Raw genomic sequence first — 105976 nt, 5'->3', positions numbered from 1 at the left:
AGAACCACTGGACTAGAAAAGCAGAAAGTTCATAATCAACAAAGTAAAAAGCCAGTTTTAAAAAATGGTCACACTCACACCTGCTTTGTACATGGAACAATGAGCTTGGGCTCAGTTGGCCACACCCTGCATTCAGGCATGCAGTCATCCCTAACAAATGACCTGGAGAGCCCAGGCTGGGCTAATGGACACAGTGGGAGAGCCCTGATCTGGGTTGCCTTTGGGCTGTTACCCCTATTTAAACAGACAATCACTTTTTCCAGCACACACCCTGGCTGCTAATTACATACCTTACAAAAGTGATGGCTTCTGCAGGTGTAAGTAATTAGTATTTCTTTACTTCATTTGAGGATGCCTGCCATTCCCTGCTTCCTACCAAGCAAATTGCTTGTGATTACCTATTTGACTGGGAAACCATTTTACAAATTATTCCTTGTTCAGTGTTTAAAACAAAAGACATATAAAAAAGAAGCCACAGTTAAAAATGCTATCCCCTAGCTCCACAAAATGCTTAAAATGGGGGTGAGGGGTGAGGTGGGGGAATCTTCACCTTTCTCTACATACTTGCAGAGATGCACTTGCAGAAGATCCCTAGAACTCAGAAGAAAACAATTCTTAGATCTCTGAATGAATATTGTTAGATTCTAGGAAAGCAAGTTAGCATCTTTAAAATGAAACTTGATTTTTTGGTATTCAGACTTCATCACAAAAATTTGGAAAGAAAAGTCATTAGCCAATCTTCCTCAAGCCCTGGTGCAGGTGAACAAATTTGAAACTTACAGGGAAACCTGAAGTTAGGCACGACCAGCTACTTGAGTGGGAACCATGGAGGGAGCTGGTCTAGAAATCTGGAAAGGACATTGCTTCAGTGTTGCTATAACCTCTGTGGGTTTACAGCCAAACATTGGTAGTGAGCTTGGGGTTGCTGTTAGTAGAGCTGGCAGTCAGGAAAAAGCTAGATCTGCCGCAGGAAAGAGGGAGGACAAACTAACCTGGCATCTCTCCATCTGTCTCTCACTACTTTGAACTGCAGCGCTCTTCAGAGTCATGGCTGCTGCCTCCTTTCTGCCTTCCAAACCTTGCACAAATTTCTCCTTTTTAGTCAACTGTAACTGAGAACCACATAGAGAAAAGAATTCTAGGAAAAAAGTTCCAGCTTGGCCACGTTAATAGAGTATAGAATTACTATACTTAACTGAATCTGAAAAACCACTCAAATCCACTTGAATATTTTGATTAGAAGTCCCAATAACTAATCTTTGTACAATCCAGGAGACCTTGTCACAATACCTGCTTCCTGAGATAGGACAAATGCCAGGAAACTAAGGTAGCTACCAATGTAGATTGCAGAGGCACAGGTGGACCCAGTTTGCAAGGAAGGCAGCCACCTCAGTCCTGGACTGGCAAGTGAGGGGTATTTGATTTGGTATATGAAGTGGCTCCCAAATAGGGTCACATGCCCAGTAAGGGGTGGGAGGTACAATGAGTGCACAGAGCTACCAGCATTGCTTCAGTCCAGGAGGATCAGCACTTGGGGTTGAGGCAGTTCCCATCTGAGACCTGGCCATGGTAGCAGCACCCCGTCACTAGGCAAACATTTGGGGCCAAACTTTACACTTCAAGGGGAACTAAAGTGTTTGGATAGGGTCAAAGCTTGTACCTTTGGACAAAAATCAATGCCAAGGTTGAGGACAAAGAAAAAGGGAAAACAAACCCTTAATGGGCATCACCTGTGTGCCAGGCTTTTTGCATGAGGACAGTACAGACCACCGGGGTCACTTCGGAGGTATTGGGTCCCAGTGTACAATCCCAAATGGCAGTGAGGACTCGGAGCATTACTATAGCTAGCAAGTATCTCTGAACTACCAACTGATGATGAAAGAGTAAAGCAGACTGGATGGGGGATGTGGGACCACGAGAAGAGATTAAATGAGATAATGTATGTAAAGCACAGTTTTCGCACACAGTAAGGGCCCCATAAACAATAGTTTAATCTTACACATTCTTGCTCTATAAGAAATGACTTAAGACGATGTTCTGGGGAACTTGCCTGAATTTACAGGTTAGGACAACAGTGGACTCAGCCATAATGTGTCCAGGTTTGATCCAGAGAAGCAGAAGCAGCATAAGTGATAAAGAATGAAGGATTCGTTATAAGGATTAGACTTTATATGCTGTGGGAGCTAGTGGAGGCATCAAGGAAAGGCTGTCAACTCTGAATCTGATGTTGGACCTAAAGTAGCTATCAGTCAGCCAAACTGGTAGTTGGAAAAGAAAGCTTGGGGTGAACAAGAGAAAATACAAACCAGAACAGAACCTCTATCTGTCTCACCACCTCTGACCTTGATGCTGGGGGTGACTTCCAGGGGAAGCTAGCATCTCTCCCCATGGAGTTGTTATAAATTCTGGCCCAGATCAAGGCAGGCCAGCATATTACAACATGCATGAGCACCCACTGTTCCTGGTGTCCTGCTCCAACCTTTAGAGCATAAAAAAATATGTCTGCAGCTTTACTTCTGGCTGCCAGAGCTTGCACAAAATTTCTCTTGTGGTCAGTGCTAACCCAGGACCACCAGGGAGGGGAATTCTGGGAAATGTAGTCCCCAGTTTAGCTAAATTATCACCACATACAATGTTGAGGAAGCCAAAGCAGGGATGGGTCACTATTGGTCTTAAATAGGTAAAGTGATAATAGCATCACATCATTTAAATCACACTATGAAGCTGATATCATAATCCCCAGGTTAATGGAAACCAAGTATCGGCCAATGTATCAATCAGGAATTGTTGCGTTACACACCACTCTGGAAGATAAAACAAAAGTCATTTATCCTCCCTTAAGTGTCTGTTGGTCAGCTGGGGATTGGCTGGTCCTGGTTGGGTTTGGCTGGGTGGCTCTAAACTGCAGGTTAGGTCTTAGTCTGGTCCCATGTTTCTCTTCCTGCTTGGACAAGTGGACCAGCTGGGACGCAGGTGGGAGAGCTAAGTCCCACTGCACATGCACATTTCAGGTCATGGCTGGCATCATATCTGCCAATATTCCATTGGCGAAAACAAGTCACATGGCCAAGCCAAAGTCAAGGGCAGGGAAATACAGTTTTCCCTTTGAGGTGGTGGAGGGAAGGAGTGAATATTTTTGAAAAGTAACTTAATCTATCCCAGTCATTAAATGGCAAGTTTGGTATTTCAATACAATACTTTTGACTCCAATTGCCATTTTCTTTCTTTTTGGGTAGTATTTTAATAATTGAAAACCTTTCCAAGGGATAAACTGGAAGCAGTTGAAACATTAAAATAAGTTAGTCACTCTCATGATGCTGGCCAGATAGCAGACTACAGTCCCAATGGGAATAATTTTTGCTACATTTGCATTTTGAAATGAGTGAGGCTTTGGCTATGTTTTCCATATTGAAATTCAGGCTTTACCTCCAGCAATATAACTCTGGATAATAGCAGGTTAATATTCCAAACTCTACCATAAATATTGACTTGAAGATATTTATTAGCTGTAATTATAGAGAGAAATTGGGTCATATACTCACAGGGTATCATTAAAAGTGAGATAGAATACCCATGGGAACCTAAACTACTCACCTTACTATGTCTGTTTCCTGGTTGCTGGAACTTTGGGATGATTGATTTTGAGTGTTTTCATTGCAACTAGCTCCCTGATACATTTCAGTGGCACCCACCAGTTCGATGTGCAGACTTTCAAATCAGGAAAGCAGCTTTCACTTCAAGTCTGATGTGATCCACATGGTCATAGCTAAAACCTTGACTTTGGACCTTGAACAAAGTCTAGCGGATATAGCTTGCATATTCCTAGCAGAATGTGGCCTACTAATGACTTGTCCATCTGGCTTGGCTAAGCTCTCTCCATTCCACGCTGAGTCAGAGGGGAAAAAGTCAGTGAAGTTAGACATGAAGGAGGACTTTTTGCTTCGAAAACTGTTAAGATTGTTAGTACTATTTACAGTGTCATGCAATCAATAAATATGCTTTAAGAATTTTTTTTTTATTTATGAAAGCTGGACCTAATCCCTGTGCAAGGGAAGTTTTAAAAAATAGAATTATATTACAGAGAATCTGTATGAAGAGGGACAGAAATGTTTTTCAGCAATAAATGACCCAAATGTATGCATTGGCAGTTAAATGATTGGAAACGTTGTTCTCTTTACCAAATACAAACCTTACTCATCATCAATTTTAAAAAATTACCATGTGGACATAAGGAGGCAGAAGGAGTGCCTGACCTCAACCAGATGGTTCCTGTTTTTCTTGCCTGCACACGTGTTCCTGCCCCATCTGTGGACTCAGTGGGTCAGTGCCCTGGGCAAAGAGGCCAAAGACAATACCAGTCACCTCTCTAGGTTTTGGTTTTTCAACCGTAAAATGGGGTGGGGACAGGTGTTCAAGTAATGACCTCTAAGGTCCCTCACAACTCTGTTCTGAGGTGACTTTGAGCAGGCAAATGACTGTTTCTACTCCTGGATGAAGTTATCCTGGCTTGTCCTGAAGGGGCAACCTTGAGAGGACTGCTGTGCTTTTGGGCTGGAAGGAAGAGAAGGAGTGGAGTGGACAGGAACACTCTCCAGAATGACTGTGAATGGACAGCGCCGGGGCCTGTGAGCGGAGCCCAAGCCCATGGAACCTAGCGCTGGCAGGCCCAAGCCCAGGCCAGCTTGCAGTAGGGCACGTGCAGCCAAAAACTCTCTGGGCGTATGTGTCCTCTTTCCCAAGGCGCAGCCTATTTAATGGGAATGTCTGGGGCAGCTGACATTTGCGAGACCTTCACCCCAAGGTCTGAGGCAAACACAGCCTGCTGGTTACCAGCCTCAATGACATCTCAAGATGCACCTCGCAGGGCTTTTGCATTCCCATGGTAGCCACTAGCTACATGTGACTTTCTAAATTTAAATTTTAATTAATTAAAATGAAATAAAATTAGGAAGTCAGTTCTTCAGTAGTCACACTACCACATTTCGAGTACATATGTACACAGGTGGCTGTGGCTTGTGGACGGTTCAAGTAGAGACCATTTCCATCATCACAGAAAGTTCTATTAGCTCTTTTCTGGAATGTGGCATGGTGCTCGTATACTGAAGAAATATTAAGTGACTCTCCTCATTTCCTCTTTTTCTTATATTACCTTTCTTTCTTGGCTTGATTAGAATGTCCACATACATTCTTAGGGGGTAGAGAGGATGAGACACCTGATGTCAAAGATCTGGGTTCGAGCCTCAGCTCCCCCACATGGAGTTTAGGAGTGTTACTTAGCACCTGTGTCTGCCTCAGTAAAGGAGGGTAATAAGCTCACGACCCAAGGTTGTGGAAATCAACACGAAGTTTTGGTAAGCCCTATTCATGGTACAGATTCCCACCAAACGACACACAGAGAGAAATAGGAGGGGAGAATGCTATTAAATTTCTGTTAAAAAGGAGGTGGTTTTGGGGAATAATATTGCTGGTTTTTCAGAAGAGAGAGTAAGGATAAAATGATGCTGCTTCCTTTGAGGCGGGAGGCACTCTTTAGGGAGTCTTCTTGACTTTTTGATTTTTAGCATGCAAAGTCTAGGGCCTTCTGCTCCTTGGAACTATAAACACATACCTTGAAATTAACTCAAGAGTCTCTGGAGGTACACAGGAAACAATCACAAGGCCCATCTATTTTCGTTCAAGGAGATAAAAAGAGAAGTTTTCATCGTTTTTTCTTCTACTTTGCTGTATAAATTTATATGAAATTCTGTCCAGACGTCACCATCACTTTTATGTTACCCTATGTGCAAGTCTGTTAATGCTTACCCAATAACAAATCGTGCCCTCTCACTTCTGTGTTGGTACAAAGGGGTCTTTTTGTTGGCAAGACTGTGTATTTCCTCAATAGAACCAAAGGATGCTTGAATTTCCCATGTGGCGTGGAAGTGCCAAGGGGAAAGCACCTCTCAGGAGGAGAGACAAGGGCTGGATTTCCAACTGACCTTCGCTCCCCAGAGGCCCGCATTTGAGACACAGGCCAGAAGAGAGCAGCTGCTCTAGTTTCCAGGGGCCCATCAATGCCATCCCCTGACGCACTTCCAGGAAGTGAGCACCCTGCCCTTGCCCATGCAAGCGTACCCTAGATGACTTGGAGAGAGATGGTGGGGCCTTTGCACCCCTCCGCATCCTACCCCTGTACCTGCAAACAATCCCAGGTTGCTGGTTGTCAGAGACCAGTCAGTCACCAACAATGCTGGACACTGCCAGGCTGCTTTCTGACAGCCTAACAACTCACGTGAGTGGGCAGTTTTTGGGGGGACTAAGCCCCTATCCTTATATCTGGCAACAGATTGTTCTTGGTTTAAATCCTGAGTCTGCCACTTATCAGCTGTGTGTCTGTAGGAAATGGTTTAACTTCTCTGAGCGTCAGTTTCTCCTCCTGTAAAATGGGGATAATGATATTCTTTCACAGGGTTGCTATGAGGATCAAATGAAATAATGAATGTAAACACTTAGCACAGCCCCTGTTTCATAGCCACACGCATCCTTGCTGTCTCTTTCCAGCTTGATTTTGGGCACTCTAGCCTCTGTCTGCCTAGTTCTCCCATCCATAAAATGGGAAGAATAACAGCACCTGCCTCATCAGGTGTTAAAAGGATAAAATGAGTTAATATAAGCAAAGCCTTTAGAACAGTGCCTGGCATGTGGAAAATGCTAAGTAAGTGTTCACTACTAGTCATTTAATAAATATTTGTTGAGCACCTACTATATGCCAAGCACAATGATTGGAGCTGGGGAAATGGTGCCTGTCATCAACCAGTCTACCTTCCTTGCACTCCCAGGTGGCGAGGAAGTTCTGCCGTGCCCAGCCACGGCCCGTCAACACACACACTGAAGAGGAGCCATCCCCAGCCAAGTTTCTGTTTGGGGCCTATCTGGGGCTCCCTTGCCTCCACCACCTCATTTCCAAATGGGGAAACTGATTCCAAGGATGGTACCTGTACACATTGGAGAAATTGTGCTTGAATAATGACATCTCAGAGGAGATAAATCCAGCTGTTAAAGAGTACTCCAGGATGCCTCCCACAGGTATGCAGAGGTCACTGACATTGAGGTGCTTTAGAATTCATCGCCCACTGGAGGTGAGCAAATGCATTTAAAAATGTAGCCCTCTTTCAAGTAGAAACAGAGCGAGGACTCATTTTCATTTCTGTTACTCTCGCAGTGATTTGGTGTTCTCTGTCTTGTTTTCTCTAAGGAGCTGAAGACCCTTTTGGCCTGGGATTCTCAGCGTTCTACGCTGTGCCCAAGCTAGATGCAGTTCAGAGAAGGGCCCATCACGTGGGCCCAGGAGGCCTCTCCCCAGACAACTCCAACCCTTCTGCACTGCTCATTCTCTGCACACCTTTCTACTCACCTTGAGTTGTATTCCAATATCCTTTGATGTGATCTTATACATGTTCTTATATCACAGTGTGTATGTGTGTTTCTGTGTATAAACAAGAGAGATGCAGATACAGAGACGGAGGGAAGGAGGGGAAGGAGAGAGAATGAGACCCTAAATGCAGGGGATAGACTATGAGGATGTTTACCTGCCTGCTGGCTAAGGCACTTATAATATTTTCTGGGGCAGGATAAGTTTTCACAGGTTTGGAAGGGGAGCAGGAGGCAGTGAACAGCAACGTGAACAATAACTTTTCAGTAAATATTGTCGGTAGACTGCATGAGACAGAACGCTGCCCCTCCTCAAAACTATTATAGTAAAAACAGAGCAGCAGGGACTGCAGCCAGGAGGGGAATGGATTGGTGGGTGGGTAGGTTGTTAATGACAGGGCTGGAGAGTTATTTATTTTTTATTTTTTGAGACAGGATCTCTCTCTGTTGCCTGGGCTGGAGTGCAGTGACATCATCATAGCTCACTGCAGCCTCCAACTACTGGGCTCAAGAGATCCTCCTGCTTCAGCCTCCTGAGTAGCTGGGACTACAGGCATGCGCTACCACGCCTGGTTAATTTTTTCTATTTTTAGTAGAGAAGGGGTCTCGCTCTTGCTCAGGCTAGGGCTGGAGAGTTATGATGACCAGGATAACCCAGCTGATCACACGTGAGCTGGAGGCCTCCAGCGCTGTGTGTGCACACCACTTCATTCTTGGGAAAGCCCTTGCGTGTGCTGTGTGAAGTATCAGCAAGCCAGGCCTCGTGAGCACAAGGTTAGTCCCTCAGTGTTAAAACAGTGCTGGGTCAGGGTGGGAAGCAGAAGACCGAGTTCAAGGGAAGCCCTGAAAATGTTCAGGGGACGGGGGGATGGTGAAGGGAAAAACACACTGTGTTCCCCGTGTAAGGGAAAAAATTCTATTTCAGTAGGAAACTATGCTTCATCTAGAGTACACCCTTCCAGGTTATGTGATTCTAGCCTTGTGTTGTCTTTTTTCGGTCGTGGGGTTGGGGTGAGGGTGGGACACAGACATGCTGGTTTGTCTCTCCAGATGTCACAAACCCCTCTGGGGCCGCGGCTTGCTGCTTTCGTGTTTCTTGCACGCCGACCTCGTGCCTGCCTGAGTTCTGCCACTAGATGGCGCAGGTTGACTTTTCAAGGCTACCGCAGCCCAATGCAGAAGGCGAGGGCGTTAAGATCCGACGTTCCTGGATCTGAATCCTTTGTTAGGTTTATGACCTTGGGCAAGCAAGGTTTCTCCTCCTGTAAATTAGGAATGATGAAAATCACCTTGCAGGGTGCTGGTGAGGACGAAGTGAGATGACATGTGCTAAGCACCTTGCTTAATAATGGATACTCAATGATTGCTGCCCCTCTCTTTCCTCATTCGTTCATTCAATACATATTTATTGATCCATAGGTCTGTACCATGGCTGATAAGGACTTTGTCCTCAAGCATCCTACAATATAATATAGCAAAGTGTCTTACACACACACACAGAGAGAGAGACACTACTCTATTTGCTGGAATATAGACATGTCTTCCATACTCTAGTTCAAATCATCCAAAATTTACTCTTGTTCAAATTCATTTGCATATGAAAGGCCACATTCTGAAGAGGCAAATAATGGTGGAGCCTGTGGCAACAACAAAAATAACAACAAAACACTGTGAAGGTACTCATTTCACACTCTCTAGATTTTTTAGAGAAATTATTATACAAACCATGGGCTACACAACTGATCAGATACAATTTCAATTTTCTCTCCTAATTTTTATTTAAAATATTTTACTCCTATAGCCTTTCATTTCTATTATTCGTTGATGGAGATACTTTTCTTTTTAGCTGTATAATGTTATGCTTTTGCCTCCAGAGTTAGAAGAGCATTACAGTATAATGCAGCCTCTTTTATTCCCCACTAGTTCCACTATAGAGTGTTGCATGGACAAGATAATATGTTTCCATAAATCCAATTGAAAATCTCTTTCAAAACACATGATGTTTGTCCCAGAGGAGGGCACAGTGATACCATTTCAGGACAGCCCTGGGCTTGTGGGTCAGTGTGCCCAGAGTGGAGGGTGTATGGAGTGGTGACTAGAGCCGGCTCATGGAGGGATTGCATGTAACACTAAGGAGGTCGGTCAGTTTTCGTCCACAGGAAATGGGGAGCCACAGCAACCTTCTTAGCCAAGGAATGATGGGACAATATCACCAGCCATTATCCCTGGAAAGAGCAGGAGCCATATAAAGCTAGAGGCTACATAACTTCATCCTCAATGCCATCCCAAACCTTCTTCCCCATCCCACCTCCTCTCTTTCCCTTCTTCTCCCTCCACTACTAATTCATTTGTTCAAAAAATATCTATTAACTTTATACCATATTGCAGATAATACTTTAGGCACCTGGGTTAATCCCTAAAAAAAATATTGACAAAGCTTCTTCCTTCCTGGAGCTTACAGAGACACTGTCTCATTATAAAGTTTGCATATGTATTTGTCTTCTTTCATGTGGGCCTCTTGAGCTGTTTGGGGCCACATTTCTTTCCCTGGGGAAGAAGCCAGTGGCATGGTTTGTATCCTGAAGCCCAGCTGCTTCTCTGCCTTTCCCATGGTTTGGTTGTCCAGCCCTTCCATCAATTCCATGAGATGCTTCAGTATTTTGCAAATCTCCCCCGCCTCTTCAGGACCAGACTGGTTCAATTTGAGTTTCTGTCACATACCACCAGAAGGTTCCTGCTGGAAAGGCTGACACATCCATGAAAACTGGAAAGAACTTTTTGAATACATTAGGTGCAGGACCTGTGGGGGGCCAGGTGCCCTGGGGCAGGATTCCCAGTGGCATCTGGATGGCTGGGCCCTATTTCAGTTCTGTGGCTCTAAATTGGAGAATGAATGTGGCATCAGCCATGTTAGCCTGAAAAGCCTGCGTAATAAAAGAAGACTATGCTCATGTGTGGTTTAGTTTGGGTTCCCCTGAAAGCAGAGCGTGAGACAGGACTGAGTGCAGGTGGTTTGTGTGGGGATTGAACCTGGGAAGCAGGAGTGTGGGAGTGGGAAATGAGACGGGGCAGAAGGAAACACCAACATTAGGACACGTTATTGAGGTTGCTGCTTGATTCTGCTGACCCTTCTGGAAATGTACAGAATGCTTCCGAGAATTATCTACCTAAAAGACAGAGGCTGGGACATCTACTGGTTTTTGTCCCCTCGGTGACTGAGCGTTGCCCTGGGAGTGTTAACTGTCCTAGCAAGCCAGGGTGCTTGCTCCCTGGCTGTGTGAACAACTCTGCCTTCAGAGAAGACCCCGGGGCAGAATGCAGAAGACCCTTCTTAGCACGAGGCTAAGGGAATCTCAGCCGGCATGGAACTGTTCAGCAGCCACGGCTGAAAGCAGTGGAGGCCCAAGAACATGTGATGCAGGAACCGCAGGTGTCTCCGCAGTACCTTACTGAAATTTGTAGGTATATTGTAAATTATATGGCCCAGGTTAGGTGATGTGCTCCTGGCCTAGACAAGGTGGTCTCTGACTCATATCTAGAATATTAGCCTCCACTCAGGGGTCCAGTCTTAAGCATGGGCCTAGTGAGAAAAAGTTGAGCTTCCAAAAGTTCTGATGAAATCCTTATTCAAGCTTGCACAGTGTAAGGGCCAATGATAAGGCTAATTTGGGGCTCAGGGAGTCTGCACCTCCTTTAGAACATGTAGCTTTCTCTACTGTGTACCATGACTGTGCTGATTCCCTTAAACCTTTGATTTGGCCAGTGGTGTTAGTATGCTGGGCCTGGCCTGAGTCAGACTATCGGCGTTGGTAGATGGAGGGTCATGCACAAATCCTGCTATGGGAACTGCTCTGCAGGCTCGAGTCCCATTTAAGGTTCTTTGTGGCTACAGCCAGAGGCAGAGTCTACAGCACATGGAATACCTGTCACTCTGCTTCCTGGCAGCCAGGCTCCATTTAGTTTAACGATTTTGTGGCCAGGAATGTTATCTGAGCTGTCACCATTATGCTTTGTCACCCTCAAATGAATGACAGGAAATGGATCAGTGAGCCCTGTCAGTTTCCTTGTTGCTGGCATCACTCCCAGTTTTACCATGAGCATGTTGCTGTGAGTCACTGAAGAGGGAGAGAGAAGCCACTCAAACGTCTCAGCCAGACTGTGAAAGAGCTCCTCAGGAGACAGAAGAGCAGTATCAGTCTGTGCCTACTCTTCTGCCCCGTGTTCTCCTTGAGTTGATTGTTTCCTAGAGCCATGCAGCTGGGCTCACTCGGGTGCCTGCCACTCACAAGAGGGCACAGAGCCTGTGTTGTCTGAGAAAGCAAAAGGCACCAAGCACTAGGCCTGGCACTTACACTGAGGCTGTGGAGTCCTCTCCCTACTTAACACTCACAATTCCACAGAACGCCAACGTCGGACAAGGTGGCTCTGTGACTGCGATGGAGAGGGATGACAAGGCCACACTGACTGTCATTATGTCTGAGTAGAGACAAAAACAAGAACACTGGGCAAACTGCAAAATGACCAAATGGCCCCCTCTCCTGGCAAACAAGAGTGGTGTTTATCATAGCTCCAGCCCTGCTCTGTTCTTCCCACAACTTTCTAGATAAAAATTATTAAGACGCCCAATCACAAAACTGTTCCACTTTCTGACTGCATTCAATCCAGAGCTAGACCATGTTTCCTAACCTTTCCCCAAATCACATAACCTGAGCACTGAGCTCCTGAGAAACCCCTCTTAACACCCTCTTACTGAGACATCCATGGTTCCCCATGGTGGGTGGTCTCCTGTGTTGCAAAAAGTGTCAACAAACACAACTTTGATCACCCACAGGTGTGTTCTTGGTGGTGCTGGCTGGTGGCATAGGCCTGGCCAGTGCCGATCCACTGCACAGGAAGGAGGTGCTCCCTGGGAGCCCGTCACATCAGCTACAGGTGATTTGGGCTCTGACTCTGAGGGAACCTTTGTTGGCGTCTCCTATTGCAGATGTTTTTGGTGCCCAATGCGGCATCCTTGGGCTTCCTTGGATTTCAGCCTCAACTCTGGTAAACACTTCCGTGGAGGCTCAGATTCATCTTGCCCAGTGTCCAGATGAAGCCCAAGCTCTCCACACTTCTGCTGTGGGGCTTTCTGTAAAGCCTTGGAGCCTGCTCAGCTCTTGTAAGTACAGCCTGCAAAGTGTATCTCGAGGAGTTAATGGCTCCAGGCATAACTTTTAACCAATATGGGATGAGAGCTGGCGGAAAAAATGTCCCAGCATGTTGTCTTTTGGGTGGACAGTTCTGGAACATGTTCTGTGGGTATCTCAGAGTAGAAAGAATCAAACCCCATTGCTCAAAACACCCTTATCTTGGCTTTTCTTCCCTCCCTATCTCTCTCCCCTCTCCCTCACTCCTGCTTCCTGGGATCACCTCCCAAATAAGTCACCTGCATCCAGGGCCTTATTCAGGCTCTGCACTTAGGTTACCCTAAACAAAGACACCTCCCAGCAACCCCCATCACCACCTCCTTCCTACAGAATTTCTTAACCATAATGTTAGCTGGGATTGTTTCCACTCTGGCTCCAAGCAATATTTCCCAAGCTCCTAGTCACAGATTGGTTCAGAGGCAGGCATATTTCCCAAGTCAGTTCAGTGAGAGTGAACCTCAGAGCCTTTGCTGGGGTTTCTGGAACACAGACTTAGTCTTAGCCACAGTGGCATAAAGGTAGCTACACATTTTTGCTGTTCCTCCCTTTGATAGGTGGGGTCTGTTTCCCCTGCCCCTTGAATCTGGCCTGGCCTGTGATTGCTTCGAGCAATGGCGTATGGTGGAAGAGACACTATATCATTTCCATGTCTGGCCTTTAAGAGGACTGGAGGCTTCCACGTTGGTTTCTGGGTACACTGAGCCTGCCACCATATAAGAAAGCTGGCTACCCTGCTGCAGAGACCATAGAGGGGAAGTCCTGAGATTATGTGGGGAAGGGGAGCCCAGCTGAGCCCAGCCTGCCAGGCACCCCTTCCATGTGAGAAGTTCTTTTGGAATCTCTTGACTAGCCCAGACATGGGCTGACACCACCAAGTGACAACAGTTGGAGCCACGTGAAGCAAAGGAATTGTGTAGTTGAGCCATGCCCAAACTCCTGACCTGGAAAATTGTGAGGTATAACAAAATAGTTGCTATTTCAAGCCACTAAGGTTAGGGGTAGTTTGTTATGCAGCAATAGATAACTGTAACAGTGTAGTGGAGGATGTGAGGTATGGAATTGTTGCAGCCACATGGGTGGAGACTAAAGCCATCTAGAAAGTGATCAGGACAAAGTCCTCTTCAATTTGACCTCAAATAAGAGCTCTTAGGTAAAAATTTAGGTCTAAATTTAAGTTCTGTAATTTTTCTTTTCTACTTTCCTTCTACTTGACTTTAGGCACAAAAGACAGATGTCGTTATCACTTCAGTTGGAGTTTAACAATCATATATCATGTGTCTATTGAGAGTCTGATACTGTGCTAGGACTCAGGACAAAAAGATAAGCAAAATTTGTTTAAAGTCCAGTGGAGGAAACATCTGTGTGTTAATTTTAACACAAAGTGGCTCATATTAGCACAGAGCTTCATATACAGTGCTTCAGAAAAGGGACAATTAACTCAGCCTGGAAGTTTGGGGAAGACCCTCTGGAGAGATAATGGGTAAACTGAGTCTTGTGTAATAGATAAGAACAAGCTGGTAAAAGGCAGGAAGGGCACTCTGGGCAGAGGGAACAGCACGGCAAAAGCAGAGACAAGAAAAAGCATGTTGTATTGGGAACCATTAAATGCAGAGAGCTTGGTGTCCCGAGATGGCACAATAAGTGGCAGGAGGAGAGTCCTGAAGGATGAGGCGATATTAGGAAGGAATTTGTGGGAAAATTGGGGAGCCAGGGCATCACTCTGAAGGTGATGGGGGGTTGTGGAAGGATGTCAGCAGGGAAGTGCTTTAGAGAGATCACTTGGGCTGTACTGTACATTGAAGGTGCTCGAATGGGTGAATCTGAGGTTCAAGGGAGGAATCAAAGCTGGAGAAACACCTGGGAATTATCAAAAGATGGGTGGATTATTACTTCACAGTAAGTATTTTAAGGATCACTATATGCTGGGCACGTCCCCATGGCAAAGTTGGAAAAAGATTGTTATTTACAAATCTAGGTCTATTTTGTGTCCCACTTGGCAAATGCATCAAAAGACTCATTCATTTGCCTTCCTGGAATTGTTTTTGAAATATCTCTGGCTTCCCAGAAACCAGAGAGTACATGTTCAACTCTGTCTGAGTCCTGTCCTGACATAAAATGCAGTGAAGATGATATTTTGCAATTTTCTGATTCATGGGTGATTCATCACATTGTCCAAACCAATGGTTCAGAAAACACATGAGACAAGGACCTAAAATTGTCCTCGGTACATGATAGATATTCAAGAAATATTTATTGTTTTTAAATCTGGAAAGAGATCCTAAGAGCTGGAATCCACTCCGGAGAGTATTACAATCTGAGTTGCTAATAGTAAACATATCATCCAGAAACTTGACTTTGTGCCTTGCAGGCCACCCAAAGCATAGCCCTTGAAACCTGTTGCAGCACAGAAGGGTTTTCACTTTGCCTACTCAGCCCTCATGGGTATTGGCCAGATGCACTTTTTGTGATTACTGAATGGACTAACAAGAGGAAGATTAGAACTAAAGGGTTGGAGGATTTTGTCTTAAGCACCTGCCTCTTGGGAAAGCCTTGAGAAAATCCAGAGGCCCCTTGACACTATCATGTAACAGCCTTTCCCACTAATGGGAAGCAGATGGGGTTAATAGGCTGTCACCGTTGTTTTAAGCAAGATTCTCACACAACTTCTTGTGTCATATGCTTCCATATGATATACAATGAACAAAGAAAATCACCATAAATCCCATGGAAAGCCCATCCCTCCCCCACTTCACTTTTATAAGTCATACTCACTTGCTTTTTATGTTTCTTCTGGAGAAGGAAATAACCTTCCCAATGAATACTAAGAATAGGGGTTTCTCATTCTTCCTTTACATTAAGCATCTGACCAACCTGGGGAAAAAACAAGATCTGTCTGAGATAAAAGTTAACAGGCTCAACTATGACTTCACCTGAAAACTCAGATCTCTGAAGCTGCCTGTCCATTGTGCATGGTGCAGGCTCACTGGACAGTAGCTACTGGGGTCAGCAGCGTGGAGAGTAGAGTAATAGAACACAAAGCGGAAATGGTTCTTGATTGTGAGAAGGGGAGGTGCCTCCGGCCATTTGTTTTATCCAGAGACAGCCTTGGATATGCCGACACTGACACTTGAAGGGACATGGTGGGCTGCAGGGTAATAGGCAGGAGGTACCCTGGGCTTGGCTGTGAAACGTGTTTTGTGAGCCTGTGTTGGCTTTGGAGCACAAGGAGTGAGGTTTTTTGGGCTGGTATAGCCCTGGCCTCAAGCCCTGCTGTTGTTGGAAGTCCCTTTCCTTGACTTGACTCCTACTGTTTGTGTTTGAAGTCTGGCTAAATTGGATGCTAAGGATCAGAGTTTATATAAATACACAGAGGTTATTGCTCTGGCCCCACATAAGAGCTTGTATCCCATTGTCGTTACATCTGATTTTGGTGGGGTGGAGAGTGTGTGCATTGCCCTTTGTGAGTGTCTTCACCACAGTAAGATAAAAACTAGAGTGTCAAATTTTATCTATTAGTGCAATTTAATTCCTTTGGCTTGGCTAAGGTGTTGAGAGTTACTCTTTGCTTCTGAGCAGCCCTCCCTCCCATGCTGATGTTCTCACTGCAGCTTGTGATTGTGTTAAGAAAGCTTGTTCTGCTCGACCTCTGTTAACAGTGAAGGCCTCGGGCATCTGTGCGTCCCCCAAAGAAAGAAAGCCATAAGTTACAGTGTCAACATTTCATTGTTTTGATTTTAAAACATGATTTATTTGTGTGCTCATTCCTACTTCTTTCTAAAAAGGACTGGATTCTGCCTAGAATGAGAACATATACTGTATGCTGTTTCCCTCTTTTTTCTTTGCTTTTTTGTTATTTATAACAGAGAAACACTTTATTTTTGTATTTTCCAAGCTCATTCATTACTTTTTGGTACTATTTCTCTATTTATTTTTAAAGAATCTGTAATTTATCTCCTTCTACAGCTGAGTCAGATACTATAATCCAGGAGGTGGCAAACTATGGCTGTCTGGCCAACTACCTGTTTTTGTAAATAAAGTTTTACAGGAACACAGCCATGCTCATTTGTTGATTATCAGCCATGGCTCCTTTTGTGCTATAATGTCAACATTGAGTAGTTGTGACACAGACCATAGGGTCCTCAAAGCCAAAAATATTTACTTTATAGAAAAAGTTTGTGGACCCCACTCTAGTTCATATCTAACATAATTTTGAAATGTTACCTTACCTAAGTGAATTTATCCTGATTGGCACCATTTGGTGGTATGTGACAAGAATCTGTATTAATTCTCCATTCCATTGTCACGCTGGCCTTTGAGTTCCTGCTTCCACTACATGTCCAGTCGTAGTGGTGTCTGTCCAGCCAGCAAAGGCTGTTCTGTTCCTCTCTGTCGCATGTAAAGAGCTCAGCCCTGTTCCGTGATTCCCATCTGACAACGTACTACACAAGTCAGTATGGAAATCTTAACTAAAAGTTTTGGGCAATGGAAATAAGGCCAAAAATACTTTACACTGAGGACTAGACACCTAACTCTGAAAATTCCTCTGGCAACCCCCTCCTGCCCTCACTAGAGATATCTTCCTGATCATCTCACTCTTTATGTCTTCGCCACATTGTTTAACCTCATCTCTTCCTCAATACCCACCCCATATCTGAATCTCCCTCTCTATCATGGATGACGGCAATCACGCACTTCACTTCTAACTTCTCTTGTATGTTTGTGCATCCTCTAACACTGGTATGTGCCAGTTATTGGAACATAACAGAAATATGAGAGGGAAATTTTTTTGTGATACAGGCTTCAGGTTTCTTCAAGAAGGGACATCAATTAGTGGAACACTTATGGCCTCTCTCCACCCCTCATTCACTTTTCCCCAGGGAAGAAGGATGTTTCATGTTATTGAAAAGCTTGGGATAACGATTGAGCATGTTGCCCCTTCCTTAGTCTCTTTTTTTTTTTTTTTTTTTGGACACAGCTGCCTGGTATCCCATATACTGGTCTTACAGTTTACTAGGATAAGTTCAACTCATGGTAGTAAAGGTATCTTGTGCCTGGAGTGGAAATACTGATAAATAAACAAAGACTGAAATTTGATGAGCAAAATAATTCTTGTAGATGGAAGCTTTTGGTGGGCCAGGCCATGTGTATTTTGGTGGATTTCCCCATTAGGAGACACTGAGACAACGATTTGAGTGCAAGTGGTTTACCAGGAAGTTGAGCCCAGGAAACACCAGCAGGGGAGTAGGGAAGGAAATGTAGCCAATTAAAGATGCATTGTCAAGCCAGTTACCACTGTGGGTGACTAGAGCTAACTCCACAGTTAACTCTGGAAAATGGTGCAGAACATGCACCATTAATTAAATTAATACGTATTGATTTATGCATCAACTCTTGTAAGTTGAGGACTGCTCCTGGGGGATATGACTTCCAAGGCATTTCTGGCCTGCCCCATATCATAAAGCAGCTTCCTTTGGCTTTGGGAAAAACTCTCAGGCAAAGAAATGCAGATACTGACAGTTAGAAGTTCTTCAGGAGGAAGCTGAAGCTGTAGGACCAGGGGATGTGAGTAGGGCCAAAACATTCTATGTCACTGCTATAGCCCCTGCTGTTAGAGGGTGAATTCGGTGTCTCTTTCTTAGTTACATTGGCTTTAAGTTTACTGCAGGATTTAAGGATTGAGAGAATCAAATTTGGGGCTTTGGTAGGATTTGTTTTCCAGTCATCTAATTTCACATTTGGCTATTAGATGTGGCTATTCTCAGAGGCCACAGGTCCTGGCCCATCTCCGGTGGGAGGAGCCCTAGAGCTGCCTCTATGCAAATCCACTATCTGGGGCAATCTGCCTACCAGAGCCTCAGCGACCCCCCAAGATGCAGGCCATATTACCACCAGCAGCAGCAGCACCTCCAGTGGCCCTATTATCCCAAGTCCATATTGAATGGCATTTCCATGCCTTCCTGCTATAGATTCCCTCAGGAAAGGAGCTGTAGCTGAGAAGAGAAAAAATTTGAACTATTAATTTATTTGTTCAGTGCTCCAAAAATCCCCCCAACACCCTTTGGAACATTGTTCAGTCCCTCAAGATTGGTCAGTGAGATTGGTCAGTTGATATTGGTGCCAGAAGGACAGAGAGGCCCAGATAGAGGAAAAGTGAGAGTGAAATAAAAGTCACCATGAGAATGTAGTGCTGGAAAAGCAGCTTCGAACAAAGATGAGAAATGGAGGGAAGTTGAGGGCAACATGAGGAAAGTGAGGGAGACGCAGCATAACCACAGGCAAAGAGCAAAAAAACAAAGCAGGTAAAGAACCCTCCCCTGGTCAAAAGAGCAGAACTAGTAGACAGAACAAGAAAGAGGAAGAGTCCTGAGAGAAGAGAAGAAAATGAATTAACAACAATTGCATTAAACATTGCATTGTCCTACAAAATATAGGATCAAATCATCCTACTAAGTGGATTCAAAAAGATATCTGTGAATAGCAAAAGAAGATAGTCCAAGAACTTGTCCAGGGAGGACTCTCTGAGCTCCAAGAAACAATACAAACACTACTGGAATAGTTTAAACATTTGCTGCTCAGACGGTGGTGTGCAGACCAGCAGCACCAGCATTACCTAGGAACTTAGAGGAATGTAGAATCTCGGGCCCAACACAGACCTACCAAATCAGAATATGCATTTTAACACAGTCCCAGGTGATTTGGGAGCACAGTAAAATTTGAGGAGCACTGGATTAACAAAAACAGCATGGGGTGACTCATGGACTCTGAGGACAGGGATCTAGCAAGGCCTGGGGGACAAACTGGAACCAGCAGCTTGAATACTATGAAGATGCTTTGTCTCTTGCCTCTCTGCCCCTGTTTGTATATTTCCTTCCTACCCCTACCCTCCACCTCCATTGTCTCTCCAGACTGGATTTGTCTGCCTCATAGAGCCATATACAGAAAACAAGGCTGTTGAGAGCTCATAAATTTTCACATTATCTAAGTCACTTGTAGAGAAACTAATTTCTTAGTTTCTGTACCAAAATTACTGGGGAATGTGCTGATTGGCCCAACTTGGGTCAGGTGTTCTCTCTGGAACCAACCAGCTGGCAGAAGGGGGCAGAATCCTGCTGTGGGAACAAGGCAGCTCCCACTGTACCGTGTGGCTAGAGTTTGAGAGTTGTGCTGACTGGTATTCCAATTAGCTGCCCCCCTCCCACACCCTCTAAGCAGGGTCAGCATCGGTGCATCTGGGTTAGATTATGACTTTAAAGATGGTGGCTCAGGCTCTATTGGATCTTATTTAAATAAGACATTAGGCAATACCACCTTAACCCATGCCTAAAAGAGAGTGGTCAGCAGTGTCTTCCTGAGGTCCTCTGAATGAAGAAAAGTGTGTCCTACCTTCTGGTCACACTTTACTGAAAAGTTAAAAGCCTTTTTTAAGCTTCAGCTGCAGCAGCAGAGTTGGCCCTGTCCTCTGAGAGAGACAGAAAGAGAGAGAGAGAAAGGGGGACATTTTTCATAGGTTCTGGAATGTCAGTTGACTATGAGTTGGCTGAACACTGGGAATTGTTGGGGAACTTTAATTTTCAAACATGAATCCAGTCTGTTTGGGCTGAGCTTGCAAACTATCACATTAGTGTTGAAGTGACCATGATGAGTCTGATGATTCTGTTTTTAAGCCAAATAGGCAAAGTGTTTGTATGCTGTGATAACTTAGTGTATTGGCTCTATGTAGAGCTTTGGTGGTGAGAAAATATAAAGACCCACACCTGTGGGAAGGACTACTATTCTAGCAAAGAGCCTCATAATATTAACATTAAAATAATGCTTAGGACACACCTCCAAATCCAAAGAACACATTTCATGAAAGAAGGAGCTGAAACTAGAAAGAAGATTGGAGATCGGAAGGACTATTATTAATACAGAAATAGCAGAAGGCTCTAGAATCCTGGAAATATCACCTTTTTGGTTATTGTGTTTGACATAGCATTTGAAATATGCCCAAGTTGAGGTGTTTGAATAATCAGGGCAGGATTTGTAGGTGCTTTGGGCTTTGGCCAAAAGTGATCACAAACAAGTTGCACTTTTAAAAGAGCTTTTCAAGAACAAGCATAAATAGTGTCCATAGTAGTGTGCATAGTAAGTAGCATTGTGCCCGGCAAGGTAGTCCATGTCAATGTTTTGCACAGTTTGCACAACTCTACATATCATGTACATTATTTATCCTTGTTTTTTAAAAGCTTTTTAAAAAATGCAACTTGTTTGCATTTTGTTTGTCCAGATTTGGTGACTGCAGATCACTTGGTATCCAACTGACCTTCTCATGGCCTTTCAGTAGAAGATAGAATCCTGTCAAGATAAGCACAATAACATGACCTCTAAAATCTCAAGTTCTAGTGCAATGACATCATCAGCATCATGACCTGGAGGACCTTTCAATGCCTATGAGGGCTGGAATTCTAAGCTGGCCAGTGGGATCTATGGCGCTGAGACCATAGGGGAAGCAGATCAGGGCCCCTCCAGGGAGGACATCTGCTTTTACTGTTGTGAAACAGCATCAAGAGCGTGGGGCTTTAGACCACTGGCTGAACACTTCTCTCCATTCTCCCCAGTGGGATACTTAAAAATGATGGTGAACTTGGTGAGGTTGATGACAAAATTCAATCTCAAAAAACAAACAATAAAGTCCAATGATAAAATTCAGGTGGACAAGTGAAATTGAACTCTTGGGAATCAGATCTCTCAATTGCCAAGATTCTATTCTTTTAAATTGATCCTTATGGATAAAATAAATGCTGAATCCATAGAAAAGAAAGGAATTGAACACTTGGTTACACTATAAGAAAAAGGTTCTTTTAGAACTAAACGGAGGCATCTGTTTTGTTTAAATTAAGGGTCTGTAAGTATCAGCCAGGGACTGAGTTGACAGCCATTTCTGTAATAAAGTAATAAATCATGGGGATGGTTAAGGAAGCAAGAAACACTACATTCTTGCTTTGTTCAACCAATTAAGCAATAAGCCATCTGGGTCCTTTTGTTAATTACCACCAAATACAACTTACACAATTACAGCCTTTTATTTAATTATATTAATTTATCCCAGCAACTTCGAACACCCACAATGCCAATAATAAAAGTTCATTAAAAAAATAGAGGTCTTGTTTAATTTTTTTCTTCAATCATTAATACCCTTCACAAGGTTGTCATCTGAGAATTTTTAGCTCCATCTTAGCCTTGGGATGTTAGGGAAATTTGTTTTAAATATAGATAGGTATGAAGCAAGAAGATGGTGGCTAAAATCTCTTCTCTAGATGGGATGATGACTATCTAGATCAGTCCAATAGAATTGTTGTGATGATGGAATGCTCTATATTTGTGCTCTCCAATGCAGCAGAGCCCAGCCACATGTGGCTATTGAGCACTTGAGATGTGGCCAGTACAATTGAGGAACTGAGTTTTAAATTTTCTTTAATTTTAATTAATTTACATTAAAATGGCCACATTCAGTTAATGGCTACCATATTAGCAGAGGTCTAGAGTATATTCGGAGGAAGCAGAAATGCAGTGAGCCCTTGACTTAGCAGGTAAACAATAAATACATAATTATGATAGGTATTGTTTGGGAAAATCACATTCCCATCTAGTTTTTCTTATTCGAAACATGCTATGTTCTGAGACATCCCAAAAGAGATCGGCATCTTTTTTTTTTTTTTTTTGAGACAGAGTCTCGCTCAGTCACCCAGGCTAGACTGCAGTGGCATCATTATAGCTCACTGCAACCCCCAACTCCTGGGCTCAGGGGATCCTCCTTCCCCAGCCTCTCAAGTAGCTAGGACTATAGGTACACACGACTACACCCAGATAATTTTTCTATTTTTTATAGAGATGGAGTCTCTCTCTTGCTCAGGCTGGTCTGGACCTCCTGGTCTCAAGCAATCCTCCAGCCTCAGCCTCCCAGAGTCCTAGGATTGTGAGCCACCTCTCCCGGCCAAGACCAGCATCTTTAAAGGGAAGTTTCTAAGCTGACCATGTGAAGAGCTAACTCCATCTGGGAGAGAAATGGGTATAAGTGGTTTTTTTGTTTGTTTGTTTGTTTTTTTAATAGCAGAACCAACACCACTCAGCAACTCTTATGGCCCATCTAGGTAGGTCAGGTCACAACAAGGAGAGCCACTGGGCTCTTGTTAGCGTTGGCTACGCTCTATTTGAGGTGTGTTCTTCCCACACTTGTGAACGTTCAACCCGTGGGCATATTTGGGGGTTCCAGATAGTTACTATGGGCTCAGAGATGGCTCTGTCAGCCCTCATGGAAATTAACACCCAACTCTGTTTCCTCTGGTAAGAATTTTGGCTCATACTCTGGCATTCTCCTCTCAGGGAGGTTTGCCCCTTTGCAAAGGTTGCTATTTCTGATCCAGTCAGTGCAAACCCTGTAACAGGGCATCAGGAGAGTTTCTCAACTGTGAACACCTTTGTTAATGGGAATGCTCAGTCTGTGCTGATCCTTCCAACACCAACAACTAAAGAGAAATCTATTCCAAGAGAATCTGGTTATGGTTAACCAAGTTAGAGAAGGGCTAGGGCAGGGTGAATGGAGGTAGATTCTCATTATGGAAGAAATTCTCCACAATGGGGGAAATTCTCATTAACATAGAAATGTCTTATCCCAGGTCTACTGAATCTTTTCAGCTGTTAGGCTGAGTTGGAGAATTGGACCAGAGATCTCTTCCATCTTCTCTCCAACCTTCTCCTTCTCTTCTCTGTAGTTTCCTTTCCTTCTTCTGAGCTATGGCTCAATTAATGAACGTGAAATTTGTGCTAGCAAACTTAATCCAAAGCTTTTGGAATGTCAGACCATTATACCCTCTTCACTCTTTAATGTTCATGGTTGGGCGCACAGACGATCCAAGTGAAGCTTGTTTAAAGACAAAGAAATTGATGCATTGGATTTATGTATCCTGCAGGTGATGCCAGTGAAGGTCCACACCTCTTACCTTAGTCAGAGAGAAAAGCAATTGTTAAGTGCTCAGTGGAAAAAAATGAAGACTCTTCTGTATTATGTAATAATCATCTCCTACTGATGAAGGCAATGATACAATGAATCATTTTTTTCTTTTTCTTTTTAAAAAAACAGCCATCAGTCAATGAAATAAGGTGTGAAAAGGAAAAACTTTCTATATTTTCTCGTGGCGCTTTCCTCTCTCCTATCACCAGGAGCACAAACACAGAAGAGTCTGCTTCATGAAATATGCATGCTCTTTTAGTTCCCTTGGGGCTGAACTGTGATGGTCAAAATTCTCTTTTCCTTCTGACACTGGCGTTCATCGTTCATCCACAGCGTTGACCTGGTCAAATTGCCACAGCTGGCTGGCTTTTCCATCACACTGATGCAAGTACAAATCTTTATTGTTTTCCTGCACCACAGCTTCCATGCATTTCCCAGAAAGAACGTGGACAATCATTCCATTCTGAAAAGAGAAGTGAAGGAAAAAAATAAAACCAGTTTCCCACAATCAGCCAGCGAAGAAGGATATTTTTAAGATTTGTGCTAATCATTAAGGGAATAATAGAGGTGGTGTGAACTGGCCTGGAAAGAAACCATAGTATTCTGGTTAATATGAATATAATTTAAGTAGCCCTAAAATTTGGATGTTACTCAAAGCCTTGGGGGCTATTAATCCAATAATCTTTATTGTGTTTATGTGTGTCATTTCTTAGAAAGTTCTGGTTAGTACAATTCCAGGGAATAGAGCATGTTCAGTCTTTATGCTGTACTTGTGACATTCACTGTTATCACTGTACTTGTAAATTTCTGCTTTCGAAAGGATTTCATCCCTTCTATCGTCTGTTAATCCCGCAATTTAGCACTGCTGCCACCAGGTGGCAGGAAAGAGCAAGACCTAGTCCTAGAGGGTATACTGAAGGCATAAGCCAGCCATGTTCAGAATACTGGCTGCTCCCTGCTCAAAATTGAATCTAACCATCTCCTTTTAAAGAAAATCTTGATTTATTTATGAAAAATTAAACAACTTTAACCACACTGATAAAAATGCCTACTTATTTATTTAGAGATATACCATAATATCTTTTAAAGCATACAAATTGGTGATTTTAAGTATATTCACAAAGTTGTGCAATCTTCACTACTATCTAATTTTAGAATATTTTCATCACTGCAAAAAGAAACACACTACCCATTAGCAGTCACTCCCCATTCCTCCCTCTCCCAGCTGGAAATCATTAATCTACTTTTAGTGTTTATGGATTTGCCTAGTCTGGAAATTTCATATAAATGGAATTATATAATATGTAGTCTTTTATAACTGGCTTCTTTCACTTTGCATAATATTTTCAAGGTTCATCTATGTTATAACACAAATTAGTACCTCATTCCTTTCTTTTTCTTTCATTTTCTTATTGTGGCAAAAACACATAACAAAACTTATAATCTTAACTATTTTTAAGTGTAAAGTTTAGTAGTGTTAAATATATTCACATTGTTTTGAAACAGATCTCAATAATTTTGCATCTTGTAAAATTGAAACTCTTTACCATTAAGTAACAACTTCCCTTTTCCTCCTCCCCTCAGCCCTTGGTGATCACCATTCTACTTTCTATTTCTATTCATTTGACTACTTTAGACATTTCATACAAGTGGAACCACACAGTTTTTGTCTTTTTGTGATGAGCTTATTTCACCTACCATAATGCCTTCAAGGTTTACCCATGCTGTTGTAGCATGTGACAGGATTTCCTTCCGTTTTAACACTGAATAATATTCCGCTGTATGTTTATACCACATTTTATTATCTATTCCATCCTTGGATGGACATCTAGGTTGTTTCCACCTCTTGGATATCATAGACTGTGTAACTGTGAACAGTATCTCCTTCCCTTTCCTGACTGAATGATAATACCTTTTTAAACTCTTATTTCTTTTTTCTTTTTATTCTTATTTCAGCATATTGTGGGGGTACAAAAGTTCAGGTTACGTATATTGCCCTTGCCCCCTGCCCTGAGTCAGAGCTTCAAATGTGTCCATCCCCTAGACAGTGCGCATCGCACTCATTATGTATACACCCATCCCCTCCCCCACCCACATCTGCTTGACACCCAATCAATGTTATTCCTAAATGTGCTCTTAGATGATGAACAGTGAAAGCAATTTGATGGTGAGTATATGTGGTGCTTATTTTTCCATTCTTGGGATACTTCACTTAGTAGAATGGGTTCCAACTCTTTCCAGGAAAATACAAGAGGTGCTATATCACCATTGGTTCTTATAGCTGAGTAGTACTCCATGGTATACATATACCACATTTTATTAATCCACTCATGTATTGATGGGCACTTGGGTTGTTTCCACAACTTTGCAATTGTGAATTGTGCTGCTATAAACATTCGGGTGCAGATGTCTTTGTCATAAACTCTTATTTCTTAATGCCTGAGATATGCTAGATGTGATAATCTTTTACTTACTAGTTTTAAATGCTGTTTCTAAAATGTATCTTATTCACAGGACTTGCTTAGAATGATACTTTATGATTATTCATAAGAGACCTTACTTCTTTGACTGTGTGTGGGCCCCTGGGTCCTGGGTTCACTTGTCACCAAAGCCCCAAGAGCTTTGTTTTCAACTGCTTATTTTGAGTTCAGCTAGGTGTTCCAGTATGATTTTTGTCTTTCCAAGTCTTCTTTCTTTCTTTCCTTTTTTTTTGACAGGGTCTTGCTCTGTTGCCCAGGCTAGAGTGCAGTGGCGTCATCATAGCTCACTGCAATCTCCAACTCCTGGGCTCAAGAGATACTCTTGCCTCAGCCTCCCAAGTCACTGGGACTACAATAGGTGCATGCCTATTGCTATATTTCTATTTTTTGTAAAGATGGGGTCTCACTATGTTGCTCAGGCTAGTCTTAAACTCCTGGCCTCAAGTGATCCTCCTGCCTCCCAAAATGCCTCCCAAGTGTGAGCTACTGCGTCTGGCCTCAGAGCCTGCTTTAAGAGCACCAATACACAGGGTTCTGCTTATTTTACCCTCTCTATTCCCAAGCAGAAGCTGAAGAAAATAAATTTTTAAAAAGTGTGTATTTATTTCTTTAGAGTGTGTATTTATATATTTGTTATTTGTTCCTTTACCTTCCAATCCCAATCCTATGTCTGGGACCTGCTCACTCCCCCTGAGTACTTACATTCCTCTTATTTCCTCTCTAACCTCTGGAAAGGAGCTAAGCTAGGGCTTCTCTCCCCTTTGGGTAATAGGAATCAAAATTTTACTAAAATGATGAGATTCTCACAGAATTTGCATTAAAAGGAAGGAAGTTATATCTATATCTATATATCTACGCCTACATCTATCTCTGTTTTTTTGGTGGTGGAGGGACTTTGCATTGGTCCTAAAACCACACCACTGAACCACCGTAACATGCCTCACCGTCGTACTCGTGACCTGAGCTAATAAGCTTCAAAAAGGGGCTGATCCCTCTTTTGCCATAATCAAGGTCAGAGCTACACAGAGATGTGGCAAATTAGTATATTTCAAGGTGCTGGAGGCCCTACTTTGTTGCTGGGTTGCTTTCACCCCCCTCAAGGCCTTAGTGCCACAGTGTCACACTCAACAGCAGAAGCACAGTCCGTTTCGTATGGTAACACCTGACTTCTCGGAATAGCCCAGGATGCAGTGCTAACCAGAAGCTCCTTCTAATCATCAGCACTGCCAAGCTCCTCCTGAACGGATTACCTACCTCTTGGAAGTCCCAGTGCTGCTGGTGGATGGTGGAACCTTCCTCGGTGCAGTTCTGAAGAATCACCTGCTCGCGCCTGACATCAAAACACAGATGCTGTGGGCCACCAAAGTGGATCTCCTTCCTGCTGGTGTGCTCCAGGTGCTGGGACAGAAGGGATGGTTAGCACAGCTAGAAAGAGATCCTCTCCCAAACTGGGGATGAGGTAAGAACAACCCACAGTAGAGCTGAGGTCTAGGGGCAATCTTCAGGTTCTATTGGGGTCAGCAAGATGGTATCTGGTGGTCAAGTCCACAAACATGCTGCTAGGCTAGCCCTGGCCTCTCAAGTCCCCACATTCTGGCTACTCTCACATTCATATTTATACGTTCTGGTGTGTTCCTCTCTTATTCTACATGCTGTACCATAGGTTAGGCCATAGAGAATGCTGCGTGTTCTGTGAGTGCACTGCTGAACATACACCCTGAGGCCCAACTTGATCTCTTCCCGGAGAGATCTGACCTGCCCCTGCAACTAATTTGCCTGCTGTTTGTTGTGTCTGCTGACTCTTGCTCATGGTTATTATTTCCTCCAGTGTGTTGCAGTCCTGCGTTGTGCATACCTTTTAACCATGAGAAGCCTATGCAGACTAATTGGAAGGCAAGTCCTGACAAAACTATTTTCTGCTTGTTCGTGTCAGATGCAGCCTGAACTAATTTTTGTGTTAATTTTGTGGCGTAGAGACAGGATCATCTTCATGGGCATGCAATCTGTGCAGTCACACAAGGCCTCATGCTTAGAAGGGCTGAATGCTCTTGGTTTAATATACTCGATTTAATGGTCTGCTATCACTGTCCTGAAATTCTTAATAATTACTGAATTAGAGACCCCACATTTTTGTTTTGTACTGGGCCCTGCAAATCAGGTAGCCTGTCCTGTTTGAGGATTCCCAAACCACACAATTAGTATAAATTTGAACCCTACACCCATATTAGATGCAAGCTTGTGGTTAAGAATTCTCAGGGGAAAGTAATTTTTTCCTACTCAAAGCTCCTATAGTGACAGACCAGCTTTCTTGATATTTCCCCGTGGCAGTGGGTGAATATTCCTCGTCAGATTTTTCAAGGACAAGTTACCCTTTGAAGGTCAAAGCTGGCTTTATATGGGAGTCTCATTTCCAGCTTCCCATCTCTCATGGGCTGAAGGTGGGCTCTTGTCGGATATCCCTGCATGAAGCCAACACTCACAGCTTTCTGAGGTTGGCGGTAACCATCCCCTCACACCTGGCAGGCAGCTCGGCCCATACCCTGTGCCCCTATTTTCAGTTGCTTCTTGATTTTTTGCCTGTGGAGATTTCCCTTTGTTTTCAATAGACTTGGTTACTTATGAAGGAAAAAGAGTGTTTCATATTTTTTTATCTGGTATATCACATCTAGGTGTTTATAAAGAAGAGTTTTCATCTTATCTAGTTTGCAATATTGCTGGATCCTTGCTAATTTATATAAAAAAAGAAGAAAAACAAAAAAGATCTAATATTCTGTTTGCATGAGGGAGGCTGCATTATCCTCAATTGTAGATGAGGGAAACAAGACTCAGAGAGGTTAAGAAGCCTGCTGAGATCACACAGCTAAAAAGTGGGGGAACTCAGATCCAAACCCAGCTATGTCTGACTGCAAAGCTTGGACAGTTTTCACCTTCTCACGTGGCTTCCTCATTTAGAACTTTATATTTATGTTGTCATCCCTTGTGCCAAGTGTGAATGCCCATCAGTGTGTTCTGGAAGACTGGTAAAGGGCAGAGCTGGAAGAGGCCACATGAATCCTGAGCATCTCCTTCCCCAGTGTCCTCCAGGCCCAGAGCCTGCCCCCAGGGCCCCACGGCCTGCGCTGCAAAGCCCGGCCTTGGCCAACCTTCCTTGCAGGGCTGCCCCAGGCCTCCCAGAGATGTCTGTCTTTTGCCCCCACGATCTCTGGTCCTCACCCTACTCATCTGATGAGTATCTCTAGGAAATTTTACTTTGTTGTTTGTTTTTATTAGGGGTCTTTGGAATATGATAACATAAAGACCCCTATCACAGCCTGACAGGAGAAAGATTTGGGGACAAGATAAACTTTCTAGATTATCATCTAAGTTGTGAAAAGACGTGGACCCACCAGCCCTCAGCTATCCTCAATGGAGGCTTTCTACCACCGTGGGCAGTTGTTCCCATGGTGAAAATTTTGAAACAAAGAAATACCCTAAGATATAAGGAGACCTTCGTAATGACCAAGGAGACTGCACGGATGTTGTGTCTAGATCTTCAGCCTGACCTGATTGCCTTCTTCTTCTCTTCAGACACTTGAAGAGAAGTTTGCAACCTCAGTTTCCTCATCTGTCAAATGAAAGAGTTGGCTAAACAGCCTCTCCATTCCCTCTAGCTAAGATGCTCTTGTTGTCTGCAATGGTCCACGTCTGTGCTTATGGCTGGAGTGGGGCGGGCAGAGCTGTGATGGGGCGTTACGGGCAGTAAAGGGGCATGGGACCATAGAAAGGAGATACCTCAAAGGGAAGTATGGAGCATCCCAGAAAAATGTTACCTACTTGCAAGTCTTCTTTGGGCTGTTACCTGTCCTGAGAAGTCGGACCACCCACCTGTTGCTTCCGGCTGTCACTGCAAGGAGCCAGTATCAGAGGACAGCCCAGGATATCCCCGTCTGCCTGGCAGTCTGCACAGAAGCCTAGTCCAGTGTTGTGGAGCTGAAAGTGGACATCCACACAGAAGTGAATTCCAACCTCTGTTGTAAAGACGCCTTCTTCAGGCACCATTCCTCTGCTTTACTCTCTGGGGTGCATGCCACAACAACCAGTGGGGTCAAAGAAACCACCGATCCTAAGGGGCAGGCCTCCTGAAGGAAGCAGACCACACCTGTCCTGGTAAGGGGCTCTGGGATGGGTTATGGGGCAACCCAGATACCTTCTTCCAGCTGACATGGAGGCAAGGGATGGACTCATGGCCTTTGAGGCCTTGCTGAAGTTGTGACTGGCCAGGGTCATGGAGCATCTGAATATCCACTTCTTGTCTTGGGAAGCTTTCCTCTCCCCTAATTCCTCCCCACCTTCCCTGGGTCAGGCCTTGCCTTTCCAGAGAACCTGGGCCTGCGTTCAGATGGGTACAGCTCAGGGTAGATGTTGGCCAGGAACCAGTGGAACGTCCGACAGCCCAGTCTCCTTTGCAGCTGCAAGCGTTCCACGCAGTCTGGCTTCTCAGCCTGGGGGAGGAGAAAGACGCCGGCAGTAAGGTGGTGAAAGCTTGTTAAGACAGAATTCACCTGGTGGGGAAGACAAGGGTGGCTGGGACAAAGCTAGCTGAAGGATAATACAATGGAAGGAGGAGTCAAGACCACAGTTCCCCAGGGCTGCAGATGGGGCTGGGGAGTGTCATGTGTTGGTAGAAGAAGGTTTGGAAGGGACACAGTAGGCTGGGTCTTCCCTAGAGAGAGCTGCGGAACCAGCAAGATTGTAAGTGATATCACCCCCTTCCCACAACCCCTCCAGTCTTCAGTCTACAAACTATGCTGTCTGTGCTTTGATGACTTTTCCGTGGAAGCTGGCAAAGTGGTGGGGCTTTGCCCCTGGGTTTGTGGTGTGGAACCATGATGGGCCCGTGGAGGCAGGAACTGACCCGGAGGCCACTGAGATGAAGTCAGCTGGGAAATTGTGGGCTGGGGGTTGGGGCAAGGCAAGTTTATCTTTCTTCCCCTCAAGGTGCCACTAATGAATCATTCTTTTGGGCTACATTGTCCCTTTTCCTTGAGATCCTCCTTTATAATACAATTGTCCTAGGACGGAAATCAAGATAAATCCTCAACACTAGTATAAATTAATAGTTTTGGCTGAATTGATGTTACAAAGAACCCTCCCAGAATTTTAGTACTAAATCTTGGATAGTTTTAGGAAGAGAGAGGTTCTAAGGTGGGGTTGGAATGACCAAAGACAGAAAAAAAAAAAAAGAAAAAAGAGATAACGCTTTCCTGGTGTGGGGAGAGGAAGAGAGATGGCCCCTGACCTGGCAACAGGACACGGTCCAACAGGCTGTATGAAGCCAGTTTGGTTTGATTCTGCTTTTTCTCTCTTAGTCCTCACATAGAGATGCTGGGAAGAATAAGATCTAAGTCTGCCGTACTGAAATCCTCCCTGCACACTTCTCGAAGTGCGATTCCCGGAGCACCTGTCTCAGGAGTGCCCAAAGAGCTTGTTCAAAGTGTACATTCTCAGGCCCTGACCCAGAGACTGTGATTTAGTTGGTTGAGTTGGAGACCCTGGAATCTGCATTTTAACCATTTCTGAGTCTTATATAAGTCTTCTTTATGGTCTTTTGGCATCCTTAGTGTTTATTCTAGACCTCTCAGCTCCTCCCTAGGGTTGGACTTTGCTACCAAAACAGAAATATTCCTTCATTCGAGTTCCATCACCTTCACTTTTCTTGGTGTTGAGATAAATTGGCCCCTACCCAATGCTTGTTTGAGCTCAAATGAGGGGGCATGCTGGCAACGAGTTTTCCCCTCTGTACAGCTCTGCCTAAGAGAGGAGAAAACAAGGGAATGCCAACTCCCCCAGCAGTGAAACTCTGGCCTTGTCTTTTGGGTGCTCAGGATTTCTGTATCTCAAAATCCATGTGAAGATTTGGGGGTGAGGGGAAGGGGGATGGAGGGACAGAAATCTTTAAAACAAAATTAAGTTTTAGCTACTTAAATTTTAAAGTAAATGTGTGCTACCAAACACCTTCAAGGAGGCAGAAATGTCATTGAAATCTTGAAATCAAAGCAAGTGAAAGGACATTTCCAAAACATGAATTAATGGAAATGTTCAAAAGAGAGAATAAGAAAGGAAATCCTCTGCTAAAGCTCTTCTCAATGGCCAGTAGTGGTGCCATTCTCCTCACAAAAGTTACCAAATGAACAAAGAAGGACGTCTGTGGATCGGAGAATGGACACCCAAATGTATAAAAGAAGAAAAAGGTCTCACCCATAGATTTTGTGAAAGTAAGCCTTGTATTTATGTGGTAGTTTATATTCTCCAAAGCACCTTTTCACATTTCATTTTATTGTATCCTCATGACAGTCCTTGAGTTCCCAGGAGTTATTTCGCAGGGTCAATAGCTTCTACAATGTCAAAGCCAAAGCTTGGCCTCAGGTTTAATAATGTTTTTACCCACCATCCATTCCATCAGTGAATATTGATAGAGCACCTACTACGTGCAAAGGGTTTAACTAGGCATTGGAAAATTCAAAGGAAAGCAGAATAAATACTTTCCTGCCTTTGTTGAGGATGTACGTCTGTGAAACACTTATTGAGCACCTTCTGTATACCAAACACATCCCTGCCTTCCCCCAAATTCAGACAGAACCATAGAGGAGAGCTTCTTTATGGAACTGCAGCTATTTCTGGAAAAGCTGCAGAGGATTGAGGAGTAGTGTTTCCAGATGTTAGGGAGCTAGGAGGTGGAAATTAAACTATAAATTTGGACTACTGGGTCTCTCCCTACTTTTCTTCGCTTCTCTCATGGAGCCTCAGTTTTCTATTTTATAGAATGAAGGGCTTGGGTGAACACAACAAGCCCTAGAAAATCCCCCAAACGCCAACTGGAAAAGAAAACTGGATTTTCTCAAAAGCAGACCAGTCAGGCTCTAAAATAAAACATCAGCATCATGCCAGTTCCCAATTCCTGTAATTGCCTGGAGCCAAGTGTGTATTCACAGGCGCTTCTAATTACACCAACAATTGTGGGAAGAAGGTTAAGTTCTGTAAATAATTTACATGCTTTGGCATTAGGCTGGCTACAGCAAACATACCATATTCTAGTGAGCCTGTCTGGGAGAAGGTTAGTCTGGTGCATCAGCAATTATGCTGTAGTTAACACTTCTTTAAGAGTTCTTTATACATGCGGTCTGTGTCAACCTTAAGCAAGTGTCCTTTGAAAGAGCAAATAAATACTGAACTGACATTCCAAGAGAGAAAAAGATATGCTTTGCCCAAAAGAAAGCCAAGAGATTAAAAACCAAAGAAGCTCTGTGGACCCCTGTAGAACTCTGTAGAATACTACTTACTCCCCATTTCCAATGGGATAAAATCTAAACTCTTTGGCCTGACCCTCAGGGGCTCCAGAATCTTCCCCCAACCCCTCCTCTGGATGTCTGAGTTGAACCCATTCAGCCACTGTTCAAATGGCACCTCCCCTGAGAATGTGTCCCTCATGAACTCGTCTAGAATACATCACTCTCATCTTTGCAAACATTATTCTTTCTAGAGGAGCCCCTGACCCCACCTGGAACCTGACAGTGTTGGGCATGGTTCTGTGTCCCCTACAGGACCCACACAGGACCTGGCACAGAGCGGGTGCTTGGTTGACTTTTATTAACTATTAGTAGCCATGACAATGATGGATGATAGTAAACACTCATGCAGGGCTTACTCAGTGTCAGGCACTCTTCTAAATAATAAATCTTCTGGATTTATTAATATAAACTTATTTGATCATCTTAACAACATAAGGAAGGCTTAACAAATGAGAAAGCAGAAACACTGAGTGGTTACGTAACTTTCAGAATCATACAACCAAAAAAACTAATATTCAAACCCAGACAGTCTTTCTTGTTCTTGGAGTCCATGGGCTTAACCATCAGACTATACAGCTTCTAGAATTGTGTCTAGAGTTGGACACATTCTTCCACTTTCCATGGACAGAGAAGGAGAAGGAGACTACAGAAGAATAAAGATGCTAGCTAAGAATTGGGGGAGTCTTTGTGAGAATTTTCCTTTCATTTCAGATCCCTTCTTGGAGTAACTGCATTACCCCTGAATGGGGAAACAAGCCAATGCCACTCTGTGTAATAATGTGCCTAGCACACGGGGACAGAGAGAAGACTCTAGCCAGTCTAGACCTCGGAAATTGCTGTTGAGCGCCAGGACTTTGTGTATCACTAACACTTTCCCCAGTTAAAGGAACAAACAAACTTGAAGTTCAAGGGACCCCACCAGCCCCCAGGCCCTGGAGGCCATTCCGACTCAGGGAAGTCTAGAGTGGGTCTAAGATGGGCAGGAGGCAAAGCCCTGAGGACCAGGAGGAAGGGGAGGCACTGGGGCTCCTCCACGAGGCTACCCCGTCACTCTGGCCTGCACTCAGGGAAAGGCCTGTTCCGTGGGCACAGCCACGTCTCTCCATTGAAGGGGCCCAGGCTTGGTCTGTGGCGTGCCGTCCTCACATTCAACTCACACCCCAGCAGTGTGGGCTGGTGAGAGGCTTGTGGGAGCTGTTCCGGGACCACTGTGGGTCCTGGGAATCTTACCTTTGGAGCCCCCACTCCCAACACAGCAAGCATTACTGTGAACCCACATCCCACATTAAATGGCACCTATGTGTCACTCTGTAAGAGTTGAGCTGAGCAGCAGTTGACCAATTGATAATGCACTATTCATAGACATTTATTTAAATGTTTAAAATTTTTATTTTTCTGTGGCTTTTTGAGGACTTTTATTTTTATACTTAATATTTGTTTCATGTCTTAGATAATTTCAGAGCCTTGAGCACTTTGCTCAGGATGAAAGGGCCCTTGGAGACCTCTCTCATTGCTTATCAGTGCCAATCCCGCCTCTGGCCCATGGTAAAGGATCACATCACATGCATGTCATCCCATAGACATCAGGGAGTTTCAGGCCGGGGCCAGCTCCCATGGAGTTGCTGGGAGAGACAAAGGACAGTCCCACCAGGAAGAGGAGCCACTTGAGGGGGGCAACTCTAGGGAAGCTCAAGCCAAAATCTTCCATTTTCCCCTCCAGTCGGCGGAGGGGGCCTCCCTGGCACAACCTCCTGCTGGTGCCCCCGTGCTGGGCACAGCATCCCCCACCCAGCCCTCCCCTTACCTTGCTCAAAGAGAGGGCCTCTGGGCTGTGCCTGTAGAAAGTGTCTTTGAACGAGCCCAGCCAGGTCTCAGCAATGCGAACTTTGTTCCTCAGGGTGGCCTCCTGGTCAGGGGGGCTGTGGGCCTCCTGACTGTGGTAGACGTGCCCCACCCGAGAGCAGGGAAGGATTTCAACAGAGCCACCACAGAGCCAGGCCTGCCGAGAAGGGAGAAGATAAACATTTCCGGATTCCACCTCCAAGAACAGTGGGAAATAAGGGACCCTGTCTGTGAAGGGCTGGCAAAACGCACAGGAAATCATCATTGCAAAATGGACAAGATGATAGTCCTCAGGGTGGAGTAGAGTTTCCAGATCTGGGAGTTCTGGGCACGAGAGTGACAAGATGGGAAGGGTGGGGGCAGTTGTCCCAGGACGAACCTGCTGGGTGAGGGGCAAACCCACGTGACCACCTGGATGTGCCGCCCTTCAACCACATGCACAGATCCGGCACTTAGGGACGCAGCCGTGTGAACGAGCACCTACTCCCCAAAGGGTACGTCCTCAGGGAAGATGCCCCGAGTGGCCAGGGAACTTCTGAAAGCTCGTGAGGTCTCCTGCAAAGGCCCCAGAAGCTGTTTGTAGTGGCGATAAAAGCAAACTTCCCGGAAACACAGTGTTTCCGAGGTCAAGAAGGTTCCCTCTGCTCTCTGCTGATACTCCCTCCTGCTCCCAAATGCCTGAAGTTCATCTGACAGGAAGCCTTTCATGCCACACCTGGGGCTAAAGAGTAAAGTGAAAACCGTCCTAGGGTAAGCAGCATGTAAACTGCAACACACTAGGGCTGGGGTTCCCACACTGTGTGCCAAGGTGCCCCAGGGTGCCGCAGCAAACATTTAGGGCCAGGTAAGGTATGTTAAGTGTTTGAGAGAAACATAGAGATATCGATTGGACTTTATACAAACTACAAGCTCGAGGTAATTCATGCTTCCAACTTTAGATGGTTGCACTTTTGATGATGGATGTCATTACCAGGTTGGGTTTTTGGAGGTTGTTTTGATGAGAAAGCAAGTATCATGCTAAAACCAACGTGAAACAGGCAATGAGAGTGGTGGTGTCCAATTTGATTCCAAGGTTTGAGAAGTTGTGCAGAGCCCAACAGGTGCTGAGCTGTTAGGACAAATACTTACTAAGCTGTCTGGACCAAGCCACTCAATACACAAAACTGTTTGGTATTTGTTTTGGCTTGTGGGTGCTGTGAAAAAATTAACGAGACACTGAGGGTGCTACAAAAAGAGAATATTCAGGAACCTCTGCACCGAGGTGTAAATGACTGACGCATGCCCTTTCCTGACAGCAGGTTTTGAGACTTGAGTTTATGGGGCCACTGAGAACAAAATCAAGCATGGGCACAAGAGATGGTGGGGGGAGGAAATAAGAGGTTTGGCACGTGACATGGCAATGACTCGATGACTTGCCTGCAACCTCATCACTTTCCAGTGACATTTTCTTTTTCTTTTTGTTAATTTCAGAATATTACGGGGGGGACAAACGTTTTGGTTACATAAATTGCTTTTGTGCCATTTGAGTCAAAGTTGTAAGTGTGCCCATCCCCCAGATAGTGTGCATTGTACCCGTCAGGTATGAATTTACCCACCGCCTCCTTCCCTCTCCCACCTGCTTGATTTCCGATGAATATGATTTCCGTATGTGCACATGTGTTGATCAATTAGTTCCAATTTAATGGTGAGCACATGTGGGGTTTGTTTTTCCATTCTTGTGACACTTCACTTAGAAGAATGGTCTAATGGCTGCCTCCAAGCTGCGACCACACACACCACACCAGAAACCACCAGTGTCTTCCCTTGGTTCAGGACATACCTTGAAAGACAGTTCGAGGTTTTCTCCACCCCGCAGTGACATGAGAGGGTCATACGCTCCAGTGTTTTGGAAGTAATGTCTGTCCATGGCCACCACCTCTCCGGGCACCACAGGGCTCCTGGACAGAGAAGATGGGCAAGAGGCTGCAGTCCAGAACCTGGAGCACAGCGGGCAGGGCTGGGGGCTGGGGGCGGGGGGCTGGGGCTGCCCCGGCGGGGCGCCGGTGCTGAGAGAGGACACTGGGCTCAGACAGACGGCAACTTTTTTAATTGCAAGACTGGAGCAAAGTGTTGATATCAGAAATCCTAGTATTTTTATGAAAAGAGAGCCATGGTTACCTGGGCCTTTTATATCCTATCCTCAGGTGCTGCTCCAATGGAGGGCCCGGGGATCACGCCTGAGACCCCCCTACACTCTGGCTTGAGTCCCTCTGGAGAGATGTTTTAACCAAGGCCTTGGTTAAAATAAGATACCCCAAGGAAGGTAGCAGCGGGCCTGGACAAAGGGACATGGTCAGGCTATTTCCTCCTCTCTTTTCCCTCACCCTCTTCTATTTTTTTAATGACAATCCACCCACTCCCCAATTCTGAGATAAATCCACCAGGGACACTGGAAGTAGCTAGGCCTCCACCTGCCCTGGGGGAAAATACATGACTTATAAACACGGGAAGCTAAAACCCTGAATAAGGAAATTAAGATGACAATAATGTCCCTCAGAAGGGTTTTAAACAAGAGAAGGATATATCCAGAAGGCTTTTGAATAAGGGTCCCTTCATTCAAAGACAAATTTTAATGCAGCCAAACTGTGGGTATCTCAAGATGTAAATAACTCAGAGTTCAGATTTTTTTTTAATTACCAAGGAGAGTGCATTAACAAAACTACAGGCCTTCAGGTTATTAAAAATACTATGTTATACCAGAATATTAAAAACTGGTATTATAATGATCACTTGATACAATTTCCAACTCTGCCACTCACTATTTATAAGATCCTGGGTGAGATATATAACCTTTCTGAACTCAGTTTCCTCACCTCTAGTTGGGGATAAAATGGTGTTTCATAATTGGATTTTGAAGGGATTTAAAAAATGTCATGTCAAGTGCATAGCACTACGGCGTGCCACTTTTTTTTTTTTTTTTTTTTGAGACAAAGTCTCGCTCAGTCATCCAGGCTAGAGTGCCGTGGCAACATCATAGTTCACTGAAACCTCAAATTTCTGGGCTAAGGGATCCTCCTGGCTCAGCCTCCTGAGTAACTGGGACTACAGTTGTGCACCACCACACCCGGCTAATTTTTTCACTTTTCGTAGAGACAAGGTCTTGCTCTTGCTCAGGTTGGTCTCAAACTCCTGAGCTCAAGCAATCCTCCCACCTTGGCCTACCAGAATGCTAGGATTACAGGCGTGAGCCACCACACTCAGCTTTATTTTAATTTTTTTGTAGAGACAGGAACTCACTCTGTTGGCCAAACTAGAGTGTAGTGGTGTCATCATAGCCCACAGCAACCTCAAACTTCTAGGCTCAAGCGATCCTCCCGCCTCAGCCTCCTGAGTAGCTAGGACTACAGGTGTGCACCACCATGCCCAGCTCATTTTTTAAATTTTTATAGCAACAGGCCGGCATGCCACATTTTAAATGCTTACTGAATTTTGGTATTACAGGCTCACCATTCCTTTTCTGACACCTGTGGGGCCAGTGTGTTTCATAATACAGAATCTTTTGGATTTTAAAAAGGAGCACACATCATATACTACATATCCGCCCTAGGGGCGTCTGGGCCAGCACTCTTTAGTCAAACATATTAATATTTCTTCAGTGAAACACATGAACAATCACAGCAAGGCCTATGGATAAATAAGGCCTATGCAGACACCCATGTCAGTTCAGGGCAGTTTTTGCTGCCTAATGAATTAATAAAAAATGCTTGGTTTTGAGAGCTCTTTGGATTTTGCAATTGTGAATGATGGACAGTGGCCCTTATTTAAAATACAGCCTAGCATAGCAGTGAAGCTGGTGGTCTCAAGGGCCTGGCTGTCCAGGTTTTAATTTGGGATTTACCCCTCATTAGCTTTATGGTGTTGGACAACTGTAAAAATATGTATGTACTCCAGAAATCAGGGAGGCAAACAAGCAAGCCAGTGCACCCTTTCAGAATTCATGACCCACGGAATCCCTGAACTCAATAATAAAACAGCTGTTGTTTTACACCACTAAGGTTGAGGTGGTTTGTTATGCAAAAAATATGTAGCACATCTACTTCAATAGAATAGTTGTTCAAAAACCAAACATGGAGAAGCAAATCATAAAATCGGATATATTTGAGATCTGTGGTGTCTTAGCATTCATTGGGTGGAATTCTTCCTTCTTGCTGAGAAGAGACCTGAGGCCATGGGACTCCCACTGTGACCCAGTGGGGGAGCTGGTCAGGATCCCAGTTCAGGTGCTTCCACTTTCCCACGCGGGGCACCCACTGAGGCCCCAAGGGGGGAAAGCCCCACTGATCTTACTCCATTAACACAACACGACAGCGCTAAGGCCTGCACCTGAGCGCCTGGCACACTCTTAGTGCTTTCCACGTAGTGACTCGTTCAATCTTCACACAGCCCTATTGAGTAAATACTACGATTGCTCCCGACTTACTTACGCGGAGTCTGAGGCACAGACTGAGTAACGTGCTGGGAAACCGTGGAGCCAGGATCAGACCGCAGGCCGTCTGGCTGCAGCGTCCGTCCTGAGGAGGCAACGACAAGCAGGTGTGTCATGGGCCTCACCTGATGGGGCTGACGGGGGACCGGAGGGCCTTCCTTTCACGCTCCGGCAAAGGCTCCCGGTAGAAATCCAGCTTCCAGTCCAACACCCCTCGCTGCAGGTCCTTGGAGGGGTAATACTGGAACGTCTTCCAGTCAATCACGTCTATGACTGGGGACACCACCCGGCTCCTGGAAAGAACGGTGGAATGAAACAAGGGATACAAACGTGTCACTTGCTGGGGACTGGAAACAGTCTGTGCATGTGCTGCCCAGTGTGGCAGCCACCAGCCACCCGTGCCTGTCGGGCACCTAAAATGTGGTTTGTCCGAATTGGGATGTGGGGTAAGTGATACACGCTGGACTTAGAAGACTTAGTGGGAAAAAAGAGGTAAAAATCTCAACAATTTTATATTGATTACATATTGAAATAATAATATTTGGACATATTGGGTTCACTTAAAAATTAAAATTAATCTCATATGTTTCTTTTTATTTTGTAATGTGACTGTTAGAAGTTTTAAAATTACATATGTGGCTCATGTTTTATTTCTATTTTACAGCGCTGTTCTAGAAAATATGTTTTTCCATGAGGAATTGGGGCCCATTTTATTAAAGTTCTTGTCTGTCCCTTTCTTTCTTTCAAAACCTCTTTTAAATTAGCTGAGCATGGTGTGCGCCTTTAGTCCTAGCTACTTGGGAGGCTGAGGCAGGAGGATCACTTAAGCCCAGGAGTTCCAGGTTATAGTGAGCTGTGATCGCACCACTGCACTCCAGCTTGGGCAACAGAGCAAGACCCTGTCTCTAAACAATAATAATAATAAAACCTCTTTTGACAGCACTGAGAGACAGAGGAATGGGGTTCTAGGCTCAGATCTGCCACTAATAAATGAACTGTGTGAGATTGAGATAGCTATTATACCTCTCTGTGCCTCAGTTTCCTCATTTGTAAAATAGGAGGTTGAACTACTTCCCATAAAAGTCTTTCTCAGCTGTGATGCTCTAGGACTGTGGTTCTGAACTTCTTTGGGGGCCTTTGATCCCTTTGATAAACACGGGAAAACTATGGATCCCTCCTGAGAAAAATCTTCATATGCCCATGTAAAAATATTTGTGCACAACGTCAGAGGGTTCTTAGAACTCTACTCTAGGGTCCGGTTCTTGTTCCTCCGTGTATTATAAAACTTGATTGGCTTGAGGAATCAGGATTGCCAAGCCCTAGAAGTGTCCCTGGTGTTAATGCATGTATATATGAGCACAGGGTGTCTTTAAGCAAACCTAAGTCTAGGTTTACTTGCTCATTTCCTGCTATTGTTGGCGATTGTATTTTATCCCAATTTCTTTGCACAGCCTGGAGATATTACCACAGAGAGAGTGACATGGGAAATTGATATAGGTTGGAAATTTCACCTTTTAACTAAACAGGTGATCACTTAGGTGTACCAGGAGCTGCTATCCACTTAGCCAATATCTCAATCACATTTTTTTCTGGCTTTTCATGATAGTTACTTCTCAAATATGCGCAATAGAATGGATCAGGCCTGAACTTAGGGGTGGCTGGCACGTACCACTCTAAGACATGTGAGATTTCTGGGAGGAGAGACACCAGCCACGCTATGCTCACACTGCTATCGAATTCCCCATCTCTGTTCCACCATCCTGGAGGTAGCCAGGGCTGGAGTGAGCACGGGCCAGGCGGGGAGGGCCAGGATGGTCCTGGGATTCAGTTATCTGCTTTAATCTGTGGCCCTAAGTGACTGATGTTGGTGTGAGTAGTGGGGCCTGTATTTATAGCAAGGACCTTAATATGCTTTTCCTGTCCTTTTTGCATTGTTTCCACTGAAAGGCAAGAGGAATTTAATCCATCTGGGTCTCTGCTATTTTGGGGTACCCTGAATTGACCTAAGAAAACTGAGTAGACCAGGGAGGAAGGGAGGGGACCCAGACCTCCTCCCAAGTCTCCGCTTATTGTGGAATCAGTCAGGCAGATGGGATGGATTTGGCTATTGGCAAAGCATTTTGTGGAATTATGGAATCAAGAGCCAAGGAAGCGTGTGGCTGAATTGTGAAGAATCACATGAAATTTGTGCCATCTTTGGCAGTCACAATAGGACAAGAAAGGAAGTTGCATTCGAGCATCCATACGATCAATTCATCCTAGACCTTTGTGCTGTGTACTTCTTAACACAGGTGTGCATTACTTTTTACTAGAAAATGAGAACTCCAAAATTCATCACATTTCTCTTTTTGCTTTGTCTTTCTGGAGTTATATGTAAAACTCACTTCTAATAACTGTATTACCCCCAATTCCCAAAACTCTCTTTTCCTTTCTGAAATTTCCTTTCTCCTCTATTCAACTGTGTACATAAGCGACTAATCATAAGCCTCCTTGAGTACATTTTGGATAGAGATGAAAAATAAAATGTCAATGAATGAAGTGTGATATGTTTTCTGTTCTGGTTTTTATTCCCAGGGACATACTGGCTGCCTAAGCAGGGCTGAATTAGTAACTGTAGTCTAGTGATGCTGAGAGGGTGATTAATTAAAACAAAACCCCACAGTCTTATGTTTAGCTTTGTGTTTTTGTACCTACAGATGTGTCTGGTGTTCTTGGAATTCACTTAAAGCAAAACAGCAAAGCTACCCCATTTGCCTTGGAAGGAGCTAGAAGAGTCTGCTTACTCCATCCTTCTTTCACTTGGGAGTTGACTTTTAACTCTCAGGCAGGAACACAGTTGATCTTCTGTTAAGCCTTTCTCAGTTCCAGGAGATCAAATGTTTGGGTTTCAAAAGACAAACAGAGGGAATGAAGCTGCCAACAAAGACTGGTTCACTGAAATATGTGAGATCGACTAAAATGCTGCTGTCCAGATACTCAAAAGCTGACTGCAGTTTCAACCTTCCCAACCAAACATTTCACCACAATAAAGAAGAAGCCCTAGTTTATTTCATCCCTCTTTATTTTTTCCTGGGCTTGGATATTCCTCCAGGTCCACAATGCATAACCCACTTTGAAAGTTCATGGATATTCGCAGTGTTGGTGGAAAATCTCTTATACTGAGAAGCAGAAGGCTCTAAATTCTCTCTTCCCAGAGCTCTTGCTGCTCAGGTGTGATCCCAGGACTGGTGCTGGGTCTTTAGGGACAGATTCAAGGATCCGTCATGCCAAGGGGTGTGGAGTAGGACAGCATCTGGAGGGTTTCCTTGGAGTCTCAGACCCAAGGAAGGTTGCTCCTCTGGGGGGCCGGGAGGCATCCTGACCACACACACACACACACACACACACACGCGCACACACACACACACACATTTCACCTCACTGAGGCTCAGCTCCTCCTTCTATTAGATAGAAGCAAAAACACCTGCCTGAGGTACCTCACTGGGGTGGGTGGGGGGGAAGAATGCGTATAAAAGAAGTCTGCTAGGGCTGTACATGCATAAGCTTTGATAATATTAATTACTGGGCTTCTAAATGTCCGCACGGAGGAAGCATGGGAAACAGCCCAGCTGTCAAGTGGCCGTGTGATCCTGGGGGAGGGTCTCTTTGCCCTCCCTGGAACTCGGGGTTTTCAACAGTGAAATCATGAGGTTGAACGAGATGGTCTCCAGGTCCCTCTGAGAGCCATCTGGCTATGGTCCCATGGTGGCAGTTAGATGGGGAATGGGTGAGATCAACTTCAGAGTCTGGCTCAGTGATACTCTGGATTTTGAGCTGGGCCCTTGCATGAAACAGAATCAAAGATGGCAGCCTCGTGGGGCTTGTGCATTTTCTCATCCTACTCTGGTCCTGAATGTATGCATGTCTCCTTTTCTTACGAGATGTGAGCCAGGAGTGGGCAGTAATCTGTCTCGTGGAACTGGGTAAAAATTCGTCTTGATTTCACTAGAGTTCTGATTGTTCTTCTTTGTTAAAATGGAATCCCTGAACTATTAATTTACTTTATGTTGTTGAAATGTCCTCCAGTTAGTGGGATGCTAACTCCTATATCTCCAGGATCCATGCCAAGGTAGTCCCGGAAATTTTTCTTATATGTGATCATCCCCAACTTCAAATGAGACAGCAAGCCTTTACCGTGGGTAGGCGTGCAAGAGTAGAAGTCACAAGGCTTGGTTCTAGCGTCAGCCCTGCCTGGCTGGGCACCATCACACAACCATTTCCTGAGGTTCTGCTGTGTGTCAGGGCTGAGCCCCAAGGGATATGCCTGAGGTGGTCCAGGCTGGGCTAGCCACCAGGACATTCAGATTGAGGGTGATGGTTGACCACACATGCTTATGAACTGTTTGAGTTGAGCAAGGAAGTGGAAAGAGTGACAGCAAGGTGGGGGAAGGACAACATAGAAATAAATAGTCAAGAAAAATTGTAAGATGTCTGTTGGTGCGTTGTCTGTCCAACTTCACACTTCTAATTTAGTTAGAAAATTAGACACCCCTTATACAAACCAGAGAAACAAAGAAAGCTAGTTCTCAGTGAAGCTTTATGATCACAGAATCTAATGCTTTCTTTTTATGGATGAGTAATCTATGGCCAGTATAGTTTAGAGATTTTCTCCTCAAGGTTATGTTATAATCTTGATTAAGATTGCTGAATTTCATCCAAGGTAATGATAGCCATGATAAGGTGTTACCTTTACCATGCAGCTTAATACGATTTTGAGTATTTACAACTTCACAGACGCTGTTCTCCAGGCCTGAGTTTCTTTAGTCAATAAAATAAGGTAGACGGACTAGAAGGCCTCTAACTGCCCTTCCAGCTCTAGCTCCCTGTGCTTCTTACTTACAAGGTCAAACATCTGAAAAACCCAAAGCAATAGATCGCTGTCTAGGGAGGGAGACCCAGGCACTTTTTCAAGCGGTGGGTAGAAGTTCTGTGCGTGGCTGAGGCTGGAGACTCTTTCTCCCAGTCCCATTGCTCGCTCTGCAGACCCCAGGAGTGAGTTACCTGTCACCGGCTATTCTGCTGAGGAGGGGCTCCAGCCAGCCCTGGTGGCACTCGCAGTGGGCATCCATGAAGACCAGCACATCCCCCGTGGCCCTGGTGGCCCCCAGCATCCGCGCCCCAATGGCACCCAGCCTCTTGTTGCTCCTGAGCAGCTTCACCCCCTCCAGCTTGGCCACGTATTCACTGAGAGCAGACTTGAGTTGTCCTGGAACCGACAGGGTTGTGGTCAGTGGAGTGACAGGTGCTATAGCCAATGAGATCGTGATGACCATCGCTAAGGTCACTGTCAGCAATTCTCCCTTAGAAGCTGTGGTGAGCACGAGGGTCCCAAGAATTGAATATGTTATTGCAGTGTGGTTGTTGCTAAGGTATGTGTAAGATGCTTCCTTAGTTTGGGATGGGACATGATTCTGTCAAGTAAAAACTAGGAGGCGTGGTGTCATAAAGCCAGGAGAGGAGAGAACTTGCTAACATTCTCTAAGCATAGCAGGAGGTTGTAGCAGATACTGTTGGTGCCTTACTCAGATTCCCGGGAATCCTTTAACTGGTTTGGTTTGGTTTGCATGTCCCCAGCTGCTGTGGGTGCTAATTGCAACCTGTACCCCTTCCTGGAAGACTCACCTTGGGGTGTTAGAACTGACTCTCCTGAAGGTGCCAAGGAGTCTTGCAGGACACTGTCCCTAGTCCCAGGTGCCCGGGGTCAATGGCCATTGCAGGGTGCAAAAGCAGGACAGACTCCGCAGTGCAGTTTACACCCCAGAGCTCCCCACAAGATCAGGCTGTGGCTGGACTTCACCTGAAACCACATCTTTGTTCAGCTCCTCCCTCTGTCTCTCCTGCTTCCCTCACTCCCCTGCAGGTTTCCTCTGAGTACAGCCTCAAAAAAATCATACGCACATGAATCCCCTCTCAGGCTCTGCTTCCAGGGAACCCAACTTGAGACAGCAGTCAAGGAAGTTAAAGGCAGAAGGATGCAGTACATTTGGTAGCTGGTAGGTGATCGGTGGTGCTGGCCAAAGAGGCCTCATTGCAGTGGGAGGGGTGAGTCTGCAATGCAATGGGTTGGAGAGAGAGAGAGCAGGAGGTGAACCAAGAGTCCAGACTGTTTTAGGAAGGATGGCTCTATAGAGGAAGGGAGAGAAAGATGCCTAAGGAGAAGGTGATGGAAAGGATGAGAAAGGCTTGTTAAGTTTTGTGTTTAAGATAAGAAAAACTTGACTTCGTGTGTGTAAGAGTGTGCATGTGTGTGTCTGTGTACACACTCACATGCCAAGAGGAACAAACCAGTGGAGATGGAAGGAATAACGTGTTCACATAGAAGCAGTAGCTTCCATGAAGTCATGGAAGTGGGAGCCCCCAGCCCACTGGACTAAGATGTCTCCAAGGGCAGGGATCGTACCTCTTGCATCTCTTCTGCTCCAGCCCCTAGTGCAGGGTCTGGCTCACAGAAGGTGCTCGATACTCTGTGTTGAACAGAACTGAGCCAAAGAGCAAGAATTTCCCCCAGTTCCCCAGTGCAGAGGCAGTCTTGACTGTGCACAGAAATAGCCTGGCTGCCTTTGTAGCTGGATCTCCAGGGAGGACGGGGAAGATTCAGGCAGCCTTGCCCCAGAGCCCCCACCAGACCCCCTGTGCTCCTTCCCTGGAAAGCTATCTTCTAAGTATCTGTCCCCAGCTGTGGACGTAAGGATTCCCAGTCATTTGGAGACTGCAATTCTCAGTGATAAAATGTTGTGCAGGTTTTTACTTTATAATTAGTTTTCTGGTAATATTGTTAACTCTGGTCCATTCCCTAGAGAGGGACCTCTGTTAGTTGAACTATCACAATTTCTGAATTTGCATGTCTGAGAACCAGCCCTCAGCGACTTTATTGTATCGAACTACTAGTCATCTTCCTCAACACTCATCCTCCCCTTTCACCTTACTGAGAGAACTTCGATTTTGTTCAGGGCAGCTAAAAGCACTTATCTCCCAAGACTTCCTTGTTGCAGGCAGCAGCTCTGGTAGAAATAACCTGGATGAGAGGATTCTGGGAAAACTATTGTTTTACTGATTTTTATTCTAAAAGGACAAACTTGACTGACCTCTGCCTATCTATTCTTTGCCCTTTTCCTACCTGGAATGTGTATGTGACGTCCAGAGGTAGAGCAGCCCTGTTGTGATTATGAGGCCAAAACCACACTCTAAGTACAGCTAAGTAGAAAACAGAAGAAGCTGAGTCCCCGATGGCATTGTGGAGCTGTCATACCAGTCCTGCACTGTCAACCTACAGGCTTCCTGTACTGTTAGAAAAATACATTTCTACTGGTCAGTTAAGCCACAGTAGAAGGTTTATATTCCAAGCAGCCAAGCATAACCCCTCACGAATATTCCCACCAAACATTACTTCACAAGCCCCTGCATGGGCTGACCACTGAACTCTCTCTAGCTATAATCCTTGTCAGTGTTATTTGGAATAGAATTCTAGCAAGAGACGTCCAGAATAGATTAAGGAAGAACTTCTGGACTTCAATGGTGGTTTGACATTCTCAGAGAGTTTTTGAAGCAGGTAAGAAGGCCACATGCCTGGCTGCTCCAGTGCTCAGAAGGAGCTGGTGTGTTCTTTGACCCATTCCTCCCAGGAAACAGTGGTAATAATGACTTCCACTTATAAAGGGTCTCCTATGGGCTGGGCATCACATGCATTTTCTGATTTAATGATTCAGTGTGCGTATCATGACCCCAGATGTATAACCTCAAGCACGTCTAGCTGATTCTACCACACTGTACTCACTGTGGTAACCATCTGCTGACAACACTCTGGGCAACCCACAGCATCTTTTTGTGTCTCAGTTTTCCTCATATGTAAAGTAGGGTTGGCAAGCCCCGCCTCCAGGGTGGCCATGAGGATTAAACAAAAATTATGCATGGTGGCCCTTGTCTGGGCTCTGGGTCTAAGTAGGCACATAGAGGAGTGACCTGGGGACAAATGAGCCAGTGCCACCCCTGGATGTGGCAAGGACCTTGTGCCCCACTGTTGGCAGGAGCCGGGCGGGGTGGGGGATGGATGGTGAGGGCAGCAGCTAGATTGCTGGATTGCCAGGCATGGGGTGCAGGTCCCCACTGGCAGGACTGGCCAGAACTGAGGGTGTTGGAGGCAGCCCACTTCCCTGCAGCCCAGCTCCTCCACTTCCCACGCCCCTGAGGGACTCTGACGTGACACAGTTCATCAGCTGATGGGTGATGGACCACAGGTGTGCTCTCGGAAGGACTCTGCCCTGGTTGAGAGTTTGGAGAGTCTCTGGCCAGCCCAGCTCAGTCTTGCACCTGTCGCTCAGTCCTGCCTAATACCCAGCCAGCTGTGCCTCGGGAACCCATGCACTCCCAGAGCCTCCAGCTAGTCTAGCTCACTGCCATGGCCATGCTGGGCAAGTTCCTGGCATGAGGACCCCAGAAAGAACTAACAGAGACCCCTCACTGCTCTCTGTGATCCCCCTTAGAACTCAGGCCTCAAGCCAAAAACTAGAGGAGCAGTTCTTAAAGTGTGGTCCATGGACCAGCAGTATCAGCATCACCTGGGAGCTTGTTAGAAATGCAAATTCTTGGGCCCAGTGCCAGATTCAGAAACCCTGGAGGTGGGCCCAGCAATCAGGGTTTTAACAAGCCCACCAGATGATTCTGATGCACGCTCAAGTTTGAGAACCACTGACCCAGAAGTCAGGCAGGGAGGCTTCTCTGTCTCCAACTCCAGGAGCCTGGGGGAAAAGCCACAGCTACCTTGCTGGCTGAGGTCGTCCACCAGGATGATCTCCTTCAGGAAGGCCCTGGGTGCTGTGTCCAGGATGCTGTGCACGGTCCTCAGGAGGGTGGACCAGGCCTCATCATGGAAACAGAGGATGACGCTGGCCGTGGGCAGGCTGTCCCCGGGGTGCTGCTGCAGACACCTGCAGGGAAGAGAACCAGGCAGCCATGGGGGAGGAAAGGCTGTAAGAAACACTCCACATGCTCTAACTTATGCCCAGGCCCTGCCTGAGGCTGCTCCCAGCATATGGGCCTCCTTCCGGCGCAGCAGCACTCCTTGGGGGCTCTTAACGTTTCCACATAAAGAGAGCCCATTACACCCCACAGCAGCGCTGCCTACTATCTTCCAGGCCTCAGATCCCAAGAGCTCCTCTGTGATGTTTAATCCATGCTCCTGTCATTGTATAATAGTTGAGGGGTGTTGCCACCATTCTCAGCAGACGGCTGTCCTCATCTGTGAAATGGGAATGCATGACAATACTGCCAACCTCACAGAGCTGTGGTCAGGCTTAAATAGGAGAATGCACACAGTCAAGCGCGCTGTGAACACTAATTGTCATCCGTTTAAAGGGAGGACACTATTTGCTTTATTTTTGTATTTCTACAACCCAGTGCAGCTCCTGGCACAAAACAAGCATTTGTTCTTGTTATTATTATTTAAAAAGGAACAATAATTGAATGTCTGTGAGTGTCAACAACATGCCAAACACCCTGTGAGGCCCCTTCCACGAATTACTGCACGTTCATCAGATAAGAAATCTGTGGGTTGGGCTCTCTCACTCCTATTTTACAGATGGGTAAACTGAGGTTCAGAGGGGAGGCAAGACTCAGCAAAGGTCACATTTCTGGTAAGTGGCAGAGCTGGAAATTATCCCTTCAAAGCTCTCACGCCCTTTCCATTTTGCTGGTTCGTGACTGGACACACTGGTGAGCACGGAGTTGCCTCTGCCAGGAGGCTGTTCGTGCTCCCCTATCTCCTCCCCAGGTGAACAGGATGCTTGGTATTTGCTTCAGTGTGTTGGCAGCCTGAGTGGGTCCACGGTGGAATGAATTATTATAACAACCTGCTACATGGAGCAGTGTGTGGCTCACACTTGCTCACAAAAGGCACTTCCCTAAAATATGTTTCCAAAGCTCTTCTTTTTAGGTTCCAGCTGCTGCCAAAACCATGTCCCTCCTCAAAGGGACGTCTGAATTGTGGTTATCTCCAGAACCCCAAACTTTCGACATGCAAAGGCCTCTGTGAAGGTGGAACCCGAGCATAGTGACATCTAGACTAAGGGTGGCCACCTGAAGCAGTGTCAACCCATGCTGCTCCTTAGCTGAGCGTCCCTCCGCCTGGTGCCCATCCTAACCGAGGCTGAAAACTCTCAACGCACAGGAAACCTATGTGTGAGTTTCAGTGCAAAATTCTGTGTAGAGGAGGAGAATCGGTGCTGGGTAAATGCTTTGCGCTAAAAGTAAAACAGAATTCCTAGATGATTTTTAAAAACCACATAAACATCTCATAAACTAGCTAATGATTTTGTTAGTTTATATATTTGTACTCTATATCTTTTCATAAAGGATTTGAAACCACTCACAAGAAATATATACAACACAAATACTTAAAATGATGGTAACATAAAAATAAGGAGGAAACACCAGGATCCAGGGAAATATAAGTAAATGTAGAAAGTCAACATTTGGAGAAAGAACATAAATATATGAGCTATAAGGGCCTATGTATTCCTAGAATGAATTTTAAATTTGACCCTGAGATTCCTGGTAGCCAAAGTAAAATGGTAAGTTTATTCAGCAACAGAATTATCACCATCAGAGAAAGTATTTTAGGGAAGACAACACTCTTTTCCTAGTAATTTCTTTTCTTTCAATGTATCACTTTTTTATTCTGAAATAGCTTAACACCAGCAAGAAGTTGCAAAAATAGCACAGAGAGTTCCTGTGTTCCCTTCACTCAGCTTCCTCCAATAATAATATCTTACATAACCATCCACAATAAACAAAACCAGGAATCTGACATGTTTCAATTCTATTAACTCTAATACAGATCAGTTTTTACATCTAACACTAATTTTAAAAAGAAATTCCTATGGACTTTAGAAAGCAGTCCCTAAATGGATGACAAGGTCCTTAGAACCATCCTTAAGATAAATAAAATAATGAACTTTACATGAACGTTTACAGTCTGAGGTCAGGGCTGTTCAGGTAACACATCGGAAGTGGAACCAGCTTCCCTGTTAGGTTTCAGGAAGATAACTGAGAGTCCCCCAGCATATGCTGCCGTCTTTGCTGAGGTCTTTTGTCCCCTCCATCGCGCCCCCCCCTGGTGGAGCTTTCCTCCTCCAAGCCATCTGGCTGTGAGAATTGCTGCCTGCCCTCAGAGTTGCTCTAGGCTGTTCACAAACAGGTTCAAAATTTCCTTTGTGTCCTCTCCATTCCCTCTGTGTCATGGGTGTGGGGCAAATCCAGGGGTCCTAGACTAGGGCTGGTGGCTGTGCAAACAAAGTTTGCTTCAGTGAATTCAGTAGATGCAAAAGAAAACCCCTAAACTGTTACTTGGGCATATTCCCGGGAGGCTGTCTGTCTGTAAGACAGGAAAGGAGTTTGGGACGGAGAGGCCTGTGGGGGCAGTTTAATAGGGAGCCATGGCTGTCATGTCGGCTCTCAGGGCAGCACGCAGCCATGCCTGCCAGCTGTGCCCAGCTTCTTTCTCCGTCCCAATCTGCAGAATACGAGCATTGGAAACAGCACAAGTGTGTGGCATGCACACACATGCACGTGTGTGTGTGTGTGTGTGTGTGTACCCTTGTAGTAATGTGGTCAAAAGAACAGACTTTGGAATCAGACATATTTAGATTTAAATCCTTACCCTGCTGCTTCCTGAGTTCCGTTGGGTAATACATTCAATATTTATAAGCATCAGTTTCCTCATTTGAAAAATAAGGATAACAATACCCTTCAGGCCTGTTGTGAGAATCAAAGAATAATAATGGGATACAATTAGCATGAATATTATATTTCTGATCATCTTTGTAAACTGTAGCTATATTTAAACAGCTATGCTACAGTATAGCATGAGACACCGCCGAATTGCTTTCAAGTGTGGTTTTCCATCTGCACAATGGCAACGCCAGCAGTGGCCACTTCAGGGCTTTGGTGAGGAGGAAGTCTGAAAAAGTTCTTAGCACAGAGCCTGGCACATTGCAGGGGCCCCACCATGGAAAGAAATCCTTGTTTAGAATCTAGCTCTTTAAGACCACACTCCGTGCACGCTCCTCAAAGCCAGGAGACATGAGAACTTCCTGCTCTGCTAGGTAGCTGGTGACCAGGGCACCCGACCCCCCACTTTGGCCTCACAGAACGTTCTCTACAGGGCTGCGGTCTCACCCGGTGACTCAGGTCGTGGTCGCTGGAGCTCCGCCACTTCTTAGCTGTGTAAATGACCCTGGGCAAGTCACTTAGCTTCTGGGTGCCTTGGTTTCCTCAGAATGGTAGCGACAGCACCCACTCCGTAGATAAAATGATCTTTATAAAGCATTAGGCACGTGGCTGGCAGAGCAAGCACTGTGTTTGCTTTATGATTAATAGACGCCCCACTGCTACAAGATGTTCCTCTGAGGCTCTTCCAGCCTTGAAATTCTGTGTGTTTTGATTCTCTGGGGCACCTCTCCTGTAGGGGGGGCAGGAGGAGATGGACTCTCAGGAGAGCAGCATTTGAAAGAGAATTTCATAGGTCCTCTTGCCCCAGGAATTTTGGAGTTTTATGAACCAATACAACTTGTTCTCTCTTCACAGAAGAGAGAGCAGACGGGCCAGGAGGGGGAGTGGGGTCCACTTAGGCTGCTCAGGGGTGAAAGGCCAAGTGGGCTCCTGAGAGCTGTCTCCAGGCTGCGGGGTGCCTCCCACCTGTGGGGTGGGTCTCCCGGCATCAGCTCGGAAAGAACCTTCCTTCCCTCCCAGGGAGATAGACGCTCACACGGCCTTCAAGACATGAGCACACCGCTGCCGGCCCCTCTCCAGGCAACTGCAGAACTGCCAGGAGACAAGAGCTGAGAACAACCGTGGAAATAACCAGGAGAGGACCAGCGCGGCTCTGAGCAAACCCAGCCTGAGGTTTGTGAGACGGCCCAGCGCCCTCAAAACGGCTCTGGAGCGCAGAGCCAAGTGTCATGAAAGGCCTCGTGTCTCAGGGCCTGTTAGATGCTTTTAAGAGGAGCCAGGGGTTGATTGTTTTGTTTCTGGTGGGCAGTGACAGGAGGAGGGGCCTGCGGATAGTGCAGGCTGTGTAGCTCCCGGACACAGTGGAAGGGGGATGCCAACTGTGTGTGTGGGCTTGTGGGGTCCATGGCCGTCATCCAGGGACAGGCTTTGTCAGCCCGTGGGCAGCAGACTCTTGTGAGGATGGGCAAATGGGACAGTAGGTCCAGGTGGCAGCACAGAGTGGAGAAGGAGGCTGTGACATGCGGAATCCCTGAGAGCCACCAAACTGCAACTCCACCCACCTTGACAAACTCGCTGGAAAACATGCTCAGTTAGCCAATGTTATGTCAGGTGGATAGGAGACGAAGCTCTGGCCTTGGGTTCAAATCCTGGATCTGTTCTGATGTGACTTGGGCAAGTGGCATAGCTCTCTGACAACCATCTGTCCTTTCAACAATTTCCAGAGGCACAGACCCAGTTCTGTCTTCAGGAATTAATTCTCCTTTCTCGCAATGCTTTTGATTCCATTAATTCTTTTCTGAGCATGCAACTTACTTAACCTCAGTCTCCTCATCTGTAAAATGGGCATGTTGGAAGGATTGAATGAGTTAATACATATGAAATACTTAGCCTGTATGCCTCACTCATAGTAAGAGCTCAAAGATGTTAGTTATTAGTATTTCTTGCAAGCCTCCTCTTGTGCCTGGATACCTCTCTAGGCCTCAATTTCTTCACCTATAAGATGAGAATAACAAGTAAAGTTACTATAGAGGAATATGTAAAGATTATATAAGCAAAGAGATATGTTGTGTGTTTTGCCCACTGCAAGCTTTCAATAATTGCGTGCTGTTTCTGCTACTTGGGTAAGAATGTGCGGCTAGCTCGGTGTTGTCGAAGCATGCCTCTGAGGTTGTCCTTCAGCACAGCAAAGGAACTGGTCAGATGTCTTGGGAATAATGGTCGCTAGTATTTGTAGGATTTTCCCAGTAATTTAATCCATTTAATCCTCATCCCCACTATTGGGGCTGTTGCATTGCCCAACTCCAGTGGGTGCCATGCTCAGAGAACACCACAGGCTGCTGCCTCTTGGAGTTGTGCAGCTTGGCAGCACCGTCCACCACAGGGGACCACAGGCAAAAGAGGCCAAGTGAGTGACTGCGGTTCAGACAGATCCCCTGCTGGACCTAATCTCCCCGGAGCCCCGGACCAACAGTGAATGTTCTCCATGATTCAGGCAGCCATTGGGAGCAAAGGCCTCCAATCTCCTTGCTCACCCAGGGGGCTTTGGTGGCTTCCATTTCATTGTGTTAAAATGCAGGATGACTTCCCTTCAGGAGAGTAAATCTTGTAACAGTGAGCATCCATTAGCCCCTTAGCTGATGCGAGTGCGTAAGGTTTGGGAGATGCTGAGGGGATGACCCTAGTCATCTATGTTTGGGGCCCCTGGGCCCCTGATGTCACCATGAGGCACAGGAGGGAGGTGGGAATGAGAAAAGGAGGGAGATGACACTAAGGACCGGCCATCTGCTTTGCAGTCCACCCACTCTTCCTGCCCCCTCCCCACCAACCTTACAGAGCTTTGGGCAGTGAGGAATGAGGGCTGGGTAGACCACAAGTAGGGAGACAGTTTGAGCAGCAGTTCAGAGAAGCCACTGGATGCCTATGAAACCCTCTGAGGTCCAGCCAATGAGGCTCTTTGCAAAGGGCCCTAATGTGCATCTAGGCCACCCCCTCCTTAGAGCTCCAAGCCCTCTGTTCAGGTGTGGAGGGAGCACAGACTCAAACATTAGCCAGGGAGACAGTGATCTGGCCCTGGAGGGCTATGGTGAGCCAGAGACCACATGGTCCACCTAAAAGGAGCAGCCATATTACCAGGAGGAAATTCAGCCCAGTTTTGCTAGATCTTCCTGGTTTTCAGAGAAAGCCAGAAACCCGAATTGCTTATGTGAAATCTCTTGATTTTTAGTTATTGGCCACTAATCCAACATTTTAAAAAAATACTGTGTCCAAACAAATGTGTCCGTGACAGGTCATGACCTAAGGCTGCCATTTTGTGACATCTCAGTTCGCATAACTACTCCCTGCCACCACTGGGGTGCGACTCCTCTTCCTTAACCTGCAGGCTACACTCTGCCCCTGTGCACATTTCCCCTCTGAGACCCCCTTGTGAGTGGAGCCGGTGCTGTGTGCACAGCCTGAGCCAGGACAGTGGTCTGGGGGAGGAGGGAGCGACTAGGTGTGAACAGGGATGTGTCACCTGTCCTGGAAAAAGACCCTCAGTCGTGCTCAGGCCTCCTAATCCCCTTGAGGGAAGGGAGATAAGGGACCTTGGACAAGTCTGTCACTTCTCTCCTCTGGATCCCAGTGCCCACATCTGATAATGGGGGCTCACTATGTCATGTCTTAGGACCTTTCCACCTTTGGGCCTATGATCTCTTCTCACCACCAGAGAGTAGCGGAATCGGGGTGGCACCTGTGATGTCAGCATCTTGTTAATATCCACCATAGCCACCAGTCAGTGAGTGTTCCTGTGGACCAAGTGCTGTGCTAAATACTTTACATGCACTATCACATGTAATCCTCCCAACTGCCCTTTGAAATAGGTATTTTCATATGTGCACAGATGGTCACAGGATTCTGTCCACCCTTTTATGCATGTTCCTTTGCAATGTGACTCTGCCACTTTTTGCATCAGGAGGTGGAATCTAATTCCACACCCCTGAACCTGGCTGGCCTTGTGACTTCCTTGGACCAACAGAACGTGATGTTCTGGAACTCCCACAATTAGGACTCAAGGCCTTCCATTTGCTGTCATAAAATGCCATGTAATGGGGCCAGGATAGCCTAACGGAGGAGTAGAAGCTACCTGAAGAAAGACTAAGGCGCCCCAGGCGAGGACCGGCACCACTCTCAGGCATGAGAGTGACGCGTCTTAAATTACGCAGTCCCAGCCAGCCTCCAGATGACGGCAGCACAGGAGTGTGGGGATCAGCAGAACTGCCTAGCTGAGGCCAATCCAAATTATATAATAGAATCTTGAACATATAAAGGGTTATTGTTTGAAGTCACTAATTTTTAATAACAATTTTATTGAGATAGAATTCACATACCATAATATCTACCCTTACGCGCCTTGTGAGTGCAGTAGGTAGCACATCAGTCTCATCATAATATCTGCCCTTATAAAATGTACAATTCAGTGGTTTCAAGTACACTCACAAAGTTGTGTGGCCATCGCCACTATCTAATTTGAGAACATTTTCAACACCACCAAAAGAAACCCACTACCCACTCACACTGCAACCACCCCAGCCCCTGGCAACCGCTAATCTACTTTCTGTCTCTATAGGTCTGCCGACATTGGGCACTTCATATGAATGCAATGGTGTAATATGTGGCCCTTTGGGACTGGTTTCTTTTACTTAGCATCAGGTTGTAGCATGTGTCAGTATCTGATTTCTTTTTTTTTTTTTGCCAAATGATATTCCATTGTTTGAATATACCACGTTTTATTTATCCATTCATCAGTTGATGAACATTTGGGGTGTTTCCATTTGACTTCTATTAGGACTAATGCTACTATGAATATTTATGTATAAGTTTTTTGTGTGAACATATGTTTTTAATCATCTTGAGTATATACCTAGGACGGGCATTACTAGCTCATAGGGTAGCTCCACGATTAACGTTTTGAGGAACCGTCACTCCCTTTTGCAAAGCAGCTGCACCATTTTACAGTTCCACCAGCAGTGTATGAGGGTTCTGGTTTCTCTGCATCCTTGTGAGCACTTGGCATTGTCTCTTTTATTTTAGTCATCCTAGTGGGGGCAAAATGGTATCTCACTGTGGTTTTGATTTGTATTTCTCTACTGACTCATGATTCAAGCATCTTTTCATGTGCTATTGGCCATTTCTATGCCTTCCTAGAGAAATGTCTATTCACATCCTTTGCCCATTTTTAGATTGTATCTTTTTATTGTTGGGATGTAAGGGTTCTTTATGTATTCTGGATACAAATCTCATCTGATATAGTATTTACAAATATTTTTCCCATCCCTGGATTGTCTTTTTCAATTTTTTGCTGGCATTCTTTAAAGCACAAAAGTTTCAATCTTTTTTAAGCCACTGAATTTTGAGGTAGTGTGTTATGTGGCACTAGATAATGGAAACACTTTCCCATTTTAAAGATGAGGAAACTAGAGCCAGAGAGCTTAAATGACTTGCTTAAAGTTATACAGGAAATAACTGATGGTATAGTGATATATATATGCACATATATCTCCACCACTAGCTATATCTAGATAGATGTAGATATCAATATCTCACCTTCTTGGACTACAGTGCTTTTAGTGCTAGCAGAATGTTCTGGATTCAGAGTCATAAAGTGACAGTGATGGAGGGTTATTTCAAAAACATGCAATCTCTTGGTTCCTTCACACATTCTGAACCATCTACACTGATTCATTAAGGTCCTCAGAGCAACTTACTTGGACCCCACTATCTTGGCTGCCTTAGAAATTTGCTTATGTGAAGTCATTTTTTGCATCATGCTCTCAGCTTTCATCAGGGGACAGTCCAAGGATTAGTTTTAAGAAACCTGTTTTGCATCGTGGAAGGAAACTGTTGAGGGTGTTGTCTCCTCTATCACTTATTATTTCCCACTACGAAGCCTTGGAAGGAAATTCCTTTCAAATATAAGTGCTACGAAATACTTTTCTTCCTCTGAGGAACTGGTGTGTTTCCTTCTCATGAACAATAACAATTATGGTATCTATCATCTTATCTTTTTCACTTTGGCTTCCAGGTAGCTCAGAATAAGGAAGTAGGATATTTATTCATTGAGAGGGCTCCAGATAGGCTCTGGAGGACATACTGTATCTAACAAGATATACTGTTAGACTCTTTGATTCTGTAAAACTAAATTAAAAAAAATATATATATAATAAAAAAAAAAAAAGAAAAGAAAAAAAAAAAAAGATTGCCTATCTTCATTCATCTTCATGCTGATTTTCTCTTTGATCTTGACCTTCCATTTTTCTATCTAGTCATTTAACAGATATTTACTGACAGCCTATTATATGTTAGAACTGAAAGGTGAATTAAATGAATAAGATCCTTGAAGCAGAGTCTGTGGTGTCCCTGCCCATATCCCCTTGGACCATATCACTATAATACAGGACAGCCTCACTTCCAATTGCCCGAGAGCTTTCTCTGGCTGCCATAGGTGCTCTCCCCAGTCACCAGCAGACTTGAGAGCTTGAGAACTACCCCCTACCCCCACCCCAGTGAGCTCCTCTTGGCCAATGACTAAAAAGATTTGGTGTATTATTAATAATGCCCAGCACCTTCACCCCTAAGGGCGGAGGGTGGGTGCTATAGTTTGGATATTTGACTCCATAAACTTGATGTTGACATTTGATCCCCAATGTTGGAAGTGGGGGCCTATGGGAGGCGTTTGGGTCACGGAGGCAGATCCCTCATGAATAAATTAATGCAGGAGGCGAGTGAGTAAGTTTTCACTCTGTTGGTTCCTGTGAGAGCTGGTTATTTTAAAAAGAGCCTGGCATCTCTCCCCTCTTGTTTCCTCTCTCACCATGTGCTCTCCACACATGCCGGCTCCCCTTAGCCTTCCACTGTGAGGGGAAGCAGCCTGAGGACCTCACTGGAAGCCAAGAGGCCAATGCCCTGCTTTCTGTAGAGCCTACAGAACCATAAGTCAAATAAGCCTCTTTTCTTTACAAATTGCCCAGCCTCAGGTTTTCCTTTATAGCAACACAAACAGACTCAGACAGCGGGTAATGCTGAGATGCACGCTCTACAGCCTCTCCCAGAGTTTCCCAGCAGGGCTGAACTCCAGCTGCCCACAGAGGCAGCTGCCTGGAAAACGTGCCTTTCATCGGCTGCCTTCTATTCTCTGCTCCACTTCCCTGGGCCCCTGCCAGTGCTTCCTGGGATCTCCTGCAAATTAGACCCTTGTCTCAGGATCTGCTTTGAGGAGAACCCAAAAATAGTCCCTGATATCATGGAGTTTATTTACTATTAATCAGATAACGAAATCATTATTCAACAGTTGCAATGAATACCCAAAGGAGGCATTCAGGAGGTGGGAATGTGAAATCAAAGCCAAGACCTGGAGGATGGGTAGGACAAAGTCAAGAGAGAGGGTACAGGTAGAGAATGACATTCCTGGCAGGTGTCACAGCCTCTGCTAAGGCCCAGAGGTGGGAAAAGGCTGGCATGTACCGTGAACTGATAGAAAGGTATTCTGAAATGTTTTCCCTTACCTTGACTAAAAATTACAATAATAATAAATTTTCTATTTTATGACACATCTTCTTCTAAGCCACTTCAAATCCTTTGAGAAAATAAGGTATCTAGGTAAACAAACAAGTGAGCCAAAAAGTACGTGATCGAAGCAAGGAGTTTTGGGCAAGTCATGTCACCTTTCTGTGCCCTAGAATCTCTGTGTTGAGTGGGGTGAACATAATCCCTGCTCTCCCAATGCCACAGTGGGACTGCTGAGTGGATCAGTGGGGCAGTGTGTAGCAAAGGCTCTTGGACAGTGTAGAGCAATACCCAAAAGTGACCAGTGACTGGTGCAGAAAATCCAGGAAGAAATGCATGTTTTTAATCATTAAATAATGGGGCTACTTTCTTCAGGCTTCAGCCAGATATCTGGTGACTATTTTACTATCTCAGTTTGTATGTGTCACCCAAGGGTCCAAAAGCCCACTCCTGACTGCCTTTGTCCATCCTCTGAGTGGCAGCAGGGGAGAGGAAAGACCAAGGGCTTTGGAATTAAATCAGCCGGTTTGACTCCGGCTCTGCTATTTACATCCTCTCATTAGCCAACATGGGGATGCTGACACCTTCTCCAGCCCAGGAGTGTGGCCTGGATTGAGAGGGACAGTAATGGCCTAAGAGAGCTGTTCAGTACAGGCTGGCTTTATATCTTCATACTCAAGATCAGGAGTCCAAGTCTTGTGTTTACACACAGACGCACGCCCTCTTTTCACGCCACTCCACAATCCCCCGTGAGCTTGGACAATGGATTTGGATGCCGATTCTGAGGAGAATGAGTCATAGCATTGCACCAGATGGCCTGGCTGTGATCCTAACACTCCTCCACTCTCCCTCGCCTGGCCGGAGTAGAAAGGTTTCTGCAGGGTTTTCTAAAGCTGCCTGGGGGTTACTGACTCCCAGCTCCTACCAATTCAGCAGAGGCTCCCCACTCAGGTGGGCTTCCATAGCTCAGCTCAAATCCCATTGATGTAACAGCCTGGTTGCCTGTCTGAAACCCCCAGTGTACCCCAAGCTTCTTGGGCTGGGGCTGGGTCTTGCTCACCTTCTTACTTCTAACAGTTGTTACATAAATATTTGTCCAATGAATGAAGGAAGACACTGTTCTTGTTCTCCAGGAAGGTATAGGCTGGTTGTCAATATTAACAGCAGGGTAATACCATAGAGCCACATTCCTATATTATAAGAAAATCCCAGTGTTCAGCCTCACTTTTCTGTAATCGGTGGGACTCATCTTAGGAATACCAACATCTAGGGCTGGGACAAGCCTGGAGGTGAGTGAGCCCTTGGAGGAGTGGCCAAAGGAGCTCATGGATGAGAGAGCAGGGAGGAAAGGGATGGAGTATGATGAGTCTGAGTCTGATGCTACCAGCCTGTCATTCTCCATCAGTGGACACAGGTCACAAAAGGTGCATGCCTTTGCGGGGGTTCTCCAAAGTCTTGGGCAGGGCCTGAGATTCTGCATTTCTCCTGAGCTCCCGGGCAATGCTGATGCTGTTGGTCCCTGGACCACAACTTGAGTAGAGGGCAGGGGTTGTGAGTGGCAAGACGATAGGAGGTGAGTTAACATGAGGGCAGAACACCTGAGCAGGTGCTGGGACACCTGCTGCTGAAGGATGTCATGAAGTCCACATCCCCAAAGGAATTATGGATTGGAGTCTCCCTCCTGTCCATTTCCTCCAGTCTTGCCTGGGCAGTTCTCTGCTCTTTCCTTACTTCCAGTGTAAACTTGCAGTAACCCCATCACCCTAAGTAACTTGAGTGTCTCTGTTCATTTTCACCTAAAACGGCCTAAATCAGTGGTTCTCAGCCTGGCTGTGCATTCAAATCACTTAGAGAGTGAGTCCCAGCAAACTGTATTTGATTGGTCTGGGTTGGAGCCTGGGCATGATGATTCATAAACTCTCTAGCTGATTCTAATCGACTGGCCTGTGATCAACTGAACCACTGGCCTCATCAGTGTTTCTCAAGCTTTAACATGAATGTAAATCGCTTGGGGATCTTGTTAAAAGAGAGAGTTCATCTAGTGGGTCTAAGTGGGGCCTGAGAGTTTGCATTTCTGATGCTGCAGGGCTGAGGACCACACTCTGAGTGGCACTGGGGTAAATGATACCAATTGTCCCCCCTAGGAATGACGAAAGACAAGGCACAGGTTGACCCCCTCTAATCTCATCCCTAAGGCCAGCTGGGTTTGTCCTGAAGTGCAGAGCAAGACCCTACCACACTGGCTGCGGTGAGTGCATTGGACCCAGGGCGTTATATGTACTCAGCCCTGTCTACACGGCAACCCCATTGAGGGGCGACGGATCTAGATGCAGATCCAGAACAGGTACTGCCCCGCTGTGACTATACTGGACTTGAGAGCTGGAAGCTTAGTGCTGCAGGTTTCCTTGGGACTTGGCCAGCCAGGCCCCATAAGCACCACTCACACTGCCCACACTGCGTTCTTTCCCCTCTTTTTAGGAGGGCCGAGCTGAGTTCCAGCCACAGGTCTCAACTCCAGCCTATTCCTGTTCTTGTCCTTCCCTCACCACCCCTGAATGGCACGTCTGCCCTTGCAGATCTATTGATCTCCTTTCTCTTTTGCAGGCCAGGCTATCAGAGCCAACAAGGGGTGCGGGAGTCATCCTGGGGTGACTCACTGCCTGGCGGGACAGAGGCTTCACAGGGAACTGAATGGACCCAGCGTGGATTGCAACACCGCCTTCTGCTTGACGACAACAAAGCTCGTGCCAAAGTGATTCTCCTGCCCCTGCCCCTGCCCTGGCTCCATGCCTAGCACGGCCTCTCGGGCAGCAGAGAGGGAACAAAGGAGAAGATACCCCTTCCCAGCTCTGCCCGCCGGCTGTGAAGCCCGTCAACCGTCTGGGGCCCGCAGCCCAGGTTCTCAGCCCCGGCTGCATGTTAGAACCTCCTGGGGAGCTGTGAACTCTTGGTGCCCAGACCTCACTGCAGACCAACTAAATAAGAATCCCTGGAAGTGGGCCCTGAGCATGAGTAGCTTTTAAAACTTTCCAGATCATTCCAGTGTGCCGCCAAGTTTGTGATGATTTGGTGGCCCCAAGGGCCAGGAAATAACTCTTCGGTGAGAGAAAGAACGGTGATGTCATGCGCACAGCTCCGTGGTTTCTCCTTCTCTCCAACTCACTCCTGCCCGGGCTGTTTACTCAAGAATATGATGAGGGCAACTTCAGTTTGGACTTTACTACTGGGGGAAAAGTCATCCCATATTTTATCTCATTTTCTCTACAACCCTGGGGAAGGGTGTTATTATCACCCCATTTTACAATTGAGGAAACTGAAGCTCAGAGAGGTTGAGTGACTTGTACAAGGTCACACAGTAAGAGGTGGTGCCAGGATTTAACCCCAGGTCCACTGTTCAATGAACATATGATTTAGTGACGGTTGTGGATACGGAAACCAGGAAAGCACAGGCTGAACCACAGATGGAAGTTGCAAGCTGATGCATGCTGGGAGCACACAGCCAGCTACAGCTGAGCTGACATTTATGTTTAAGTACAAATACAAACCCCTGGGGTCATGAGGGAGACCTTTCTTCTCTATTTTCTGATTCCGGTGTTACTTCCTCAATGGAAACTTCCTGAACTCTACTACCTCTCCACTCAATTTCTATTCCCATAGTTCCCCAAACTAGCATCAGCTTTTAAAAATTCAGATTACTAGGCTCCAACTCAGAACTACGGAGAGTGTCCAATGACAGGGTCTGAACATCAGTGTTTTTAACGAGCAGTACGGGGGAATCAGACGTGCACATACTCTTGGGAACCAGTGGCGTAGCTCCTCGCTGTTCAACAGTGCAGCCTGTGGACCAGCAGGGCTGGTTCCAACATTTGGCAGAAATGTAGCACCTTGGCTTGCACCCTTGACCTACTGAATTAGGTCTACTGTGTTTTTGACAAGATGCCCAGGTGATTTGCATGCACGTTAAAGTCTGAGGAGCACCACTCTGGCCAATCTGTTTGGCATAAAGAGCCTGCCATAGAGCAGTGGTGGTCAAGGTGTCCCAGGTCAGCAGCAGCAGCACCCAGGAGCTTGTGGAGATGCAAATGCTGAGCCCCATCTCAGACCTACTGAGTCAGAAACTGGAGGGGCAGACCCAGGAGTCTGTATTTTCACCAGCCCTCTCCGAGTTCTGATGCACACTCAAGCTGGAGGGCCGCTGCCCCAGACGCAGAGAGTACGAAGCACTTGTTCACACGAGAGCCCCTTTGATCCAAGGAATGCAGTGCCCCACGCTGGACGCTGCATGATCAAAGGAGAGCTGGGGCCCGCAGGAGCTGTGAAAGCCATGGGTGCTACAGAAGGCTAAATGGGCAGGGTTTGTTCCTCCCGCCCCTTCTTTCACAGCAGCTTTGAAGGGCTGAGTTAATCCTTTTCAGTTTGTGGCTGCATCATGGCCCTTTCTCTTTATTTCATCTGTACATTCATTCACTTTCATCCCCACGCCTGCCCCCAGACCCTCCCCTCCGCACAGCACAGCCGTTCCATTGAGTTTGCTCTGTGCCTGCAAAGAATGGATTCGTTAGTGTGTGTGGGTTTACATTTCCCCTAATGACACTGTGCTGTAAGGTCTCTGTGTCTTAGTGCTTTCACTCAGCAGGGCATTGCTAAGGTCTCCTGTCATTGTTGGATGTGCATTGAGTCTGTTGCTTCTAACTCGGGCTGAGTGTTTCGCAGGGTGCACCCAGAGCCTCCCGCCTTGTGTGCCTTGTGATGCGACACCCGGTGGCTTCTGATGCCTCATCCTTCCAAACACGGATGCCGTGATTAGTGTCCTCCAACCTGTCTCCCATGGACCTGTGTGAGAGCTCCCCATTTTAAGATGGCAAAACTTGAAATACTTTCAGCCATGCGACTTGCCCGACCCCTGGTCCGGAAAGTGGCAGAGGTAGAAAGGACAGAGTGTGGTTAAGAGCGTGACTTTGGTGTCAGACACACCTGGTCAGATAACCCGGCGCCAGTCCCTCCACCTTTCTGTGCCTCAGTTCCTCATCCATGAAATGAAGCCGATTTGTTGTGAAGATTAACCAAGGGAAGAGCCCACAGCAGAGTGTCCAGCACATAGTAAGTGCCCACGAAATGTCCAGTATAATTTTGCCTCTCTTTCCAGAGATTGTCTTTTGGCCTCTTTTCAATTGATGGTTTTCTTTTTTGGTCTTGCATTATTGGTAACTTTCCTACATACCCGCTGTTCAAACTGACCTCTAGCAGTGACCCTAGAGGTACTCAGAAAAGGCCTGCGGCCTGGGCAAGGGGGAGTAGGTGCAGGCCAGGGCCGGCTTGGGGGTTTGGGTATAGGAATTGGGGCTAGAGAGGCTGGTCAAGGTTAGGAGTCAAGGATGGGCTTGCAGGAAGCTCTGGGGCGGTGATGGTACAGGGCGCTCTGCGGCAGGAAACAGAGGCCCCGGATGCTCTAACATCTCCCGGCCTGGTAGGAAAGCAGCAGTGCAGGGCCTGCACACAGCAGGTGCTTAATATATGGCTTTCTCCTATGTGTTGTATTTTGGCCCAGTATTAAAGGGGTGGGAGAAGAAGAGTCCTGTCACCCTGGAGGGAGGGTGGGGGTTGTTGCCTCACTTTGAAGTTTTGCAGGGACTCTCGTGTGTCCAGGAGAGGGACCCAGGGAAGGAGAGCGCTGGTGTTTAGCTGCCAATGGCAGAGGGGGGCCTGGAGCCCGGAGCCCGGCCTGGGAGGCACAGGGTGCACGCGCTGGCATGGGCCAGCAGAGGGCGCTGCGCACCTCCGCACAGAGCTGGCGCTGTGCTGTGAGAAGCCTGGCAAGCTGGGGTGGAGTGTCCTGCTGTCCCCCTTCGCCTGGACTAAGGCATTTCCCCGACTGACTGTTGGTGACTTTAAGTGCTAAAATCAGGAACATCCCAGGCAAATTGAAACGTATTGGTTACCCTGGATGGAAGAAGCAACCACAGAAGTGGTGCACACGTGCATAAACACACCTACACACACATGCACATCAAACACAAAACGCACAGACCATACCCAGGCTTGCACCACACACCTCATACATGCACATCACACACTCATGCACACCACACTGCATGCATAACACATATTACGTACTGGCACAATACACATATATCACATGACACATTTATAACACACATGTGACACACACAAAACACATGCAACACACAACAAATGATATGCACACGTGTACCACACAACATGCAAAACAAACACTACATCACAGCACATGTATGTACACACAGGCACACTACATGTGCGCATCACACCACATGTACAATATACACAATACACACATATATTACACCCATGTGCACTGTACACTCACAGCACACATGCCACAAAATGTACCCACACTTGTGCCACACACACAACACATCCATGCTCTTCACCACATGCATAGCACACAACACACTTGCACATGTATACATGTACCACTCACACAATGCATTTATAACACACATACAACACATACAATATACACACATGATACACACAGAAACACATCATAAACATGCAACACAGTCACAACACAATATGTTTGTATACATGCACCACACAAACACGCAAAACAAACACCACACTGCCACACCCACGTGCACACATATACACGATGTATGTGCACATGACCCCCAACACACAATGTATACGTGCACCATGTACATGCACATCAACACATCCACAACACACATACACATATGACAACATAGCACACAACTCATACCTGTGCACATCATATCACATACGCAACATATACATGCACCAGGCACACAGGGACTACGTAATGCACTACACACATGTGCTACACACAACACATATGCACAATGTCCATTTAATATATACACAACACAATACACATACAACGCAGAGGATATATACAACACACACATGCACATACATATACAATGCCCCACAAATATGCACATGCGTAGCACACTCGCACTATGCAGACACACATAGTCGCACACACACAACCCTTTGGTAGCCAGAAGCCCTCTTGTTTTAGGCAATGTTTCTAAGCAAGTATATTTAGAGTGAGTATTCTAATGAGGATACTCATTCTTGCTCTAGGGAAATGGAAAAAAGTGTCAAAAATTTTGAAAACTATATATTCATTCATTCAACAATCATATCTTTGCTGTGTGTTAGGCATTGGAATATACGATACTGGCTCGGTCCTAACCTTCTAAGGGGCTCACAGCATGGCAGGGGAAGCAGGCATTCAACAAATAAATACATCAGTGATCATTTGACTTTGGTTGTAATAAGTGCTATGAGTTAAAACTCCAGGGTACAGACAGAGCATAAAACTGGAATGGGGTGGGAGTTTCCTGAAAAGAGCTTTTTAAGCCAAGGCCTAAAGTCAGAGCAGCAGGGTTGGGGGCAGGGTGGGGTGAGCGAGGTTCCCGGGGCACACAGTTTAAGGAGGTGTTTGCTCCCAGGTGCTGAACCTGCACTGGCACACCCTGAGCGTGAGTGGCCCAGCACCCCAGCTGAGAACTAGATCAGGGATCTGAGCAGGACGTGGTCCTGTTCCCAGCAGCTGCTCTACACATGCACTCTCACCTCCAGGGCTAGAGGATGTGTTTGCTTTCCAGGAAACTCTCTGGGCTCTGGGAAGAGCAATGGCTTATAGGGAAGGGACCTAGATCACCAGCTCACTGGATGCTGGTAACCAGGCCCCCTGCTCTGGCCAGCCATGGTGATGGGAGGGGAGGGCAGGGGTGCAGGGGATACGCCCAACATCTTCCTGGGCACAGCTCTGAGTGTCGTGCTGCTTCCCAGCTCACCTGCTGGGGTTGGGGCCACTGGCTGGGTGAGCGGCAGTCAGCACAGTATTCTAACCCTTGGGCGCTGGAACTGTTTCCTTAGTCTCGTGGACCAAGGAGGGGGGTATAGAGCGGTGGTTCAGGCACACTGGAGCTTGCATGCCTTAATTTAAATCCCTGCTTTGGCACCCAGCTAGCAACGTGACTGTGGGCAAGCCACTTGGCCTTATTTTCACACCCATAAGGTAGGCATGAGGATAACACTAGCACCCATCCTGCAGAGTTGTAAGGACTTCCCAGGACTTTATGAGTTAATACATGAAAAGCTCTTAGATTAAAGCCAGGCACATGGCAAGAGCCATATAAATGTTAACCACAATTGCTATTTTGATCCAAAATAAAAGCAAACAGTAACAAAACCCTCATATCAAAATGTATTGGAGGCAGAGTGTTAGAACTGGAAAGTGCCTTGAGAACATCTGCTCCAACCTCCCTTCTGCGTTATAGAGATAAAGCTGTTGGACCTGATCATCCAGAGACAACAGGACTAGAACCCAGGACAGAGCTTTTCACCTGGAGGGCTTGTTACATACAGATCACGGGACCTCACCCAGGGTTTCTGATTCAGCTGGTCTAGGATGGGGCCTGAGAATCTGCATTTCTAGTAAGTGCCCAGGAGGATGCTGATGCTGCTGGCCCAGGGACTGCACCTTGGGTCACACTGCCCTGGGGACACGGGAGGCAGCGTGCAGAGTTTGCACCTCCGAGTTGGTTGCCACTCGACCACACCCCGCTGTCAGGGAGGGAGAGCAAGGGCCTTACTCACAGTGGGTGCCGCACCTCGGGCAGGGCCCTCTGGAGGGGGATGCGGGCGCTGAGCACCTCTTGGAGGCCACGCGGGTCCAGGCCGAGCGGGGTCAGCTCCTCTTCTTCAGACACCTCCCAATCCTCCTCCTCAGCCCCCCAGTCCCTCTCTGGGGCTTCCTCATCCTGCCTCCTGCTGGGCTGCTTGATGAGCCGGTAGTTGCTGCCTCTCCTGCCCTGGGTCTGGTTCCTTCTGGCCCTGGGTGAGGCCACGGCCACCAGCAGCTGGTCCTCCCGCAGTGAGATGAAGGGCGGCAGGCCCTCCAGGGGGCTGTACTCTTCACCCTCATCTTCTGCCTCCAGTACCCATTCCTGGGATTCCCCAAAGTCCAGGCGGTACCCAGCTTCAGGGCTGCGCTTGCTGGCCTGGGCTGTGACAGGCTGGTGCAGGGTGTGTGGGGGAGGGTGCAACATGGCCACCATCATCAGCACGCCGCCCAGCATCAGGAACAGCAGGAGGAACTGAGGTCTGCACGGTCCATGCCTGTATCGCTTCCTTAGCAGCATGTTGCTGGAACTTGGCAGATGCAACAGGTCATGTTCAAATTCGCTTTCTCCTGCTCCAGGCTCCTTCAAGCTTGCAGCAGAACCCGGGTTGCTCGTTCCACCTGGAAGTTTTTTGTCAGTCACTTAACCTGCTCCTTTTTTCCCGTCTGACATTTGCCAACAGCATGTACAAGACCTGCTTCCTCTTATAATCAGAGGCCACAGGACCCGAGTCTCACCCCACGTTTTCTCGGAGTGGATTTTTAGTTACCTTCTGAAAGCCCATTCATAGGGACTTCAATCTGAATTGTTTGCCCCCCTTTATCCTGTTTTTCTCCTTGGGAAAAAAATAATGATTCCATTCTGCTCAGGTGTTTAGTCCCATGTGTTTCTTTCCCCCTTTGCATAAACAGTCAGGTTGCTATGAGATGTCTGGGGTGAGCTGCTGGGTTCTCAGTCAAGCAGAGCTGACAGCCGTCCTTCCTTGGACGCTTCCAGTCAGGTCAGATCAACAGATGTAAAGCCGGCAGGCAGTGCCTGGTTTCCCTTCACACATCGCTCCGCTCAGCAGAGCCCTCTGCCAGACAGAGCCCGAGCCAGGCGTGCGCCTCGCGCCTGGTCCTAATGCCCTCACTGTTCCCGGGCTTTGCACAACTCGACGGCGTCACGGCTAGAACCAGATCAAAACAGGAACATTCCCAGGAGTTCAGATCTGAATGTCATTCGTAGGAAGAATTCTTTCCCCACCCAAAGGAGCAGGAAAGAGTATTCCCTCCTGATTCAGAAAGGCTGTACGTATGACGTAGATGCAAGGACTGGCTGGCTGTTTGCACCCTCTGCCTCCCACAGGGAATCTGCCAAGCTAAGTTGGACTCTCCTGCCCTTCCCTGGGCCCACTGTCCCTGTCCTTCTGAAAAAGGGGGGCAGCTGGGAGAGATGCTCTTGGAAGCCCCTCCTGCTCCCATGAAAGCAGCTGTGAGGATGCCTGTTCTGCACCAGCCACTGAGGAATACACTGGGAGAGGAGAGTGTGCTCCTTCAGCCATAAAATTCCTTCATTCAGCCAATGCATATTTAGTGAGCACCTACTAAGTGCCAGAACTGTTCTGAGGACTGGGAGTATAGCAATGAGCAACACAGACAAAACATGTGCCTCACGGAGCTTACATTCTAGTAGGGGAGACAGACAGATAATTAAAATGTCCAGTGGGTTGGATGGTGATGAGGGCTAAGGAGGAAAAACAGAGCACGGCTGGGGGCTGGGAGCACGGGCCGGGGCTCGGACAATGCCAGTGAGTGAGGGGAGGTTTCGAGGAGGAGTTAGCATTTGCAGAAGGGAGGGGGCTGCACAGCTATCTGGGGCTGAGCGTTTTGGGCAGAGAGAATGACAAATGCACAGTTTTTGAGGCAAGAGTGTGCCTGGCATGTCTGAGGAACAGCGGGGGAGGGGGCCAGCGCAGCTGGGACAGAGCGGGCAGGTGGAGCATGAGGGGAAATGGGATGAGAGAGGTGAGCGCGTTAGGAGGACCATGTGGGACATCCTTTAGGGGCATTCAGGGAGCCCTTGGAGGTGAGACACAAGCTGACGGGTTTTAGCGGGTCACTCTGGCTGCTGGCTGAGATTAGCAGGAGGCAGAGAGACCAACTGAGAGGTTCTCGGCTTGAAGAAAAGTGGCATCCATGGAGATGGTGTGAGGGATCAGCGTCTGGAGATTTTTCATGGAAGAACCTGCAGGATTTGTGATGAATTGACATCTGGTATGTGAGAGAGAGGAATCAAGGCCAAGTTCAAGTCACGGGTCTGAGCAGTTGGAAGAACAGAGTTGCCATCAAGAAAGCTGGGGACGGCAAAGGGCAGGTGGAGGGAGGTGAGTATCAGTGGCTGAGCCTGGGACATGGGACATCTGAGAGGTGCTGTAGGCAGCCAACAGGGGAGGAAGTGTAGGCAGCGGGATGTGTGACAGCTGGAGGTCCCGGGAGCGGTCTGGCCTGCAGAAATGAAGCTGGACACCAGCGGCACGAGATGGTGCCTGAAGTCGCTAAGACCTGAGCTCTCCCAGGGAGGGAGGTGGCTAGGAGAGAGGAGGGAACCTGGCATCCTCCAGGTTCTTGGGCTTCTGGCTCGAGCAGGTTGATGGAGGATAACTGACCATTACTGTGGTTTCTTCTGACAGCGTAAAGCAGCAGGGCTGTTCCATAACCAGGAGTGGAGTGGGGAAAACCGCCAGAGGGGAATTCCTGTGAGAAACTTGCTCATTGTTTTTGTTCTGATCTCAGAATGTGAGCTTAAAAAAATTCATGGAAAAAAATGTTCTGACTCCGTTGCCTCTTCCAGTGTGTGTGTGTGCACATGTGTACATGTGTACAAGCATGTATGCATGTGTGTTTTCCCTAAAGTCGTCCATAAAGTCAGAGGTGAAATAGTGGGTTAGTATGGTTGTTCTCTGGACAGGACATCACAGTGCCCTGGTGGGCGGGACCACGTCTTCCAAATCTCAAATCAGGGTGTATTGGGGGAGGTGTTGTGTGGTTTCTAAATTCAAGGGCAGACACATGGGGAGATGCAGTTCAGAATTTCTGGGACATTTTCAAGTTAATGAGGGTGACGAGCTAGGTGGTTTCAAATCCAGAAGGCCTCCAGAAAACACGTGTTCACAGCCTCCATCTTCAGGGGCAGAGCCTTCACCCGCTCACTCCTCTCCAGCCACTCTGGCCTCGAACTCCAGGAACTTCCCAACGCAGGCCGTTCACCCTGGACACCTTGCTGTTTGATCACTCTGTCCTGGAATCCACCCAGATGGCTCACTTCTTCACTTTCGTCTTTACTCCAGTGTCACCTGTTCAGTGAGACATCCCCAGTCCCACCTTTCTGCATCGAAAGCCCCTCCATCTACGTGGGGTCACTCTCTACTCCCCCCTTGCTTTCTTTGAGAATCTCTGTGGCTCTTCTCAATGCCTGACAAGTTAAAATTCTCAGGCCTTTATTGTCTGCTTCTCATCCCACTCCCATAAAACGCATCCTCCACGGGCAAGAATTCTGTCTGTTCACTGCGGATTCCCCAGGGACAGAACCTGTGTCTGGCATAGTATAATTACTCCATAGTTGCTGAATGAACACGGAGCCGCCTACATGGCTATGTTGATTTGAATAAAACAAGGTCCGGGTGTCCTCTGAGACTCTGGGATTTGAGTCACCCCTGAAAGGATTCCATACAGCCCATAATCACAGGATGACATTTTCAGGCTGCCCGAAAGCAAGTAAAATTCCCAGGTACTCCAAAATGGACAGAATTACCTCAAAATGCTTGAACTGGTCCCCACCCTCTGGAGTGGCTCAGGGCTGGAATCGACCACCTTGGCGTGACCACCATGGAGGGGCTCGGCCACAGTGTCCTGCCAGGCTGCTGGGGAAATTCACTCTACTGGGCCACTGAGGGACCCACCAAGGGTTCGTCCCACAGTGTGAAAGGAGGGTTCCCAGTCGTGGGCAACGTAACCAGGGCTACACTTCCCAGCAGCACAGGACCCAGACGCCACAGACTCCCGGGCATTTCCAAGCCAGCCAGACTGGCGGGAGCGGGAGGCTTTCCCGATCCCAGGCCAGCTCCCACCACACATGCTGCGCTGCCCATCCCAGCTCCCGGGTCACAGGGTGCTACTTACTGCTCATATGTCTTCTCTTGGCCCGATCGTCCCCTTGTCACTATTTGTCAGCAAGCCACCATCGGTCTACAATCCTGTCTCATAGCTTCTGTCCCTGTGTAGCGGGAACTTCTCTCTGTCCTCCTCTCAGAAATAAAACTAAGCAAGCCATGGATCCCCTAGACACGACACGGGGTCCTTTCCATCTCCACCTTATTCCTCTCAGCCTCAGAAATGGGACACCCTTGCGGGACATCCCTTCTGTTACTCATAGCCCCAAGCCTCAGGGACTGTGCCCTCCTGGGGTGCCATCCTGTGGCCCTGCCCAACCCCTCCCCCAACCTCACCTGGCACAGGAAGCTCAGACCCTGCTCTCCCCTCTCACTTTCTTACCTTTGTTCCTGTTAGGGGTCGAATAGTGTCCTCCAAAAAGACGTTGAAGTCCCACCCTAAGTACCTGTGGATGGGACAGAAAATACGGCCTTTGCAGATGATCAAGGTGATTGTAGGGCATTAGGGTGAGTCATTACAAAAGGGGAAGTTTGGGCAGCGACACGCACGCAGAGGGAGTGCCACGTGAAGACGAAGTCTGAGATCGGGGTGATGCGTCTGCAAGCCAAGGAATGCCGAAGATTGCCAGGACACCCCCAGAAGCCAGGGGAGACACGAAACAGATGCTCCCTCACAGCCTTAAGAAAGAACCGACCCCGCCGACACCTTGATCTGGGACTCTCCGTCCAGAGCGGTGAGAGAGTAAGTCTCTGTTATTTAAGCCACCCACTTGTGGTGCTTTGCTACGGCAGCCGCAGGACACGGACGCAGTTCCTTTTGCTGTCCCCGCCCTCCCACCTCTTCCTTCTCTCCACTCTCCTCTCCCTGTGTCTTTTCCGTTCTCTCCTTCTCCCATTCCGTGTCTTTCCCCGTATCACAGTAACCTCCTCGGTCCAGGTCTGGGCCTGGTCTTCCCATGACAGAGACAGCCCGTGAAGAAAGGCTCCCGTAACAATAGGGGCTGGCTTAGCGCTGGCTGGGAGTCTTGGTCCCAGTTCAAGATAAACCGGATCTGGTGGAGTCTCGGATGCAGCCCGAGGTGAGACTCAGAGCATCACTCGTCTCATCTCTGGGCTGTTGCAGCGCACAGACAGGTGAGCTGACCAATACCCCAGGTAGACAGCTGGTGGGATTTCTGCATGCTTCCCCCTTTAGCTTTTTCTCTATCTGTTTTCTCATAAGCCATGGCACCTTTGGTGTTAAAAATTCTGTTATTTGCCTAGGAAAAAGTTAGAAGTTTTCTGTTCAGTTGATAGCAGGTTAAAGTGCCAGAACAAATCAGACACTGAGGGCATTCATTAAAGGAGCAGTGGCCATCAGCTAGTAAAAAGAGAAAGAAAACCAATCTGCAATGTAGCAGGAGACCTGGCCCCAGCAATTCAAGAAGATGTCGGCAACAGCTGTAAGCCCATCACCATCCGGGTCTGGGTTCTCAGCTCAAGCTGAGGCGAAAAGAACAAGCAGCAAGCAATTCCCGCAAAGTCCCCAAAGAGCTTAACCCTGGGCATTTTGGTGGGTTTTTTCTTTGTGTGTGTGTGTGTGTGTGTGGTGGGAGGTGGTGTTTAACTTAGTTACAACACACAGTGGTGGCTGTTTGCTTGTCGGTCTCCCCTAGTACTGGTATCTCCCTCTTTGTCTCTCCCACACCCAGCACAGCACCCGGCCCAGCAACACATCATTGTCAAATAAATGACTGTCAGAGATGAGATATGATATACTCTATACATCATGCAATAAATGAATTAACAACAAGGTAATACCCCAGCAGTGGTAACTCTGTTTGCCCTTAGAAAAGGAGGAAAGGAAACAGGACGAGATGCAACCACACATCCCAACAGCCAGCCCCACCTCCGCCCTTCCTAGACCGCCCCAGTCCCCAGCTCTCCCTTTCCTTCTTCTTGCTCCGGGTGTGGGCCGTGCTGCGAAGAATGGTGCTGTGTGTTCGGGTCCAACCATGTGTCTCAATGGCACAGGGGCAAGCGTGGACAGACAGTGGCTCTTACACAGGGCTAACCTGCGGAGGCCTGGTGTCCACGGTGCTTGAAGTGCCCTATCTGTGCCCAGCCATGACCTGCAGGGCCACCACTGAATGCAAAAGTGACCAAGAACATAGGCCCTTCTTAGGCCCGTCTCAGACTGACTGAGCTGGACTCTACAGGGGTGGGCCCAGGCACCTGTGGTTTAACAAGCCCTCCACGTGCTTCTAGTGTGTGCCAAGGGGTGAGAGCACTCTTGTAGAGAATGTATCTCTCCTCACATGACAAAAAAGAGGACTAAGCTAACTTACTGCTCCCTAGTCCCAAGATAGTCCTGCTCGGGTGTGAGTGGAAGCAAAGGAGCTCTGTTCCATGAGCGTAGAGGCCACGGACTCAGATGCGCAAAGCCAAAGCCAGATGAGGGTTTTTATTTTTGCCATCAGTGAACTTATGAATCCCCTTCTCCTTGCTGGGGGAGCCAATCTCAGGAGGCTCAAGCCTTCTCCATCTGCTCCCTCTCACCAGGGCAGGGTCCAGGTTGTGATACAGGGTTCAGGCATGGGACGCAGGACACCTGTCCTCACCCTTGCCATCTGTCCACATCGGAGTCCTCTGAAAGGGCCCTGTCCCTGTCTGGCCTCCAGACACTTCTCCGCAGAGGTTCTGCTGTGGCCACCTGCTCCCCACAGGCTTTCTGTGACGCGCCCAAGCCACTCCTCTCAGGGGCGCGGGAGCTCTGTGAGGCCGCCACACACCCACCAGCCAGAACCCCCGAAAGACATTTCTTCTGCCTCCTCACCGTGTCGTTTGGAGGGGACTCTGGGATCTGGTCATCGCCCCGGGCTATACCTAAAGGTGGGGGCTCCATCTGAGGCTCTGTCCTCCCTATATGGCTTCTGCCCTGAGGCTTGGCTTGGGGAGGAGTCTAGGACGCTTTTCAGGGACCCACCAGAACCTAAGACCTCTTTGCTTTGCCTTTAACGATCCCTCTCCTGGCACAGGGGAGTTAAATATATAATTTTAGACATTTTTAAGTTCCCAAAGAGATCATAGCAGCCATGGGGGATTCATTGCTCTCTATTCCCTCGTCCCAGCTCTGAGTTCGTGGGCAGCTGCAGAGGGACAGTAACCGTGTCACCACCTCGGGTGCCTGCATCGCTCTGCCCAAAGCACAGAGCAGGCCAGACGTGCCAGGGGTTTAATTTCATGGGCAGCTTCAATCATTAAGACAAGGAAATTGGTGGATAAATATTAATATGCAGTGGATGCTACTGAAAAGGCTGGCAGGGCTGGTCTGAGACATGGTCTACACAACGTAAAGCGTCCCTAGCAGGGCTGAGGCGCGGTCACCCACGGTGGCAACCTGCTCACCGGTGCTCCTTCCTTCACTCCCTGCCTTCTCTGTCCTACTCCCCCACCCTCGCCGTGCGTCTTCGGTTCTCTTCCCAAATCAACCACTGCACCCACATTCTTGTCTCAGGGTTTGCTCCCAGAGGAACCCAAACTGAGGCAGAGATGCCAACCAACATCAATACTTTATCTCTTTCTTTTATTTGTGCTTGTGGAGTAAAGCAATTGGTGAAAGAAATAACTTCCTATAGTATTCGGCAAGACTATTTCTGCTCTTGTTATAGGGATCTGACTGTGACGAGTTTCCTGATCCGTGTTCCGTGCAGTGACGTGTGTAACTGGGGATCACTGCTCTCCGCCGTATAAGGTCCCATCAGGCGTCACACATTCTTCAGTGGATTCTGCGGTGTTCCTAGAACGATGAGCTAACGGGTAACAAAAGCCAGGCTTGACATGTAGAGTCAACCTGTTCTGAAAAGCCAGTTAATCCCAGTCACTCTGGCAGTATTTTGGGATTGACTCTAATTCCCCAATTCCACTTTTTTTTTTTTTTAAAAGGGAAAGGTTTTAACAAAATGTTAAAAAAAATCCTGTTATTTTGTTTTCGATTCATGATTAATCATTTTTATAAGGCAGTGTTTTTTCTCCTAAGGACAAAACTTTTCAGAACATTACTGCTTTTGCTCAGTAGACTTCTCAGTAATACCAGGCGAGTGTCCCAGTGGGAGGGACGTCACAGACACTAAGCCCACCCAGGTGGATCCATCCTTGGGCGGGGAGGGAAGGCAAGAACACCCCTAACACTGCCTGGCTGGGGGGTGCTAGATTTGGATCATGGCTGTGACCAAAACCAGTATCTTGCTGAGCCTAGAAACAAAACTCCAGGTGGCTCGCTCCTGCCAGCTCCCAGCAGTGGGGGATCCAGAACAGTGAGTCCAGAAAGATTGAGGTGGTGAGCTTTTCAGTTTCATGCTGGGGACACTCCAGGAAAGATTCTCCCCTGTTTCCATCTTCCATCTTTTCATCCACCAATGATTCTTTTGTTTCTCTGAATTAGGACCCAAATTCTCATTGTCATCATCCTGAAACTAGTGACGTGATTCCTCTCTGGGTAACATCAGACAAGGCTGATGCCGCAATCTCACCCTCGGCAGACTTTGCTCAGGGAAACTTTGGCTCTGGTGTGGAACAGGGAGGCTCTGTCATTGCTCTTCAGGTGTTCTACCAAATTCTTTTGTTTATGTCCTGATCGAGTATGCTGAACCTCAAAAGCCGAGCATTTGATTCCTTTTGCTATCAGCATCCTGCAGTGCCATCCTTTCCCGGAGGCAATGAAGACAGATACCAGCATCAGAAGGAGGAAAGGGCTAGGGTGCAGACGAAAGTGTGAGAACAGAACATATCAGTTAGTACCTCAAAAATCTTATTTTACTATTTGAGTTCCAGGTGTCTTTGAAGGTCTGACAGGTCCAGGAGAATCCTGAGAATGAAGGTCCACTGCTGGTCTGGAAGGCAGGGCGAGTGCACCTGTGTGGATGTCATGTGCACATTTGTAGGACACATTTGAAACAGACTTTGCAGGTAATTACACTGCCTGGAAGTGGGGTTGAAGGGATTGAAGATGCTGCCAAACTTTTGAGACTGTACCTGGAAGAAAAATAACACAGGGCTGGGAGTAGATGTTGGGTTACGTTAACAGTATTTAAGGCTTTCAGTATCTATAATTATGCTTTTGGAAAAGCACTGTGGAGCCCTATTGGGTCTATTTATTGTTGTGTTGTCTTCATTCATTCTGCAAATGTTTATTGAACATCCACTATGTGCCAGGCACAATTCTTGGCAAGGGAATAAAATGAACGAATAGGATATGGCCAGTAAGGTCCATGAATAATTACAGCCATATAGTGTGCTGAGAGCAATCACAGAATGTGTACAAACTAATATTTGGAGGCCAGGCACAATAGCTTACACCTGTAATCCCAGCACTTTGGAAGGTCAAGGCAGGAGGATTCTTGAGGCCAGGAGTTTTAGACCAACCTGGGCAACAGAGCAAGACTCATCTCTACAAAAAATAAAAAATTATCTGGGTGCGGTAGTGCACACCTGTAGACCCAGCTACTTGGGAAGCTGAGGTGGGAGGATCACTTGAGCCCAGGAGTTTGAGGTTGCAGTGAGCTATGACGACACCACTGCACTTTAGCACAAGCAACAGACTGAGACCCTGCCTCAAGAAAAAAAAAACAACTAATTAATATTTGGGTAAATAGGAAAAAAATAAAATGTAAATATCTGACATTTCTCTAAGTCTTTATTCAACAAAAGTGCAATTACCTCTCCATCCCTCCATAGGCTACAAGATCTTAGATAGCTTGTGAAGGACCTCATGTTCTTGGCATTTGCTGATGCTGTGACTTCAAAAGGGCTTTTTAGTAGTGTGTTAATAATGAATTAAAACCAAATTAACTCCAACTTTGGGGCTGCCACTATCAAAGCTTCGCGTGTGGCTCGTTAGACATAGACAAGGCTGAGACAGAATTTGCAGTGGGTGCCTTTAGGGAAAGAGGATGATCCTGCCATAGTTGATAAGACTTTGTTTACAGGGATCTCCCATTGGGTCTGTGATCCGTGGAAGGTGGGTCTAGAAAGAAATTTTTTGTCTCCAGCAGCTCATTTTAACCCTAGTGTTCTGATCATATGGAGAGTTCTCTCCTTGTCAGCCTGGTTCCTGGACTTTTTGCAATGCCAGTTCAGGAAAGTTGGTTGAGATTGAACTAAAGAGGGGATGGGGTAAATTGCTTTGTTGGGGTCAGTTCTCAGGTTCTCTTTTGTTCTGGGAGAATCTGAATGCTGGAAAAGTAGAGAATAAAGAAAAGGAGAAAGAGGAGAAGCCGCCATGGGAGCGTTGATCTATATAATAAAGAGGAGGAGGAAGGAGAGGAAACAAAGAATGTCCTGTTCTGTGTGTCACTGTTCTCCACCATCAATAGCAAAATACACGTTCTTCTCAAGTGCACACGGAATACTGGCCAGGAGAGACCACATGGTAAACCATAAGACAATCCTCAATAAATTTAAAAGGATTGCAATTATACAAAGTGTGTTTTTCTACCAAAATAGAATGAAATAGAAACCAATGACAGAAAGAAATTTGAGAAATTCACAAATATGTGAGAACTAAACAACATACTCCCAAATAACCAGTGGGTCAAAGAAGAGATCATGTGAGAACTTAGAAAACATTTTGAAATAAATGAAAATGAGGACATAATATGCCAAAACTTATGGACTGCAGCTTAAGCAGCATTGGAGGGAAATTTATAGTTATAAATGCTTATATTAAAAAAGAGGAAAGATTTCTAATCAATAACCTAACCTACTGCCTTAAGACACTGGAAAAAGAAGAGTAAATTAAACCTAAAGCAAACAGGAAAAGAAAAAAAATAAAAATCTTGCATATTTTCCCATGTAAGTATTAATAAACTTGCTTCATTAATGGCCACAGAGTATTTCACTGAATGGATAAACTAATCAATGATTGATTTAACTAGTCTTCTACTGATGCAAATTTATGTTGTTGCCAAGTTTATGCTTTATACTAATACTGACTTAAATATCCTCATACACACATAAATTTCATATATGTGTGCATACATTTGTGAATTTCCTGGAAGCAAAATTTTTGGGTCAAATTATATGTGCATTAAAAAGTTTAGGGCTATTGCAAATTGTACTCCAAAGAGGTTGTATTAATTTATACTTGTACTATTAAATTATTAGAATGTCTGGTTTCCCATAATCTTACCAGCAGAGAGTTTTATTAACCTCTTTGATCTTTGTGTATCCGCTAAGTAAAAAGTGGCATCTCAGCAACAAAAACTCTAAGGTACTTGGTAATAAATCTCACAAAAATTATGAGGGAAACTATAAAATTTATTGAAAGAATAAAAGTAAACCTAGAGAGATATAATATGATCCTGGATGTAAAGACTTGTTATCAAAAAGGTATCAATTCTCCTCAAGTTCATATAAAAATTCACTGTCCTTACATTCAAAATCCTAATTGAGCTCTCCATAGATCCTGACAAGCTATGCTACAGTTCTTCCAGAAGAGTAAAGGACCAAGTTTAAATACAATAATTATGAAAAACAAGGAGGTAAATCTCTCTTATCAGATATCAAGATTTAAAAAGCTAAAATAATTAAAATAGTGTGGTATTGGCACATGAATGAGAAACAAATCAATGGAACAGAATTTCCACTCTAATTCATACAGGTTGATAAAAAATGTTAAAACTTCGATTATATCAATTCAGTCATCTGGGAGGAAAGAGACTGTTTATACGCTGTTGGTAGAGTGTGAATTGGTGTCCTTTGATGAACACTTTGGTAAAATCCAGTAACATTGAGGATGTACACGCTCTGCAACCCAGCATTTCTACTTCTGAAGGAAATTTTGCCCATGTTTACAAGGAGACATGTGCAAGGATAGTCACTGGAGCACTGTAATAGCAAAAATGGGAAATAACCTAAATGTTCATATAACGTCATATAATGAAGCAGTTAGAATGAATGGACTAACCTTCTATTGTAAAATACACTGTACAAGGAGTTTATTTGGGTGGTAAAAAGAACACTGGCAGAGGGGAGAGGAAGAGAGATAGAGAGATAGAGGCAGCCTTTAAAGGGCATGTTATCAAGTCAGCTGCTACTGTGGGTAACTAGAACTTAGTATCGGGGAACTCCAGGAGTCAGGATGCCACGTGTGTCCTGGAGTCATTCCAACCGGGGGCAAGAAGCTGGGATATTTATACACCAAGTCCCATCAGTTGAGGACTGCTAAGAAGGGGTACGTATGGCTTGCTGGGGAGCAGACAGAGAGGGATTGGCTATCAAAGAAAGTCCTCTGTCAAAGAGGTGCAGATACTGGCAATTTGAAGTCCAGTCTGGGTTTGCACTACAGCGGGAGAGGATATGAGCAGGGTGCCAGAAAGCATCTGCTACGGATGGGAAGACCAGGGCTTGTAAACCCAGATGCCTCCAGAAGCCAGGTAGGTAACATAAGAGAAGCAGGCTGGGTGGAATGGCACGAGCTGGAGAGGGCCTCTCCCTGTTTAACAGAAACAGCTGTTACTCAGCTACAGACAATCTTTGCCATGCAAGAAAAAAGGCCTATATTTGCCAAATCTGATTTTTCAAGAAAAGTGGGAAATTTAGACTTTTTTTAAAGTGTGAAATCCCCTATTTGTGAAAGTTGGCAAAAAATTCAAAAAATTTAAAAAACACTTTTGAGGCCAAACAAAACATGTTAGCAAGCCAACTTCAGCCCACGGGCTGCCAATTTCCAATCTCTCTGATAGGAGATGTGCAAAACCCCACCTGTTGGGTTGGAGCCCAGAAAACAAAAATGTTTCTTTATCTTATGTGCACACCAAGGGATGCTGTGGCTGTCGAGAAATCCATATGGCAAGGCATCCCTGTATCTGTCTAGTGATCTTACCTCACTCCCTGCCTCAAGGTTTATTAGATGTTCAAGGATCACCATTCTTCATGGCCAGTGGAGTTCTCCAGTGATTTCTTGTCACTGTTTTGGCATTTTCCTTCTTGTGAGAAATTAACCGAGCCTATTGGCTTATCCATCTGGCATCTGCCAGCCTACACAGCTGACTAGCCCACTCCGCAGCCAAGAACAGGCTGCCTGCCCAGCCTCCCACCTGCATATAGGAGAGAGATCGTCAGAAGGAGCCTGCAAGTTGAATGGCAGTGTTTGCAGAAGCAGAGTCTAGGGAACTGGTCACCATCTGGCATTTTCTACAACACAGAGGGAGAAAGATGCCAATGGCTGGACTCCCAGAGAGTGGCAGTGTACCTGTACCAGTTAGGGGTCAGAATTCAACCAGAGAAGCAGAACCACTAGGAGACAGATACACACACACACACACACACACACACGTAAAGATTTGTTGCAGAGACACAGCCTTACATGACTCTGCGAGCTGGTTAAGCAGTCTCTGTGAGGTTGTTGTCTTCACATGTGATGCTGGAGCTTGAAGCCCCCAAGGCAGACAGGAAGGAAAGATGGATGCAAAGTGGGGAGATCAAGAATAAGCCAGAACCCATCGGTACAAGGTGAAGCCCCACAAAGATGAATTAAAACCCATGTCAATGCTTGTTGCCTCCCACACAAGTGGTATGGATGTCCTAGAAAAGCTGGGGCTCTCTGTCATAGAGATAAACACAGACACCTGGCCCAGAAATAGAAGAAGAGAAACTGAAGGAAGATCCAGGAGAAGGTAGAGCAGTTGCAGGACCAGCAGTTGCTTCCTGCTGATGAGGCAAGTCAGCAGATCAGCGACAATGTGTGTGAGCTACAGAACAGGGGCTGCTTCCTTCTGCCTTCCAAATCTCCCAAGAATCTCTCTTGTGTCGCACTATGGAGATACTGGCAAAGCTCTATCTTTATCTCTGGGGATGTCTGAATGTCTAGTTTTTGGATCCTGACCAAGATAAGAACAGGTGGGATGCATGATATACTGTTTTTTTTTTTTGTTTGTTTGTTTGAGACAGAGTCTCACTCTGTTGCCCAGGCTAGAGTGAGTGCCGTGGCGTCAGCCTAGCTCACAGCAACCTCAAACTCCTGAGCTCAAGCGATCCTCCTGTCTCAGCCTCCCAAGTAGCTGGGACTACAGGCATGCACCACCATGCCCGGCTAATTTTTTCTATATATATTTTTTAGCTGTCCATATAATTTCTTTCTATTTTTAGTAGAGATGGGGTCTCGCTCTTGCTCAGGCTGGTCTCGAACTCCTGAGCTCAAACGATCCGCCCACCTCGGCCTCCCAGAGTGCTAGGATTACAGGCGTGAGCCACCGTGCCCGGCCGCATGATATACTGTTTAAGGTCCAAAACTCTCCCAGCAATTCCCAGTGTCATTTTCTTCACTGGTGGTTTGCAACTGGCCTCATCCATTTGACCAACCTGGCTTGCCTACTTAAGGAGCCACCTAGGTCTTTGTAGTGAATTCTCCTGAATACGGATCGTGGCAGTTCAATCGAGAGATTCAACGTGATCTGTGTGCACAAAGGTTTGGCCCTTGTGCACAAACCTTGTGCTGCAGAATGTCTCTCAGACCCATGCCGCTTCCCTTCTCTTTCTCTCCCCGTGCAGTATCCTTTGCTTTGAAATAAAAGTCTATGTGAATTCACTATGTGGAGTCTGAGGGACCCTTACAAATAGCTGAACTGGAGGAAATGATACACCTATGCTAACTAAAAACATTTAAGAAAAAGAATTCTGGAAACTGTAGGTTGGCCCAGCTAATTGAGATATTACAAAGTCACCATAGCATCCAGGGGTTTTGGTGCTCTGTGGCCACCATCCTGGTATAGACAGACCTGCTGTTGGTGTCAGGAGCAAGGACCCCAGACCTAGGGCTTTTCAAAGGAATCATTCCATGGACAACCGGGAAAACCAGAGCAGATGGATTCTTAGAGGAAATAAAGACGTGTTGATTTCTTGGAGTCTGCCTTCCTTGTGACTCTGCACCTAAAACGTATGGTGTTTCTTGCTAGTTTACAATGCTAATGAAGAGGATGAGAATGCATAAAAAGTCTGCCTTGCCTTTGGAAGGTCTCTCTAGAAAGAGCAGGAAGACATAGAGGGGAAAACGAGAACAGCCAAGGGCAAGGTTCAACATGACAGATTTTGGCTCAGTGGGAGAACTTTGTGACAATTAGAGTCAAGATTTAACGACACAAAGAATGGCCTTCTGAAGAACTGAGTCAAGGTTTTGACTTGCTAGTTTTAAGCAGAGGTTTAACATCATCCATCCAGCCATTTATCTTTCCATGTATCTGTCTATCTAGTTATTAATTTATGAATGTGATCATTCAACCAACATTTATTGACCACCTATTACGTTCCAGGTGCAGTGTTGGGTTCTGGAATCACAGCCCAGTGGGGAGGCAGCTGGGGTTGTTGACTACCTACTATGTGCAAGGCACTACCTTGCTTGCTAGAGATTAGAGCCTAGGGTAGAAGACAAGCTAGGATCACTGCGAGATTCTTCAATTCCAAGCCACTGCTCTTAACTGGATCTTTCAATTTGTGAGCTCCTGTCTGGTTGGTCGTATCAGCTGTGATTCCTGCCTTAGAGCAATCTGTAGGGCTTCTGTAGCCATTGAGAATGTTTTTCTTGGCTGGGGCTAGGAGGGCTGGGCTGTTCTGAGCTGTGACCTCATTGTTTACCATCATTTTTGAAACCTTCTGCCTCCCTTCTGTAGGCTGGATCAGAGCCGGAGACAGCAGGGTGGATGTGTGAAATAAACTCCAGCCAGCATTACTATAATCTTGAACACCCAAACAATGGGTCACACGCCTACAGCTCGTGACATCTTGGCAGCTTGTCGGGGCCTGAGCCCTTTCACTTTTATCTGCCATTTGAGATGGATGGAGAGACATTGGAAATAGCTAATTTGTGAGCATTTACAGTGTAAAATACAAGTGATGAGAGAGGATATGAATTTATGAGCACTCCAAACTTAGCTCTCTGGGAAAGACTAGAAAATACTTTAGCCTGATATTTAAATATCTGATATGATCCAGACGCTGTCAGTTCACAGTGCACAACCCTCCCTAAATGTGTGCGGCACCTGGAAGGGGAGGGGTGAGGTAGGAAGTTCCAGGTTTAGGAAAACAATGCGGACAGCGAGCCCCGAGACAGGCAGGCTGGGCTTTACTCCTCAGATGTTCTCTGTGCTGTGTCCCAATTTGCAAGGGTGGGGTTGTCTTTAAAGGAAGCTTTTGAAAACCTTGTGTAATCTCCTCGGAAACATGAGATGATCTCTGAAAGAGATCGGGTACAAGGTTGGAGATGGCTCTTAACAACAGTGGTTTGCTAAGCAAGAAGTCTGCAGGCCAGAACGTAGTCCTCTCCTGACTTTAGAGAGGGGGCAGGGCTGAGTTCCCAGACAGAGCACTCCAGTTGCCTGCAGGAGCCTTGGATTAGGTCTCATGTTCTAGTATGTGTCCAAGGCTGTGTGTCCACATGGTTTGGGGCATAGAAGGCATCATGAGGATACCTTGAATATATCGAGTAGGTTGAAAGTAGACTAAGATTGGAGGAAATTTTTGAAAGTTGTCTTGGGAAGCTAGAATTGAAGTTTATGCACCTGATTCTGGCCTGGTCAGAGTCATAAGGGAGATTGGATCCCAGTCCAAACTCTACCACTCATTCTCTGTGTGATCCTGGGCAAGCTCGAAGGGTCTGGATGAGATGTTCCTCCAGATAATTTTCAGAACTAATATTCCATGGTGGAAAGTGGACATACAGTCCATGAACTGAGTTGTAAATGTTGCTTATAATATGGAGATTTTGCCTGAGATGTTTGTACAGAACCTCTGGATAGTCATGGAGCTGGAAGGAAGTGAAGACTCTTGAACATCTGCACAGCCTCCTTTCTTTCTGAGCAGGAGAGTTCTTGGGATAACCAAGCTCCTGGCACCTGCAAGTATACCCCATGGAGAACCAAGTCATTGGTCACAAAGAGCCACAACTTCAGGTATTTAAGATGACCTTGCATTCCAGTGAAAAATGCCCATGCTCTTGGCTCAAAATATTGATTTAGGCTTTAAATGATATTTGCATATTGATTTCAAAAGGCCCTCTCATAACCCTGCAATAAATCAAATAAATTAATTAGAACAACTGACTGTGGCAGCACTCTAACCCAGCAGCGAAATCACTCTCCTAAGTTCAGAGTTGAGCTTGTCAACCAGTCGAGATAATCATGGCCTTGGAGAGGACAGTGTGCAGTTGAAGGCAGTTGTCTAACTCTGTACTGCTACCGTGTGGAGAGGCCAGAAGGCAGTTTCAGAGAGAAGGTGGAAGGGCATTCCCTGGGTTGGGCATTTGGGCATTAGTACTTTTTCTGCATGAGTTGGGGAGAAAAGCATTGAGTCCTGAGAGGTAGCTTTGCATCAAAAATAAGAAGCTCTGTCTCTTCCTGATAATAGCTATTACCATTTGCATTTTATTTGTTTATATTTTATTCTCTTTTCACTTCTGAAGGGATATATAGCAGCTTGTGTGTACATTCAATTCAATAACACAGAATAGATAGCTAAGGACACTGGGTTGAAGGGAAAGTAAGCTTGGGAAGTAAGATGAAACCAGAAGTAAAGTTAGCTCACGAAATGTATGTCATAAAGTCTGCACAATTGCTAGAAGTGAGCTACAAATTGACTCTGAGCTACCTAGTAGCCAATATAAAGAAAGGAACATGATTAGTCATGAGATTCACAGTATCCATTGTACAAGAACATTCCAATTGGACTGTCAATAGATCCTCCTGGCCATTGTCCATGAAACCTGGAGTTTTCAGAGTTTTAGTCTTAAAATGACAAGAAACTGGAGAGAATATCTCTAAGCCAATAGGCAAGGGAAGTGCCAAATGCTTTGACAATCAGTAAAATGGAATAGGACTGATATTAATTTTGGTTTTAAAAAACTTGCTTCAGCCAGATGGGTGGCACATACCTGTAGTCCCAGATACTCGGGAGGCTGAGGTGGGAGGATTGCTTGAGCCCAGGAGTTTAAGTCTAGCCTGAGCAACATAGTGAGATCCTGTCTCTTAAAAACCAAAACAAACAAAATCTTGCTTAAACTAGGGTTTATGCCTGTTCAGAGGCCCGCCCTGCACTTGCAGAGAGGTGGGCTGCAGGAGACCCTGGGCAGAGCCATGATTTTTCTCAGAATGCTGCTTTGGATAAAGGGGACGTTACGTGCCCAGTGTTCTAGGCCCTAGAGCAATGGGTCTTTAGCCCTGATGTGCAGCAGAATGATCCAGGAGCTTTGAACAACACGAAGCCTAGTCTCCCAGGGGATTCTAATGTGCAGCCAGAGATGAGGACCACTGGCCAAGGCACAGAGGGGGTTTTCCCCTCGGAAGTGGGAAAAACTCAAAGCATTTGTTACTAATCACCAGCTACAGCCCTGGTTAGTAAGAAGCCCTCGCTCTGTGTGACTGTGAGTGCTGTAAGGTCCTGGGGGCACTGCGGAAAGTGGACCTGCAGGTGGGGAAGGAGTTGACCTGCTGCAGCAGAGTGTTGGATCTTAGCCCATTAGCCTTGGGGACACCTACCCACAGAAATGACTTGAACCCTTTCAGAACAGGGACACCTGTCCTCCTGTGGACACCTGCTGTGACTGCTTTGTGGGGGGACCAGCTGCCCTAGCTTGCCAGGCTTACCAGGTCACGGGGCTTTCACTGCTAAAGCTGGGGAAGTCCCAGGCAAACTGGGATGAGTTGGTCACGCTACTAGTCCAGCTTCTTCTCAGGGCAGGATCAGAGACTGGAAAGAGGTGACTTGACCAACAAGAAAAAGTCAGGCCTGAGACACTTGGGGGTGGTTCTGGGCAGGGCAGGCTGTGGCCCTCTGTGGATGTTGACCTGGTCAGCTTGTGGTCTCCCATACAGCTGGGCTGCTAAACTTAAGGTCCTCTTCCTCCACTCCTGTTCCCATCTCCCTGAGACTTTTCTGCGTCCATTTTAGATCCAAGCAGGAGTACAGCCAGGGCTCTGGAGCCTCAGAGGCCTGGGATAAAATGGAACTTCCCTGACCCCTAAAGATCTGTTGTGTTGGACCCTCCAGAACTGTGTCTCCTCTTCAGAGTCAGGACGGGGGCCTGCAAGACTCACTGCCTTTTACCTGGAGACTTTGACCTAGAAAATCAGGTGGGCAGCCCTTGGATTATAAATACTCAGATAATACCAGATCCCTACAAGCAGTGGTGACCTGCTACAGGGCCAGCTCCCTGGGCATGCAACCTATGTAGTCACACAGGCCCCATGCTCAGAAGGGCCCACGCCTGGCTTAATGCTCTGCTGTCACTGGCTTGAAATCCTTGGCAATTTTTGAACAAGGGGCCCACATGTTCATTTTACATTGGGCCTCACAAATTGTGCAGCCAGTCCTGCCTGCCACGCCTGCCCCAAGGCCACCCTTCCACCTTCATTTTATCCCAAAAACTGGCCTCTGCTGCCTTTTTGAGGGGTGCCATTATGCGAAAAACTGACAATAAAATGAGAAATTTTACCTCAGGGACTCACAAGCCTGGCCAATGCCCAGGCCTAGTTCCAGAGCCTCTTCGTCAAATTTCCAGGGGTGTTGCTCCAAATCTGCATTTTAGGAGAAGTTCCTAGGGAATTCTAATGCATAGCAAGGATGAGGCTCCAGGATTTTAGAGCAGAAGTGAATTTTAAGTCAATAAATAAATAAATAAATAAAAGAGAGAGAGAAGAAGAAGAAGGAAGAAACTTAGAGGAAGGAGCAGCTTGGATTTACTGATCCTGGAGGCAGAACTCCAGGCCACTCGGACTCCAATTCCCCCTTTAGCCCAGATCATGGGAACTTTTCTTCTTCTTGTGCTTTGCTGCCTGATATTGAGAGAACAGTGTCTCCATTGTGCTTTCCGGGAGCCCAGTCTGCTCTCTGCCTGTCTTTGGGGCCCTTCCCTCTGCCCCTGCCCCCAGCAGCCAGGCCAGGCCATCTGGGAAGAACTCGCAGCTCAGCTCTGGAGTCTCCGCGATGCCCACACCCCTCTCAGGTCTGACGGTCTCCCTGGTGCCCACCTGTCGTCTAGCCCCTCCAGCTGCAACACCCCATGTTTGCTTCTGATTTTGGCTGATTTCTTCAGGTACTTTTCCAGAAGACTCCAGAGAGAACAATTACCTGTACCCCCTGAGGCCAAGTTGCCGTCCACATGATATCTTTGTGAGAGTTGGAAAATGATGTCGCTAAGCAAGTCTTTCATTGGTAACGAGTACAGCAGGCTGGCTTCAGGCATAGCTGGATCTAGCGCTCAGAGCTGCATCTTTCCATGCCAAGTTTTGTGTGGGAAGGCATGGTGACCAACGCCCCCTGCCCCACCACAGGCGGCAGGAATGAGCTGTTACACTTTGCTCCTCTGAGGCCACTGTCATCTGAAGCAGTGATGTGCTGGTAAATGCTTAACAACTGGCTCTCAGTGGATGGGGGATGGGGGGATGCCCTGACTTGTAGCATTTTCCAATTTCTGTGATGTAAATACTGTCTTTGATAGTTACCAGTACCTATCACTGAACACAGAGTTGTGAAAAGATGTAGACTAATATGCCATTGTACAGTATTTCCAGATACCATAGATGTAAATAACCTCAGAGCCACAGATAATAGTGTTAAGGTGGCCTTGGATCTCCCCATTTTCTAATAACAGCTAAAGATCAATCTTGAGCTCTCCCTACTCTGGCTGTTTCTCTCCCAAGCTAGCAGGCAACCTGCTGGGAATCTGTTTTCAGAAATACCTGAAAAAAGCCCAGACAGGAAATGCAAATCTTTCTCTTTACCTTTCACTAACTCACTGGCTTGAGAATTTGTTTTGATAGCCTAAAGGTGTTCCTGAGAAGCTTCCCCTCTGTACTGCAGGGGGATAAACTCCAGGCCTTTGCTTCCCGCCCAAAACCATATCTCTGGGGCAAAAAATCACATCCCCCATGACGGGCCAGACTACATCTCCAGGAACAGAAGAAACAAGAAAGATGGACAACTGACATCTCACAACTGCCTGTTAATTACTTCACAACAATTACTATTTTTCTCTTTGTCCTCATAAAACAGCAAGCCACTTGGCCGCTGCTAGAATCTCCCTTCTCTCTCTTTGGGATGCCAGGCCATCTCCCTGCTCTCCCCACCCCTCTTTCTTTCTCTCTCTCTCATTCTCTCCATTCTTCTAAAGGATAAAATAAATTTTACTTATATATCTTAATCTGTGTGAGAAATCTTTCTCCACCTGCACCCTGAGCACCTACCAGCCAGCTTTCCACACTAAAAAATAGTAAAATATAAAATATTTAGGAAGTGATGAATTTGGGCTATATATTATGTTAGGTAGATAGTGAGGGATTCCGGGTCTCCTAGGGGTGAAAGGGGGTGCTGTTGTCCCCATCTTGGTCCTGCCCAACCCTGAGTCTCCATACCTGGGGGAGGAGGGAATACCCTACAAATCTGCCAATCGGAACTTGGCGTGCCTTCTGCAAAAGAATGCAGAGGACTCTCTAGCCTCACCGGCCAAGCCACATGGGTATCATAAAGTCTGGAAATGACCCAGAACCCACAGGCATAGTTAAGGCTCGGGTCATGTGACTCCCAACTGTCCAATCAAAGTGATGCCATGGTGACCTCTGAACCACGAGGTAGGTCCCTATCTGGACACTATAAAATAAGATTCAGACAATAGCATCTCTCTCTTTGCCCTTCCTTTTGCTTTCCCTTCTGCGACAGTGGGTCCAGTCATAATCTGCAGCGTATGTACCATGTTCTGTAAACCTATATCTTCTCTTGCCCTACAATCCTATCTTTCTCTCCTCAATAAACCTCATTTTCATGCTTGCCTAACTTTGGCATGTCTGGTCATTCTTCGGCTATGGGTGCGCCAAGAACTGACAGTTTCAGACTAAAACCTGACATATTACCTTTAATATAATTCATTTAAATATAAGTTTATATAATTTAATTTTTAATAATGGGTATGTTTAACAACTGGTTAACAAGAAAATTTAGCAATCGGCCCCCACAAGCTAGCACCAGCTGCCTTAGCACATCATTGATTCTGGAACTGGGCTTAGTGATTGACAATGCTGTGATCCATTAACAATGCCTGCTAAGGACACAGGAGGGAAGATAAGTGGCACACATTCCATGCATTTACCTTTTGTAGGATGTAGTGATTTTATGAAAACAAACTTTTGAGTTTGTTGGGGTTTTTTGGTTGCAAAGACCCTGGTGTCACCAAAGAAAATGGTCCATTTCTCCCTGGGCAGGAACAGGTAGCTCTTGCTTCAGTTTGCAGTGCTTCTGAGGTGGTGTTTGGTTGCATCTCATTAGCATTGCCAAAGTCCTGGAAAGAAAGTAGTGGGAACCACCTGGGGAAAATTTCTCATTTTTGTCCCAAGGTGCTAACAACTCCATTGATACTGCACAATGCAGAAAAATCAGCTGCTAAAATGTGGGAGCAAATTGCTGTCCACCTTCTTTTGCTTGGGTGTAGGGAGTCTTTAAGCTCAGAATTGCACAGTTTAAAATTGATAAGGAAGACCCCCATCTATTACCTGGCTTCTACAATCATGCTTACCAATTGCATCAGCCACCTGAGCCCCCACCCCTTGGACCACCCCAACCTAATAAAAGTGGAATAAAACAGGTAGATGGGCTCAGAATTTGGTGGTGAGACCCCTTTGAGCCCGCCGGCGAATAAACCTTGATTCACTGACTCTCCATGTGCGGCTCGATTTGTTCTCGGAACCACCCACTGTAACACCTGCTGTAACAAAATCTTATTAAGACTGTCTGCACTGGCTTTCTCATTTCCTTTTTGTTTTTCCTGGTGGTGTTTGCCAGCAGCTGAGCAAATCTGGGGTCTGGTTGGTTCTCAAAGGAACCAGGCAACAGCCACCTCTGTGGAAGCATGAAGGAGTTAATGTGGCTTCCCGAGTGTCAAGAAGTCTCTTAATGAGCTGTTAGAGCTGTTAGCATTTGGTACATTCTGGCTCAGGGACTGTGACTTGAGGACTTCCAGATATTGCCTTTGGAGCTAAGAAAGACTCCCTGAGCACTAGGGACCAAGGCTGTTGCTACTCCCCCCCCCCCCCCCCCCCCCGCTGTACCTGTGATTAGTGTAAGAATCTGTATACAGTGGGTGCTTCATAAATCTTCATCCCAACTTGATCAGAGAGGTATATCATCCTTGCCAACAGACATTTTTTTGTAGTTCTTTATTGAGGTATAATTTACATATAGTAAAAGGCATACATCTTAAGTATACAACTCAATGCTTTCTTGCATATGTGTGTAAATATCCCTGTGATCATCACCCTATCAAGATGTAGAACATTTCTTTCACCCTAGAAAGTTCCCTTTCCAGTCAATAATACCTCCCTTGACATAACCACTTACTAAGGACTATTTGATGGTTTTTGGAGAAGGGGCCTTTGGGAAGTAATTAGGTTTGGATGAGGTCATGAGGGTGGAACCCCCATGATGGGATTAGAGTCCTTATAAGGAGAAAGGGACCAGCAAACATTCTCCCTCCTCCCACCTCTTTCTTTCTCTTTCTCTGCCACATGAGGATTCAACAGGAAAACTGCCATCTACAAACCAGAAGTGCCTGGATCTGCCAATGCCTTGATCTGGAACATCCCAGCCTCCAGAACTGTGAGAAATAAATGTTTGTTGTCCATGGTATTTTTGTTATAGCAGCCTGAACTGACTAATACACCACTATTCTGACCTTGTCTTAGTGTCCTCATGTTACCATGACAAAGTACCATAGACTGGGTGGCTTAACCAACAGAACTTTATTTTCTCATAATTCTGGAAACTATAATAGAAGTCCAAGATCAAGGTTCTGGCCAATTCAGCTTCTGGTGAGGACTCTCTATCTGGCTTGCAGACAGCTGTCTTCTCTTTGTCCTCACATGGCCTTTCCTAGTGCATGCTAGCAGAGAGAGTGAGCTCTCTGATGTCTCTTTTTATAAGGGCACTAATCGTATTAGGGCCCCAATCTCATTTAACCTTAATTACTTCCTTAGAAACCACATCTCCAATACAGCCACACTAGAGGTCAGAGCTTTAACATATGAATTTGGGGGAGATACCAACATTCAGTCCATAACAGACCTCCATCACATAGATTAGTATTGTTGGTTCTAGAACTTCATATAAACAAAATCATACAGTATGTACTCTTTTGTGTCTGGCTTCTTTTACTCAGTGTAATATTTTTGAGGTTCATTCATGTTGTTGCTTGTGTCAGTGGTTCATTCCTTTTTATTACTGAGTGGTAGTAAAAGTACTAAAATTAGTATTTTGTTGTACAAATAAACCACAATTTATTTATCCATTCTTCTGTTGATGAACATTTGGGTTGGTTCCAGTTTGTCAGTAGATATTTATTCTGCTTGGGGCACTAGGTTAGCTGCTGGGCTATAGAGAAATACAAAATATGTCCCTGCCCATCAGGAGCTTATGCTTGGGACCTGTGATTAGAAAATACCAAAGGATGCACCAACATATAAAACAACATATGACTCTGACTCACTGCACAGAGATGACTCGGGGACTCAGAAGGAAGAAGTTTTTTAAGGAATACCAGTAAAGTCTGTTTGTAAATACATGCACTTGGAAGATCAGTCAGCTTAAAAACATCAGCTGCCAGAGAAACAAAAGTAACTCCAAGTGAGGTTGGAGCTGGCAGGTACTTGGTCCTGCTGTATGGATACCTCCGGGAAGCCTCATAAGTGCCTGTGTTCCAAGCCAAGGAGCTTCATGAAGTAGGAGCAGGGTGAAAACATTCCCCTTGGAACAAAGCTGGCTCCTGCGTTGTTTTTGTGGTTTTCTCCAAGAGGGCGGGGGAGGGAAAGGTCTGTCCTCAAAAGGACAGCTAGGCGCCGCATCCGTGGTCCGGAAGGGCTCTCCATGGCCACGTTTGGATGCTCTGAGTGAAGGGAACACAGGGCGGGCAAAAGGGTAAGGACCCTGGAGCCCCAGCTTGGAGTCTAGTGGCTGCATATTCAGCTGTTCTGGCTCAAGGGTGGATTTGGGTAAGTCAGGTAGAATATTTGGCACCAAGGACACAGCAGTGAACTAGGGGTGGCCAGTAGGAACGTGACAGCCCCCAAGCCCCAAGGGAGCCTGAGAGCCTGCCCAGGGGACTGTGCGCAGAGCTGTTACTATCCCTGTGCATAGGTTGCAGAGTCAGGGTCTCATGGATCCTCAGACACCTTTGGAAGCCCCCCCACCTCAGGTCCTACCCCACCAAGCTCCATCTGTCATCACAGGACTTGGCCTTTCCTCATCATGGTCATACAGCATGAAAGAGTCGTGACCTCAGAGCTCCTGAGTTCTCAGAGGTGGGGGGTGATATTATGGAGAAGTACGGGGAGATTTCAGGACAGTTACTCAGTGCAATCTCTCAACCACAGTTTCATGACCATGTTGGTTGTAACTATCTCTGGATTATCATTAATATTACATAATATTAATGTTCTGACTCTCCAGTTTTAAACTTGCTTTTTTACTTTTTTTTTTCATTGAAAGGACAAAAACCATGTTAAATATAAGTTTGGAAAGAAAAACACAAGACAGCTTCCTAACATAGTTTCATGTTTGTCTTCCTTTTAGTTCATATTTTAGGTACTGTTCTTTTCACAACATGTTAGTTTGCACATTTTCCATGTTTCTGTGATAATCTTTACAATTATACTTATAACTACATAATATTAAATGTAAATGTACCATAATTTTCTATTTTCTATTGCTGGACATCTTATTGTCCAGATTTTTCTACTATCTATAACTCTGCAATTGAGTCGTTCCTCTTTTATTTATTTATTTATTTAATTTTTTTGAGACAGAGTCTTGCTTTGTTGCCCGGGTTAGAGTGAGTGCCGTGGCGTCAGTCTAGCTCACAGCAACCTCAAACTCCTGGACTTAAGCGATCCTCCTGCCTCAGCCTCCCGAGTAGCTGGGACTACAGGCATGCGCCACCAGGCCCGGCTAATTTTTTTTTGTATATATATATTTCAGTTGTCCATATAATTTCTTTCTATTTTTAGTAGAGACGGGGTCTCACTCTTGCTCAGGCTGGTCTCGAACTCCTGACCTCGAGCGATCCACCCGCCTCGGCCTCCCAGAGTGCTAGGATTACAGGCGTGAGCCACCGCGCCCGGCCAGAGTCGTTCCTCTTTTAAAAGAATTTTTTACCCAAAGGCGTAAAAGTAACCCAGGGCTACTTGCAATAGCCCCGAGGAAGGGCCAGGTTTTCTCTGTGTTTGAGGGACAGAAGATGAAGAGGACTTATGATTTAGAGCTGTATTTGTATAGGTTCAAAGGGACCCCAAAAAATGGGTGTGCAGTGGGAGGAGTTGCCAAAAGTATAATTTCCAAAATGTTTTAACAAAAAGCATGATTCTCATATAAATATGTAATGAGTGCATGTCAAGGTTTTATTTTAAATCATTAATGATAGAACCAAGAACCAAGTATACAAGAGAAATGGATGTACATGTGGTCAGTAAAAGAAAAAATTGTGGAACAAGATCTTTAAGTTAGATATAAAACTGGTTGTTTTTCTTTAGGGCAATAAAACTATAACCTTTAGGGTTATCTTCTCTACTAAAAAGAAGTCACTTTTATCTCTATAGGACAAAAAATTATTCACACTGGATAAAAATCACCATTTGTATTTTAATGGCTTTCAACAAATTAACAGCTAACCTTAGAGAGTTATAAAATATTGAATCAAGAGTACATAGTAATTCTTCTAAAAAGTAAAATGATCCTTAGGCAGGCTTGACAACAAAGGTCATGCATTTTTTTTGCCTATTTTCCAACTTTTGGATATTTTTTTTTTCCTTGAAGACAGAAGAGACTTGGGGAGGAGATTCCATGAAGATATTAACTGTCCATCCCCCCACCCCCACCGCCAGATATTCAGTGCAAGGCAGCACAGCAAGATTGGAAGCAGTGTGGGGTATGTAGGCTCAGCGAGGACAGAAAGGAACTTGAACAATTAATGCCCTACCACTGGGGTGCAAAGAGAGGGAGGACCTAGAGCCTGTGAGAGGAATAGGAATTGCACCCTGGGCTAGAAGTCCAGAATCAAGGTGCCAGTATATTCAGGTTCTTGTGAGGACTCTCTAGTTGGCTTGTAGACAGAAGCCTTCTTACTATGTCCTCACATGCCAGGCAGTGGGGTATGTGCTTCGGTGTCTCTTCTTATAAGGGCACTAATCCCAGCATGAGGGCCTCACTCTTATGACTTCATCTAAACCTAATTATCTCCCAAAGGCCCTATCTTAAAATACAATTGCACTGGAGGGGTTAGGGCTTCAGCACATGGATTTCAGGGGAGCACTATTCAGTCCATAGCCGTTGCTTACCCTAAGTCCAATCCCGCTTTTGTTCTGAGCAGCTGTTGGGTGCTGCTGTTTCTACCTCTAGTAGCTCTTTTAACTGTTTTCCTTTGCTTTCCTAGTCTTAACTCTTATTGTATCTCAAATATATTCTTAATTCATGAAGAATTAAGACCAGACCCAGACCACAGCCCAGGACTCATAAAAATTTCCTGTGTATTTCAGTCTGGGACAGAAATGAGCACAAGTTTTGTATTTTTGTTTTCTAGCAAGGAGATATTTGTGGAAGCTTCCAAAAAACAAAGGGAATGGAATGGGATGGGATGTTTGCATTCATGGATCAGAAATGAATCACATTGCTTTTTTTCAGAGTTGTAGAGTCTTAGGAAAGAAAAAACAGAAAGAAAATGTTTTGTGGTGGAGAGCCGTGAAAAAAATAAAGGCTTCTGCGTGCAACACCCAGGGTCGCATTGACTGTGGTTGGACTCTTGAAGGACAAGAGACCTGCTGTGCTTATTTACACCTGAATGCTGTCAACAAATGCTCGATCTAGGCATCTATTCTGCTCCAGGGTCTTCAAAAAAAAAAAAAAAAAAAAAAAAAAAACGGGTTACTAGCGGCCAAAGGGAAGGGAGGGAAAGGAGGACTGTGTTGGTGTGAAATGGCCTGGATGGCTGAACTCCCCTTAGAGAAGGGTTATAGGCAAAAGCAGACCCTTGGATAAGGGGTACCATGTACAGCTCTGAAAATAAAAAGTTATTGGCTTGAGTCTGAAACTGTCACTTTCCACTGAGGTGGAATATATTACTCAGAAGAGAGAAGCACCAAATATTATGCAGTCTGCCTTTAGGGAAAGAAAAAAAAAACACCCACTTCTTATAAAAACACGTTTTTGGGATGAAGGATTTGATTTCAACTGATGAGTCATCACTGTGTTTTTTTACCACTTAGCCAAAAAGTGAGGTTTTTTAAAAAGCATTGCTTGAAGCAATTTCTTCCATTGCTTAGGTTCCTCTCGTCTGAGAGAGAAGGCACCCTAAGTGCAGGTGTCCACAGTGCCAGCGCTGTCCCAGTTTGCATGAAAGGTACTGTGGGGCAAGATTTGTAGCTCCCAGCTTCCAGATTCATTATGAAAAAGCCACCTCAAGATAACATGCATGATCTAAAAGCAAGAAATTGTCAAGAAACAGAAAAAATTTAAGACATAAATTTCAATGAGTAAAGGATATGTTTAAAAATGATACCATGAATGTCAGAAAAAGACTATAAGAGAGCTGGGTGCTGTCAATTGTGTGGACATTGCAGGGGGAGTGACCATCTGTCTTGGTTTACCAAGGACAATCCTAGTTAGTGCTTGAAAAGTTCCCACCTTGACTCTCAAAAGTGTCTTGCCTTGGACAGTGAGTTGTGTGGTCACCCTAGGTGTGGTGGTTTTAAAATGCATCTGTAAGTTCTTTGACACCTCTTTCACCTATGTCCCTTCCCCAGGACAATAGGTGGGCTTTTGTGACCATCAGAATGAACAGCATGTGACAACAGTGACACTGCCTGATTTCCAAGTCTCGGTTAGAAAAGGCCATGCAACTTCTGGTTTGTCTTGGGATACTTGTGCTGAAAGTCATCAGCCACCCTCTAAAAGTCTGACTGCCCAGGGGCCACTGTGCTGGGGAGACCACATGGAGAAGCCAGAGAGTGAGAGCAAGAGATGCAGGAGCAGCCACAGTGTTCCACCCCAGCTATCTGAGCCTTCCTAGTCCAGGTACCAAACATGAGGGAGGGAGGCGTGGAGGTGACCCCAGTCCCGGCCACCATCTGACTACAGCCATATGAGAGACCCCAAGTGAGCAGTATCTGGCTGAGCCCAATCAATCTAGAACCATGAGAGAAAATTATAACAAATGATGTTGTCCTTGTGTGTCAGGAAGTTTGAGATGGTTTGTTATGCAGCAATAGATAACCAAGAGACTAAGTATTGGTTGGTTAAACACCTTGAGGGCCTCTACTGAGCACTTTTAATTTGTTGCAAGTTTTTTATTATGAACCTTTGTTCACTCATTTTATTATGAATGCTGCAGCTGCACCGGCTTCCTTTTAGTTCTTCCTATAGCCAAGCTCCTTCTGAGCCAGGACCCACTGTCTAGAATATTCCTCTTCTCCCCCACTCCTTTCCTCTTGAACTCTCTCTCACCCACCCTCCGGGTCCCAGCTTAAAAATCCCTTCTTGGTTCCTTCTAATAAGGTCTTAGCCTGCTTCTAGCCACTTGTGAGAAATTGTATTTTCTAAAAATCACCACAGTCATACTTTTGATCCTACATGCTGTTTCAAGACTTTACTATTCCCTTATCAAGAGGTGGCATCTATTTCCCCACCCTTTGAAATTGTGCAGGGCTTTGTGACTGAAATATCAACTAGAATATGGCAGAAGCAATGATGGGTAACTTTGAGTCTAGCTCATAAAGGATTATGGCTTCTACCCTTCCCCTCAGGACACACACCCTGGGAACTTGGCCACCATGTTGTGGGGAAGCCCAGGCCACGTGGGGAAGCCCAGGCCACGTGGTGAAGCTGCGTGTATGTGTTCTGATAGCTCCAGCTGAGGTCTCAGCTGTCAGCCCTTGTTAACTGCCAGACAGGTGAGTGAATTGTCCTTCAAATGATTCCAGTGCCCTGCTTTGGAGCCACCCTCGACAATGCCGAGCAGAGCAGGGATGAGCTATCCCAGTTGAGTGCTCATCGATATTATGCATTCTGTTGTCATTGTTTTAAGACTAAGTTTTGGGATGTTTGATATGCAGCAATAGATACTCAGAGCACTATTGTATTCTTATTTCTTAGAACTGTCTCAACTGTAATTATATAAACATTATTAAAATGATGTGCCCAAGGTCTGTTTCTCTTTCTAAATTGTGAGATCCATGAGAGCTGGGACCCTGACTGCCTTGTCCATTGTTGTATTTCCAGCACCTTACTGTGGCTGCTACACAAGATGAGCTTCAAAATATATTTATGGAATGAATGAATGAATGCATATAATGCTAAAAAGTCCATGGGAGTCCCACTCAAAGTGAAAATGAAAATCAAAACTGCTCCTGAGAATACAAAAAATTATTTTGGTTATTAGAAAAATGAAGAAGGATATGCTGCTTAGGTGAGACAGCTATTGGGTTCAGATTTGTTTTGTAACTTTGCACTTATCGACCTATTACTTTATGCCTGTTTTCAACCACACATTAGTTTGGTCACATGCAATCACATTTGGGTGTACACAAACACAATATTGCAACAAAGGCTCTTTATAATCCTTCGGCACCTTTAAGGGTTAGTTTCAGAATAGACCCTTGGTTTGTGCAACTTCATTAATGCATTTAGAAAAGATTTAAGTATAATCACATACCAAAACAAGTATCACCTCCTGTGGGTGCAAAAGTGTGTGTCAATTAAACTCCACAGAGGAAAAGTTGTTTAAAGCTGGATATATTCAAGCCAGCAAAGTGGGAAACAAGAAATTGACAAGTGTTATTGCAAAACACTTAGCTATTATTTTTGAAAACATGTGAAAGACTGAGGTCCCGGGGGAGGAAAAGGCTACAACCGTGCCCATCTTTGCAAAACTTCTCAAGAAAGGAGAAAAACAGAACAAAACACCAATTTATCAATTTGTGAATACCAGGCAGGACTCAAGTTCCTGAGCAACCAGTTTGGCCGGAAGAAGGTGGATTCAGGGCCAGCCCAGCTAACAGCCTCTGGGGAGAGTGACAGGCTGTGCAAACGATCACAGAGCAACAGATGGCTGTACTGGGGCTTCTGGGGCATTTGACTGCAGGTGAACAAATCAAGTGCCTCTTCAAATAAGTGGGCCTGAGAAGATTTGATAAATGTCTCCTACTACTGGAGGAGAAACTAATACAACTTTGTGAATTGGAGCCACCCAAACGTCACTGGGCATCCTCTTGCGTATCCTGGTTGGAGTTCTCGTCCATCTTCGGTTCAGTTCCTCCAGTGACTATAGCTCCAGTCTCCCGCAAGATGCAGGAAGGGTAGACATCAATTACCCAAGACGGGGCTGGGATCCTCACCCTCTGATACGAACTGCTGCCACACCACATGCCCCCTTCGAAAACTCCGGTGTTCTATCTATCCCACCTGTATCAAGCCACTTGCTCTTTCCAAATGCATCACGTTCTCTCTTCCCTCTAACTTTGCCCTAGAATGTCCTACCATTCCCCCTCCCGTATACCCCATATAATTAACTTGGACTACACTGCCCTTTCAAGAGTCAGTTCAAGTATTATATTAGAGGCGGGTGGCGCCCCACCCAGATCTCTGTTAGCTGGGCAGGCACACCTCTCCCCAGCTGCTGTGAGTGTTGGCTTCTAACAACTTCGAGGTACATGCTTCTTCAGGGACTCACCTCTGCCAACGGGAGCCTCCTCTCCCAGAAATACGTTGGAGATTAGGCGCCCTCCCCCAGGAGCAGCCCACAGCCAACGACTGACAGAGGAGTACAGCACCAAAGTCTGCCCCCTTGCCTCAAGGTGGGACAGCTCCGAGGTGCACCTCGCACTCGAGTCTCCCCTTGGATGAGGCTGAGGCTAGACTTCTTTGCCTAGCCTCTCCTCCCTCTCCAGCTTGCTTCCCTCATTTCTTTACAGGTTTCTTGTGAGAGGTCTCCCTTAATAAATCACTTATATACAAGATTTCTCCTCTTGTAAATAGCTCCATAAGCAAGAAAACATTTTTTATAGTTTTTGTGGTTTTATTAGTTCTCTTATATTTCAGGTTGCCAGGCTGGTATGATTTGCTGACCAGAACTTTGTAACTTTCTGTTGCACTGATGCATTCTCTTTTGAGTTTCTTTCCCAGAAACAGTGGAACCTCCTTGCAGCCACAAGGTAACTACAAAGCCTCATACCACCTGTTTGCCCGCAGAAGACAGACCGTGCCCAAAGACCCACTGAGCCTGAGCACAAGGCTGAAAGAATGACCAATATTAAGCCCTAGCTCACTGTAATCTTAAAATCCCTGCTCTGGGAGGCACTTATCCACCATTTTTTGATCATGGGACGTACGTTCTAGTATGATTTCTCACTGCTCCTGCGTGCCCTGCACTCCACCCCAAACACTTAACGATGCTCACTCCCCTCATGCATCAGTCATTTTGCCTCCAGAAAAACCTTCTGACCCTGTTGGTTGGGGAGACAGACTTAAGGCAGTTTATAACCTCCCCCGCCCAGAAGACACAGCTTCTGCAATAAATCCTTTCCTCCTTGACAATCCTCATCATCTCAGTAATTGGCTTTCTGTGTGGCGGGTAACACTGAATCTCCCTTGTGGGTTTGTTAACACTCTCAGGCTCTGCTTCTAGGGAACCCAACCTCAGCTGGTATTGTCTCTTCTGGGAGACTTTCTCTGAACATTTCCCACCCAAACTAAATTGGAGTCCCTCTCTTGTCCACACAGCTTCTCACTAAATATTGGAGTCACTGATTTACTTGTCAGTGTCCCTGACCAGTCTGTTTAAGAGCAGGAACCTTGACCTGTTGGTCTTTTCCTCCCCAGCACTCAGGACATATGGCTGGTACTCAGTAAAAGTTTGATGAATTGCATTTTGGGGGACCTTTTTGAAGACAGCATGTTCATGAAATATACAGAGGTGAGTAGGCAAGCCTTATTTTGGCTGCCCATATTGAAAGAGGGTTCAGGAAAAAAGTCACAGAGATGGTTACTGAGATAGGATATGGGCCCTAGAATGTTGGTTAGCACCACTGAAAATGGAATGTAATCTGGGATTTTGGTCAACGAATGATTGTCAAGTCAGCTACTTAACAAGGTACAATGGAAGATTTTTTTAAAAGATATAATATGTGGGCTGTTTCTTCAAACAACTTAAAATCTGGTTTGGGAAAGTTAGGCCCCTGGCCTTTCACAGAGACCAGGAAACAGGGAGACAGGAGCGCTGTTTTTCCTGAGGGCTACACTTTAAAGTGAAATGCCTGATTATAAACACACGAAGAGCCATAACAAATAGAATACGAGCCAACTTCCAGCCACAGTAAAGAATGGAAAGAAATACGCTTAAACTATAGTGAGAAAGTCGGGAAACTATTTTAATCAACTTTCTGACTGTCGGGGCAGGGAAGTGTCATCGGCACTGACAAAGACTCTGTCGTTGACCACACTTGGGTCTGGCTCCCCTGAGCCCTCTTCTCAAGTAGGCCCCAACCTTGGCTTATGAGAATGCAGACTCAGCACAAATTATTTCATCCACCTGCAACACTAAGGGGCCTGAACAAACACTAACATAGTTTCTAACAGCTCAAGGCCACACCCCTAGGATGACAGCCCTAGTTTTAAGTTTCTGCCTGAGTGAGCTCAGTGCTGTCAAAAGAATTTACTGTTTGTTCCAAAACCTGACTGTAGCCCCTGACCTCTTTTTTCTTAGCAGCATTTACTTTGAGCAACTTGCCATTGTAAATCCTTCCTCTTCCCCTTTGTGATGTATCTTCTACAACTCAGAAATGTCTTTCTCAAGGACCTTAGAGCCATCACAGTGAAATGTAGTCATCAGGAAAGGCGGTGCTCCTGTCTCCCTGTTTGCTGGTCTCTGCGGAAGACCAGAGGCCTAAGTTCAACAAGCGTCAGTTAGTAAACACAGGGGCCCAATCACACTGACCATCCCCCTTAATGTCCTTCAGTCCTTTTTCTGTAGCACATTTCAGCTTTTAAGAAGCCCCCATCATTTGTTTCAACAGAATTGAGCTCAAGTTTTATTGAGATCTCTCCTCTACTGCAGTAGCACTGAATAAAATCTATCCACAGCCTTTGACTAGTGTCTGGCTTTGCTTCTCTCTGACAGCACCCAAGGGAAGCTGTGACTTCATCATTAGTAAAAAGCTTTGAGGAGAAGGGCAGTGAAGTTCTACTTCAGAGGGTCCTGGTTTTGTCCTGAGATAAAGCAGGAGGTGGACAAATGGACAGGTGACCCCTTCAAGGCCCTTTCCTGGCCAATTTGCTAGGTCATTGGGAAAATATCCGTTAACGAGCTCCATGAATATAAGCAAAGATCAGGCAATGAATTAAGTCCCCAAAGTAAGTACAGAAGTACTTCTATAATAAATAAGAACAAACCTGTTCCTGACTCTCTTTCTCCCTTGCTGGGCAACTTTACACAGATTACGGAAGCTCTTCTGAGGCTCAGTGTCCCCATTCCGTAAAAAGAAGGGATTATACTAGTTGATGTTCACGTTCCCATCCAGCTCTGACATGTTGTGACTTCCAGGACCCCCACATTTCTGGATTAACTGGAAAGCGCCTCCTGCCACTCACCTTTGATGGTTGTGTAGAAATGCCTGTCCTCTGGGCGTTAAGATGGAAGAGGGGCGGGCCCTCTGCCGTGTGCCGAGAAAGAGCTCTCATCCTCCTTCCAGGGCCATATGTGGCCAGGATCCCCTGGGAAACCAAGAGCACATATGGTTGCCAAAGATTCTAACTTTGTGACTCAGAATTTGCCATCTGCTAAACAGCTTTTAATTGAAGCTCCAAGAGGCAGAAACTGGCTGGAAAAATCTTGTAAGTTGATCCAATAGGATTATCTTCCCTAAAAGAGGTTTCTCTATGTTTAATTAGTTGGAAGCCATTTTGTCACAGACAGATTACTTGGATGTCATTCCTTTTGGTGTCCTGCTCCCACCCCCTCCCCCATGTTTGAGCACCACAGATTCTTTATTTAGCACCAGCCTCTGATGTTTTTTATTCCTGGAGGCTACACTGCCCATTCTCTGAGGCATCCGGTGTTACCAAAGCCTTTTCTTTACCACTCAGGATACAGGTGAGTTGTTCAACCTGGATGGAGAGGCCAAGTATAACCAGTTCTCAATTTTTGTTGTCTGAGTCAGTTACCACACACTCAAGAACCACATTAATCTACACCAAGACTCAGCAGGCAGGCATGAGCCTGGAAGGCAGCACTGACCAAAGGAAAACACAGTCATTCCAGGGGCAGAGTGTTAACCCTTTGCTCTCAGGGATAGAATGGACTGTCCATGGCCTGGACCAGCTCCACCTGCTGCTGGCAGGAGGTGGGAAGGAATAAGTACCCAGAGTAGGGAGCTTCCTCCAATCTGGGATTTGGACTACTGCAATCCCTTGTCTTTCCTCAGGGGGTGCAACATGAGATTCTGGTGTAGCCAAAGATGGGTACAGCCAGGAAGGGGAGACCCAGGATTGGAACCAAGGTCAGACATGGCTGCAGCAAATGAAGATACTGTTCAAAGTGCTTCTGGGTTTGCAACTGGGTAAAATACTCAATATAAATCCACAAATAGGTAACATTATCTTCATTTTAACCTTTTTATTATAGAAAATTTCAAAACATACAAAAGTGGAAAGAACAGTTAATGAATCCCTATATGCCCATCACTCAGTTTCAACAATTATCAACTCAAGGCCAATCTTGTTTCACCTGTACTCTCACCAGTCCCCTGCCCAGTGCCCCATATTCTGTCCTCACATTTTATAGATGAGGTTCAAGTAAATGAGAAAGAATGAATTGAGTCAGTTATCCTCAATGGAGGAGGGTGTGGGGGGGAAGGGGGTTGGGGGAAGTATATCACATTCTTTGGGGTAACGTGTGTATTTTGGAAAATGCAAGGTCAATAATGCACTGTTAACTAATTATCTATAATAAAAACAAGAAACATGAAAAACAATACTTATTGTTTTCATAATGAAAATTAGAGAAGGCAAAGCGGGACAAAAGCTTTCTCAAAGCAGAGGGTGGGGATTAAATCAAAAACTCTCAAACTGTGAGATTTTTTCATGTTTATCAGAAAGAGACCATGGGTTGGAATAGGTTGTAAAATACAGGATTAGAATATGTCCAAGGTCCCTTTCCTCTTTTACCCCCCAAGGTCAAACCTAACCCTAACTCTAGGATTTGGAGGCCATGACTATTTCCCTTTATAGCAACTGGTTCAGTTCTGTATGACCAGGAGGTTTCAATAAATGCTTTTGAGAATGGCCTTCCTTGTAGTTAAAACATGACCTAATGGAAAATCTAGAGGAAAATGCTCATAAACATCTTCGACATGGCATTTCCAAAGAAAAAGACCTTGAACAAACCCCATAATTTTCAAACTCTGTTCCCTGGAACCCTGTGGCTGCATGAAGAGTTTGGCAAGCATTGGCACGTCCCAGTCAACCTTGGAAGGATTAAACTTCCTGAGAAAGCCCTTTATTGAGTTCATTTTATTTTGGGGTTTTGCTGTAAAATTTCAATAGAATTTTTTTTTTAAGGAGTTCTGCTGCTGAAAAATCACTGACAATAGTGTCCTCCCACAGGGGAGGAGCTGATAGTGCAAAGAGAAGCTGTGACTTCCCCAAGTTCACACCACAGTTTAGTGGCATTGACAGGTCCAGAGCCTGACTCCATGTCCTGGGATCTGTGGACAGTTGACGCGACTGTTGGATTGGGAGCCACAAGAAGTTCCCAGTGTAAGAAGAAAAAAAAACCCTTTGGAATAAAAGGACCGTCTACACAAGTTCTCCTGCTCCCCCACCCCAGGTTGGGCTCAGCAACCAACCTTCCAGCTGTTTGTTCTGTGAAGATTCCAGTGAGTGAGAGGCACTGCGGTCCAGGAAAATGCTCCAAAGCACCAGCAGCTTCTGGGCTACCAGCCAAGGGACCCCTGGTTTGCTGTGCCACCCAGGCCCAGCCACCAGCTTACCTTCACTGAATAGTCCTGTCTTGCTCAACTAACTCCCCAGAAAGGAGACTGTGGACATATAGCACCATTGAAGAACAGTAGAGGAACTTTGGGCTGGGTATTTGGGAGGATTCCTGCAGAGGAAGCCATTGTTCAGGGACCTGGCAGTGCGATCAGAGCGCAGGCTCTGGACTTCTCCTCTAGTGGCCTTCACAGCATCCTGCTTGCTTAGCTAAGTCCATGTCAGAGGCTACAAATGAGTGGTCAGTAGGCTGACTACTATCTCCAGATATGTTTTCTTTAGCTTGAGTGGTGTTTAAATATTTTTTGAATAAGTCACCAACTTTTTAAAATTGGGAGATTTCGTATTAGAAACTTCAGATTTCTGGTGTGTCTTGAGAAAAAAGGAAGAAAGAAAGATCTGGCAACACTGGGCAACACCGGCAAGACATTTTTGTCCCAGTCAACTGAAGGCTGGAGCTTTAAACTGGGCATAACGTTGTCTCCTTTGCTTTAGTCCTCACCACTCCCTATCGCCTCACACCAGCCTGCTTCCCTTGCTCCCTTTACCCCCTGGACCCTGTAGCAGTCTGGATGGGTGGCCTAATACCCTCTGACTAGAACTTCAAGCAATGATGCTCAAATATGAGCCTCAGAATCCTCTGTGGTTCTTACCCAAGGCTCCACCACAGAGATGCTGATTTCTGTACATAAATGAGGCTTGGGATTTGCATTTTAAACCAGCAGCCCAGGGTGTTCTGAGGAGGGTGGTTTTATGGCCACTGTCTAAGAAAAGCTATCCTAGAATCAAGGCCCTCAATACTGAGGACACATTTGAATCACCGAGGTACAATTTAAAAATATACCAGTACTCAGCTTTTATCCCAAACCAATTAAATCAGAAAATACTAGAGGCAAGGCCTAGCATAGTTATTACTTATTCATTTATTTTGAAAAATTCCAAATCTACAGAAAATTTGAAGGAATCCTGTGAACCTCTTATCTAGATTTACCATCTATTAATGTCTTGCTGCACCCACTGCTTCGCTCTCATTACACACACACAAATGCACACACACGTTTCCCTTTAGCCAAACCATTCAAAAGTAGGCTGCAGGTATTTGACATTTAACCCCTAAATGTTTCAGCACCGCTCCCGTA

General features: G+C 45.9%; 1 protein-coding gene across 2 annotated transcripts; it reads right to left on the bottom strand.

The window, feature by feature from the left end:
- Nucleotides 1-20017: 20017 nt before the first annotated feature.
- On the bottom strand, nucleotides 20018-68167 carry GALNT15 (polypeptide N-acetylgalactosaminyltransferase 15). 2 transcript variants are annotated; one of them, XM_069473270.1, is made up of 10 exons: nucleotides 67623-68167; nucleotides 48498-48664; nucleotides 44742-44946; nucleotides 39827-39994; nucleotides 37056-37173; nucleotides 35199-35393; nucleotides 30416-30547; nucleotides 29931-30035; nucleotides 27317-27464; nucleotides 20018-20055 (listed from the first exon to the last, which is right to left on the bottom strand). In XM_069473270.1, the coding sequence occupies exons 1-10, from the start codon at nucleotides 68165-68167 to the stop codon at nucleotides 20018-20020; spliced, it is 1821 nt and encodes a 606-aa protein (XP_069329371.1). The 2 variants fall into 2 exon arrangements, with proteins under 2 accessions (XP_069329371.1, XP_069329370.1); XM_069473269.1 differs by lacking the exon at nucleotides 20018-20055 and adding an exon at nucleotides 23903-24049 and having other exon boundaries at nucleotides 27321-27464.
- Nucleotides 68168-105976: the final 37809 nt, after the last annotated feature.

The sequence above is a fragment of the Eulemur rufifrons genome, chromosome 7 (genome assembly GCF_041146395.1).
Source record: "Eulemur rufifrons isolate Redbay chromosome 7, OSU_ERuf_1, whole genome shotgun sequence".
Classification (NCBI taxonomy): domain Eukaryota; kingdom Metazoa; phylum Chordata; class Mammalia; order Primates; family Lemuridae; genus Eulemur; species Eulemur rufifrons.
This window is presented reverse-complemented; position numbering and strand designations above follow the sequence as displayed.

Excerpts from the sequence above, each read along its gene's own strand:
- GALNT15 (XM_069473269.1), bottom strand. The coding sequence starts at position 68,167 with ATGCTGCTAAGGAAGCGATACAGGCATGGACCGTGCAGACCTCAGTTC. Across the intron at positions 30,548-35,198 it reads AGGCCCTCTCTTTGAGCAAG|GCTGAGAAGCCAGACTGCGT; the intron begins GTAAGGGGAGGG and ends CTCCTCCCCCAG. Across the intron at positions 24,050-27,320 it reads AGCACTGGGACTTCCAAGAG|AATGGAATGATTGTCCACGT; the intron begins GTAGGTAATCCG and ends TTCTCTTTTCAG.